The 137687-nt window shown below is 43.1% G+C and overlaps 15 protein-coding genes and 4 long non-coding RNA genes across 25 annotated transcripts; 11 read left to right on the top strand and 8 right to left on the bottom strand.

Moving 5' to 3' along the window:
- Positions 1–10030: 10030 nt before the first annotated feature.
- Positions 10031–12501, top strand: LOC4334438 (small ribosomal subunit protein uS19-like). Its single transcript, XM_015777332.3, has 4 exons — positions 10031–10127; positions 10236–10390; positions 10475–10532; positions 12055–12501. The coding sequence occupies exons 1-4, from the start codon at positions 10125–10127 to the stop codon at positions 12301–12303; spliced, it is 465 nt and encodes a 154-aa protein (XP_015632818.1). The 5' UTR covers positions 10031–10124; the 3' UTR covers positions 12304–12501.
- Positions 12502–14299: 1798 nt separating this feature from the next.
- Positions 14300–17009, top strand: LOC136355562 (uncharacterized). The gene is made up of 2 exons (XR_010739830.1): positions 14300–14521; positions 14813–17009. It is a non-coding gene; the product is annotated as an uncharacterized lncRNA (long non-coding RNA).
- LOC4334437 (protein WRKY1) lies at positions 14708–16840 on the bottom strand. 4 transcript variants are annotated; one of them, XM_066308266.1, is made up of 4 exons: positions 16740–16818; positions 15559–16434; positions 15353–15478; positions 14708–15023 (listed from the first exon to the last, which is right to left on the bottom strand). In XM_066308266.1, the coding sequence occupies exons 2-4, from the start codon at positions 16404–16406 to the stop codon at positions 14855–14857; spliced, it is 1143 nt and encodes a 380-aa protein (XP_066164363.1). In that variant the 5' UTR covers positions 16407–16434; positions 16740–16818; the 3' UTR covers positions 14708–14854. The 4 variants fall into 4 exon arrangements, with proteins under 4 accessions (XP_066164363.1, XP_066164362.1, XP_025879933.1 ...); XM_066308265.1 differs by having other exon boundaries at positions 15559–16840; XM_026024148.2 differs by having other exon boundaries at positions 15353–16434; positions 16740–16809.
- A 2444-nt stretch (positions 17010–19453) lies between the features above and the next one.
- Positions 19454–30195, bottom strand: LOC4334435 (DNA (cytosine-5)-methyltransferase 1A-like). 3 transcript variants are annotated; one of them, XR_010739782.1, is made up of 16 exons: positions 29889–30014; positions 29349–29413; positions 28675–28715; positions 26804–28265; positions 25077–26556; positions 24802–24966; positions 24500–24692; positions 24311–24422; positions 24075–24222; positions 23776–23973; positions 23412–23690; positions 23151–23312; positions 22834–23052; positions 22275–22443; positions 21920–21983; positions 19454–19564 (listed from the first exon to the last, which is right to left on the bottom strand). XR_010739782.1 is itself a non-coding variant. In XM_015772847.3 (15 exons), the coding sequence occupies exons 3-14, from the start codon at positions 28706–28708 to the stop codon at positions 22312–22314; spliced, it is 4584 nt and encodes a 1527-aa protein (XP_015628333.1). In that variant the 5' UTR covers positions 28709–28715; positions 29349–29413; positions 29889–30014; the 3' UTR covers positions 21804–21983; positions 22275–22311. The 3 variants fall into 3 exon arrangements, 2 of the variants coding, with proteins under 2 accessions (XP_015628333.1, NP_001405715.1); XM_015772847.3 differs by lacking the exon at positions 19454–19564 and having other exon boundaries at positions 21804–21983; NM_001418786.1 differs by lacking the exons at positions 19454–19564; positions 21920–21983 and having other exon boundaries at positions 22172–22443; positions 29889–30195.
- LOC4334436 (PRA1 family protein E) lies at positions 20637–21717 on the top strand. The gene has a single exon (XM_015772848.3). It carries the CDS (start codon positions 20775–20777, stop codon positions 21465–21467), a length of 693 nt encoding a protein of 230 aa, XP_015628334.1. The 5' UTR covers positions 20637–20774; the 3' UTR covers positions 21468–21717.
- Positions 30196–31038: 843 nt separating the features above from the next.
- LOC4334434 (E3 ubiquitin protein ligase DRIP2) lies at positions 31039–36146 on the bottom strand. The gene is made up of 7 exons (NM_001418785.1): positions 35806–36146; positions 34477–34576; positions 33571–33784; positions 32526–32866; positions 32386–32436; positions 32229–32301; positions 31039–31695 (listed from the first exon to the last, which is right to left on the bottom strand). The coding sequence occupies exons 1-7, from the start codon at positions 35963–35965 to the stop codon at positions 31477–31479; spliced, it is 1158 nt and encodes a 385-aa protein (NP_001405714.1). The 5' UTR covers positions 35966–36146; the 3' UTR covers positions 31039–31476.
- A 6633-nt stretch (positions 36147–42779) lies between these two features.
- LOC4334433 (uncharacterized) lies at positions 42780–44057 on the top strand. The gene is made up of 3 exons (XR_001544420.3): positions 42780–43307; positions 43588–43683; positions 43797–44057. It is a non-coding gene; the product is annotated as an uncharacterized lncRNA (long non-coding RNA).
- A 2181-nt stretch (positions 44058–46238) lies between these two features.
- On the top strand, positions 46239–47220 carry LOC136355705 (uncharacterized). The gene is made up of 3 exons (XR_010739978.1): positions 46239–46305; positions 46760–46936; positions 47109–47220. It is a non-coding gene; the product is annotated as an uncharacterized lncRNA (long non-coding RNA).
- An 8800-nt stretch (positions 47221–56020) lies between these two features.
- Positions 56021–57328, top strand: LOC4334431 (auxin-responsive protein IAA14-like). Its single transcript, NM_001418780.1, has 3 exons — positions 56021–56270; positions 56357–56701; positions 56795–57328. Exons 1-3 carry the CDS (start codon positions 56080–56082, stop codon positions 56850–56852), a joined length of 594 nt encoding a protein of 197 aa, NP_001405709.1. The 5' UTR covers positions 56021–56079; the 3' UTR covers positions 56853–57328.
- Positions 57329–58530: 1202 nt separating this feature from the next.
- LOC4334430 (rRNA-processing protein efg1) lies at positions 58531–63016 on the bottom strand. Its single transcript, NM_001418779.1, has 8 exons — positions 62758–63016; positions 61525–61654; positions 61310–61422; positions 60860–60998; positions 60602–60710; positions 60088–60151; positions 59742–59981; positions 58531–59202 (listed from the first exon to the last, which is right to left on the bottom strand). The coding sequence occupies exons 1-8, from the start codon at positions 62911–62913 to the stop codon at positions 59197–59199; spliced, it is 957 nt and encodes a 318-aa protein (NP_001405708.1). The 5' UTR covers positions 62914–63016; the 3' UTR covers positions 58531–59196.
- Positions 63017–65902: 2886 nt separating this feature from the next.
- LOC4334429 (transcription factor UNE12) lies at positions 65903–70233 on the bottom strand. Its single transcript, XM_015777601.3, has 7 exons — positions 69900–70233; positions 69667–69762; positions 69446–69568; positions 68586–68651; positions 68161–68226; positions 67999–68073; positions 65903–66808 (listed from the first exon to the last, which is right to left on the bottom strand). Exons 1-7 carry the CDS (start codon positions 70125–70127, stop codon positions 66578–66580), a joined length of 885 nt encoding a protein of 294 aa, XP_015633087.1. The 5' UTR covers positions 70128–70233; the 3' UTR covers positions 65903–66577.
- Positions 70234–74907: 4674 nt separating this feature from the next.
- LOC9268807 (tryptophan synthase alpha chain) lies at positions 74908–78847 on the top strand. Its single transcript, XM_015777628.3, has 6 exons — positions 74908–75626; positions 76003–76079; positions 76182–76259; positions 76374–76511; positions 76616–77736; positions 78546–78847. The coding sequence occupies exons 1-5, from the start codon at positions 75083–75085 to the stop codon at positions 76748–76750; spliced, it is 972 nt and encodes a 323-aa protein (XP_015633114.1). The 5' UTR covers positions 74908–75082; the 3' UTR covers positions 76751–77736; positions 78546–78847.
- Positions 78848–86030: 7183 nt separating this feature from the next.
- Positions 86031–88938, top strand: LOC4334427 (indole-3-glycerol phosphate lyase, chloroplastic). Its single transcript, XM_015777627.3, has 5 exons — positions 86031–86740; positions 87941–88017; positions 88127–88204; positions 88301–88438; positions 88538–88938. The coding sequence occupies exons 1-5, from the start codon at positions 86194–86196 to the stop codon at positions 88670–88672; spliced, it is 975 nt and encodes a 324-aa protein (XP_015633113.1). The 5' UTR covers positions 86031–86193; the 3' UTR covers positions 88673–88938.
- Positions 88939–92841: 3903 nt separating this feature from the next.
- On the top strand, positions 92842–95954 carry LOC9270552 (indole-3-glycerol phosphate lyase, chloroplastic). Its single transcript, XM_015777626.3, has 6 exons — positions 92842–93309; positions 93389–93710; positions 94590–94666; positions 94783–94860; positions 94969–95106; positions 95234–95954. Exons 1-6 carry the CDS (start codon positions 93079–93081, stop codon positions 95366–95368), a joined length of 981 nt encoding a protein of 326 aa, XP_015633112.1. The 5' UTR covers positions 92842–93078; the 3' UTR covers positions 95369–95954.
- A 2000-nt stretch (positions 95955–97954) lies between these two features.
- LOC136355812 (uncharacterized) lies at positions 97955–99411 on the bottom strand. Its single transcript, XR_010740270.1, has 2 exons — positions 98841–99411; positions 97955–98738 (listed from the first exon to the last, which is right to left on the bottom strand). It is a non-coding gene; the product is annotated as an uncharacterized lncRNA (long non-coding RNA).
- Positions 99412–105379: 5968 nt separating this feature from the next.
- LOC4334425 (tryptophan synthase alpha chain) lies at positions 105380–108992 on the top strand. 2 transcript variants are annotated; one of them, XM_015772730.3, is made up of 9 exons: positions 105380–105658; positions 106387–106533; positions 106620–106794; positions 107473–107549; positions 107724–107801; positions 108188–108265; positions 108387–108446; positions 108527–108704; positions 108826–108992. In XM_015772730.3, the coding sequence occupies exons 1-8, from the start codon at positions 105569–105571 to the stop codon at positions 108659–108661; spliced, it is 840 nt and encodes a 279-aa protein (XP_015628216.1). In that variant the 5' UTR covers positions 105380–105568; the 3' UTR covers positions 108662–108704; positions 108826–108992. The 2 variants fall into 2 exon arrangements, with proteins under 2 accessions (XP_015628216.1, XP_015628215.1); XM_015772729.3 differs by having other exon boundaries at positions 108527–108992.
- A 2848-nt stretch (positions 108993–111840) lies between these two features.
- On the top strand, positions 111841–116259 carry LOC4334424 (bZIP transcription factor RISBZ2-like). The gene is made up of 6 exons (XM_015776133.3): positions 111841–112442; positions 113456–113549; positions 114085–114280; positions 115084–115159; positions 115248–115373; positions 115577–116259. The coding sequence occupies exons 1-6, from the start codon at positions 112020–112022 to the stop codon at positions 115937–115939; spliced, it is 1278 nt and encodes a 425-aa protein (XP_015631619.1). The 5' UTR covers positions 111841–112019; the 3' UTR covers positions 115940–116259.
- A 175-nt stretch (positions 116260–116434) lies between these two features.
- Positions 116435–122624, bottom strand: LOC4334423 (uncharacterized). The gene is given in 17 exon segments (XM_066309076.1): positions 116435–117028; positions 117120–117391; positions 117905–118117; positions 118586–118843; positions 118922–119089; positions 119292–119357; positions 119439–119458; positions 119557–119616; positions 120068–120128; positions 120219–120245; positions 120247–120384; positions 120471–120528; positions 120634–120751; positions 120851–120889; positions 120971–121040; positions 121138–121240; positions 122186–122624. Coding segments are annotated over 17 exon segments (1914 nt in total). The 5' UTR covers positions 122281–122624; the 3' UTR covers positions 116435–116880.
- Positions 122625–131543: 8919 nt separating this feature from the next.
- Positions 131544–133789, bottom strand: LOC4334422 (uncharacterized). The gene is made up of 3 exons (XM_015772536.3): positions 133086–133789; positions 132773–132965; positions 131544–132678 (listed from the first exon to the last, which is right to left on the bottom strand). Exons 1-3 carry the CDS (start codon positions 133527–133529, stop codon positions 132098–132100), a joined length of 1218 nt encoding a protein of 405 aa, XP_015628022.1. The 5' UTR covers positions 133530–133789; the 3' UTR covers positions 131544–132097.
- Positions 133790–137687: the final 3898 nt, after the last annotated feature.

The following is a 137687-nucleotide window of genomic DNA, read 5'->3' as shown; positions in this document are numbered from 1 at the left end:
TCAAGTTCAGAAAAAACTCAAACCTGTTCGAAACTTGTTTGTCTACCGAACCCAGGATCGGTTAGCTGCATGGTCTCGGTTCATCGTGGGTCTGGGCGACCAAGAACTGGACACGCATATGGATAGACTCATTTCTTGGCGTTTTCAAAACCAAATAAACCTTATCTTGATCTGCAGATTCGAGTTGGTTAAATCATATTTGGATCAAGATCGATGAACAGATATACAGCAAGATGGTATTAGGGCAATACAGGTGTACCATCAGCTCACCCGTATGATATGCTGTGGTTTAATTCACGAAACCTATGGTTGGCCATCTGACTATCGCCATGGTGCTAAATATGAATTTCACTCGCTGATATGATGGAATTCAAGGATGAATTATTTCGAATTGTGAATTTAGTTTTGTACTGCACGGGATATGAATTGGCTGCTAGCGAGGACAGCACTAAACATGAGGTTGACCGCGTTCCAAACCACCCTAGCTTTTCTACCTGGGCACCCTCACTTCGTCGTGTTTCTCCCGAACTTAAACCCATTTTTAGCATCTCAAATCCATCGCCCAAACAGCAGCAACTGAACTGCACACACAAACATGTATGTCCTAAAATATGTGATACAAATATGCCCAAAATTCGGCTGCAATTACGGCCAAATCAGCTCAAACTGATGCTACTGCACGCGCAAATTAACAATCTCGTTTTGCGACGAGAAAGTTAAATTATCACCAATCTGAGCGAGAAAATTCGCATCTTTAAACCGGAAAAGGTCGTGTTTTCGTCGCAGGAAAGTTTTTGCAACCGTGACAGTGGGATATAGCCGATAGCATCACCTGCAGTGAAGGCGAGTGGCTGTGAGCAAAAGAAGAACTACTCCTTTATTATTATCTCTCAGGTTTATATATGCATCATCTACAGAGCATGGGATATTTCTCTCCTTTTTTCTGCTCCTGTTGGTCATTATTAGACGATGACGAAGAGCAAAAGTACAGAGAGGCACTTGGTAATTAGTTAAAGATGCAGCATAATAAAGCCATAATTTAGCCTGTAATTGACGAGCTGCTGCTGGCTCCTTGCTGGAAAATCTATCTGAATACTATATTGCTGTTCCTTGTGAGGGTTAGTTTCTTTAAATTCTTCCTTATGGATTCGGAATTCAGTACCGAAATTAATTACTACACACTTGGTGAACCCCATCTGCACGTAAAAGGCTCCTGCACACGCGATGTCAAAGGGGCCATTTCGAAGCATGTCGCAGCGCTCGTGGTCGCGGATACTCATAATACATCGTTCCAATCTCCATTTTTTTTCTCTTCTCGTCGAGCAAAATGAGCAATTGAAGCTGCACGCTTCGATCGAAAGTTCTTTTTTTTTTTTTTTGGAAGAGGCCGCTTTCAGTAACAGGGTCCAGCGACATCGAACGAACATGATGATTAAGCTATCTGTATTCTATGTTACCCAGAAATGTAAATGTCCATTCAGCTTGCGACGTACTCCTATCTGGGATATACTTTGGTTTGTAACTTTTTTTTTCGGGGGCTGGTTTGCATTGCATCTGATCGCGGCATTAGGGCAACTGCAGCAATGTGACTACGTGTTGCTTTTGGCAGGGAGAACGACATATATGTAGTACTACACCGTTTGCTCGGTTTGCTACCGGTCCATGTCGTGTTCATAGGACTGCTGCTAGCGTTGCTACCAATGGCACGATGACTGTACATATGTTGTGGTCGACACTTGACACGTGTCCGTAAACGGATTTTCTACGGTACAATCCTCTAACTTTCGACACGTGTCCGTGAACAGATTTTCTACAGTGCGAACCTCTAATTTTGAGCTGCCGATATGGACCATATATTTAATGGGCCTACATGTTAGTGACTCATGTTATTGCTTATATTATGTATTTATGTGGCCTATATATGTTATGTCGTTATCGCTTGGTACTACAATCTTGGATGTGATTTTGGATATGTGGTTTACAATAGATTTATAAAAATTTTAAGGAGGCGGTAAATTCTCATATTCCTTTTTGCGCAACAGAGCTGATTATATTATATCAAGTAAAAGAGACTACTATAGCGTTATTACAAGAAAGAGATATCTGCCGAATCATCGTTTTTTAGCATGGTTGTTGCTACATTCGGATTCAGATAACTGTGGATACTATGGGGGTAGTAGCTCGTTGCATGTAAGGGAGCTCACTAGGGCAACTTATTGCTTGGCCTCCATTTGCAGGCGGGTGAGATGGATCAGGTGGAAGAGATAAAGAGGACATCATGGCACTTGGATCTCTAGCGGGAGGTGACATGAAGCCCCTTGCAACATCAGACGACTTGGACACCATCATCCTCTTCTCGTATAGATGGCCCCTTCCATCGGCCATGACCTCAACGAGAGCCACCACGGGCTGTTTGGTCGGTAGGGAAGAGAGAACAGAGAGGGATGGGAGAGATAAGTTCTTACTCCAATTACATAGCTGCCCTTTCACAGTTAGTACTTGAACCAACCTTCGTTTCTCACTAGGCAGTACCTCCTGGTACCGTTCTTTATGAACCGTTAGATCAAATCAAACGGATGGTTCAGATACATAGTGTACTGGCAGGTACTAGGAGGTATCAATGATGGTAAAATTCCTTCTGAAAGATACAGGCATTGTGGCAGTCGGCGAGGCGCGACACGAGCTGATGAGGCCAGATCTGGCGTTCCCTCACTTGGATATGTGCCTTCTCGTCCTGGTCGTTGCTGCTTGGTTAGAGCGGTGCGAAGGAGAGCATGGACGGCGGAGGCGACCAAGCCTACGCTTGGCTGTGGTTGTTGGTGACGACAGCGGAAGTGGTGGGAGGGCGACGGGTAGCGGCGACTAGCGAGGAGTCGGCAGCGGCGCCCCTTCGACCGATGGCAGGGGTGGCGGAGGACGGCAGCGGCCTGAGCTTTGACGGCCAATCCTCGGCATGGAGAAGGTGGTTTAGGCGGAGGTAGTCCCACAGGCAGTGGGGACCTCCCCAAGACAGGCGGAAAGGATCTCCTTGGCGGCGGTGGCGGTGGCCTGTGCGTTGGCACAAGGTTCTTGGGGAGGAAGAGGCAGAGGTGGATCCCATTAGCGGTGGCAACCCTAAGGGCGGCGGAGGCATGGGATTCCTGGTGGAAGAGGTTATCCTCAGCGACAGTGGTGGAGGACTGAGATTTCGACAAAAATATGTGGACTCTAGCAGAGGTGGCGGCCCTAGGGGTGGTGGCGGGCTGGGAGTCTGGGAGGCAGAAGAGGATCCTTACGACAGTGACGGCCCTATGGGCAGCGGAGACCTAGCAATCTAATAAAGCGAAAGTGTATCCCGTCGACTCGCGTCTCGTCAGGCTAGTTCTGATTGGATGACGACAGATAAAGATGGGCTATCCGGTGGCGCATGGCATCAGCTCACCCGAAACAGATGAAGATGGTACCAACTGTTCACAACGAAGATGCACTAGAGGCAGCAGCGTCTAGATGACTTTCACTCGTCAAATTTGGCCGTTTCATAAAAGTATGTCTGGAAACATGTGTTTGCCAGGGTTGTAATTTTTTCTCTTAGTTGTGTGTTCTCCTCTTGTTAAGGTATGAGTCTAAGTGCACTTGTATTATTATTTTTTTGGCCGAGTATATTCTTCATGGATATAGAGACCGGATTAATGAAAATTCATTATCTAAAATAAAACAAGTAGAGGACTCTGAGGATCGGGGCTAGCACCCACGACCGCCGAGTGCATGGCATCTTCCTCGTGTGGAGTACTCCCTCCATACTCATAAAGGAAGTCATTTAGGACAGCGACACGGTCTCCAAAACACAACTTTAATTTCTTGTTTCTATAAAAATATTTATTGAAAAGTGATATATGTATACTTTTATGAAAGTATTTTTCAAAACAAATCTATTCATATAATTTTTACATTTTCAAACTCAACAACTTGAGAGTTATTCATGATTTATATTCCCAAGGTTTGACTTAAACATTGTCCTAAACGACTTCCTTTATGAGTACAGAGGGAGTATATGTGTACGCACCAATCTTAGTGCATTCGCGTGACATCTAACCCGGCCCATGGTGGACATCCATATGAGTGGATAAAAGACTTCACTCCTCTTCCTCCGCCACTCCATTACTGGCGTCGCCTGCCTTTCCCGTCGCCCACCCATCGCCAACCTCTAGGCCTCGATGTGTTGTGTTTTTCATGGGATAAATCGATAAACTTGTGTCGTGGTAGTGGACAAGGGTAGAATTAGGGCCCAACAGCACCGGATAGCTATGGAGCTTTTGCTTTGCTCCACCGGTGATGCTATAGGCAAATCCATGGGTTTCACAGGAAAACAAGCTAGCGCACAAGCTGGCATTAGCTTGGCAGATGATCGAGTCTGGACGCGTTGTGCCTAATGAGGCCCATTTTGGTTCATTCAACGGATGGTTCGACATCATGCAGTAACAGTGGCATCAATTGCGAGCACATCTTCTCTCGTGTGTGTTCTATATATAAACATTGCATATGTGGATAATCTTTGCATATACTTGTTATCCGTCGTCATGCTTCTCAGGCTTAGAAAAGTTCCTGGATCTGCTACTGACAATGGATAGCTGATAGCATCATCTTGGGGTTGGTCTTTCGTCTTTTAGGAAATTTCGATTATCCAAAACTGAAGACCAAATTACATTACAAAATAATCGAGATCAATCAATTCGGTCTCGGTTGTGACCAAATTAGTTGCATATGACAGTTTTAGGATACAAAGATTCACACGAATCACAGCTAAAACAAGCAGTTATGCACTGGATTTATATCCCAGGGCTGGACTGGACTAGACTAGAGTACATGTATAAATTGCATGAATCCATGGATGTAATCGTCGGTGACTCGTCGCGGTCAGACCGTCGGGCGTCGGGACGTACGGCAGCCGACAGGCAGAAGCAGCCCATCTCTAATAGAAATCAATCGCTAAATCAACCAGGACACTCTGGATGGTAGGCAATGGCAGATACCGAGAAATTTTGTTTGGTTAACCGAGGATGATGACCAAATAAAATTCGATTAGTCGAGACCTAACTTTTTAGACTCAATCTTTCCGAGGATGAAGGATGATGACCAAATAAAATTTGATTAGTCGGGACCTATTTTTTTAGACTTAAATCTTTTCGGTTCGTTCTTTTGGTTTCGATCAATTTTGCCCCACCCCGTATCACCGGTGGAAGTTGAGTGGCTGTGCGCAAAAGAGAACTACTACACCTTTATCTCTCTCGGGTTATGTATGTATGTCATGCATGTACAGAGCATCTGGCATGGCCGCATGAGATTTTTTTTCCTCCTGCTAGTCTCCACCATATGAAGTGACGGATCCAGAAATAAATAGCAGTGGAGTCTGAACAAACTAGATAAAATTACAGTCCCTCCTTTTATCTACATATGGTAAAAAATTTTAGTGGGGTCTTCGTGGGGTCTCTCGTAGTCTTCACGCCAGTAGTGGGGGCTCGAGACCCCGTCGCCCCCATGCTGGATCCGCCACTTCCATATCGTCTTCGTTGATCATTATTAGACGTTGTTGACGAAGAACAAAGGGACAGAGACTCGGTTATAATTTGATTTAACATATATAATACCATTATTTAGCATGCGACGAAGAACAACCACTACTACAGATAAGATTTTTTCATACGAGCATTTTGATTTTTTTCGTGCGGTTGTCCGGCCCGCTGCAGCCGGCTGTCTACGAAAATCAGTATTTTCGCGCGCGGGTGGACCGACCGCACGGGATAATCGATTATCCCGTGCGGTTGTGTTATACCGCCTGCACGGAACCAAAAAAAAAAGGAAAAATCGCCTGGGCACCAGCGCCTCGCTGCTCCCCGCCGCGCCCGGCCGCTGCAGCGTCGCCGGCCAAGTCGCCGTCGTCCTCCTCCGCTTCGCCTTCCTCCTCGACCACCGTGACCAGCTTGGCACCGAGCGTGGCCATGCCGGACAGGAAAGACGCCACCGAGTCGGTGGAACGTCTGGTGGTGGTGGTGGCCGCAGGTTGGTGGAGAACGTAGTTAGCGACGAGCGGGGTGGGAGCGTCAAGGAGCCCCAGGCCGCCGCTGTGCCCGGCCGCCGCCTCGCCCAGCCGCCACCTCGGCTTGGCCGCCTCGCCCAGGCCGCCGCCGCGCCCGGCCACCGCCTCGCCTAGCTGCCGCCTCTCCCAGGGGAGGGGGAGGAGGAGGGGAAGCCGGCCGGTTGAGGGGTTGAGAAGAGGTTGAGAAGAGATAAGGTAGAGAGAGAGAGGTGGGAGCCGATTGAGAAGAGATAAGGTACGGAGCTGGTTAGGTGAGAGTGGTTGAGAGAGAATAAAAGGGAAAAAGGAGGAGATATGAAAAATTTGAAGTGGATGGGAGGGAAAGGAGGGAGGAATATCCCGTGCGGTTGGGATAGGACGCCTGCACGGGAAAATCAATTTTCCCATGCGGCCGATACCCCAGCGCCGGTTCCCTATTTTTCCATGCGGTTCCACTTACGGACCGCATGGAAACAAAAAGAGTGGGCGTCCAGGAAAATCAATCGTGTAATAGTGAACGGCTACCTCCTAATAGTTGAGAAATCTGTCAACTACCTCTTGTTATTTGTGAGGGTTGTTTCTTCCATTTAGATTCGACGTACTACGGAAACGGTTTACTGGACGAGACCCCTTTAGATGGCATGTAGATTATAATTAGTCACGTATATAAAGATCGACATCTATTATCGCATATGGCTTTTTAAGAGACCCGTATGTAAAAATCGATTTTTTAGACGAACCTCTCAGCGTACCCGTATAGAAAATGAGTCTATTTTCGCAGACGAATCTCTTAAGGACCCACCCAGAAGTCGAACTTACCTCCTTATTCCATTTCAATGTTTAAAAAATTTTCAAGTATCATCCTTATCTTCTTTCTATCTCTCTCTCACCTCCAGTCCTCTCCTCTCTCTCACTGGCCAACGGTGGCAGGCTTGGCTACCTCGAGCGCTCAGCGGCGGGCTCATAAACTGGCTTGTTAGTCTAAACAAAGAGAGTGTTATAGCCTGTTAATGATAGATTGTACCTTTGTTAAAAAAAAGGTTAGATTTGTTATACCTAGTTATGATGGGATAAACTTGTTTTCTTTTCTGACATGACGCAACTGATGAAACGGTGACTTGTTTGCACAACTGCGATGCATCTGATAGCAAAAACCAGTGCCGCTTTCGCAGGGAGAACCACTAGCTGCGTCTTGCTCGGTTTGCTGCCGTGCATGTCGGGTTGGTTCATAGAACTGCTTGCTAGCCTGCTCTACCCATGGCCACATGTGTATCATGTATGTATCTTAGCCGTGTTGGTTGCTGCGTTTCTACGGCCTACATTTCTTACTTCTACAGCCTTGGATTGGATGTGATTGTGGATTTGTTGTTTACAGTCGATCACGCGATAGACTTGGAAAAGGACCGATCGAGTAAATTCTTCTCTCTTTTTTTGTTACCACAAAGTAAATTAATCGCGTTTTGGGGTAATAATACCGACTGCACTTTCTGCTATAAACAGAAGCACTTTCATTTGTTATAGTTTACCATCTCCAACGCCTTCCGCCTCACCGGCACTACTAGAAAAAACATTTTCCCTAACGTTGGGGGTCTTATTTTCGCAGTCGGATCTGATTTTTGAAGACAAATGACCGCCTACAAAAATATAAATTGGGGTGATGTTCGCTGTCCGCCTACGAAAATCTATTTTCGCACGCGGACCACTTAAGCGGCGCCTACGAAAATGATTTTCGCAGGCGCACCTTATATGGTCCGCCTGTGAAAATGAGGAGCAATATTAATAGACTAGGCTGGAGTAGTTTTTTTCTAAGTCTCATTCTCTCCCTCACTTATCCTCTCCCTCACCTCTCTCCCTCAGATCCCTCTCCCTCACTCTCCTCTCCTCTCCTCTCTAGCGGTGCGGAGGGAACGGTGGCGCAGCGGGGACGGCGACTGCATGCGGCGGCGCGGCGGGGACGGCAAGGCGCGGCCGGCGGCGGCGGCTCCCCTCGCCCCCTCCCTCCCAGATATGGCCGGAGAAGGGAGGGGGGAGGCCGGCGGGGGTGACGGCGGCGACGACGGCGTGGGGCGGTGGTGGCGGCGGTGACGACGCGCGCGGGGCGGCCGGCGGCGGCGGCTCCCCTGGCCCCCTCCCTCCCAGATCTGGCCGGAGGAGGGAGGGGGGAGGCCGGTGGCGGGGACGACGGCGTGGAGCGGCGGCGGCGACGACAACGGCTCCCCTCCCCTCCCCTCTCAGATCCGGCCGGGGAGGAGGGCGAGGCGTGGCGGCGGCGGCGAGCCGCGTGCGGCGATTTTTTTTGTTCGTTTTTTTGCATTTTCGCAGGCGGACCGTTGCCCCGACTGCGAAAATCGACGTTGTGTTGCAGGCGGACCTTCCTTCTGCCTGCGAAAATTAGTTTTGGCCGCTTGGGAAAATTAGTTTTCTGGTAGTGCGGCCGCCGTTTAAACCAGTTGTCGTGCGTCCGTACAACGGTAAGAACAATGTTGGCTAGGCTTCTTGGTGGATGTCTCAGTGGAGCCTGAGGTGGTGGTTGTCGAATTTTGGGTCTTCGTGCCTAGATCTAGTCGCATGGCGGCGCAAGTGGTTGCGTTGGTAGGCTTCTCGGCACTGAGGAGTGGACAGAGCAGTGCCCAGATTAGGTTGCAAGGGTACATGGACGATAACAAGGTTGTCTCGACATAGCAACATGCTCATCAGTGTTGGCCCTAGGGTTCCCTTACCGTTTTTGGCGTGGTTATTGGACCCCCACGGCAAGGTGGTTATCGCGAAACCGCGCGGTAACCCCGAGAGATACCGTGGTTTTAAAAACTGAAAAGGTTACCGTGCATGGTAATCGCGCGGTTTTGTGTGGCTCCCTGATAGTGGTGAGCCTAGGGACAATGACTACCAATGGGGGTTCTACACCTAGATTTGACTGAGTGATGATGGGACAGTATTGTCTTTACGGCGTGTTGGTGTGGACAATGATGGTGGTGGTACAGGTGATGGCCCTAGGAGCAGTGGCTACTAGTGGAAACTTTTCATCCATATCTGACTGTGTGACGGTGAGGGTGATGACTATTGTGGCGGTGCTTTTCGGCATGGTAGTGGCAATGACCCTAGGGGCAGTGGCTGCTAAATCGTCGGTTTATAGGCCTAAATCGAACCATGTGGATTGGGAGGTGGCTCTAGCTAGTACGACAATGACAAGCTTGGTGGCTGTGCTAGTGGCAACTGGAGAGGAAGGATCCAACCTAAAGTCAGACCCGACGCTCTTTTAATGAGCAAGACGAGGAGCGGACATAGGGCTTGTTGGAGGTGCTGGCAACGGTTAGGAAGCGATGCTGAATTTGAGACCTAAACAGGGTTTACAAAACCGCGCAGTTATCGCGGTTACCATGCACGGTAATCTTTTCAATTTTTAAAACCACGGTTTATCTCGTGGTTACCACGCCAAAAATGGTAAGAGGAACCTAGCATCCATTTCCACGCCATTCACATCCATGCCAGATTTGGAACGATGGTCTACACATGAATTCTACCTGGACTGCACTGTTTCATATAAAAATCCACTTATCCATAATATACTATTTTGCATACATACCATAGTCAAGAGATTGAATCTGCTGGTATTGTGAAACCAGGGTCGCAACTTTCTTTTCTGCAAGTAACCGGATTGGATGTTAATCCATCCATTTACACAGTATTTTAAAGTACGGAATCTAGCTGACGCAACCGTCCAGTGCACAAAGCAAACCATGCAATTCGTCTTCTTTTTTCAAATAGAAAAGCAAAATGTCAACACAACGCCGCTGACCACGAGCGGCAGCGTTCACTCTGGGCCCGAGTCTGCAGGCTTGCAGCGGAAGGCCTCGTTACAGCGTCGAAATGGGCCAGGCCAGGCCGGGCCGGAACACGTGGGCCTAGCCCACTCAAACAGCCCTTGACGCGCACCACCAACCACTATATAAGCTTCCGAGAGCTCTTCCCCCAAACCCTAACCGCCGCCGCCGCCGTCTCCTCCTCCTCATCCAAGCAGCTCGCGCCTCCGACCCCTCGCCTCGAGCTCCAGCTCTCCCCAACCCCTTCAACAATGGTGAGTCGCCGCCTCTCCCGCAACCCTAGCCGCGTGTCGGCGCGTTCGCTCGTGATGCCTGACGCCGCGCGTGGTGGTGTTTTTTTTTTTTTTGGGTGGTGGTGGTAGGCGGATGTCGAGGTCGAGGCGGAGGTGGCCGCGGCCGGAGCGCCGAAGAAGAGGACGTTCCGCAAGTACAGCTACCGCGGCGTGGACCTCGACGCGCTCCTCGACATGTCCACCGACGACCTCGTCCAGCTCTTCCCCGCGCGCGCCCGCAGAAGGTTGAATCGTCGCTGGAATGCTTGCAATTGTTTGTGGTTGGGTGGCTTTGATCTGATGTGTTGTGTGCCTTTTGGTTTCGATAGGTTCCAGAGGGGCCTGAAGAGGAAGCCCATGGCGCTCATCAAGAAGCTCCGCAAGGCGGTGAGTGTTGATATACTCATCAGTCATTTGTTCTGAGTTGATGGAAAGTTTGTTAAAATGTGGAATCGATACAGATCTTATGTGTTAAGTATTTATCTTGCTATTTTTATATTTTGGGGATCTGTAACTTGATTGTGCGTCTCTTTAGATTTCGTACCGTAGTGCTACTAACTGCCTGTTTTAATACTGCACTCGCTCAAAAGAATGCTGTGGTGGGTCGGCATTTAGGTTTTACAATTCAATGCAAATTTGCCTTTGGAAATGTAAGGCTGATTTGATGCAGTCTTTAGAGGTTGGAATTGTTATTTACCATAATGTATGCCTCTGGACTTGCTTTTAGCATTTAGCAATGAATAACTGATGCAGAACAACACTTTTTTTGGTTACATGTTTGATATATGATTTGTATATATTTATTATTCACTTTCTGTTAATGCGCTGACATTAATTTGTTTTGTGTATTTGCACTGGAAATGTTGAAACCTATAACATGGTTCATTCCAGTGCTTTAAATCTACCCAGAGCTTGTTTGTGGCAACTTAACATGTTGGCAGTAGTTTTGCCACAATTTTTAGTGTCTCAGTTTTATTATAGGTTATGCTGTGGGTATTTTTTTTGTTTTTAGTTTGTCAGTTGGAGGAACGCAGTATTTTTGTGTTACGTATTGTTTTCACATTAATTGTTCTGGCTTGTCTGCTTTATTTTTTTCCTGCACTCCACAAAGTCTGGTTTCTGATATTTTCTTAGTGAATTATTAATACCACCAAATCATGGGGTTTTAGGTTATTTGTCGCGGTGTACTCCCTTTGTTCTATATATTACAGGATGTGTTGGGTTTGTAGAAAAAATTAGCAATATTCCCAAAACAAAGCAAATATACTATAGACATGTTTTGGGAAATGGTGGACTTGATGAAACTAGTTTGGTGTTGTGGAAAACATGTTTCTATAAACTGTCAAATTTCAATCCAAAAAGTAATATGGAACGGAGGGAGTATTTATTACTGTTTCCTTGCTATTTGGGTCTCACATTTCCATGCTTGCTAGCTTAGTTAGTCTTTTTACCCTTTTGGTTCTGAAAAATGTTAGTTGGCGTGTCGTTATTCTATCAGGGCAGTAATTTTGAAGGTACTGTCTTCAGACTAGGTTTCTATGAAGCTGGAAGTTACTTTGTAGTGAGTTATGTAGGTGTGATGTATAAAGTCTATATAAGAACTGTTGCTTTTGTGGATATTTTTGCTAGAATGTGGTTCTTGCTGGTAGATTAAAAAATTTAGCTAACTCTGGTCTTTTTACTCTCTGGCTGGTTCAGCAAAGTATCTGGGTGAAGCTTGTATGAGTGTGGGGTATATTGAGTTCTATTAGTGCATTCTTTTTTTTTTGTTTCCTCCAATCCTCTCTGCCTTTACTGGTTCTTTTATGCCATTTTTCAGACAATCATCTTGTCTTTATGTTCGCTTTGCACGCAAACTTAACTAGTAGGTTGCTAATCTTCTGTTCTCTTGTAAAATTCTTGCAAACAGAAAAAGGATGCACCTGCTGGTGAGAAGCCAGAGCCTGTGAGGACCCACCTCAGGAACATGATCATTGTGCCTGAGATGATCGGAAGCATCGTCGGTGTCTACAACGGCAAGACCTTCAACCAGGTTGAGATCAAGCCTGAGATGATTGGCCACTACCTCGCAGAGTTCTCCATCTCGTACAAGCCAGTCAAGCACGGTAGGCCTGGTATTGGTGCTACCCACTCCTCACGGTTTATCCCTCTCAAGTGAGAGATCATCTGCAGCTGTTTGCGCTTCCAGTATGTAGCTTGAGCTGTCGAACAAGGAACTCCAAAGTACTTTATTAATAGCGTGTCCACCGAGCAGCCACTTTTTGAACCTTGGTTAATCTGATGTTATTTCCCCAGATATTTTGAAGTTATATCCAAACATGTTATTTCTATTGCAATTATCATCCGTTGAACTGAACCAGTGTTCTGTCATCCCTGATGATGAGGTGTTAACCTACCTATGGCATGAACCAATGATTCTGGTGGATAGAATTTACTTGAGGGCTTGGTTGGTAGGATTTCAACTCTTAAGTTTAATCTTGAAGTTGTGTTTGGAGTGCAGTTGTGGAGCTCTCTGAATCTAGAGCACCCCAGTCTACTTAACCCTTTTTTTTTGGTGGAGCTGAAACCGTTTCTTTTGGTTGGGTTCCAGCTTCAGGACAGGTGAGGCTGGAGCTAGAGCTATGCCAATTCATTTTCTGAGAGCACTTCCTTTACTCCTTTTCTGTGAAACTGTGCCAACCATGCCCTTAGTAGCTTGTCCTGAAGATTGTTCTTGAGCTGTGAAAAACATGCCCTTATTAGCTTGTCCTGAAGATCGTGCTTGTTCGCTCTCGGATCTGCAACTGCAACGTACTGTAGGCCTAAGGGTTGCAAAAATTTATCAAGAACACTCAATTCTTGCACTGATACACTGGAAAACATGCTGAAACTTGGGTGTAAGCATAATATGAAGGCCCATTTCAAATTGTCCAAAGGCCATGATTGTTGCTATACCGTATATAGGCACAGTTTATATCCTGAGCAAGTTCATATCTGAGCAGTTCTCATCAAGGTAATCAAGGCATAAAATGTTGAGGGTAAAGCAACTAAGCTAAATAAAGAACATTAAGCACAGAACACATCAACTAATCATATTTCGAAGCCCATATGCTTCTCATCAAGGTAATCAAGGCATAAAAAGTCGAGGGTAAAGCAACTGAGCTAAATAAAGAACATTAAGGAACACATCAACTAATCATATTTCGAAGCCCATATGGACGTCGCATTAGCTCTGAACTTGTCTGATATATAAGTACTCCTATTTAACAAGGCTAGATTTAGATTTGTTCACCCTGGAAGAGATTTGAGCTCGCAGAAAATCAATCACATGAGCACGCACGAGTTCCAGTTAAACAAACAACTAAAATATAATTAAGCTTAATCCTAGCCGAAATAATTGTTTGGCCAGCTCGATCAGTCCTGCCAATTGATAAGCTAAGTTGCACGGGTGCACATGCTTAGCACCACTAATTATCGGCGCTCTTTGTGGGAGGTGCATTTAATGCCTTAATGACTTTGTTGATTTGATTTCCCTTCATGTGGTTTTGTCAGAGACTGATCGAGACAGATTAGCATCTCTGTCATCTGCTTTTTGTTTAACTGAATATATATGTTTCATCTGTGAAAACACCATGCCTGGATGGAATTAAATTGGATTTTGTCAATGTTTCCAGCTAGTTTCTCTTGTGGGTGTCATAAGCAGCTCCAGGTAGATCACCTCACATGATGAACCTAGTTGATCTAGGGTTGGAATTTAGCATGAGCAAGTGTTTAGTATCTTGATTTGGATATTAATCTAGCTATTTAGGGCCGGTTTGCGGCTGCAATGTGATTCACTTGTGTTTTTTTTTATAATCTATATGCTGTATAACCTGTATTGAAAAAAATATAGAAGTCTATTGGGCAAATTAGATTAAGGCTATCCAATGCTTGCCATGCAACCACCCAGCACCGTTGTATTATTCAGAATGCGATAGTATCCAGCTATCTACATTTATAATTCGGTTAAGGGTTAAGTTTCAAATAAAATTTGCAAGAATTTGACGAGAAACGGTTCGTTTTCTCTAGGAATCGGCAGAAAAACACATTTCTCAAAACACCGAAGTGTCAGTGTTATCGTGACTCATCAGTAACAAACAGATCACATGAATCGGTTGGTGGCAGAGTACAATAAGGGCCCAAGAAACGCGCTTAACCGCACGTTGATCTCTCAGAAACGAAATGCAATTAGCCACACTAATCATTGATGTTTGCATCTAGAATTTGCAATGATTCAGCAGTTTAGATCTGTTCATTCCCCTCGAACCACACTCATGCTTGACATCTACACATCAGACGGAAAGAGACACACTAGGAATTGACGAATTGTGCGTTGCAACTTCCAGAAAGAGAAATCAGTGAGTGCGAACTGAGCGTAACTCAGCTGGTTTTGATGTGGTAGAAACTGTTAAGACTTAAACATGATAGACGTATTTGGTGGCTTCGTTAATCTGTATATATGTATGTGTGTTCATAATTGTGAGTGTGCACTTTTATATGAGCGTCCGCATTTATACGTTTTTAGAGCTACTACTCGTACATGATCAAACATAACAAGCTAGTCACAAATTTGATATTACCAAGTAGCTGTTCATGGACAAGTTCAGATTTCCAGAATCCTATATTTGCATTTGCATTTGCATTTGCAGTGATGCTGATAGATACACGGATGGTGATTAAGCTAAGGATCATCAGGTCTGGGGATTAGCGGTGGCTTGCTGCACTACGGAGAGATCGAGCGGCTGCGCGTGGTTGTGTTCGTTCTCGTAGGTGACGAGCAGCATCGCCGGGTCGCTGCGACACCTCTCGACGTGCTTCCTCGCCGGGCAATCCTTCTTGCTGCTGCACCTGTAGTATCCCCTGCATCAAACCCAAACACAATCAATCTCATCAAATTTGTCTAATTTTTTTCATCTGAACATTTGATCATGATTAAGCAGAGTACAGGGTACAGATTGCAGATCAGTTGGAAGTGGCCGTATTAATAGGCATGACAGATAAGTTGATCATTAGCTATTGTCTTTTAAAGATGATAATGAGATGGTTATTCTTGTCTTAAGTTGAAACTGATCATAGTAATTGGAATTGCAAAGAAGTTGATCAGTAGCAGTAACTGAGATGAACGAGTATTATGAAGCTATGACTGAATTTTGAGATGATTAATTGTTCTTAGTAGTGAGATTTACTACCTTGGATGAGGAGAGCCTTTGATTGGTTTCTGACCATATTTTCTCCAAGAATAATTGTCCGAAGGTATATCGGCGACCTTGTCGCTGATCGCCGGCACGGTGACCACCTTCTTCTCCCTGGGTTTCCTGCGAAGAAATCGGAAGCAAGAACACGGTCAAGATCATGGCAGAAATGGCCGAGAAACGGTGGCGAGATTGACACGGACTTCTTCTTTGGGCAATGGCATTTGCCGCCGGCGTCGTCGTCGGCGGTGGCCTTCCTGGCGCACGACGACGGCTTCTTGGTCGTCGGCGCCGCCGCAGCCGCGGCGGAGTTGGTGGCGGCGTCGGACATGCTGATGAGCTGGCTGCTGATGGAGGTGAAGAAGGAGGTCGCCGCCGACGAGGTGCACACCGAGTTGTCGAAGCTGAAGCTGATCACCTCCTTCCCTCCGCCGCCGCCGACGCCTCTCGGCATCTCGATGTGGAACTTGTCGCTGATCGGCGTCTGCTCGAACTGAAAGCTCTTCATCGGCTGCTGGAACTGGATGTGATTTGCGGAGGAGGAGCTGTTCACCATGGGTGCAGGTGCAAGCTTCGAGCTGTTCTTGGCAGCCGCCGCCATGGATGCAGCTGGAGCAGGAGCGCCGCGACTGTTCAAATCCAAGAGCGTCGTCTCAAGAAACAAGCTCCGGTCAACCACCGCCGGCGTGACGTTCGCGGCGGAGGAAGCCGCCGCCGCCGTTGCCGGAGACGGCGACGCAGTAGCAGCACTACTACTGAAATGGAGGCGGCCATTGCTGGGAGCAGGAGAGCTCGCCGCCGCCGCCAACGGGTGGTCCATGAGGCAGCCCGGATCAACCGGCGGCGAGCTCCTCCTCTTGCCAAGCCTCGCCCTCGCATGGCCGACCCTGTTGCTGAGGATGGTGACCACCTTGCCGAACCTTGACACCGCCTCGTCGGTCTCCGCGACGGCCGCCATCAGCCGGAACGGGTCGCCGGACTTGGACAGGATGGCCACGAGCTTCTTCGAGCTCTCCACCGCCGCCATGTTCGCCTCCTCCACCCCATCCATGGCGAAAACCGAGTAAAATTCAAGCACCCTTGGTGTTGCAATGGAACAGTGAGTGTTTTTCAGCTGAGAAATCAATGAATTCTAGCAGAAATGAGCAGATCATAGGTAGTAAATAGTAACTGAATTGATCAAAGATGAAGAACAAATTTGACCAAGAAAATGAAAAAAGAAAAAAAAAAGGAGCTTTGTAAGATTGGATGAAACAGATTTCTCTATGAAAATCTAGGAGGAACAAGAGATGAAAAGCTGCAAGATTGCAAGAAATGGTGGCGTAGGAAAAAGTTTATGAATAAGATCTTGGTGAGATTTTATAGAGGAGGAGGAGAATACTACCATTATATGATGGCAAATGAAATCTCATTGGGTCCTTCACTTGTGCAGGAAGTAATTCGGGGAGTATAGAATTCCATCTGGGAGTGAGAGGAGGAACACCATTGGAATAAAATTTTAGCAAAGTCAACGAGACTGCTCCTGATCAAGTGATCACAGCCGTCGGTAGGATGGACGGTCTGGATGCTATTTGACTTTGCTTTTATATTTTTTTTTGTTAACATTGAAACTGAAGTGTGGACATGGAACTAAACTTTTCTGCAGTTTCAAGTATTTTATGCTCATTATCAAGTACAGGGACTTGAAAGAAGTTGATGAGCTCATAAACATTTTCCTTTAAAAACCATTATAGCTGTTTTATTTATAGGATTATGACTGCAAGTCTTAGACACTAAAATTCAGTAAGGCATTATTTTTGGGAGAAATAAAAACTGAATTGAATAAGTCGCTTTGGCTGTATTTTTTTTGCCAGCTCACTGGCAGATGAATGGATCAACATTTTGGAAGTCAACAGAAATTTCATTTGTTTTTGTTTGGTGGAAATACTATATCATCGGCTTGCTGTTCGATTCCAGCCGTCATCTCCACCAGTGTCAGTCACAAACAATTCCATATGAAATTCTCCATTTTTTTTATCGAAGCCAACCTCCTTTTAACTGATGATATGATTGAATACATGGCATAATTTGAACCCATAAATATACCCCAGGTAGTGGAGGAAAAAAAACATAGAGCACTTACACGTTGTAGGATACAATAACAATCAATCAAAGTGTAGGTCTCCCATTAATTTGTTGAACAATACAGCTTATCTTAGTACGAATAGTTCAATTAAAATAAGGATCTGTTCACTTTGACGTCATTTTCAACCATACCATTTTTTTAGCAAAGTTATCAAAAAAATATCTACGTTTAGTTTGTTGCTAAATTTGCTAAATAAATAAGAAATCATGTCAAAATTTTGATAATATTACCATCTTGCTAGGTTTATTTTGGCTACAATCTGAACGGACCTTAACTTTCAACTTTCTGTTCAATAAACTTCGAGGTCGTTTTGGAAGGCCGAAATTACGGCCCATCTTTTAGAGATTAGGCCGAGATTTGAGCGTTGGCCAGAAAAGGCCTGAGAGGCTTGGAGATGTGCTGTAGAAAATTTGGAGCCCAATAAAACGCAGGCAAGCAAAAAGGCCCAAATTTGGCTTTCATGCAAATAAGTTCACTGAATCCTGATTTGGCTTGCAATGAGGCAATTTCGTCGGCTTTAGACTCTGGATTCCGACGGCGTAAGGTTGTTTCTGATTGTCTTGAAGTGGTTAACAATTTGAAGAAGTCCAGTAGATTAATGTAAGGTCAAATTCTCTAGGGTTTGTTGATTTTTGTCATCAAGTTCAGGATTCGAATAGTATCAAGTTCAGGATTCGAATAGTGAAGCTCATATGTTAACTTGGAATGTGTCTCAATTTGAGAAACACCTAGGGTTTTCGGCTGGCCTACTAGACGACATTTTCTTGTTAGACTACCCTGATTTTAAATATAAGCATTTTGACATTTTAGAGGTTTTAATATTTAACGGCGAATACAAATATTTATAGGTATTACTTCACCTACCACCTACCTTCTATTTTATTTTTTTACTAAATAATCTTACCATCAATCATCGCCCAACTTTCCCAAACCCTATAGTTTTAAAAGAGACATCGTATTTTTTTTCTTTTCATCCTTAATCTCTATGAGTACTTATATGTTCCTACGGAGGGAGTATTAAGTATATCACTATGTATGGCTAGACGTGTGAGCTTGTAATTGAGATTAGAAAATCACGATAAATACCCCAAAATTTGAAGTATCAGCGGCGAACAAGTCGAGGCAGCCTTTTGAACCAAAAAAAATGACAAGCGATCTCGGCACGTTTTGCATGGTTTGTTAATCTCTCTATCCAAAAGTACAATATCTATTTTATTTCTTGGTTTTTTCAAAAGTTTAAGATATATTTGTAATTTTTATGTGCTAAATTAAATTGTTGATTGGAACCCAAGAAGTTATTTTACTACTACTTATTGATTACATACATGATACATGTGTATACAATACTACCGTTCATTGCTTTTGTTACATGGTAGATGGGTTAATTACTCCTTAGTTTTGATGAGAAAAATAAGTACTACCTCGTTCCATGTTAGATGTCGTTCTAAAGTGTTTAGTATGGATTAAGGTTTAAGAAAGAAATTATACCGTCCTTTGTTAAATTATGTGTGGTTGGATGTGAGAGGATGATTGAGGGTAGAAAAGAGAAATTTTTGAATTAAAAGTGATTGAGGGAACAAGTATTACTCTATTGTGATAAATCTTAAAGAGATCATTAATTTAGAACAGATGGAGTATTATATTTTTGGACGAAAGGAGCAGTACTCCCTCCATTTTTTAATAGATGACGCCGTTGACTTTTTTTCACATGTTTGACCATTCATCTTATTCAAAAATTTTATGTAAATGTAAAAGATATAAATCACACTTAAAGTACTATGAGTGATAAAACAACTCATAACAAAATAAATTATAATTACGTAAAATTTTTAAATAAGATAAATGGTCAAACATATGAGAAAAAATCAACAGCGTCATCTATTAAACAAATGGTCAAAGTATTACTATAGCATCGTGGGCTCGGGGCCGTCTTTCTACATCTCTTTGGACGGCGTTTGGGTGACGGGGCCGGCACGCACATGGTGTGTGTGTCATCCTCGCCCATTTCGCGGCGTGATGAGGCTGCGAAAAGCGTGCCTCGATCCCTTCTTCTGTTGCTGCTGTCCAATCTGATCTGCAGAGATCTGGATGGATGGATGTGTGTTGGTACATCGGTTGGGACACGGGAAAGATGAAGATCAGTTCAACGTGCAAGTGTACAAAATCCAAAATGGTAGTGGTGGTGGACGTTTCTCTCTTGTCCGGAATCACCCAACATTAGGGTGCCATGGCCGGACATGATTGGCGCTGTCAAGCAAACAAACTGTGCTGAAAAAAATATAAAATGCCACAACGTGTTTAACTGTTTATATTGCCTGGAGAAAATAGGATTCCTGTGGATAATTTTTGAGGCATTTCGTGGTGTGTACTAAGAGTGATGCCTTGGATATTCGGTGTGTATGGAATGAGTGTTCAGATCCTCGTTAGCAAATGCACTGTGATGATATAGGCTTGACAACAACTCGACGAAAAACAGACAAGGTCCTAGTACTATTTCGTATGCTACGGTTTTTCCTGTTCCTATGGAAAATTAAATTGTTCTATATGAAATTTATATGAGTAAACTTTAACTAGAATTTGAGAGACACGAATCTTTCACAAGATGTGAACGCGACCACCGAACAATTATAGCTCCTAAGTGATTTCACGACAAAAACCGACATAATTAAAAAAGTAATGTTACTATGTTAATTTTTTTATTAAAAGAATTGACCGATTTATTGAACACTTTTTAAATACATAATTTTTTATGATCCTTAATACTCCATATGATCTCTTTCTTTTGTTGTGTGGGTGTATGTTTTGGTTATGTGCATTTTAGCTATGCAGAGATAGAAAGTGTTCTCGGAGTAATTTTATCACCTTAATATAATTGATTGAGATCAATAAGGTTTTTATTAACTTTAAGAAAATATAGAATTTTGAAACCCGGCTTTCTAAGAGACATGGTGTTGCATGTGACATGAGTAGATGCTCAACGCTAACACGCCATATGTCCTCTTGATAGACACATTCACGGTCCATCGCACTTGAAGCACACATTAATTCCGCCCGATTTCATCTGCCGACGATACAACAACAACAAGCCACTTTCCCACTTGATGCCGATCGAGCTACTCCTTAAATAAATAAACCCCCTCCAACTCGCAAATCCCCAATTGCAATTTGGATCTTTAGTTCTTTATTCAAAGAAAAAAAAACAGCTTCCAAATCATTTCCCCTCCTCGTCTCCTCCAGCTAGAATCCGCGGCCTCCTAGATCCACTCCGATCGCAGCCTAGGGTTCGCCTTCGCCATGGCCGCCTCCACCGCCTCATGGTCGCGCTACGGCACCGTCCCGCCGGCGGCGGCGGCGGCGGCGCCTCCCCTGAAGCGCGAGGAGGTGGTGGTGGGCGGGGACGGGGAGGCGGCGGCGGCGGCGCCCTCGCCGTCGCCCGCGACGGCGGCGGAGGCCGGGGTGGCGTTCTTCTCGCGGGCGAGGGCGGTGGCGGGCGCCGCGGCGGGGAGGCCGAGGGCGTGGAGGGAGGTGCTCGACGCGACGGCGTTCTCGCGCCCGGAGAGCTGCGGGGAGGCGAGGGCGCGGGCGCGGCGGAACCTCGCCTACTTCCGCGCCAACTACGCGCTCGCGGCGCTCGTGCTCGTCTTCCTCGGCCTCGTCTACCGCCCGGTCTCCATGCTCGCCTTCCTCGCGCTCTTCGCCGCCTGGCTCGGCCTCTACTTCGGCCGCGGCGACGGCGAGCCGCCGCTCGCCTGCATGGGCCGCGAGGTCGACGACCGCGTCGTGCTCGCCGCCCTCTCCGTCGCCACCGTCCTCGCCGTCGCGCTCTCCCGCGCCGGCCTCAACCTGCTCGTCTCGCTCGTCCTCGCCGCCGCCGCCATCGGCGCGCACGCCGCGTTCCGGATGAACGTGTACCTCGACGAGAGGGACGCGTACGACGGATCGTCCTTCATGGGGAGCTCCTATGGCGGCTACGCGCTCCCAAGATGAAGAAGCATCAACACACTGAAATGAGATGAGACGAAGGTGTTTTTTTTTCTTCTTCTAAGAGGATTCTTGATGTGATTCTGATCTTGTGCTTGTGTTCTTGGATTTCTGTAGCTTGCAATGTTGTGTATAGAATTTTCGTTTTCATTTTTCAAGGGAGTTTTACATTTGTTTGATGTAGTATGCTCATTTGGGTGAATTTTTTGGGCTGATTATGATGATTTCAAGTTGCTTTGGAGGAAAATTGTCAGCCTGCCTAACTGTAAGCCATCCATCCTTCCCTTCTCAAAATAAAAAGAAAGAAAGAAAAATCAAGTTGTGAACTGAACATAACATCAAGATCAAAATGCAATACATCGAATGTTCATATGAATAAACCAACAGGTCAAGAAAAGGATTTATTTTGAAAAAATTAGCTGTGTAAGAAAGCTGTATATTATCAAGTGGCAACTGACCTTGAAGCAGGGACATGTTTGCCTAGCACAAAAGCTGATATTGCCAGTTTGCCAATACACAACTCTGGAAAACGAGAATTAATTCTGATTATGCTAATCCTCATCATATTGCAGTCATATTAATAAGAGTTGTACTGTTTACAAAAGCTTTCTATCCCCCCCCCCCCCAGTGCTATGATTCTCTTCTGAACTTCTATAGTTCTATGAACCAATATCTTGATGGTATCAGAGTCCTACCAGCAAGTTAGATATACAAAAGGTAATCCATGTAACCATCCCAGAATTAATTTTAGGAGTCCAATTGCTCACAAAATATAGAAAACTGTAATGCTTAGTTAAACCTATTTGGACCGACCAAAAAATGAGGGCGATGCAGTGAAGTTAAAAGCCACTCAACGCTTGGCGTCGATGGCTTGCTTGAGCTTCCTCCCGAGGGCATAGGCAAGGGGCGGTGGCACGGCATTCCCGATCTGCCTGTGCTTGTTCTGGATGTTGCCAGCGAAACGGTAGCTATCGGGGAAGCCCTGCGTGCATACAATGGTGACAGTGTCATGTAGGAACAGATCAGAAGATTCAGAAACAGATCAGAAGATTCAGAAAAAGGGCAACAAAGTTGCAGATGCAATAATGGCATCTCGGTAGAATGAATGCATGTTTGAACAGGTTCAAGAAGGAATGGACAAAGCAGTTCTGCCGAAAAGAGAGATGACAATATATCCATTGATTTATGGTTAAAGAACTAAATCTACTGCTACAGTGCTGATTGAGACAAAATGTAGTACTAAATTTACTTTGAAGGATAAAACTTCCTGAAAATTTGTTTGTTTGGGTTAGTCAATGACTTGATGATTAGTTAAGCATCATTAACCTGTTGCAGCAGTGAATGTATGGGGTGTGAAAATTGGTATGTGTACCTGGGATCGAGCACATTCACGGACAGTAATGATCCTGTCCTGCTCAGGATGGAAGCACATGCCGACCTTCCCCATTGGCTGAGGATCCGTTACAGAAGTGGGGAAATTGCCCTCCCAGTCCAACCTACCGTACAGTCCTTTCCACTGATTGTGCCTTTTGGCTGTGTTGGGCAAGCACCAAGGGATCAAGTCCACCATCTGCCCTGTGGACAGCTTCACCTGTACTTGCACAGTCAATGAACAGTAATTGGTGTTTACAGAGTTTAAAAATAAAACAGGAGGCAGGAGAAGTTAATTAGAGGGCCAAATGTTAGTACCTTTTCATCTGGCAGGTCATGCCAGTCGCAACCTGGGCGCTTTGGAATGTGCTTGCATCTTATGAGGTTCAGCTCATTCATCTCTTTAGATATGTGGTCATTCAGTGAAGCCATGTCGCTTCTAATCTTCTTCTGGAACCAAGACACAGGACCGCTTCCGTACTGTAGCACATCATACAAAGTTTATTCAACTGACATAAAGCGGCAGCTTAAGAACAGGAGAACTTGGCGAGTGAAGCTAGTGCGATATGTAGGGTATACCTGAATTGTTGGTTTGCCGGCGCCATTTTCCACAGCTGGTAGATCCCCAATTGTATCTCGAACTGTAATTGAGCGGAAAGGGGCTCCTGCAGCGGTGCTCTTGACAGCGGCGTAGAACTTGCCATCAGGTAGAGTTATTTTCAGCTCAGGGCTAGCAAAGACGTGCATTGGTTCAGGCCACTCTGGAAGAGTCTCTCCAGGTGCAGCGGCCCAAATGAATGCCCTTTTCCTGGACTGCGCAACACCATAAGCCCCTGCCTCTAAAATTCCAAATCGGACCTAAGAACATGTAAACAAGGTTAGAATGTATACAGAAATGGAAATGCTATAGCACAAGCACAAGTGAAGAGGAAGTGTCAAGCACCTGGTATCCCATCTCCAGGAGTGATGCCAGTGTCAATCTGAAGGTCTGTCCTTTGTTGAACGAGACAAAGTTCCTAACATTTTCTAAGAGAAAGAATCTAGGACGGAAATACTCCGCAAATGACAGGAATGCTAAGATCATCTCGCACTGGACTTTGCTCCAGGGACTTTGATTGAATCTGTTCATCCCAGAAAAACCCTAAAAAAGGATAGGTCAAAAGGTCAAGCAATTGGCTTGCAATGTCGAATGTGTTGTTAGGAGCTCCCTGGTATACAGGCAAAAGCCACATAGCAACTGACCTGACACGGAGGGCCACCATTTATGAATTCTACTTCGCCAGGCACGGGCAGATTCTTAATCTTGTCCTCAGAAAGTTTAGCTGCTCGTTCAGCAGCCTCAGAAGTGGAGATGCAATCATCAGAATCACCACACTTGTCCATAATTGCCCTGCATGATCGTATAGAGATACGTGCTGAAGATACAATTTACATATACATGATAAGCATATCAAAGAGGGTAAACAAAAATGGCGTACTTCAGAATCACATTGCAGTTTTCGACAAATACTGCAGCTTCTGGATGGTTTTCACCAAATGCATCCCCAGCAGGTTCTTCATATTCAATAGCCCATTTAGTAAGTGACAATCCTGTACAATCCAATGGTCAGAAGGTAACTGGAGTCAAAATGTTCCTATGAAGCAACATCTACATGAGCAAAGCATACCTGATCGCTGCAATCCTTCAGATAAACCTCCACAACCAGCAAAAATGTCAAGTGTTGCAAGACAGTTCTCTGATTGCCCATCCTTTGGTTTGTCTGAACCACCTAGCTCAATGTCACAAATTTGCTTTCCTTTGTTCTTTTTTGAAGCAGGTACCTTCCTTGTCAGTGTCACAAGTCTAACATTGGGCGGTAGCTGGTTAAAGATCATGCAAGACAAGCTCGGTCAATAATACAAAGACATCTCCCAGTGGAAACAATGCAGATAACTAGGGATTCTGAAGAAAAATTTGGCAGTAGCTGACCTGTTTGAGAGCTCCATTAGCAGGATCATATAAATATTCACAACAAAAGACATGTTCAACCACCGCTGGAAGATCTGAATTTGGAAGGTCATCCTTCAGTCGAACCTCACATTTTCCCTCTATCATCACCACAGGTACACTTATTATATCTTCACTGTAGTACACCTGGATCAAATCACAAAGTACACAACAATCAAATACCAAAGGCCAAAAAAGATAGGTTTAGGTGAAATCACAGTATTGCCAATGATGCAGATGATGGAAAAAAGGCAAACCTCTCGGATGTCTGATGAGTAGGCTTTTGTTGATGAAATGTCATCAGGTCGGTAAAACCTTCTTACTTTCACTTTTGTCGATTCTGGATTAGCTTTCCTTGATCCAGCAGGACCATGAACACTCAGCAGATGGCAGACTGCATAAGGTTTTAGACCCACATTCCTTCCAGCCTTGTAGGTCTCATGGCCCTCCCCTTGGGAGAAAAATTCAGGCCTGATATACAGAAAGTCATGGATGTTATACGTAATATTCTCAAAGACAAAGCTGCTCTCAGAAAGTAACTTGAATTCATTGCCAACTGGTTTTCTCTCACAGGAGCTACAGATGCCTGTGCCATTTCCAATTTTATCATACGGAAGGGAGAAGAATCCACCTTTCTCAGGCCAGTATAAGCTTTTGCAAATATATTCCACTGGCAGGCCCTTCCTTTTCCTCTCCTCTGCCTTGGCCTTTTCAATTCTCTTAGCTTCAGAATTCTCTTTTCTGTACTTGTGGCCCCAAGGCAGTGATTGGATATTAACAGTCACCAACTCTTTGATGTCACTTGCTTCAAATTCTAAACAGTCATTAGTCAAGAAAACCTCTCTATCATTTGCAGCATTGCCAAGAACAGTCTGTGAACCTTCTTGCAGAATTATCCCATGAATCATATTTTTACCATCAAGTTTCTCATACATATACTCAACAAAACACATGATGGTTTCTCCTGAATCATCCTCTGTTGTGACTGTCGCACCAACAGAAATACTGAGGTCTTGAACAATAACACATTTGTACAGAACTTCTCCAGACACTGTTTTTCCAGCTGTTTGACCTTCCCATTTGATTTCCTTGCGAGTATCTGCTGACGACTTTCTAGACCGTGTTGATGGTGGAGTCCTTGTGGCCTTCTCATCTTGAACATTTACCTCCTCTTCAGCATCATTGTCTTCATTTTCTTCTTGATCATCATCAATTTCCTTTGGTTCATTCTGATCTTCTTCCTTTGTATCCCCAGGGAAATAAGTGGCATAGTATTCACCCCATATCTTGCTGATCAACATTGTAGTTGTAGCACGCATAAGCTTCTTTCTCAGTATTGGACCCATTTTTGCGCTTGGGTTCAGATTCTCCCCTCTCATCTGTTGAGATTTTTTCTTGATGGCCAACTTTGTGTGCCTACTTTCCTCCATCTTTGCTAGAAGACCTGTGATGAAGGCACACCGTTTGACAGATTCATCTGGAAAGTCTGCAAACTGCTGAAGTATTATCTGTCCATGCACCACGACATATCTTTCAACGGTTGGTGCTTTCGATGATATAAATGCAGGGTGTCTACTGTCAAATTCTGCTACTTTCTTGATAACTTCAGCAAAAGAAAGCTTTGAAGCGCGACTTTGCTCTTTTAAAAGGGTGATGATACTAACAGCTAGCCTTGCTGTTTTCAGCACAGGCTCACACCATGGAGCATATTGCTTTGTTGGCTGGCGTAATTTGTACCTGGAATTGATTACCAGATGTAAATTAGAGAGAAGGTAAACACAACATGGTTGCAAAATTCCATGCTTCAAACAAAATGCCAAATTCGTGTGTGTGTGTGTGTGTGTGTAAGATATGTTATCCGAAATGCATTGAGTTTATTTTTCCATCATGAGCTGGCAATGATCAAGACTAACAAAGCTAAAATATGGTACCCCTTGGAGATAATGGTAATACAAAAAGAAAATAGAACTGCCAGGGTATTTACCAAGCAACGTCAGTTCGAATGGTTATGCAGATCATTGAACCACCAAATTCTACAACCCACTCTTTAATTGGGCTCAAATAAATTGGAACTCCTGGATCTTCCCGGCCAGATTTACTTGAGGAAGAATGTAACTGTGCTAGCTCAGCTGTTGAACAGCAACTACCATCATCCTCTCTCATAAAACCAGATCCAAATACCACAATATCATTTTCTGCACCAGCTTTCATAGGGATGAGCTCCAAAGAAATGAGTCTGGAATCTGAATTGTATAGAGCCCAGTTGTCAAGGATTCTTACAGGTACATCATCAGAATACATACCAATATCACTATCAAATATGTACTCATCCATTTCTTGGTTATATGGTTTATAGTAGGCTGGAAGTGGGTAGTCGTTGGCAATTTCAGTTTCACAAATCTTGATGTAGATATTTTTCTGTGAAGTTCCACGCTTGCCTCTCTGCTTCATCATTTTCCATTCTTCCTCTTCCTGCAACAGTCTTGCTAATTTTGCATCCTCATCCTCAGTCAGTCCCTTGTCTTGCCCATCCTTAATCCTCAGAGTTCCATTCGAGGGCATAGCTGGCAAATGTGTGAATCCTGCTCTTGATTTACATTCATCTTTCAGTGCAACAAGAACTGGCAGTGTGGCCAACATCTCATCATCATTGCCAGCTGTATGGTCTAATCCAATAAGCTGTTTATATATGAACTCACCAGAGGAGATCACAAAGTCTTTGGTTACTGTTCCGTTGAAGCTTCTGTTTGAATTAATGGAACGGACAACACCAGCAATTAATTCTTCTAAGTCCACCTGAGGATTTCCACCAACTGATCTAGCTAACTTCTTATAGACTTCAACACAGACACGTGCCTTCTCACTAAAGTGTTCAAAATAAGATCTGTAACTGCTTGCTGGCTTCACACATTTGTAATCTGATGTTTCTGTTGAGACCCAAATTACTGCAGCACCTTCATCATAGCCAGAAATCGCCCAGTTTTCAATTCGTCCAAACCCCGAACAACATATTCCCTTTCCCCTATCCTTTTCCAGATCATCATCCAAGGGCATGATAAGAGCTGTTATGAAAATGTCATCAACTTCAGACATTTCAAAGGGTTGCAGATTACCATCTCCATCATGTAAGATGAAATCGATGATTTTTCTGCAAGGTTGACCATCTTCAGGTCCCGTCCTTGTCAAATTAACAGCCTCTATTTCCTTCTCTTCAACCCGACTTTCCTTGATTGTGATAATTGAATCTTTTTCTGATAAGTCCAATGACTTCTCTTTGAAGTTAGAACAGGCAGCTGCTCTCTTCGGTCTCTTGCTGGCAACAGGCTCATTACCAGGTTCAGTGGCACCATTGCTCTCTTTCTTGGAAACATCAAATTCACTCTCCAAGTTTTCATTCTCAACAGGCTCATCTTCTTTATGAACCTTTGCTCTACGCCTTTTTGTTCCTGAGAGACAAAATGGTGTTGGTTATATTACAATTTGAAATAATTGGATACCATACAAGCATGTATCCATCAGATGAACCAAGCACGTTAAAAATATAAACAAGTAAATCAACATCAGCATCTTACTTATAACTGTCAAGCATGTATATGTAGAAAGCTATTGCAAGATTCTAGATTGCAAGCAAGATCAAACATGATAACTCCAAGTGATTATGAGTGATATATGCAGGCATATAATTATATATGTGTGTGGCTCTAGTTGAATTCAGTAACTCACAATGGTAAAAATAAGCTGTAAGCTACACTGCATAAACTGCCTTACGATCTGACTAAAACTTAGTTAAATCATAAATGCATGAGATGTTATGTGAAAGTGAGATAAGCAGTTACAAAGTAGACAGAAGAAGACCTGTGGTAACAACAGAACGTGGACTTTTCGCCATAGCTCCCCTGTAAATTTGGAATCAAGCAGGCATTTCAATTAGAAGTTCAAAACAAATATAGGAACCAAAATGCAAAACTCAAGAGTTTAGCAAGTACATCAAGAAGTTTGTATGACATCAAAAACAGTTTACAAAAAGAAAATAATAACAGCAACACACCATCACCGCATCATCTCCTTCTTGGAGAATCCTATTAGTTTCAGCAGACGGTTTCTATAGCATATTGAGCTAGGCTCCATAAGGAAGCTACAGTTATACTAGTGTACAACACAAGTTGATCCCATTCCCATGTGCAAACACAAATGCGCTAAGTTAACAACCCCACATAGATTGCTGAATGTGTAACGTACTACAGTGCACTAAAATTAAATAATTTATTTAGATAATGGAATAATGTAATAAACACTTTATTCTCATTAGTATTATACCACATAGATTGTTGAATGTGTAAATAGTGCAATGCATTTTCAACAGTGGTGCAGCAACCACTGATTTAATGAAAGCCACATTACTAGAGGGCCACACAGAGCATAACAAGCAGCAGTGCAAAATCCTGAACAGCTTCCGCTCGATTATCATTCACCAGTCAACAACAATTCAGCTACTAGTAAATCCGAGGAAGAGGGGTGGGGCGATATACCTTATAGGTAGAATCTGCAGGCTTCACCACGGCGGGTCACTGATCCATCGCCGAGTTCGCAACCCCTGCACAACAAAACCAGCCGCATTAACCATCAAAGCGCCATGCTACTCGGAGCATGAAAAAAATGGCACCAAAAACTCAAATGGACTCATCCACATTCGCACAGACGAAATAGAGGACACGCTCGCGCACAGCATCAGCAGTGGAACAAGCGATCGAAGATGATACGGAGCAGACGAACAAAATCGCCGCCTCACCCACCACGCCGATACACCCAAAAAAAAAATCTCGGCGAATGTACGATCGCGTCAGAAAACAACACAGCGTGAAGCCGGACGCGAGCCGACCGAGACGCCGCAGACACACCGCATCACGCGACCGCGATCAGCTCTCCCCACGACACCACGATCAGCGACGAACCCCCACAAGCAACCAAGGCAGAGACAAAACTACCAACCAAAACCCACCACCGCACGCGCAATCGCGCCACGCGAACCAAGCAATCGAAGCAGCGCGAGGAGGGGGAGAGGGGATTACCGGCGGGAGCTAGTCGAGGAGGAGGGCGCCGTTGGTATGTGGAGCCCTTGTCCTTCTCCCTGGGGTTTTCTCTGTGGTGGTGGGGTTTGGAGGGGGAGAGGAGGCGAGGTGAGGCGACGTGGGGGTGGAAGTGGAAGGGGAAGCGGAGGGGACAAGAAGGCGGGGGATTTGAGTTTTTGGGGCTGAGTCCCGAGGAGACGAGAGAGCGGGACCCCTTGGGCGGGAGCCCCGAATATTTCGAGTTTGGACTTTGGCTTCCTTTTAAAAATAATACTCTCTCCATTTCAAAATGTTTTACACCGTTGACTTTTTAGCACGTGTTTGACCGTTTGTCTTACTAAAAAAATTTGTAAAATATATAAAACTATATGTGTACATGAAAGTATATTTAACAATGAATCAAATGATATGAAAAGAATAAATAATTACTTAAATTTTTTGAATAAAACGAATGGTCAAACACGTGCTAAAAAGTCAACGGTGTCAAACATTTTGAAACATAGGGGGTAATAATAATAAGCAGAAAAAGAAGAGAATGAAATACAAAATGAATTTATATTGCGTTAATTAGATTGTGGCCAAGTTTAATTCCAAACTTTTTCTTCAAACTTCCAACTTTTCCATCACATCAAAACTTTCCTATACACACAAACTTTCAACTTTTCCATCATATCGTTTCAATTTCAACCAAACTTCCAATTTTGGCGTGAACTAAACACACCCTGTACTGTGTATTCACCTAGCCATCTGTTCCTACGAAATTTATGTATATTCAAATCATATGTTTTGTACATGTATTCCTATCACATTCCTATTTTTTTTCCAATCACTGTGTTCGTTCAACCTACATCCCGAATGAGCCCTAACCACTCTCCACTTAGGGCGTGTTTAGTTCATGCTAAAATTCGAAGTTTGGTTGAAATTGGAACGATGTGAAAGAAAAGTTGAAAGTTTATGTGTGTAAGAAAGTTTTGATGTGATGGAAAAGTTGGAAGTTTGAAAAAAAAAAGTTTGTAACTAAACTCGGCCTTAATAAGAAACACTGTAGCATTTTCTTTTCAAACCTTGATCTCTGGTAAACAATTTCAAGTTATTTATATTTGGGAACAGAGTAAGCAGTAGCACGTTTCATCACGCATGGAGTGGTAAACTGATAATCTAGAGCTTATACATTCTCAGCTTAACATCCAGTTAACTACAAGGAATTCCAGAGCTTATATATATACATGCATGATGAATGCACCAGCAAATTCAAATACACAAGCATAATCTAGTACTACTAGCTACGTGGAGACAACATGAAGTCCCTAGCTCTAACAACTGATACTTAACGATTAACATCTCATTACAGATCACATACCTAGGTACAATGGTTGAAGAGAAAAAAAAGGAAAATAATGGTTGAAGAAGGTAGATGATCAGAAGCCCAACATGGCTTGTAAAATTAGTAGCATTTATCTACATATTAGTGAATTGGTGTGGCTTGAGCCTCACACAAATTGGAACCGATTCGCAGATCAATCAAGGGCTGACAGCCCAATGAGTGAAGCCAATCACAGATGGTTCAGAAACGAAGCAAAGCTCTGCATCAGCTATGGCAACTTTCAGTGTCAGGTTGGGGTGGAGCTGGGGATGAGGACACATCCACATCTGGCCTTCTATAGAACAATGTCACCATGAATCCAGTGGCCGGGGAGCCTACCGATGAGCGCATTCGGCTCTTTGGTCCTTTCTCAAGCCAGCAATCTGCTAGATCATGCAGTGTCATCCCTTGGTTCACTACTTTGCCACCACACAACACTTCTACCTGCAACCACGACTCGTTGGTGAGAGCAGAAGAAAATAGGCTGTGCAATGAGCAGAATGTTCTGTCAACTTTTGTCAATATAGGGTAATAATTTCACATGTTGCAAGTGTCAAGCAGCACCATGAAACTTGAAGCAGCGAACAGTTATGTTGTTCATTGCAAAGACAAACGTGGTTATGCGCAAAACAAAGTGGCAAAAGTATCTACAGCACAAAATCAACTGAACACCGGTCAGCTTCAGCCTTCAATCAAGCACCAATTGGAAACAGTATGGTGAATTTTCTTGCCTTTTCAAATATAATCATGAAGTAAGTTGTTTTCCTCCAAAGAACAGCTAAGAATGTGCCATAACTACATCTAACTATGTTTAGATTGTGAGATTTTAGCTCCAGTTAGCCAGTCTTGTCCCTGGCAGGAAAGCCAAATATTGATGGAATTCTTTCTCACTGCTGATTCTAACTAATCTGGATACTGGCACAAAAAACAGACTGGTTTTGATGATCACTACAAGAAAGAAATATGTAAAGACATACCTCAGTTTCACTTGAGAGGTTAAGTTTCTGTGCAAGGTACTTCTGTATAATAGAAGCAGGCAAATCAACATCCCTTTGACAAATATAACAAAAGGCAGTTGTTAGTGTGGCTTAACAAATACTGTTTTGACTAGAAAAGTGCAACCAAATAACTCACTTGATCCTCAAATACTTTGCTGGTAGTTGTGGTAAAGTTGGTACTCCTCTCCTGAAATAATTACAAACACAAAGCATGATTTCTGCTTTTCCTTTGAAGAAACGGCACAAATCTCACAAGACAAGTCTAGTGTTTCTCACTGGTCAAAAGCAGCAAGTAGATAAAACCATAGTGCTCGGAATCTCCTCTTTTTACTGGGCTGCTTTGCCTTGAACCTTTTCTTTTTGTTCTTCAACATGAGCAATTTCTTTCTTCCAGTCCTCTTAGCTGCACGCCCATATCTTGTAAAGGGTTCTCTAGCCTTTGCTTTACTAGCAGGAGCACCATCATCTGTATCACCAGACTTACTTTTGGTTCTGTTTGTATCTTTTACACTTGATTTGAGAGATTTTTTGTCTTTGCCAAGCTTAAGTTGACAACCCAATGGTCTCCAACCCCCAAGTTTCTTTGATGTATCTTTACTGCCCCTCGAGGTAGAATGCTACATCACAAGGCGGGGAAAAGAAAATTTATTCATTAAAATCAGACCAGAAAAAAATACTCTACACAACAGCAATAAAAATCGCATCGATTTAGAATTTGGAGGGGAGGGGCATCGGTTGCATTTAATTCATGCATAACATCTCCTTTGCAACAAAAGGTATTTGGAGGATTTTTGAAGAATTTCAATCCTAACGAAACTTTCCTATATGTCTTTGGAACAAAGGTATTTGGAGTATGAAATTTCTATGGATTGCCTCAATTTGTAGGAAACTATTTGAGTTTTGAAGGCAAAATAAAAGTATTGTGCATCTATCATTAATGTCGCCTGGACTATAAATAAATTCAGAAGATTCAGATAACCATTTGTTATGTATTAGCCCGTAAATATTCACATGTTGACTATCACAACCTTTAGCATACCAATAACACATGCGGACAGTGCCAAGAACTGTTACCTAGCACACATCTGTGATTGTGCCAGCTGCAATAATACGACAATAGCTGGCATACCATGTAGATGGCTCTATGGCACTAAAACAATGGAAATACATGGTATGACCTAACCTATAGGGTTGCTTACAGCATTCTGGTGATGCAGAGTCACATTCATTTGAACAATTCTAATAGTGGATTTACAGATAAGAAATTAGAATTCTTCACACATCCGATTCTCAGGGGAACTATTACAAGAGAACTACATACCAAAGGAAAGTTGCGTAAGCACGAAGCTTTCGTTCTCCTCTTTGTCAAACATTTCTGTATAGACACCTGAGGAGCAGGGATTGTAAGTGAAGATAGTGATCTTTCTTTCCTCTTGACAGGTGACGCAACTGGACAAATGATTTCTGGGTTCTCAACCTTCCTTCGTTTGAAAGGAAATATCCTTGACCTTACGAATTGCATACTGTGATCAACTCTGAACAAAACACAATTGAAAATACCATAAGCTACAATATCACAAAAAGGGAAAGTAAAACTTGTTTGTTATATGCTGCTGATAACTCGGTATCAAGCGGCTAAAGATTAATCAAGGTGTGATCGTGTGAACTAAGTTTGGGCTCATCTCACCCCTTTCGAAGTTATAACTTGTAACGAACAAACAACTAATCATTAAAATAAACCGAGCAAAAACAAAACAATTATAAAGTCTTTAAGACCATCCAAGCCAAGATTGAACAGATGGAGATTATTATGATGTTATAACAGTCCATGTGATGCAAACAGAACAGTGGCACAGCACTAGGCTGGTATTGCAAAATCACGATTATCACTGGCAATTGAGGAAGAACATAGTGTTGTATGCATAATAATATCAAAAAAGCAGGACACAATAGTTGTTATATTGATGGAGGAAGGATGATTGCTCACAGAAGACTATCTCATTTGTACATGCAAGAGAGCAGAGGTGGTAAAGAAAAAACTCTCCCAACTCCCAAATGTCACTAACTTCTTAGGTGTATGTACATGCGCTGCATTGAAATCGCAATATCAAATTGGGGGCATGACATAGAAAAGAAAATAATACAATAACTGAACAATGGTTTTAAGCCTCAGAAGTATGCAATAGTGTAGATAAAATATTTCAGGGAAACAGTGACAAAGACAAACCTGAGTTTCTCCAACGGAGCACACCCCAGATCAATGTTGCAAGTAGGGCAGCAGCAGGACTCCTTATCGACGAACTCCTCATGTATACACTTTCTGCAGACTGGTTAAAGGTATAAATCAATGGTTGAAGCACGATATTACAAGAATTAACTGGTAACAGATCAAGTGTTTCTATTGGCAGCTGTTGGCAGTAAGACTCCCCAAATTTACAAAATTTTGGTTGGACACTGGGTAGAGTTGTTACTCCAATACTATTGCTTTATGAATACGTTGCAAGAGTCATAAAAAATATGGAATGAATCAGTGTGCCCACATTAGGATTTTTCTCCTCTCTTATTCCAGAATAACTTAGAAATAAGAAGGACCAACCGAATACAGAATACTAGATTATCTATATATTTGGTTGCCTAACTTCCTAATGAGCTCACCCATCATTCGATCAGTATTACATGCCAAGCATCCATACAATGGCACAGTTACGATATTTCAACAAACTAGAAAGAAAAAGAACTAAGCATGTTTCCAAGAATGAACAGTAACTAGTTATTGTTTATAACAAGGCCACTCAACATGTTTCAAAGAATGAAGTCCCCTGACAATAAAAAACGATGTGTATGCAACCTTTGCTTCATGCATTTAAGCACCTGACAATAAAAAAAAAATGGCATACACTACACTAACCAAAAGTGCCACCTTTTACACATCCTCTTGCCCCTTTTCTTCCTGATGAAAATAGGGAGGACCTTCCTACTCTCTTCATAAATTTCATTAATCTTTTTTTGTATATTTGCCTGACAAGTTTTCTAATCCTCGCATCGAAGAAATAGATCATCATGAAATTAAATATTATTAAATAAGTAGCGTGCGCCCCTTTCTGGGCAAACGTAATTCGTCACCGCACAAAAGTCCACCGCAACCGATCACTTCCACTGGCCTGATAGCCTCATCCCAAATCCCCGTAGAACACATGAGCTGATGAGCAACGAACCCAGGAATCACAAGCTAGGCCCTCCTCGACATGCCGACATCGAGAGATATTCACGCACCACCTCAAAACCCCACGGAAATGGCACAACCAAATTCCTATTTCGCGAACGAACGATGAAAATCATCCCACCTTTGACGCACCAACGGGGAAAAAAAAATAAGCCCACGCAGAAATAGCTCATGGAACGGCGGAAACTGCCACCTTCCATGCGTCACCTCAAAAACCCACCCCGAATCACCGCGCAAATGTGCAGATTTGACGCGTGGGGACGACCTCCCCAGCGCGCGGGGCGAGAAAGCGTGGGGACTGTGAGCGGAGCAGGGTGGAGGAGGGGGACTCACAGGTGTGGAGGCACTCGGAGATGGTGGTGGCGTCGCGGAGGAGGCGGCCGCAGAGCGGGCAGGTCAGGCACGCCGCCACGCTCGCCCGCCTCACCATCACCACGTCCCCGCCGCCTCCCACCTCCTCTCCAGCGGCATCGCCCGGCGTGGCGCCCTGCATGCCCGGAGCGGCGCGCGAGCTCACGATTTCGCGAGGTGGACGAGCCTGCGCGACGGCGACAGCGACAGCCAGCGCGCCGCGCGATCTCTCCTTCCTTCTCCTTCCCCTACGCCGCCTGGGTTGGAGACGGAGACGCAGACGCAGACGCAGACGCAGACGAGGCGAGGCGACGTGTGCAGTCGGGGTGTGGGTGTGTGAGCAACTGCAGTAGTAGGGGGGATCGATTGGGTTCGTTTCTGAAACTGAAACATTTGTGTTTTTGCAACGCTGAAACTGCCAAAGACAGTCTCGCCTTTCGGCTGGTCAAGCACATGTGGAAACGAGAGCCCAGTGGTGGAGGAGCTGATCAAATGTTCAAGGAAAACGTATAGGCTGAAGCAGTGGCGGATCCAGAAAATCGATTTGTTGGTGTCAGAACGTGCTTATCGGTGTCATAGTATGCTAATTATATTTAGATCATGATGTTATAGCATATGGATAAGCAGTTTCGCTATAGTTTTTGCCGAAAGTCGTCGGTATCGTCTGACACCGGCTCTTCTCCTGTAGATCCACCCCTGGGCTGAACTCTCGTTCAGAAATTTGGGCCTGAATTCCCTCAATAGTGGCAAAATGCCCGCGAAGAATTTTGAGGGATAGTCATATCTGACATTTCACGCTTAGCAAGCTAAAAGGGCCTTGTTTAGTTCCAGACTCTTTCTTCAAACTTCCAACTTTTCCATCACATCAAAACTTTTCTACCCACACAAACTTCTAACTTTTCCGTCACATCGTTCCAATTTCAACCAAACTTCCAATTTTAACGTGAACTAAACACACCCAAGGTTTCACAGTTGTGCCTTCGTCTCCTCGTCTCCTCGTGTCGCATCCAAAATCGCGCCTACACTGTGAAAATGCTGGCCTTGGACCAATCTCGCATCTTCAGGAGGGCTAGAGACACGCTATGCGTGATTGCGTGTGTTGTATTGCTCCTGCCCTAAGAGCAGTCACGGTGCTTCTACATGGCATATGGCCCTCGAAGTGTTATATAGGAGACTCTCTTCCATGTTCGCTGCAAGAGCGACCAAACACACCCTATGAGATCTCTCATGTCCTCGTGAGAAACCATCCGAAATGAATGCCTGACGGTTGGTGCAACTATGTTTTACTCATGCCGTGGAGGTCGTGTTGGCTTAGCGTGGCCTTGCTCTCCACCACGTCCCTTGTTCCCAAAACCAGCCTGTACTATTTTCCTCGCGCCTTAGATTTTCTGGACCCAAGACATTTTCCACTTTGCCGTATGGAATGCATGATATGGTAAGCGAGGCCGAACAATCGAGTACTAGCTACCACTATTATTGTCCTAAACAGGTTTAATTTCATCTCAGCAATCAAAGGATTGTAAAATGAAGTACTCTACTATTTTTCTCAAGGGCAGGGCACTACAAAGCCAATACACATGCTTGCAGCCCTGGGTAAGTTTGTTCGTGATGAGAGGAACTAAGGATTATTTTTTTTAACAAAAACTAAACGTGCAATTTCTAAAAAAAATTGTTTACAGATTAAATTCTTAGAATATTATTCTTAATCTATTTTCAGTATTTATATCATTTTATTGGTTCTTTCCTACTCTAAAATAATGGTACCATCTCCATCATGAAAATTATAGGAACATAGAATCAGATACTCCCTCCGTCCGAAAAAAAATCAATGTCCGGATTCGTTGTCTTAGATGGTGTTTTTTTTGGGAGGGAGGAAGTAGAATAATAGTATGAATATGTAAGGGGTATGTCTAGATTATATTCCATCTGATTTTTATGTTGTTATATTTTAGGGTAGATGAAGTACCATTTAACCATTGAGCTGAAAGAACGGCCCAGTTGCCGCGTCAACACTCACGTGGGGTGGCGTCCCATATGAGGCCGTGGCCCATGGGCCGAAACCTGGAGTCCGTGACCCGGAAACGCAGGACAAAGGAAAAAGTACACCGAAGGTCCCTCAACTTGTCATCAAGCTAAAAAATGTTAAAACCAGATATCCGACGTGCCTTAACTAATTAAAGCTAAAATTGGTTATATAGCATTGAAAGTTCACGTTTTTGGTTTTATAGCACCGAAAGTTACCGGTTCACTTTAATAGCACCCAAAGTTCACCATGTTCCCATTTTTAACACTTCCGTCAATTCTCGATCGTTTTCTGTCCGTCTTGATCCAGCCACACACACGATATGACGTTTCTACCCCTCACAAGTACAAGTATAATGCATGTCAATGAGGGGTAGAAATGTCATATCATGTGTGTGGCTAGATCAATAACGATCAAGACGGACGGAAAAATTGACGGAAGTGCTAAAAATGGGAACAGAGTGAACTTTGGATGCTATTAAAGTGAACCGGTAACTTTCGGTGCTACAAAACCAAAAATGTGAACTTTCGATGCTATATAACCAATTTTGCCCTAATTAAAACCAGTCACAATAGGTCATAGAGCAGTATTGCATCCGATTTTATCCGATGTGACGGCTGAGCTAGCGTGAGACCTACGTGGAGCCCACATGTCAGGGTGATCCACGTCATCACCCTCCCTCTTTCTCCTCTTCTCTCTTTCTAGGCGAGGCGAAGCAGCGGCCAGCGGGTGCAGAGGACGGCAGGCAAGGCGGGATAGAGGACGAGGGCGGCCCCGCAACGGATTATATTTCCCGGGAAGCAACAACGGAGTCTCCTACTCTATGTTCTACTGCTGCAGGTAAACAAAGCAATGATGCGTTCGCAACTTTGCATGCCACGGAATCACATCGATTTTAGGGGAAAAAGGTTTGAAGTTAGGTGATGAGTTGATGATTGATGGTAGAGAATTATGATTTGAGTTCACTTACTGTCCAAGAAACATTGCAAGTTTGTAAGCAACCTACTCCAATCTACTCATTATGTCCCATTTTAAGTGCAAATATAAGTTCAAAAAATTTTCAAATAAGACAGACGGGCAAAGTTGGTCGCGAAAAACCATAACTATACTTAAAATGGGACGGAGGGAATATATATCTTCTCTAAAATAATACTTATGAAAGCAGTTGTCACTCGCAGAAACCATTCTTTTAACACATGAATTTGTTAAAAGACAGCTTGATAATTACAGGGAATTGCGAACGAATACCGAATTTCAATCACGACGCCCTTCTATAATTCTGTGTACATAGCTCTAAAATCTGAATAGTTCTTTTTGCTTGTGGATCCACGAGGCTAGAGACTTGAGAGTCAGATTGACGAAGCATGCAGGCAGTTCTTTTTGCTTGTGGATCCACGAGGCTAGAGACTTGAGAGTCAGATTGACGAAGCATGCAGGCAGAGGGGGTCCAGTTCGCATGACGATAACAAAATGAAAATGTAAGTTAGGTGGATCAACCAATTGAAACATGTGGTACTTTCCCCTCTTCTTTCCGGTGAATTATTAGTCTCTCTTCCTCAATGGAATAAATTAGTCTTCCGTTGTAGTTTTTCCACGTGCATTGATATTGCCCTTATACAACCTATTGACAACTCAAACATGGCAACACTTTACATTTCCTGCCCACCCGATCAACTTTACCCCTAACGGTCATCTCGATTAGATCCAGATCTTCCTCAGCAAAATAAGACAATAATCTCTAAAATCTTTAAATTACTAGCAAAAGTAACATGGTAACACTTTATATTTCCTGCCCACCCGATCAACTTTTCCCCTAACGGCTATCTCGATTAGATCCAGCTCTTCCTCAACAAGATAAGACAATAATCTCTAAAATCTTTAAATGACTGCAAAAGTACATTGTTTAAACGAGATAAAAAAAAGCTGGTATGGCTTCACTTCATCACTTGCATATATTGATGCACTGCAGTGTATATAGTTTGTTCAATTAAAAATATATTTTTACTCACTAATTTAAACTATGGAAGAAGACGTCTCTCTCATGCTAATTACTAGGAAAGGGTGTATCTGTCCTTCCTAAAATTAACTCCGTAAATAATCCCAGTACATATATTAAGAATAATAAAATAATTAACGAAAGAATAATTAGCATTGAACAGCTGCAGTATTGTTGATAGTGGTTGTGAGATGTATTACGTTGAGAGTAAGGTTGAATGTGGTCGTACTCATATTAAGTACCATTCTTGGTAGTCATATTGTACATGATTGGGTTCCGCATCTAATATATCTTGTTTATTGGTCTTAAACCAAAACTTTGGACCTACATTGTAATTAAGTAAATTTTCGAAGCCACTGTGTTTTTCGTTAACAATAATAAATTCATATTTATTAAATTTCTTATTTTTGAATACACTAAATTAATATGTTTGTTAAGTAAAAAAGAATATTATTTTTTAAATAAAAATATTTATATTAATTCATCTTAAATATAAATTACTTTTTTGTATCATATATATATATCCACTTATTTGTAAGTAATATAAATTTGGAATATATAAAATACGATATTCCTTTCTATATAAGTAAAATTATAAATAATTATTAATAGTTGTATAGTAACATTATTTGTTTTATGATACAATACAAAATGATAGTTTAAAAATTACCTAACTTTATTTAAACTCCTTCAATCCTTAAGGATGTTAACTAAATCGAGCTAACACAAATTAGATTAATAAGATGGACGAAAAAAAAGACCTCACACTTAGATATTCTTATTGTTTTGTGTAAAAATTGATTTATACGACAGATGAATATCATTTATATTGGATACTGAAAGAATATTTGATTACTATAAATAATTAATTTATACATATGGATAAATTGTATTATACATTCATCTAATAAGAGACTAATAATGAGTAGCAAACTTAGATTTTTAATAACAGCTTGATAAAAATATTTATTTACAAAATAATATATATATATATATAATTTATTTTAATATTTTTAATTAATGAAATTGCATAAAGACATGTCATTGTTGTACTCTACATTATTACTTAGAAATATAAATACTCATACTCTTATCATCAGTTATAAACTATTTAACATATAATATATGTGTTTAAAGATAGTGTTGTTTTTGGTAATATTTATAGTGTATAACAACCACCATATTCATGACAAATGTCACTCTCCCTTTTTTTATAAGAGTTATAATTTTTTTGTTGAACTATCTGTAGCAATCATTTTATAACACACACATTTTAAAATGAAGTTAGTAGGACAAAAGACTTAATTCGCGCACATCCTCTCATATCTCCACCCACACTTTTTCTTTAATTTGTGTCAGCCCTAGCTTCTCTTGTAAGACCTGTCAGCTGCTCTCCTCTTAATTTGCCTTAATCCCAGTACTAATAACAGTTTAGTTTGTAAAAAAAAAACATATGGTGCATGTCTCCATTTTAGGCCTACCCTGCCAATAGTTACAGCGACTCGATTTCTAATCTGAACATGTTTACGTCCACCAACTTCCAATACAAACGGAAGGTAAAATAGTTGGATTTCGGATTTCATGTACAATGCGGCTAGGGTTTTTTGGACGTACCGCAGCTATGTGAATCGGGGGATCATGATGGTTTCTATAGACTTTTTTTTTTTTGGAATATCCTTGTAGAGTCGTACTGGTCATCATCAATAAATAACAGGTCTAGGGATACGGTTTTTCTCATTTTTTTAATTGTTTTTCTCCACGGTACTTGTGGCACATACTCCATATTTATTGTAAGGAGGTGACATCCTCTTCTAAGTTGGTTTTTTTACAGAGGAAGTAGTTTGCAGGCGCAAAAGCTTCTCGATTAGGCTACGAACTCTGGCAGGGAGCAAATGCTCAGTCAAATCCCTGTGCAGCCATGCATGTGGTGACCGTTTCACCCCCCCCTCCCGCCCTCCTGGTTGTGACTGGCAGCGTGCATGTCTGCCACGCAAATTTTGTGTGGTTGTATTTTATGTCCTCGAATGGACTGATGCTCCGTTGTGTTTTATCTGAAAATTCCCTCGTGTTTCACAGAAATACAACACGAAAAAGAGAAAATTCCGTTTCTAGCGGTAGCGGCTCAAGGGATGTAAGCGGGTCGACCCACGAACTTACTTATATGTTAAATAAAGGGTAATATGTGGGTTTTCACGTATTAACTTGGCTTGCCACATTGTAGAGAAACAAGTGGATCTACCCATAAACTCATTTATATATCAAATTGGTATATAAGCGGGTTTGCGGATTGATCTGCTTGCATTCCTAGGTAGCGCTGTAAAATAGAAAAAACACATGATTTTTCTCGAAAAAGAACCCAATATATCCCCTCCCGAACTCTACCCGCCGTCTCCCACGGTCCCACCTCCTCCCAACAGCGCCCCACCCACGCCACGCATCGACGGCACGGAGAGGGTCCCTCTGACGTGAACTGCCCCATGACGTGGTCACTGATAGGTGGGCCCACGAGCGGTGGGGCCCACATATCAGTCACCACGTCCCTCTGACTTCACGTTTGAGGATCCCAATCCCCGGCGGCGTAGCCCTGTCTATGCCGTCGTCCGCCCTCCCTTCGCCGCCATCCGACCTCCCCTAGACACGGCCTTACGTTCTCCCCCCATCATTGCCGTGCGCCATCCCACCGCCATCACCTTCAACGACCGCCCTTTTCCCGCCGTCGCCGCCTCCCCCCTATCGTCATACCACCGGGCGCCGCCCTCCTGGCCAGCGGATCCGGCCTCCGCCGTAGTCCCGTATGCCGCCGCCTACCCTCGCCGTCGCCGTACGCCATACGCCATCCCCCCACCGCCGTTGTGTGCCATTTGGCGTCGGTCCCCCCTTCCCCCTTCTTCGTCCTCCCCTCAGCAGCGTCGGAACTGGCGCCGGTATCCCCCTCCCCTCGCAGTGGGGTGGCGTGGCCTACTCTTGAAGGAGGCTGGCGAGGGCCTTTTCGCCAGATCCGGCGGCCTCACCACTTGCTAGCACCAGATCAGGCGGTGGCGGCCGTCAAAAAGAGAGGGGACGCACTCCCCTACGCGCAGCCAGTGGAGTTGGTCAGCGACAACGGCGCCGTCCTAGTTGGCGTTGCCAGCCGGTGAGTTAATCTGCTCCATCTCTCTCCCTTGCTGCTACTGCTGCAGCTTGGAAGAAGCGCGCGGGGCATTTCTTGCGTGCCGATCACCTACGACGTGAGGCTCCGGACGACTCTGGGGAAGGTGTCCATCATGAACGATGGCTCCATCGCCGGCGGCTTCGAGATCGGTCAGGGGCTATGGACAAAGGTGAAGCAGATGACCGCGTTCGCGCTGGGCCAGTTGTGCGATGATCTCGACAAGGTCCATGTCATCCTCATCCAGGCTGACACACTGAGCATGATCCATCAAGGAGAAGGCTGGTACCCTACCATGGAAATCCTTGATTGCCCAGGTGAGTATTAAGCCTTGTAAATGTCCTTTTTAAAAAAAAGAAATCCAATTCCTGTGACATCTTCGTGGCTATAATTTCCTTCTTTCTATGTGATCAATCTGCTGCGTTTCCATTGATGGAACTGGGGAGTTCTGCTCCTCCGTTTCAAAACGAATCTTTTTTTTTTCAACTGCAAGCATCAGTAGGCTGATCTTATTTTCTGAATGATCATCTTCTGGATGCATTGTAAATTTGTAATTTGTAATGGGAATTGATTTAATTTGCTCCACCCCGCTTTCAGGCAAGCATGGCGAGTGTGAAGCTGACGGAGCATACGTACTGGACCCCTGACCCGACGTTCCCTAGCTACTTGAACTATGGACCTGCGGTTAGTGAGGTACGCACTACAAATACCCTGATCCATATTAGTACTACAACAGAAGCTCTGAAAATGCATTTGCCAAACCAAATCTCAGAGCTTGACCTAAAATTTACATATGAACATTGTAGGTGGAAGTGGATATGCTGACAGGAGCAACCACCATCCTAAGGAGCGACCTCATCTTAAAGACCTAAAGCAGGCTCATCTTAAAGACCTAATGCAGAGTCCAAGATCTTGCATCTTATTGGGCGACGTGGCGCCATAGAAATCAGCAAAAGTCCCCTCCCAATATCTGCCATGTGTCCACTCCGAGGAGATGCTCCAATGTACTATATCTATGAATGCTCTAGGAAGAAAAATAAATAAATAAATTAGTTGGTCCATGAATTCTTTAGAAAAGTAAAGAAGTTACCTAAAGAAGATGAAGAGGTAATCTTTGTATACTCGGAAGGTGACTATTTACTATCCCATTCCCCTCCATGCATAGGGCAGTAAAAGAAGGAGAAGGTTACTATTCCTACTCTACACATAACAATCAATCCAGCTAGCTATCGATCTCTCCATTGCTCCATCGCTCGGTTAGATCTATCACCAGCACAAGCGCTATCGATTTCTCACCCAAATCCATCCGCCATCACCATCCACTTCCACCATCGGCGCTATCACTCGCCCAAATCCCTTGCCACTGCCGTCCGCTTCCACCACCGTTGCTAAGATCCATCGTCATCAACTCCACCAGCAGTTCACGCCTTCCACCATAGTGTCGCCACGCCGGCGTTCGTGCCCACAATTGTTGCCGTCAAGTCCTGAACTTCTAGAAGGGCAAAGCAAGTAAGTTCACGTTTCTGTTCCTTTCTCAGGTAATAGCTAGTGAGAACTGTTCCATTTTCAATTCTCTATTTTGTTTACTCTAAAAAGGCATGTGAGTTGTCAAATACAAATATTCATAACAACTAAGTATGGATTCTTTAGATTATTAGTTTGAGCAAACAAGAGCTTAGATTGGCCTGATGCCTAAACTCCCCTCCATCAATATAGTTCTCTGAACTAAAGGAAATTTATATGCATAAATGCAATATTATATTGGACTTACTAAAAATGTTTTAAACACAGAAATAAAATAAAGTTGGCTGCCAATTTCTGTAGATCGAGAGGCATATATCAATGAACTATCATGTGATCTATATATAATCATGTTCTATAAAATTGTAGTACCAGTATTTCCTTTTTGTGGAGCGTTAGGCAATTTTCATGTGAGTAGTTTGCTGTTAGTGTGAGCTCCTAATTTTACCAATATTAATACTAGTCCTTCTAGCTATATGGTCTAATGTAAACTTCTATTTTCATGGAACAATTTAAATTTCTAGATGAATAGTATGATTCATAATTTTAAATGCACAACTTCCTATAGTTAATTTTACTCTCTTTTTTTTACCAAAGTAAATTAACATAGAAGAATTATTTATTGGTAAACAGGCAGGAGGGAAGACGTAGGGGGGAAATAGTATAAAGAAAAAAATCAAAACAAAAAAGCAAATTTAAGGAAGTTAAGTACCATTAATAAATAATACATAAAATTATTACTTATAAATATACAAATGCATTTTCTAATCACCAATAATTATGTTATGTTGGGTGGGTTGCGTATTTATAGAGATACACTACAATCAACTGAGATAAAATATACATCATTTGCAACGATGAAAATCAACTTAATTATAGAAATAGAAATCGACATCCCGATATCATATTATAACCCTTCTAGAAATCTAATGTTCCTGTGGAGTGATCTATGTGGGCATCAAGTTTTCTCTTATTTAAGTTGGCAATCGCTTATTTAATAGCATAAAGGGCATCATTTTCTTGACTTTTCGCCAGTTGAGCTAGAAAAATAGCTATTGGTGATAGAGCTAAAACAACCATCATATTTAAACTAGGAGGGGGTAATGATGACTCGAGCTTCTTTTTCTGTGATAGCAATACTGCCTCGAGGAGGAGGGCCTGGTATTGGGTGAGGCGGCCGATGGCATCGAATGAAAGCCGGAGAGGACAGGCGTAAGGAAGGAAGTAGAAGCTGATAGCAATGCGGGTGATGGTTGATCAGAACGAATGAGAAAGGTTGAGAAGGAATTGATCTGGATACTAAGGCCATCCCCAACCCTCCATGTCATCTAGTTTTCATAGCATTAAATACATTGACACATAAGCAAAAATCCTATGTGGCAAGAGAATTAATGATGAGAGAGGTAAAAAGATGAAGAAATCATTTCTCATGCAAGAAACCATTTCTACACAAGAACCAAGAATAAAATTAAGGGGATAGGTGGATAAAAGGAGAGAGAAGAGAGGTGATTGGATGATAATTTAATTTGAAGACACCATCCATTGAATACATAGTTTCTACACATAGTGTCTATATGACATGACAAATATGGAAACTACTAGATAGTTTCTGGGTTGGGGATGGCCTAATAAATTAAAGCACAAAACTCTATATAATTGACCATTAAATTGTTGTGCAGGCTGTTCCATTGATATTTAATTCCTATTGGCTAGGCCATTATGCGGCAAAGCTGCATTTCTTTTCTAGTGTATGACTGTGGGCAGAGCTTCAATCCTGCCGTGGACTTGGGCCAGGTCAGTCAGTCAATCTACTAATTACCTTCAACATTATTCGAGGGGACGTTCCATCGTTTTATCACTTTATGCATGTCGCTAAAAAAACCATCATATTTTCTCAAAAAAGTTGACAAGATAGAACAATATGTGATATATTACTTTACAAACATGCACGTTCAAATTCAACCAATACAAATAGAAACAAAAATAAAAAATTTAACGTGAATATTATGTAATATCTGCAATAAAATTTGTTATTTTTATTTTTTATTTGTGTAAGTCTATTTTGAGCCTGCATGTTTTGTAGAAAATGACATTCCTCGTATTGATATATTATGTTAATTAATTTTAATTTTTATGATAATTTGAATAACATACAAAAAAAGGGGGATTTTCCCCAATGTTGCATATCATTGCAAGAATGAGATGTAAATACTAAACATGTAAACTGAATGTTGTTGATCTTGGTTAGGTGGAATTAAGGCGCGTTCGTGCAAGGGATCGGCTTCTTCACGAATGATGAGTACGCGACCAACTCCGATGGGCTGGTCATCCACGACGGCACGTGGCGTGGACACCATCCTCAAGCAGTTCAACGTCGAGCTCATCAACAGCGCCCGCGATCACAAGCGCGTCCTATCTTCCAAAGGTGAAATCATCGTCTTCTTCCTTCGATCCTTTTTTTTTTCCTCAAACGCATGAACACTGAAATCGTAAAGGAACTCGAAATATCATATCCTTTTGTTCTCAAACGCATGAGCATTGAAATCGTAAAGGAACTCGAAATCTGAAACTGTTTTGCGGTCCATCATGGCATGCAGCGTCCGGTGAGCCGCCGCCGCTGCTGGCGTCGTCGGTGCACTGCGCGATGAGGGAGGCGATCAGGGCGGCCCGGAAGGAGTTCGCCGGTGCCGGCGGCTCGGCGCTGACTTTCCAGATGGACGTATCTCTGCGGCCTCGACGTTGTCGAGTGGTACCCAGGGTGGCCAATTTGATCGGGTCTCACCGAAATGCCGAAATTTCGAAAATTTTGGTCCGATATTTTAAACAGAATTTAGTTGAATTTAAGCAAATATTATCAGAATTCATGAAAAAAATTAAAAAGTTGAAAAATTTCAGTCGAAGTAATAGTATCATAGGGACCGAAATTCCGACCCTGCTGGTACCTCGAGAGCTTTGCTGCCAAAGCCTATAGATAGATGAATAGGGTGCGCATTCGGTCTAACCGAAAATTTCGGTCTCGGTCTTCGGTCTTTTGGTCTTTTCGGTCTTTGAAAAGTGAAGACCGAATTTCAGTGAAAAAATATCAGGACCGACAAATTCGGTCTCGGTCTCGGTCTCGGTCTCGGTCCTGGTCCTGACCGAAATTCAACAACATTTCCATATATGCAAAGAAATAATGAAAATTTTCAACACAAAAATCACAAAAAAAATTCGTAAGCACTTATGAGTAAAGACTTTTATTATGTTGCATGCCTAGAAGAAGTAGGGATGTGAAAATTAGAGTTTAATCCTATTAAACATAGTGGATTGTAGGTTGTATTTAGACATTTTTTGATAATTCGGTCTTTTCAGTCTATTCGGTTACCTGAGGAGACTAACCGAATTGACCGAACAAAATTCGGTCTTTCACTACCTAGGACCGAATTGATGACTGACTCATCACATCCTGGGGTTGAAGAAGGTCCCAAGGGTTCGGTTGTTTAAATTTCTCGATCTCGGTCTTTTCGGTTCGGTCTTTCGGTTCGGTTTTTTTCTGCCCACCTCCATTGGCTTGGCTTGTTACATTAACACCAAAAATAATCTGACTGCAAACAAGCTGGCTCGTTTGTTGGTGTGATATGCAAACAAGATGGCAGGCCTGTTGGGTTTTCGGACGCTACACTGGACATCACCGGCGCCGACGTATACAGCCTCAATCTTTCCTCTTTACTTATCAGCTAATTTAAATTTAAAACTTAAGTTTAAAGCATAATTTTTAAAGTTAATTTGGGTTTTTATCTTACTCTATTTTTCAGCGTTTGCTTTTAAATCACTAAAAACACAAATATATATAAAAAATACTTATAAATTATTTTTAAATCACTAAGTGTTATGGCTTATGTAACCTGTTGCAAGCGAAACTATTATATACTACTCACCGTTAAAAAATATAATGTATTTTAAGTAAGTGTGATATATTTTAGTACCACGAATCTGGATAAAAATCTAACAATGTACTGACGCTAACAAGATTTGGCATCAACCTCTTGCCAACCATGGCAGCTAAAGCTAGCAACCATAGCTCCTGGAGGTTGGCACTAGGAATTTTGACGTCAACATATTACTCTTTCTATCTTAAAATAAGTGCACTTCTTTAATTTAAATTTAAACTAAATAAGGACACTTATTTTGATTTGAAGGTGGTACTATATATGTCGGTCCAAATCTAAAATAGTGAAAGCCAAATGATTTTAAAACACCTCATTGGTCTACGTAGGGAACAAAATATAAACCATCAGATTGAGAAAAGGACAAAATAAGAAAAACAAATGTAAGCCATCCAATCAAGGAGGTACTACTTAAAAAACAAACAATAGAGAAAGACCTAATATCAAATAAATAGAAAAAGTGAGGTTTAAAATCCAGGCCGGCTAGCTCACCACCCTGTGAAACTAGCCAAAAGACCACTGGGTGTTTCTCGCTACTAGAAAACCAAGTCAATAGATGGTGGAGAACATTATGGATATTTCGCGCTTGATGCTTCTGGTGCAATGGTTATGGATGGTGAATAGGTAGCTAAGGTAGAAGAGATGAAGCACAAGAAGAAGACTCCAAGCTTTTCAAAGTCACCAGTTGAACATGATATTAATAGTGGTTTTAGTTAACGTACTTATATACAAAGCAAGTAAACTCATATCTTATCCTACTAACTACTTCCACTGTCTCAAAAAAAAAAATACATGGTGACGATTTGACACCAACAATAACAATAAATTTGGACATGAGGTTGTTCAAATTTATTGTCCTAGGTGGTGTCAAATCACCAACTAGGTTTTTTTAAGTATGGAGGGAGTAACTCCTAAAGCTTACCATAAAGTGTGTCATATCATCATCCACAAACAGTCGTTATCTAGAGTATTTTACATCATCACCTACTAATAATTATTATCTAGAGTATTTTAAATATCATGCAAACATTACATATCTTTACAATTTTATTGTATTTTTAGTGGTTGTTTAGATTGGTGCCATTAATTTCAAATATATGTATCTATTTAGTTCTTTTACCAAACTCTGATAAATATATAAGAAATCATGCCAAAACTTGACAATACTGTTAAATTGCCAAAATTTAGTATGCAACGCCTCGCGAACATACGCGCGCAATGCCGCAATTACCGAGGGCTGCTAGCCCACGGGATACCGTGAAAAACTAAAGTCACGGGACAATTTTAATGTGTGATTGATTAGCGTACACCATGCTGTAGGTACCATATATCAGGTACCGGGTACTAGGTATCACAGGTACTAGGTGCCAGGTATCACAAGTATCGGGTACCAAGTGTCACAGGTATCAGGTACTAGGTATCACAAGTACTAGATGCCAAGTATCACAAGTATTGAGTACCAGGTGCCACAGGTATCAGGTATCAGGTACTAGGTATCACAAGTATTGGGTACCAGGTGTCACAGGTACTATGTACCATGCAGTTGGTACCATACTGGTATCAGCTGTATCAGCATGGCGGCAGAGAACACGAACACCAGCACCGCCCGCAGCATGGCGCTCCCCATTCCGCTCGCGCGACCACCTCCTCTTGCCACCGTGGCTAGGCCTCATCCACCCCAAGACGCTGTACAGGCGCGTGATGGTGTACGCCGTACAGACCCCAAGACCCCTGGTACTTGGTACCAAACTTGATACCTAGGTATCAGTCGTGACGTACTTTGCACATAACACTGACAAGAAAAGGATGGCGACATCGACGAAGAGCGTCGCCTTGCTCTCCTCCTTCCTCACCGCTTCTCGAGGAGCAGCCGGGATGGGTAGCTGTCGAGCATGAGCTGGTCGACGGAGAACACCTACCACTCTTTCTCAACGACGACCGTCACTGCTGGAGACGACAAGCCGGCCACCTTGCTGTTGTCGAGGGAGCGGTAACCGAGGAGGGAGGGCAAGGTCAATGGCCATCGGAGGAACACGCAGCAGTCAGCCATCTTGCCGCCGGGAACTTCTCTCTTGAGCTTCTCTTGTAGCGATGCACGGCTGGAATGGCGGGTGTTGGCCTGCCCAAACACGAAGGCGTTGACCAAAGCTTTGGATAGAGAAGAGAAAAGGAATGGATAAGAAGTAAAACGTTATCCAGTCGTTTAATTTATCCCGTGACCGCCCGCACAGCCACCACGGGACACCGTACGATAGATTTTCTGTAATTACCACTACGCGCGTATGTACACGTCGACCGGCAGGGACGGCATGGGATGCAGCCAAGCAGGCGCGCCTGGATCCATGCCCGAATGCCGCATTTGCTGGGACCTGGCCTGGATGGGTTGCCGGTTTTGATGTACAGTGTGTATACAGTATGGTCTGCTGGATGATGACTGTATGCCTGAATTTCGAGGAACCATCGCCTTCCCTCGTTTTGTAGCCAGGAATTTCTTCCAATTTCACGGCGAAAAATCGTCATCTACAGTGTCTGATCGGATCGACCTATCGTGGATCATGGATGCGAAAGAGCATGTAGTAGGTGCGATGATTTGAATAGCACATCAAGGTTACGAGTTCAACTCTTCATATAAGCGAATTTACAGATTGGATTGTTTAAGGGGCTAAGTTCCTGATTTAAAAGGTTGCATATATCTGGTTGGATGTAGAAGCCGGGTAAAAATATCTTTCTCTGCCTCTGATATCATAATTTTTTTATATTTTGGATAATAGCACGATATCCGAAATATATATTTGACTATATTTTTCTATTTTAATATATACAATAAATAGATAAACTTTTATTTTTATATATAGTATTTATAAGACAAATTTATATATATTGTTGTAATAACTTTAAGCTAAATATCATTAAAGTTGTAAAAGTTTAATTCTAACTTTACTCAACACGTTAAGAAATACGGGAATGCTAGGGGATGCGATACCGTCCCCCAACGGGATAGCTCCTCCTTCATAACGCGATTCTTATCCATATATGCACCAGGCCTGCTCACCCGCCGCCGTCGCCGTCCCCCGCCGCTGCCGCGCCCGTCCCCCGTCGCCTCCGCCGCCGCCGCCGCCACACCCGTCCCCCATCGACGACGCCGCACCCATCCCCCACCGCCGCCGCCGCGCCCGTCCCCCGCTACCGCCGCCGTCGCCGCACCCGTCCCCTGCCGCGGCCATTGCCGTCCTCGTCTACAAGGGACGGCTGCAGGGGGCCGCCGCGCGTGTCAGGGTGCTCCTCCCCCAACAGGATGCTCAGTTATATCTAGTAGGAATCACTTGATACCTGGTAGGTATCATCCGATACCTCGTAAGTATCACACGATACATGGTAAAAATCGTCTGATACCTGACAAGTATCACATGAGTATCATGCGATACGTGGTAGAAATCGTCTGATACATGACAGGTATCGCATGATACCTCGTGAGTATCACGCGATATGTGGTTGAAATCGTCTGATACCTGACAGGTTTCACATGATACCTCACGAGCATCACACGATACGTGATAGAAATCGCATGATACCTAATAAGTATCACATGATATTTGTAAGTATCACCTGAAACGTGTGTAGAATCGTCTAATACTTGATAGGTATCACACCTGATAGCTACTCGGGATCATTCGGTTTGAAAACAGGATTCCGTTGTATAGCTGCACCCTAATAAATATGGAACCAAAGTACCGGCAGGGGCGGGACCCGGGGGCGGCATGGGATGCAGCCAATTAGCAGCCAACGATCCATGCCTCGATGCCGCATTCGCTGGAACCCTGGATGGGTTGCCGGTCTCATGTATAGTGTGTATACTGTATGGTCATGCTGAATGATGACTGTATGTCTGGATTTCGAGGAACCATCGCCTTCCCTCGTTTTGTAGCCATAAATATCTCCCAAATTTCACGGCAAAAAATCGTCATCTACAGTGTATGGTCTGATCGATCTCTCCATCATGGATACCTTTACTCATTTGAAGAAGAGTTGGGGGATGTTTAAACGATGGTTCATTTCTCGTCATTGAGCAGCTTAATTAGTTAAGCTATTAGCAGCTAGCCATCACCATGAGCATACTTAGGTCCAAGGGCGAATCAAGCGTGAATGCTGAGGGGACTCGAGTCCTCCTTACCTCGCTGGATTACCATTGATAGAATTGAAGATGAAAGGAGAAAAACAGGGAGAAAATAAAGAGTAGAAAGACTGAAGAAGAAAGAAGAAGATGAGTCCTCTCTTAAATCTTGTTCTATATCCGCCCCTGCTTAGATCCAAATACACGTTGTTCAAGAAGGACGCATGAGGTCAAATCACTAACTATGCACGTCTGATCAGATGACATGCACCCTCCAAGTACTGTACTGTGTTTCTCCCCCTGGAACTTTTTCGCCAGATTACGCGCTACATATTCAGCTATTCATATGCAGTGTGAAGCTGCGAGAGCTAATCGTCAGACACGAGATCACGAGAGGGAGGGAGGGAGAGAGAGAGAGAGAGAGAGACTCTACGCGCGTATCTAGCCTGCAGCGTCATTGCAACAAATGCATGGCAGCTGATCATCACATATCATCAGAGATCGTGACACGAAACAGTACATATTGCTAGCTGATCACACGGCCGGCCACTTGCACACTGCACTGAATGTACATGTCTGAATAATCGCAAGTTGCATTGGCGCAACTCGATCGATCGATCCATTATTGTATCGCGCAGCAATGCCAGCAATGTAACCACCTACTCCCTTCATCCTTAAATATAAATATTTTTAGCTATAAATCAACAGCAAGTAGCTACTAGCAATCAATATATCGCTCGCGCGAAACTCCCCAGAATCACGGGACGATCTCGCACTCGATCGCCCGCCTCTCTCAGACTAGTAGCAGAGAAGGAAAAGATGTTTAAACCCCGACAAAACTCAACAATATCGAGTATCAGGGGTGGATCTATCCAGACAGAAAATTCACGGGGTCACTCATATTGCACCATGGAGTCACTCTGTTCTTATTTATATATGGTGACTAACATGATTTACCATGGGATTTAGGAAACTTCACCGGGGTCATTACTCATTAAACCCCGAGTAATTACACAGTAGCTCTACCCTGTCGAGTATTCTTTATAGAAATTGCATAATAGTTCTTTTCAACAGCTAAAATTTAATGGAACTTTTGATGATGAGTCTGGACAGCCATATATGTGGTAGTCGGGTGGTGGCTCCGCCATTGGCAGCTGAGACAGGACAACGGGAACGACCACCACATTTTTTTAAAGGAACACAGTACAAACGTAGCTGCTCACAACGTGAGCACACTTATCCATATGAGCACCTTCGGAAGACTGGGCCGACATGTCTTGAGATTGACGAAGTCACCACAGGCGTCTCACTGTCGACGGATACGCCACCTACCACTGAAAGAATAATGAGCCGTAAATACGAGCACCCTATGACCCTCTTCCAACAATTTTTTTCACATATAATTATCTAATTAATCTAAATATAGTATATTTAGCCCTCTCTAGACTCCACCATACTCTTAGGTCTCTCATACAGTCATACTTAAATCCTGGTTCCACGGTTTACATATGGCAATGCCGTCTCCTGAACATGCATCCATTCCATCGTCGTCTTCATCAGAAAAAGAAGAAGAGTAGGAGTAGTTCGTGAGATTAACGAGATGGATCGGAGTCAGCTTAGCTGTTGGTGACGTGACAGCGATGGAGCACACGGTGCATGCGAGAGGTGACAGATACAGATAGACGTAGGACGCGATGGAGGGGCGGTGGCGTGCGTGCTCGATCGCACGGCTCGATCGCTGTCGAGAGGGGACACACACCAACCCAACACCAAAAGCATGTTTGGTTCGCACCTCCCCCTCCGGTTTACGATCTGGGATAGACAGATCACCTGGTTGGGTTTGTTGGTTGCTTGTCACGGCAACCGTGCAACACGATAACTGCGTGACCATCCTCCTCACCTAGCTTCGTCTACTAGCTACTCCCTCCGTTTTAATATAATTTGATTTTTTCCCTATTAACTCTCATCAAATTTATAGATAAAATTAGAAACATATAAAATATCAAATTAGTTTTATTTAATCTAACATTAAATGTATTTTGATAATATGTCTGTTTTGTATTGAAAATACTACTATATTTTTATAAAAAGTTTGATTAGAAAAAGATAAATAATTTATAATATGAAGCGAGGGAGTGTGTTTTTCTTCTTTTTTTTTTTGCCTTTTCAGTGATAATTAAGACATATGAATGCCATATTTTCCGTTTGCCATATGCATGCAAAAAAGTTTCGTGGGCGATTGGGTTGCGTGTGCATGTCTGGCCCGGATCCGTTTTGCGCTTAGCTGGATACCATGCTTTGCATTGCATATTTGCATGCACACGTACGCGTATCACCTTTGACGATCCGACACGGTTCACATGAAAGTTTGGGTTAATAAACTCACTCATCTGGATTTGAACCACACCAAACTCTCTCGGCAAAAAGGTGCTACAAAATTTACCAATCCCCTCGATCCTTAAAAAAAAAAACTAACTTCGGACTATATCCATCTATAAAAATCAATTCCCAATAATATAATCAAAAGAATATTCAGATAATTAACTCTCGACAATAAGGTGTTCGTGATAACTTCTTCACCGTCTGACCAATCGGCTCGGACACCAGACCGCTTGTGCCCGCCCATTCTGTCTCGCCCTAAATGGAATGGCTCTCTTATCTTAGTTACGCTGTGCCCCGACCCGAGTCCCCACGTCCGCTTTTATCCGCCCGCAACCCGGCCAACACAACATTAGGGCCGTCCCCCCCATTCTATGCTGACACAATCTCAAAATATACTGTCCAATCTTACAGATATGCTCGTAGAGGTAGAATGTACGTGCATGTATTTATAGGGATGAGTGTGCACGTGTTGTGAGCGTCTACGTTTGTACTTTATTTTTAAAAAAAATAATATCTGCTCTCTACAACTTAGTTCTAATAATAATGATTTAAACATTATGTATCTCCAAATTTATCGGGAGAATTGGGTTTTTGAGGGAGTAGGGATGTATTATCGTCTTGGAAACCGGCGTAGAAATGCGAGAATGAGTATGACGTATGCAGGGCAATGACAGGTGCCTATCCGTTCCAGCTACGCATGCACACCGGAGCGCGTGACGTGGCCCCATGCAACCAAAACCAGACTGCCCGCGTCGCGACGACACGTGTGAGCCCCACACCGTGGCACCCCCGCCAGCACGCGTGCCCCCCCCCCACACCGACATGTGGGCCCCACCCGTCACCCCCACATGCGCTGCCCCCGACGTGCACGAACAGCGCCCCCGCCCACCGCGGGGAATCTATACCCGACCCGAGTAAGTACCCGACCTAGCCCATCGCGTCTGGCCCCACCTGTCTGCCCGATGGGGCCCACCCAACCATGCGTCCTCCCTGTCTCCCGGGCCCACCTGGCATACTCACATGCTAGGGCACGCACGCAACAACTAACTAACCGCTCTATATAACGCGACGCGCAACCAAAGCAGCACGAGACGACGAGGTCAGTGTCGCAGCGACGAACGCCGACGAGCTAGCTCTCTCTCTCGATCGATGGCCATGGCGGCGGAGAGCATCGACGCGGAGCTGCGCCTCGGGCTGCCCGGCAGCGGCGGCGGTGACGGCGTGGCGGCGAAGAAGCGGCGGTCGGCGTCGTCGACGGTGAAGAGCGAGGCCTCCGGCACGGCCTGCTGCGGCGGCGCCGGCGCCCGGGACGTCGAAGACGGCGCCTCGCCGGCGTCCAAGTAAGTTCTAGCTCTAGCTCTCTCTCTCGCCATGTGTGCCAGCTCGATTTGCAGCCAATCTTACAATTTCTTGTGTGGGTGAGCAGAGTGCAGGTGGTGGGGTGGCCGCCGGTGGGGTCGTACAGGAGGAGCACGTTCCAGTCTTCGTCGTCGTCGACGGCGGCGGCGGCGAAGGGGAAGGGCGGCGGCGAGACGGATCAAGGGAGGAAGAATAAGGGAGGAGGGCTGTACGTGAAGGTGAGCATGGACGGGGCGCCATACCTCCGCAAGGTCGACCTCCGGATGTACGGCGGCTACAGGGAGCTCAGGGACGCTCTCGACGCGCTCTTCGGCTGCTTCTCCGCCGACGCCTCCGCCTCCGCCGCCCACTTCGCCGTCGCCTATGAGGACAAGGACGGCGACCTCATGCTCGCCGGCGACGTGCCCTGGGAGTAAGCACCATACACACACATGTTAATTATCCATCCATGGAAAATCTTGTGTGTTTATTTGTCTCTAATTTGAATCTTTTTGTGCTTTTGCAGCATGTTCATCTCTTCTTGCAAGAAGCTGCGGATAATGCGAGGATCTGAGGCGAGATGATATATATCGAAATCGAAAGGCGTCGAGCTGAAGAAAAAATTTTCGCCGATGCATGCATGGAGTAGACATCTCACAGAAAAAAGGCTTCATGCATGAGAGAGATGAGATCTATCCGTGGACATCGTCATGCATGGCGATCGGACGGCTGGCCAAGAAGGACACTTACACGTGGATGCATCTTGTTTTTGTTCTACGTAGATGTGTAGATGAGATATCCAAGGATCTGAATTCTAAAAAAGTTCAGGATTCAGTTGGATCGGAGTTGGTGAGGAGGAGGATATGATCGATCGAGCAGAGCTGCAGTACTCCTATGTACAGAATAATCTAGCTGAGATTTTGGTTGTTGGAAATGGCAACTGCTAGTTCTGCAGATTTGTGTACACATGCCTTTTTTTTAAAGCTTTTTTTTTTCTAGCTTCTGTTGTGTCACTGAAGAAATCTGAGAGCTGAAGAAAGAGAAACTTGGAAGTTTGGTCATTTTAATTTCCTCCCAGCTGTTTGATTCCTTTTAATCTCTGTGTGATTTACTGATGCTGACCAGAGTCATAAAAAAACAAGAACAGTACGTTAACTGTCAAAACGAGACCTTGTCACATCAAGAATTGTCTCCCAATCTTCTTTTCTTTTCTCTGAAACAAGACCAATCTTCTTTTCTCGTTGCTGTTCCTTTTTCATGTGTAGTATGCCTTTGAAGTTCACTATCGTATATGGAGTACAAGTGAAGAACGACAAGCACTTGAAGGCGCCAGATCTCAGCATACTACTCATTTATGTATTCTGCTTTAATTCTTGTAATCAATCACGCATCTACTGTCCATTAATCTCACAAATCTGGCAGTAATGGCCATGCAGTCTCTCTCACCATCTCAACAGTACTGCAACTACTGCACCTGACGGTGCATCAGCCATCAGATTATTACCTGCTCACTGAGTAATCGCCTTCAGAGATGCTCCTACTATTAAGTCTCAACTACTACACCTGCTAGGCAGGAAATTGTAGTACAAGGATAGTACATTCAATTTTCCAAAGAGAGAGATGCATATCCATCCATTCGATTTTCCCAAAGCTCCTGTTACGTTCCAGTCTTGCACAGGGTGTACGCTTGAAAAGAATAACAGAGACGTCACATAGTACCCATCAAGAGAGATCACAGCAGCAGAAGCATCCAAATGCACGGCAAAATCAAAAGAAAAACAAGCTACCTCTATCCCAAAATAACTTCATCTTTCATCGTTGGAATGCAAATTAATACAAAGTGAAAAACACCAAAGTACCTTCTATTAATAAGAAAAATAGTATTAATGGATGTGTAGATGGGGGTATTGAAGAAATGAAACTCATCGATGCAATAGATAAAAAGAAAGAAGTAAAATTATTTTAGTACAAATGGTAAAGGTTAAAGATGAACTCATTTTAAGGTGGTGTGGGAAAACTACATGCATGGAATGACGACACATCATATGGATCATAGCATAGGATGCAGAGGCGAGTGAGCCACACTGATAACGATGGTACCTGGAACTTTACTGCAGCCCAGAATGTCACAAACTGTGCACAGCAGCACAGGTCATAACCGGGACCTACTGATACTGACCTACTACACCACATAGGCGATGCATGCATGCATGGCTGCAAGAGAAAACCTGGCCAAAATGCCAGCAAACGACAGAGATAATGTAGCTGCACTGTATAACATTGATACTAGTAGGTAAAAATACAGTGTGGCAACAGTCCAGTGAGAAGGGTCTCTCTAATTTTGCAAAGTGATGGGAGGGAGAATATGAAAATGCTGGTGCTACAGTGACTACAGACAACGTGCACTAGACCCACATGATAGATGCGGATCAGACAGTAGGGAGACAATTGAACATCCATATCACGCCTTACAGGTCATGTAATCCCAGACCTGGGAGCAGACAACGACAACCGCTCACAGCCTAGCAATGATAAAAGCATATGCATTTGCCTCCCGACAAGAATCAGTATGTACCGAAATTCTGAATTCATGGAGCTGTCCCTAAAACCACAATTACAGCTTTCAGGTACCCGTGAATTGATTGATGGTGGGTCATGAAGGAAAAAAAAATAAGGAAAAGCACAGCTTCATGGTAAAGACCAGCATGCATTCAGTTAATAATCGGAACTTTTTGGATGGTTACTGTAAAACAAATGAGTGATTGAGTGAAGAGCGATAGGAGATTCATTTTACATCGAGAGAGGGCGCACAAAATCAGCAACTTCCTCAGGGCACACATGTTGTCTCCATTCTTTTGATAGTAACCAGCCTTAGTACACACTTTGGTGCGGGAATAAAATCAGCTTCCACCTCACGCTCCAGAATATTCATGCCTGTTGAGATGGACAGGTAGCATGACAATTAATATCAGGGAAACAAGCTGATAGTGCATGCCATTTTTTTTTCTCAGGCAGACAATGTACAAAGCAAACCAACCAAGTTATCATTCCTAATGATATCATCAACAACTTTTGTTTAAAAAAAATCAAGCATAACCAACTTACAGTTATACACACATCATGCAGAAATATTTTCCTCCCTATAGCCTTAAAAACGATATGCATGTTTCAATATTGTTACTGTTTGTATGATCTTCACTTGTGGTGGAACATACAATGTGCATATAAAATCCTTAAGGCATTTGTACAATCAGATAAAATTTCAGTAAAACTAAAATTCAGAGATAATGTATTTCACACAAAGCACGCATTTCACATAAGTGTCGTAATTGCAAATATAATGTATGCAGGTCATAGATAATGTCGATATAACTTGCATTTGAATGTTAAATCGCACAAGTTATTTTTGTCAAATACAGATATCACGAAAAATAAATTTAATTAAGTTCATAGCATGGGTGCAAAGTTTATACCAGCTTCTTTTTCTTCCGATGTCTCCTTTTGCGACGTGGTTTATGAGCATCAGAATTTGAACTCAGGTTGCTGTTATGATCTCCAGGCTGATTTGCTGCTCTCCTATTTTTGAAAGTGCCACCACTTGTGCTATTTGAAGTATTGCTTGAGCTGGATAACACGTGTTTCACCCCTGGTCTAGTTCTATTTGGTGCTAATGAACGAGGTGGTGGCATAAGAACTCGAGCATCTCTCTGACGCTGAAAAGCAAAACAGACGGGATTAAATGTAGGGAAGCATACCAAAGCAACCTACTGGAAATTTGAAGAAGTTTGTAAATTGAAATACCAGTATAGAGAGAACAACCTGATTCTTTTCATCGCTTGACATGCCAGACGCTGCCTTACCTGAAGCACTGGAAGCTGGTTCTCTGCATTAAACTAACAAAATCAGGAAAGATGCCTTTTCTGCAGAATGTCTATGCAGTTTTAGACTAAGTACAACATTAACATAAGAGACTGAAAAGGACAAACTACAAGCCTATGATCCAGGCGCACAAAACAGCTATGATCTCAAAAGGTGCTATCTTTAACAAATAATCGAGTATTTCATGGATTACTTCCAGATTTTGTATTATCCAGAGATAATTTTTAGATAACCCTACAGTAACTAAACATAGACAAGCTTAGGAAAATTACTGTAAACAGTGAGTAGTCACCAATTCTAAAGCTATATTGCTATCTGAGCAGCAAAGCATAAATTTATTGGTTATATACATTTATCTGAGCAAATGGAATAATTGCAATATAGTAGCTTAACACATGATATATCAGATGGAACGTAACAAGGAAGATGCAACAAACATGAGGGAGCATCATACTTGGCACTTTTGTCAGTCCATTCATCATCAGCCTCTTCATCACTTGAACTCCCCGACATGAAGAAGTCGTCATCACTCACATCCACAGTATCATCATCGCTTGCTGTCTCTGTTAGGCGACGAGAAAAATAAAATTTAGTACTTCAGAGTAGATATGTAGCCAAACAGGCAGTACAATTTTCAAATGAAAAGCTAGAAGTGCATGAAGAATACAAATAGAACATAAGTAATCTAGTAAACGGTAATGTAAACACACACCTTCCAAGTCTTTTCCATTTTCTGCAGCAGCCATCAAATTTTCTTTTATCTGTTTACGCCACTTATTCCTCTTCTCTAACATATCTGGGGTATTCCCTCCAGAAAACAGTGAGACATATTTCTCATTCTTTGGGAAAAACTGCACATGAGTAAAACAGCATAATTTTAGCTTGGAATTCAAGCAGGTTCAGACGGAACAATGATTTTTTATCCAATTTTGAAAAAAATAATGAACACCTATTTCAAGAGTCGTTTAAGAATGAGACTTGAGGATAGTCCACACAAAAACTGTACTACCTCCGTCCCAAAAAGAGTTCACTTTCTACACGAATCTGGACAACCACTTGTCTATATTCGAGTAGAAAAGTAAACTCTTTTTGGGATGAGGTAAGTAGTAAATTAATGCAAAGATACTGATTCAGCAAGGGGGATAAAGAACAGTAAGCTTACCCTAACATACTCAAGATCTTCCTTTAATTTTGACAGTTTATTGCTGGCATCATCGGCATTTGAACGTTGCTGCTTCTCAAGGCGCCTGATCATCCTCTCAATCTTTCGCCTCTCTTCAAAGTTTTCAAATACCAATACAAACAAAATGATAAGTACATATGTTCAGTTAAAGGTCATCATACAGGAGCAAGAATGAAGCAGAATGTCCAGCAGACCAAAGAATTTTATCTTTCTATCTCTCAGCTGAACTGTTCGTTGAATAGCCAGTTGATTCTGAAGCTCTTGTTGCCGCTTCAATTCTTCCAGTTTCTTCTCTTGAGCTACCCTAATGTCATTAGGAAGGTCCTGACCAAATATACAATATTAGCATCTTAACAACAGGCCTGGGAAAAAAAAACAGAGTAATGCATGCATGTAACAATTGGCACTAAGGCATGTTAAGGGAAATGATACCGATTAGAATAGACCCCAACAAATGATCAACCCCAATACTTGGAGAAGTTCTAACTCTTAAGCATGCACGAATACTTAAAACTGCTAGCAGTGTTGCCACAGAAGATGGTTATAACCATTTGATACATTGCTTTTTTTAGGGGGGGGAAGGGATTCCTGCAAGCCTACCCAAAAAACACACCATGCGTGCATTGTCAGTACCGTTGACATCAAGCACTGGTGCACAGACAAGCATAGTGTCCTCGAATAGAATTGAATTACAATGACCAAAACAGTAGGCTGTCTTCTTGCATACAGCCTTATAGGTGTTTTTAACTTGATTTTCAGTGGAATCCTGGAATCTTGTAAAGGTTACCCTTGGGTATAGTACATGCGAGCTTGGGCAGACATATATGCATGCAATGTGCTCTATGACCAGCATGCAAGGTGCTCTACATTCTACAATCAATTGTCCCTCAATCCCTACTTGTTTCCTACATTAAAGCTGCCAACCTACAAGTATGTTGTAACCAATCATCATCAACCCAACCTTTACCATCCTACTCTGAAATGAGCAAACACATCACTTCTATTAACATCATTCTGATTCATCTAGTTGTGGTTGCATACTTAACATCAGGCTCGTTTATCTTTTTTCCCCCTATAAGCAATGCCCCACGGGAGGGTTGCAATTCGTGAGGCGAATGACCATTCACGAAACTACTGCAATAACCCGAGCCAAGCTGCTCGGAACCTCAAAACAATCCATTCCATAATCCCCGCCGTAGCAAGTAGCAGAAGATACTAATCAAAGCAAAATTCAGTCAACGGAGACGAATTTATCGTTGTTCCCCACCACCACTCCACACACCGGAGCAGTAGATAGTAAGCTACTAACTAAATTACTAAACAAGTTAATCATGGGAGCAGAATTAGCAGCAGTAGCAGCAGCAGCAGAAGCGAGCGAGAGGCAGCGCTTTCCAACCCAAACCCGAACCCCAGGTAGGTTAAGTTACCTTGCGGAGCAGGCGCTCGGTGGAGCGGATCTGGTTCTTGAGGGAAACGGTCTTGGCGGCGGCGGCGCGCTTCCGCTTCCGTTCGGCAGCCGCCCCCGCGGACGACGCCGACGACGACTTGGGGCGGCGTACGGCGGCGGCGCGGCCGTGCGCCATGGCCTGAACCCTAGCGGGGAGACGAGACGAGAGGAGACGGTCTCAGTCGCTCGCCCTCGCGAGTTGCGTTGTGCGACCTGGTTGGGCTGGGCCGCGTGGGCGGGCGGGTCGTTTCGCGCGTTTCGGCTCTCAGGCAATTTGCTCCCCGTCCGCGTTCAACGCTCGGCCTAGGGCATCCTCAGTTTATTTAAGTTCATGGAGATGGTCTTTCACTAATAACATTATTATGCTACAATATTTATGGTCTTTTCTTAATCTTAATCTTAAGGTGGGACACACTAAAAAAAAATATTTTTAGCCTTTCATATGCAGGCTTCAAACCGATATGGATGTTACAGAGATACAAAATGGTTTTTTATTTCTTATGGTGTAGCCTTAGTGTAAGTTTTAAAGGAAGGGTGATTAGTACCAGACATCTAACGGCCTCATTGTTTGGCTTATTCCACAATAAGTAATTTGTGAATAAAAATTTTACATACGTGTTTTTAGCGACCTAAAAGCGAAGGCTGAAAAATAAACTTCGATGAAAAAAACTCAAAATCAGCTTTAAATTTAAGGTTGAAAATTCAATTTTTTGTTGATAAGCATCAGCATAAGCAAAAAGATGGGGCCATAAATTTTGTCCATATAAGATAAAGAGGTGGAACATCTAGCTTACTAATCATCTTCTATGAGTTTGCCGAATCTTCCTATAGGATATAAAATGGGCTAGGCCTTTCCGTATTAGCCCGGGCATGTATGTATAGTTCCCGACCCAGGAATGGTACACCCTGTTTAGCTATGGGTCATGATGGCACGACCCATCTAACCATACCATGCTTGGGCCGCCACCCCAACCCCGCACGACAAGTTGTATGTGGGAAGCTAGCATGACATGGCCCCCGAATGGCACGGCATGCCCTGGCCCATGCGACACAGTGACGATCGACGACCGGTGAACAACCGCCAGTTGAGCAACTGACATCCGAGCAAGAGCAAGGAGCAAAGAAGAACGGAAGAATTGAGGAAGCCAAGGCTCAGGGTAGAGGAAAGCGATGGTGGATGCTCATCAACGTAGGCATTTTTTTTTGACCGGGGAAACTGCCAGGGCTTTGCCCAGCAGTGTAATTTTATAAATGAAAAGAATATATACAAAGTTACAAAGAGAAAAAAGGAAACGAAAACAAGATTCCTATATAGTTTGTAACCAGTCTAAAACCAGCTATTTGAGAGGATCCTTCATTCTGCACATATGCAGAAGAACTTCATTTTTGAAAAGTAATCTCCACGATTGGAAGGTGGGGTGATTATTTTGGAAGATGAAACCATTCCTTTGCTTCTAGATATGCCAAGCAGCCAAGAAGAAGATTTCCAAAAAGCCCTTATGCGCGAACTGAATTCTTGCCAATACTACCATCTGATAAAATTCCAGATTTGGATTCCATTGGATCCCCAGGTGTTGCCAACAGATTACACTAAAAGGGTACATGAAAAAGAGACAACATCATAGTGGTGCGGCCGGCCCAGTCGTGAGCACAACCACTGAGCGTGTCGATCATTGGCAGCTCATTGATTCGAGACGAAGGAAGTAGGAAACGAAGTGCCATGACAGTGCTTGACGAGGAGGAAGAGGAATGTGCTATCGGTGAGCGGAGGACCTCGCCAGATCTTCCCAAGTTTGTGTGGCAGGATGCAACGGACTATTCGCATTTTTTTCTTGGTATATGTCGAATTTGGGCTACAGACCTCCGGCACAACACATGTACCCCAATACGTACTAGCCTAACACGATATGGCCCAACATCTCATTGGGCCATGGCCGCCATGCTTAGGCTCCAGTCTCAGCACGTGGGTCGACATGGCATTGCCTATTCGGTGAGCCGTGGCCAAAGCACCTATTTATCCACTCTCTCAACCATATAAAATTAAAATAAAAATCCACCGTCTCAACGACCCAGGCTCCAGGGGATCCCAAGTTTCAGATCCCTTGTGAGTTATCCTGATTCTTGATGGGGAATTTGACTATTTGGTACTTTTATGGACGGTCACTCATAAGATGCTATTCTTTCGGATGAATTTACAAATATATCATTGGAAAGAGAGAGTAAATCTTTACAAATTGCCAATTTTGCGTGAAAATGACCCCTATCTATGTTGACAAGGGCAAATGGGTCATTTTCACAAGTTTGCCGGACATAATGCAGCCATCTTCAGTTATTTTTTTTTAAAAAAAAACTGCAGAATAACACCAAAAAGTCTGACACAATGTGTTGAAAGCAGATTTACCTGGTTTACCAGGAGCTCTGCAATACACAAATCAATCAATGAACCATAGTATTCAGACATGAGCAGAGCACAAAAAATTTCGACTGCTGTATAGTCAGCCCAGCAGTTTCCTCTCCAGCCAAGCACAGCATATGAGTGCATGATACCATTGACTGTGCCATTAGAAAATGCAAAGTAAGCTTGATGAGTAAAAATTATGTATATCATCAGAGAGATAAGGATAGCACCATTGGAGTACCAAAAGCACTAAAACCGGTAGCAGTTTTCTGCAGTATAGCACAAACATATGAATGGAAGGAACAAACTTCATTTCTTCCTGCAAATCAATATTTCAGCCTGTAGAAATAAAAGGTAGCCGTCACTTTTTTATAGAACAGTTCCCAGATAAGTAATCACACTTGAAATCAAACTTTTTAAAATCAAAGATGCAGGATAAACAACCTTAGTGCAAGTATAAACTTGACCAGATATTTAACCCATGAATTATTAACATGTGAGCACATATCAAGTATTGAGATGGGTGAATTGCTTACAGTAACATCCAAACAAATCGTCAGTTGACAAAAAAAAACTCAATAGTCCTTGCTGTAGATTCTCACAATTTGTCCACAAACTCAGGAAACCCTGTGGTAGAGGGCAGTGAACAGTACAAGAACAGCTGTTCTTCACAAATAATGTGGGTAGTTGAGAACTCATGGCAGAAAATACAAAGTAATTCTATGGATTAATCGCCAATAGAAAGATTAAACTTTATACCGCAGTTTCTTATCAAGAGTATGTCACAATAGATACAACAGTAGTGCATGTAGATGTAGATAGCAGACCCACTAGCGATCAGCTTAGCGCACGCTCAGCCTCCATTGACCAAAGCCTCCGCCTCCACTTTGGAAAAATGGAGATAAATGAACATCACCATCAAAATCATCTTCCATTTCATCTTGTGTTCAAATTCCGTCAACCATTGTGCAGGCTGCAGACACAGGCATACATCAATCCCTTTTGATTAGTCCAAACACCCACTACCAAAAAAGCAGTCCCCACCACAAAGTGTATGGTTGGTGCACTACAGACTCGAAAAGAGACAATGTGAGAGCATGCCAGACTCTTTAGTAGCTCTCTCAATCACCCGCGCTCATAGGGGCATTGAAAGGTGTAGGAGGATGAGCAGGCTATTGCTTACCATATCCTTGCAATCAAAGCACCTTTGAACAAAAGATGATAACGAAAGGTGACATCATATACCATTGGTACAACTTCAAGTGGAGAGGATCTCTTAGGTCTTTTCCTGCCTCCTTGTTAGTGAATCAAAACGAGCTGTTTTATCTTACACTTTGATAGGTTGATGTCTACTAGGGGTTGTAACGATTCATGTTACAGACTTACAGTTGCTATTACTATACTAGGAAGGAGTGTTGGGTTCGTGCTTCACTGGTTGTCCATCCTGTGTTTGTTGTGTGTCATAGATTGCCATGGCGAGCGAGATTGGCATCATGCAGAGTGCTTTGGATTGGAGAAATTGCATCGCTGCCCCGATGTCTTCTTCCATCAGCTTCGCTACCTGTCTTTCTGTGCCATCCGTTGACCACTTTTCCCAAATCTGTTGGTTGCCCCCACTATCGCTTGCTTCCCCCTAACGAAAATAAAGCAAGATACAGTTTAACAACCAAAAGATATGAAAGAGCAGAGACGGAAAAGGACTCTCAAATTGATTCCTTGAGTGAAGGTGTGATCGTTCACGAAAGAAATAATGCACACCATTCTTTTGCTTCTTCCTCCGTTTCACAATGTAAGTCATTTTAGCATTTTCCACATTCATATTGATGTTAATGAATCTAGATAGATATACTAGAATGACTTACGTTGTGAAACGGAAGGAGTACTATGGAGCGATCGATGGGGATCAGGAAGTATACAAGTCTTTGTAATTGGGCTCTGAAGCAAGCAAAAGCCTAATGGAGACACTGTGCTCATCAGGAAACTAGAGATGAGAGAGATTTTAATGTGGGATCTACAAGACATGTTGTCATATGGTAGAAATGTGTCATATCTTCATCTTGCTAAGACTTTAACACTATTCATTATTGTTAAACTATAGACATAGAAGTTTTATGTTCAAGAAGAGACAGGAAAAGCTACAATCACTGTCACTGATAGCAAAAGTACAAATGGATTGCACTGACATAGACAATTAGATCAAGAAATCAATAAAAGGCCAGCAGTGAAAATAAGGTGGTGAGTGGGAACTGCCTTTCAGCACCACTGTCTAGAAGAAAGAAGTGAAAAACTTCACGAGAGAAAAATAGAGGAATCAGAAGTAGAATGATTCTTGCAAGGGAAAACTGATTCATATTTTGTTTGAATAAAGTGGAAATACAGAGTAATTGTCAGTATGAAACAAAGACAAAGGTGCTTTTATTTTGTATGGAGATCTGATTTAAGTACAGGCTGATGCTTTCCCATGTAGCAAACATCCATCAATTTCTCTGCAGTCACACACAGAGAGAGGAGGGAGGAGCAAGAGGAGGAGAAGGGAGAGAGAGAATGGGCAAGAACAAGTAGCATATAATTTAAAAGAATGAAAAATAGGCACTGCAGAGAGCAATTAGTTCACAATTTTACTATACATAGTTATGAGGATGATATGCTTGATGTATTGCTTTTATACAAGAGAGAAGAAAACCTTGAACTAACAAATAAACCACATAGCCAACGTCAAATAATTTTGACCGAAGGAAGTATATTAAGAATGGCAGTAAAAACTAAGTCGAGAGAAAGTAACTGGGCACAGTGCTATATATTAGTTAATGGCCACAGATTTACCTTAACTGAAAGTGGAATATCAGCAACCAGCTGTGCAACAGCACCCGCGCCACCCAGCCTGCTCATGCTTAAAACCTACCACCATAGAATCATGCTCTATCAAACAACTAAAAACACAAAATGTGGTTTATGCTTACTAGATAATAGCATAGTGAACCAAACCTTTACTTGCAGCCTCAGGAATTTCACATAATCAAGGATCTCATCTAGCATAGCTGCCCTATCTGTCTGCATAGTTCAAGAAGACATCAGAGTTATTTCCCCCATAGTCAACCTCTGATGTTGCAATTTACGGAACTCTGTATTATAGTAGTAAAATCACATGTTATTTTAAGCATGCATATAACCCTAAGGATGCGCTCTTGCTTATCTCAAAAGGGACAGCATACTAAGATTTGATCGCATGGTTCTCAGTGAACCGAAACACTCTTTTAAAGAAGAAAATTTATATTAAAAAAGAATTAATATAATATTGTGAGCACATCATGACCCAAACCACTTGCCAAAATTTTTTCAATGGCTAGCATGTGAACCACAGAAGTCTTTACCCTTATAATAAAACCTAAAAGTATAACAAATAATATTACCTTGTTTGTATTGGGGACCAATTCCTGTAGGGCCCTCATCCTTTCTGCTATTCTCTCTCTTCTTAGCTGCATCAGAACAAATATGCTTCAGAGCACTGCTGATCAAACACTTAGAAGAATTGTCCAAAAATTAAAAAAAAATATGAAAAGTGAGAATATGCAGCCTAAAGTAAGGTGGTCATTCATATAAATAACAGCAAATGAGCATCGGACACATCTACAACTGCTAGAAACAAAGTACTGAGAACCTATCTTAAAGCAGAAGCATTCTACAGCTAGATAACAATTACATGACATTTGCTATATGACAGGATTGCGGCATGACATATCAATTGTCAAAAAGATAAGACTTGTGGTATAATAGTACAGACCAGAAGGAAAACACCTTATAACTGCGCCAAATGGCCGGCCATCATCTATCTAAAGTAACATCCTCTTTTAGAACATGCTATATTTTTCTTACAAATTGGATTTGTTCTGTACATTTATCTGAGAAAAAAAAATCACGGGTGACAATCCCTTCGAATTTGAAAGTCCTAATTGATCCGACTTGCCTAACAAGAGAGTGCATTATTGCACTCACAGTCTCACATTACAACAGAACTGCTTCGGTGACTCACTCGTAGCATGAGACAACTGATTATTTCCTCTGCATTACAAGCATGTAGGAACCACCAAATCCAATTCTAAACCTAGCAAAAATTTGCATTGAAATTTAAACCCTGATCACCTTACAAACGCCAAACAGCATGTCTGAATGGTACAGTGACTTATGCAGATCACAAGTTCTCAACAGTAAAATACCCAAGATGAAAGACCATAAGCTAAGAGAGTGTAACTGCGGGAACTGATTTGATTACCCTCTCCGCGATGCTGTGGGGGTCGGTCGCCTGCCCACGCCGCGCTCGCACCTTCGGCCTCGGCGCCGGCGGCTGCGGCCCGACGGCTGCTCCGCCCTGCTTCGACTGCTGCGGGTGGAACACCTGAAAAATTCGCCATAAGGCCGCCCAAATACAACAAAAATTAGCACCAGCTCTGCCGATTTCGAACTGAGACACAATCCGCTGCTGCAACAGAGCACCTGGGTAGGCGGGGTGGGGCGGAGGTTCGGCGGCTGCACGCCGCCGCCGCCGAACACCGGCGGGAAGAGTCCGGTGAGCTGCACGGTCTCCCGATCCTACAGAGGCGAGCTCGAAGCTTATCACGCAAGCACACGCGCCTCCGTTCCCACTCGAACGAGGAGAGCCAACGCAAAAGCAAAAATGGGGAAAGTTAGCGAGAGGGAGAGAGGATTGCGCGCGCGCGCGCACTCACCGCCTTGCTGCCGCCACCCTCGGCGTCATCGCCGACCCCGAGCCTCTTCCCGCTCCCGGACGCCTCGGCCGCCGCGGCGGCGTCGAGGCTGAGCGCGAGGGAGAAGGGCTGGTCACCGGCGGCGCGGCCGCCCGGCGCGGCGCCAGGGAAGGAGCTGGTCAGGGAGAAGAACTGGTCGAAAAAGTCGTCCTCCGGTGGGCCCTGCTGCTGCGGCTGCTGCCCGGCCATCCCCGGCGACGTCGACGTCGACCGCCGCCTCGACGTCGGCGACGCGGGGCGGGAGGAGAGGAGAGCAGCTCGCGCTCGCGTCTCCTCGGCTAGTGTGAAGCGAGGTGGGGATCGGAGGAGGAGTCGCTTCGACTTTATTCACTCGCAACATCAAAGGGAAGAGGCGAAGTGGATATGGGCCTTGATGGGCTGTACGTGGGCCGTCCTTCCCTTGTCACTGTCACTTCGCGTTTCGGCCTCGATGTGATGGGCCTAAATTGGGGCCTTTTAGGTGGGTGGGTAAGCTTGGAATCTGAACTGAAATCAAGGTCCATATAAATGAGGCCTCCCGAGGTAAGGAGGAAGCCAATGTCTAAACCGGGCCAGTAAATAGAGCGAAGGCCCATATAGGTTTGTATACGTCATGGCCCATGAGATCAGTCACCATCTCGCCCAATTCTGTAGGGCCGGGAGATCCAGTAACACCGTGTATATTTGGATTTTATTTTTTAAAAAAGACGCAGGTCAAGTCTTCACACCACTAAAAAAAAATTAGTTGTAATATGAGTATCATATCAAGAAGTCCATGATTTAACATGAGTGTGTTGGTTCCACCGTAGAAAAACCTAATTAACAAGTTGAGTTACGTTCTGTATGTCTGGATTATTCTTGTGCCACGCTTTCAAAAGTATGAGTCTATAGCTTAGATTATTCTTACCACGCTTTTAAAAGTATGATTTTTTTTAAAAAAAGTCTACAGAAATATTTTTTAGATTAGACAATTTATCGGAGTGATATTGTCATATAGAACTTGTTTTTAACAGAGAATAGCATTTGCAGAATTGAAAACACAGTTGCTGGAGTAGTTGCTACGGTGCTCACGGATTCTTTTTCCCCATATATGTGCACGCCGTTTGTGATTCTCGTTGCACTGCGCATGTGTGGGTGATATAATTTCTGAAAGAAATTTAAAACAAAAGGAAATTAAACGCCACCGCTCTGACTATTCTTAGGCCTTGTCTTCCACGTGGTGTCGGCCAGCAAAATTCTGAAGAGCTTAATTTGGAAATGACATCACCATCATGATGGTCGCAATTAGGACACGTTTGTTTACGCGAATAAACGGACCAATTATTAGGAATTAATTAGCCCATCCATCAATGTAAGTTTATCCCAGCATTATGGAGCGTACGTGCACTACCAAGATACTTCTTCCGTTATAGTAATTCATATTGTAAGTATGTCGTTTTGAGCCAAACTTTATTAGAAAAATTTAGCAACATATAACATTAAAATATAATTTTAATAATATATTTGATTTGTATTAAAAAAATTATATATATATATATATATATATATATATATATATATATATATATATATATATATATATATATATATATATATATATATATATATATATATATATATATATATATATATATATATATATATATATATATATATATATATATATATATATATATATATATATATATATATATATTAAATTTGTTTGGTGCTCCATGGTGCCTGGGCTCCATGATTCAAATTGAGTATATACTCAATTCAAATGAGTATGAAATTTTTTCAAATGTTTAGGTATTAATATTAACTATACAACTAGTTCAAAACAAGTTTAAATTGAATTTAAACATGTTTTTATTAGGATTTGATTCTAGGTATATAGCATCCAAATATATAATTAGTTAGGTATGTAATACTGGATTGTCAAATAAAGTTGAATTTAAGTTGTTTTGTTTCTAGGTATAGGTATGAATCGAATACTTATAACTAGGTATATACTAACAATTTAAATTTTTTGAAAAATTTAGACGAATTTGTGTATTTTATACCATGGTGCCCCATATGAGTGCCCTATATATATATAATTTAAATAAGTTTAACTTGAAAAAAAAAAATCAAAGTATCAGATATGCTCAGTCAGATTCATAAATGCAAAATACGTTGCATTATGTACACTCGCAACAATATGGGCCCTGTTTAATTTGCACAGTGCACAAAAATGTCATATATCTGTTCTCTCTCTTTGAGAAAAAAATGACATATATATGTTCACATGCTATAGCATGTTCTACGCGCTATTGATTTGTGTTTTCCTATATGCACGGGTGCTGGAATGCAACATTTCTCGAATATAGCCTTTTGCAAGGCCAATATGGTTTGGAAATTGGAAGTGTCTAAACAAATCAGTACTAGCAAAATTTAGCAATCAGCAGGAAACACGCCTTTCCTTTGTTATGATTTGTTCCTCGTGAAATTCATATACTCATTTTTTCTAGCACATTATTCATATACTCCGAAAAGGCCAAATACATGCATGCTAAGCTTCTAGAAGGCATAAACATGTATTAGTACTAGTCTTTGATGTCCCTCTCAAGCTATGTACTATTAATTGGAGTATATACGTAGAGAGACAACCTAGAGTATTATTAATCGGAGAATTTGTTTGTCTCAATTTTCAATCTCAATTATATTTTTGTCCTCTCACTTTTTTTAGGATTTACAAATTTAGAGCCACATCTTTTCGTTTATACTTATGCTTATCAGCCAAAATTTAAATTTTTAACCTTAAATTTAAAGCTGATTTTAAGGTTTTTTTCATTGAAGTTTATTTGTCAGCTTTTGCTTTTAAATATATTGCTAAGAACACGTATAAAAAATTTTTATTCATAAATTACTTTTCGTTCACAAATACACCGAAACGATGGCTCCGTTTGTTCCCCAATTAGTTTAGTCATACGCCGATCTACCGAATAGAGATCGACGACGGACGGTTAGGAGAACGTCACTAGCTAAGCTGATGGAGCACTAGTGTACTGCTCCTTTCGTGACGTCAGCATTTACACGTCAGCAGGTTTGATCAGCAGTCAGCAGAGCATGCAGACACTATCACAACGCCAGTATCAGCAGGTACTAATCGTACTAATTGTGTTCACGTTCATCAGCTTTTTTCCCCCCCTTTTTTGAGCACATTGACGTTCATCAGTTGGATTTCGTTTCTGCCGGTGGTCGAGAGGAAATTGGAATGGTCAGTTGGTCATTGTTGCTTTGGTTTGGTCTGGTCAGTGCAGTGAACAAGTACTCGTACTGAAGTGTCAGGGATGGAGTATTGGATCGTGTCTGGGCCATCCGCGACGAACGGTCGTCGCGCGAGCGTGTGGCCACGAACAAATTAACAGAGAGTGGTGCTGCTTAACACTGCACGTTTTGCACGGCGGGGCTAGCTATTCCGACCCGACACATCTCCAAACCGAAACCGAGCTGACGCGCCCGTGCCCGCGTGCCCACGACATCGACCTATCAAGCAGACGTTTCCTACTATTTCTCCACCGCAAAATATAAAATCTACAAATTAAATAAAAAGAGTTTTTAACGTCTTTAAAGAATGGAGGTCCCAAATCACATCTGTCCACCAAGGGCATGTGCAATAGTTTCTAATAACGGGCTCTTTTCGTTGTCATGCAAGTAAATTTGATGATGTGGAAGAAAGAGATGGAAGAAATAAGAAACAACGTTGCTACGCATGCAACGGCTCAGAGTCGACTCTTAGCATTTATTAACGGAAAGTTTGTTGCATGAGGGTGTAAAAAAGGAAAGAAGTATAATAAAAAAAATATTTAGTGCATTAATGGTTTAGAAATCTTATTGTCTCTATTATTATAGGAGGATAGTCTCTAGTGACATTAATTAATATAGAGAGCTCATATTAGACTCTACATTTGTGCATGCCCTAAGGGTGTGTTTAGTTCATACCAAAATTGGAAATTTGGTTGAAATTGGAACGATGTGACAGAAAAATTGGAAGTTTGTGTGTGTAAGAAAGTTTTAATGTGATGGAAAAGTTGGAAGTTTGAAGAAAAAATTTGCAACTAAACACGGTGTAAGTATCTCCAATTTTTTTGGAAGGTTTAAAGAGGCACAGTAGTAATTCACCATTTCACATGTATTCATAGGAGGAATCCCGAGCGGAGGTCGTCGAAGCAAGCGGCATCGGGTGGGTCTAATACACGATCGTTTGCCCTACACGAACGGGTCCGGACCTATTTCAGCTGTACATATCGGCTTTGCTCGCTGTTTCTTTCCTTTGTATTCTCGTGCGCGCATAGCAACTGCAACGAGCCACTGATCTTTCAGCCATATGCCCCTGACTCCCTCTTCTCTAGCCCACGTGCAAAACCTTTATAGACCCACTAGCTCAAGCATTTTCTCTTGCTCATCGAGAGTTCTCTACTTTACGTATACTGCTAATTTATAGCTTGATACATGTACTACTAATTTATACATAGTAATTTTATCTATATAAATTTTATATATACTAACTTTGTATGTTGCAACTTTCGACATGGAAAGTTATACGCAGATAGTACATAGTAACTTTATACATGGTAACTTTATATATGTAAACTTTACACATATAAACTTTTGACATGAATTTTTAAAGAAATGTATGAAGGAATTTTAAAAATAAAAAAATGTAAAAAATCTATAAACTTACTATATGCCTCTAAACCCTAAATGGATAAAATAGAGAGTACGGTGTATTCAAGTAGAAAGTGAAGTAGTATTTGTAAACCACAAACTTAAAAGTAAATGGGTCATGGGTTCATCTTGTATGCATGCAATAGAAAAGTCAAGGGAAAAAAGAGAGAGAAAATGCATGGGCAGCCTAGCATGCTTGCGTGGACAGTCTGGCGGCTCGTCTCTTCGTTCGTTCCTAGGTCCAAGTACCACCTCACGCCATGCTCCCCTCGCCGCCGCTGCGATCTACTCCTATATAAACTCCGCACACGCCGAGAGGCGAACGCCATCAGTTCACCACCGCACCCACCGCGACCCGATCGATCGAACCAGTAGGCGTACCGCGTACGTACGTCGTACACACCGCGCGCGCGCACGCCACGCCGCGGTTACGTTCCACCGCGCGTACGTAGCCGCCACACACCGCGACGTGCATGGCTTTCACGGTGAAGGCGTCGTCGCCGTCGTCGCCAGCTACGACGCGCCTCACGGGTGCGTTGCACGGCGGCGCGGCGCGGGTCGCGGCGCGGAAGCTCCCGGCGGCGGCGGTGGCGGCGTCGCTGACGCTCGATCGGGCGCCGGCGCCGGCCGGCGCCGAGCGCGGGATGTCGTCGTCGGTGTCGCGGACCATGTCGAGGCTAAGGGAGAAGGGGAAGGCGGCGTTCATCCCGTACATCACCGCCGGCGACCCGGACATGGGGACGACGGCGGAGGCGCTGCGGGTGCTCGACGCCTGCGGCGCCGACGTCATCGAGCTCGGCGTGCCCTTCTCCGACCCCTACACCGACGGCCCCGTCATCCAGGCCTCCGCCGCGCGGGCGCTCGCCGCCGGCGCCACGATGGACGGGGTCATGTCGATGCTCGCGGAGGTGACGCCGGAGCTTTCCTGCCCGGTGGTGCTCTTCTCTTACTTCGGCCCCATCGTCCGGCGAGGTCCGGCCAACTTCACCGCCGCAGCCAAAGAAGCCGGCGTACAAGGTATATGATATTATCCATCCGCCCCTAAATATTTGACGCCGTTAACTTTTTAAACATATTTGACTATTCGTCATATTCAAAAATATGTAAAACTACATATATATATATATATATATATATAAAAGTATGTTTAACAATGAATCAAATGATGGAAAATGAATTAATAATTACTTAAATTTTTTAAATAAGACGAACGGTTAAACATGCTTAAAAAAATCAACGGCGTCAAATATTTAAGGATGGAGAAAGTAATATACTGTACCTAACAATTAACATTCTGTCCATGGTCATCTGAATCTAAAGGCATTCTTTTTTTTTAGTTGTAACTTGTTGTAGTAGTTTGCTAATTTGCAGTTGTTACACATGTGTGTTCCAGGTCTTATAGTACCAGATCTTCCTTACGTAGAGACATCCACTTTCAGGAGTGAAGCCATCAAGAACAACCTAGAGCTGGTATATATCTATGTAGATTTCATTACTATATGATCATCAGTGAATTAATCTATTTAATTAATTACCAATAAATTGAATCTATGCGTGAATTAATGGGTGCAGGTGCTGCTTACTACACCAGCTACACCGGCAGACAGGATGAAGGCAATCACAGCGGCTTCAGGAGGATTTGTTTATCTGGTAAATACACTATAACAAATCTTCAGAAACCCTGGTTACTTGTTATAAGTTTAAGTAGCTTTCTGAAAAAGACCAAATAATAACAAATTGCTTGCTGTAAAACGTGTCATGCAGGTTAGTGTCAATGGGGTTACAGGATCTATCCAAAACGTAAATCCGCGTGTTGAGCATCTCCTTCAGGAGATTAAGCAGGTCACTGACAAAGCTGTGTGTGTTGGCTTTGGCATATCAACCCCTGATCATGTTAGACAGGTGATTAAATTATCATTTTATCATGCATATATGTTTGTACCATCTAAGTTTCCTTCTCAACGATTGCAAATTCTGAAAAAAATGTAATTGTAAAATGGACACAGATAGCAGATTGGGGTGCAGATGGAGTGATCATTGGCAGCGCAATGGTGAGGCAGTTGGGTGAAGCAGCTTCTCCCAAACAAGGGCTCAAAAGGCTGGAGAAGTATGCTAGGAGCCTCAAGGATGCACTACCATAGAAGTTATTATAGAAACCAGGCACCAGCTGCTAAAAAATTACACGTGAGATTAATTAATTAATCTCTCGGTGATCACTACATTCAGATAGGGAAGCTGAATCTGCCTTTCTTATAGTAGCTGAGTAAATGGACACAGATAGTAGCAATATAACCTGTTATAAGTCATAATGTGTAGCCACCTTAGGGAATGCAAAATACCTCGTCATTGCAGAGGTTATATGTTAATTCTTCTATTGTATGAATGAAATAAAAGTAAATTATGTTGACGGTACAATAATTTGTTAGGTGGATACAATCTATCTAGTACTATAACTTAAATTGAACATCCAAATAAAATAACTTAAAAAGTGGGTGCATTCTAAACAAGAACTTAACAATTTAGTATTTTAGTGTAGCTAAGACTCGTTTGGCACAGCTCCAACTTCCAACTCCAACTTACCTAGAGCTGGAGCTGTGACAAATGGTCTAGATTCACCAAAAAATAGAGCGGAGCGGGATGAATCTCTCCTAGAAATTATACTACCGAGATGGAGTGGCAAAAACGTTGCTCCGCAGATCCACTCCAAAATTAATTACAGCTCTACCCACCATCTTTCGTCGAAATTACAGGAAAAATGCCACCGCCCTACCCTTGACCCACCCAAACCGCACCGCCCATTCCCCCCACCCCCGAGCCGCAGCCCCTTCTCTCTCGAGAGCGACAAGGGAGGCGATACCGCGAGAGGAAACGGCGGAAGCGCACGACGGCAGCGGCGGCGGCGCACGGTGCGGCGTAGGCGCACAGCGCGGCGGTTGGGGTGGTGCACGGCGGCGGAGTAGGCACACGGCGCGGCGCATGGCGACGGAGACCTCCCTCGTCCTCTCGACGCGGCGGTTGGGGTGGTGCTACGGCTTTCGGCGTCATTACAGCTCACAGCAGCGGGGTGATGCAGCACGGCGACGACGGCGGAATCAGAGCACGGCAAGGTTCCAGATCTGTGTACAAGGTATTTTCCAAACCCTAGTGATTTGGTTCATTACTCTGTGGATTGATTGTTCATATTTGCAAGGTTTTCACATCGGTGTGCATGTTTCCAAATCTGTGTGCAAGGTTTCCAGATCTGTATGGTAGAAAATGAAACAAGAAAATTAACTATGGATGTATATATGGATGTTTGGATGTACTTAATCTTACGATAACTATGGATGTATATATGGATGCATACAGTTGTCTAAAGTTCATTGTGATGCATATATGGATGTAACCATGCGTGCTGCATATATATAAGCGCAAGTGTGATGTGAGTGTTTGAATGTATCATCTGAAAACTAGTAACCTCTATTCAGAATGTATTTGCGTTTCAGTTTCAAAATGTATTTCAGTTTTAGTTTCTGATTGAAAATGACAAATGTGTTGCCTTTCAGTTTTGGATCTGTGATATGCCATATGTTATGCTTGCAATGAACCTCTATTACAGATCTCTAGCATGAGATTGACCAATAAAAGGTTGTCAAATGTCAGATAGATCTCTAGGATGAATTGATTGAAGTATGAATTTGGTTGCACTGTTTATATGTTCATAAGTAAAACATATGCAGTTGGGTCAGAAAAAACGCAAGTTATGAGTTGTTTGCCACTAGAATGTCTTCAAAAGTTTAGAGAATATTTGAGCTCCACTTGATGGCTAGTCATTCTACTCCCCTGCTTTCATCCCAGACCAAAAGATGTATTTGTATTTTAGTTTGACACCGCAGGTTCTTTTTTCTATTGGATTCATTCACCACTGATTCAGAGTGTTGCTTGTTTTTCATGCAGCAAACTCATGCCAATTGCACGGGACAACATAAAAGAATTTATGTCATCCTCTAACTGGAAGAACCTTTTGTTGCCTAAAGATACTCAGCTGGCAGCTACTTGTATGTTGTGAACAAAAGACCTCTCAATGTTCTGCTGCTGAAATATTAAGAGATCGTGACAGAGCATATTATTAATATCAGATCTATGCCATCGAGCGAGTTATGTACTGGACCTTTGATTTATATTTCGATGACAATGCTACTATTATTAATGTACTGAACATTTGTATTATTTGCTAATTATGTCAACTATTTTGTCAATTATTATTTAACTTACAATTTTGTTGAAATTCTAAAGAAAATAAACAATTATCACTTATATACCACAAAAACAGCAAAAACCACAAGGGTACTATTGTCAACCACTCTCCTATCCTCTCTTTTAGGAGTTCTGGAGCTGACAAAACTAGCCAAACACTTTTCAGCTCGCTCCAGCTCCCACTAGAGCTAAGCTCCTGTTGGAGTTGGAGTTTGGAGCCCTACCAAACGGGGCCTAAGTATGTGTTGTTTTCCTCGGAAAAAAAAGAATGTACATGTTGTTTTGGTTAACGGATGGTAGATGAGTTTTTTTTTTCACAAAGTTAATATTCCAACACATAGCAATCCGGCGAAATATTAACTTATAATTAGTATTGAATTTAATCTATAAGAATTACACTACTCATCCAATTTGCACCAACAATTTGTGTCACATTCTCAAATCTCAACCGAAATACAAGCATTTCTATATTGTAAAATTTAATTGACTTCTAATTACTAGAATTACAAAATTTAAGTATTCTCATATAAATCTGTGCAAGTATTTAAAAGCTGAATGTGTGTTAAAAATACTCAAAATAATTAAGATGTTGCTGCGCTTCTTAAATTATTATACCAAAATGCAACCACCTTGTAAGTTGCTACTTCTTCCGTATGCTCACTTATTAAGTTCATGCACTAAATTACACCGGCATATCAAGTTGTTGCACTAGCATACTTACTTCTTAAGATTTTTTTTTCACTAAATTACACCCACATACTAAATTTATGTAATGTGAATGTAATTTTTACACATATTCCCCATCCACCCAAACCTAGCCCTGTCAGCTCCTTAATTTGCCATTTTGCCTCAATCCTCTCCTCTCCCTCTCTCGCTCTCTCCATGTGGCGGCGAGCCACGCCTCCCTGAGATTTTAACAAATCTGACTGAGCCACCTGCTCCGTGATTGGTAGCAAGAGTTTAACAACGGTGATCAGAGGCTGACCTCCTCAAACTAGGTAAAATAACACTATATTTACTGTAATTTTATAAATTTTGAAAGATTAGTATTATTTGCCCTTTCCAACAAATAAAATTTGGAGTTTTTGGTTATGTACACTCTGTCATCATGCAAACAAAAATCAAAATACCCTTAAGCAGTAAGCAGCGAAAAAGCATCTAAGCAGTATACTACATGCATGCTTCTCGAAGATATATAATTATTATATACTCCCTCCATATTTTAATTTATGACGTCGTTGACTTTTTAATAAACGTTTGACCTTTTGTTTTATTCAAAAAATTTATGTAATTATTATTTATTTTATTGTGACTTGATTTATTATCAAATGTTCTTTAAGCATGACATAAGTATTTTTGTATTTGCATAAAAAATTTGAATAGGACGATGGTCAAATGTTGATTAAAAAAGTCAACGACGTTATACATTAAAATACGGAGGGAGTATGTAGTATTAATACACTATTACTAGTCTTCGTCGTTGTCCCTGTCAAGTGTATGGCTGTATGCAGAGAGCAGAACCAACCTGGTTGCTAGATTGTTCTGTTTAGGGATGGTTGCTATTGCTACTCCATAGATTGTTGGGTTGTACTGTACTAGTTTTCATGGCAATAGCAATGCATCCCTGTTCGACGCATCTAAAGATATTTGGCACCACAAACCGCTACAGCATAAAGTTTTTTTCTATACACCTAGTACAATAGCACCCAGATATAAGTAGCGGTTTTGTGCTTGTGCATATGCATTGCAGGAGCAGAACATTTGTTTCTTTTTTCTTTTTTTTTTTGCACCGAGCAGAACATTTGTTGCATTGCAGGTTTCCTTGAAAAAGAGTCATGATACGAGTCGGGGCTTCTTTGAAACAAAGAAAAAAATTAAAAAATTTAAAGGATTTGAACTATATGAAAAATTCGTACGAGGCTCTTTAGAATAAAGGTTTGGATCTCTAAAATTTGTTTGATATTCCTATAAAATGGCATGTTTCATGGGAATTTGGGAGGATTACTAGCATGAGCTCCAAGCTCTTGGAATTTTTGCTTTGTGTTCATCTCTTTCTCCTTTGTAATTGTTCTATGTTTTTTATTCCTTGGAATTTAAGGTGTGATGATATTCGAATTACGTGATTTTTCTATTCATGTGTTTTGATAATATTACGTTCCAAAAAAGTCATAAAGGTTGCGTTCGTTTCTGCTACCACTACAGAGGGCTAATCTCTTATTTACCGTGAGATTGTGAGAATGTTTGTCAAACCGTTAAATGATATTTTATAATTATTTTTATATAGAAAGTTTTAAAAGTTCAAATGTATAATTTTTGGTTTTTTTAATAATTAATACTCAACTAACATAATAATAATGCGCTAATGGCTGTTTCCTTTCGCACCGCCGCTAAACATCCACACCAAAACGTACGAAGAACGCAGCCTCATGAGTAACATCGACAAACGGCAGTGAGCTGTGTGTGAGAGTGCGAGCCTGTGACGCCATATAAAGTGAATATATTATCTGAATATTCTTGTTTGGTTCTCATCTTTTTCCAACGATTGGCCTTGTTCGGCGGCCACTTTTGCCGTAGCCGCAGCGGCTGCGGCAGACTAGCCGTTCAAAGTCTCTTCAATCTGCCGAAATTTTGTTTAACTGCATTGTCTGCACACGTTACTACATATACAACATCGTATATACACATACTCATGAATATATTCCCTAAAACATACTCTGAAAAGGTAAAAACGAGTGACACATCTCTAATATAATTGATAACATTATAATTTTGTACGTATTTTTCATGAAAACCAGAATTTAAATTTAGCGAATAAACCCTAGCGAATAGAGCGTACTTCCTAGGCACAATTCTATCACCACATCAATTGTGTGCAGCCGTATAAGCTGCCAAAAGAATCGTTACGAGAGATGAACGAATCCTTCTAGATATGACCGCGCCGACGATGGAGGGAACCGAGACTGCACGGCGTCGTCTGCTGCCGCGGCCGGCTGCGCAGCCTCTTCCTCCTGATCCGTCTTGTTCCCCCCTTCCGTCACCGCTGCATGTGAGTGACCATGCTTCTCGATTAGACCCACGGTGAGGATAACCATCTCAAGATACTCCCTTCGTCACATAATATAAGTATTTTGATATTTTATTTGTACTGTTTAATCACTCACCTTATTTAAAAAGTTCATACAAATAAAAATACGAAAGTGTTTAAAATATTTTAGATAATAAAATAAATAAAAATTAAATAATAATTCTATTTTTTAATAAGACGGCAAACAGTGATAAAAAAGTTTAAATCTTTTATATTAGGGGACGGAGAGAGTACTAAGTCAAATAGCCCATCACTAGCTTTTAGCTGATGTGCTGTACTAGTACTACTGTTTACGTCAGCGTGTTGGATAAACAGCGGAGCTCCCAAACACATCTTTTGTTCGGATTAGTAGTTAATCCTGCTACGAATTACTGCTCCATCCGTTCAAAAACAAATAATTTATCACACATATCAATACAAAACTAACAAACTAGAATACATATATTTTATCAAATCGGAATACAACTATTTCATAATTTATCTACTTCCAGTATAGTTATTCATTGCTTTTACAAACTCCGGTCCAATGATTATTTACAATAAACTTACCTAGAATAAATGATAGAAGTTAGAAATAAAATTTATTGCTCCATCCGTCTCATAAAAAAATAACATAGTACTGAATGTGATACATCATACTATTATAAATTTGGACATATCTCTATCTAAATTTATTGCACTAAAATGGATCACATTCAGTGCTAAATTTATTTACTAGGGGATTGAGGGAGTATGATACAGAGAAAGTAGTACGTATAACGTAGTACCTAGTACTAGTACTAGTACATCTGTACATGTGTCATGTTCATGCAGCCGGTGGTCCATTCATCCAGAAATACATCGATGTAGCAACATGAAACACCGCAGTAATGCAGTATGGTGGGAGCGTCGCCGGTACGTTCGGAATATGACCATCTAACTTATTTTTCTTTGGCTTCGAGACACTTGATATGTGGATTCGTTCGAGAACGGATCATATGTCAGCGAGACAAATAAGTTAGAAGAAATTAACAAGGGAGTGGATTCAGACTCTCATGAGCACGTTCCCTTGTTATTTGTATATCATTTAAATGATTATGAAAAATAATTCAACAAGATAGATTAATATGTGATAAATCACTTTACAAACAAGCAAGTTAAAATTTAACTTCTACAAGTTACAACAAAAAACAAATGGAACTATGACTAGTTAACGTGTATTCACGGTCAAATTTGTTTTTCTCGTTGTAATTTGTAGAGTGATTTATCACATATTAATCCATCTTGTTAATTTTTTTAAAAAAATTTCATAATCATTTGGATAACATGTAAAGGATAAAGGAATATTCCCTCAAGAGTTTAAAATACTTTCCCGGATATGTGAACAGTTCCTGGTACAAGTAGTATACTGAAGTTTTTTTTAGATAATGGAAATGGGTTACATCTCTAACCTCTGCCCACAGGCACACAGCCAAAAAGTCCAGAAGTGAATATAAAAGAGGTTAAAAAAGGCGAGATGGGACAAACCCCCAACTTCTACCGATAATATGATCTACTAAAATCATGTTTTTTAAAATCACGTAGAGTCTATCACAAAATTCTGTAGGTACTACGCCATCCAAACTGGAGTAAAAGTTCCTTGGCTACCAATTCCAAGCGTGTAGCACCACTGCGCATAGTATCTTGTTGTTCCTGTGAAAGCATCATACATCAAGAGTGGAGCCAATTGGAACACATGAAGATAATCTGCATGATGTTAGGCATTTTTTTATGGTTAAAAACCATATCATTATGGCAACGCCAAATTGACCAACATAGAGCACTAGCTCCAAATAAAATCTTTTTTTTTGTCTAGGCACTCCCCTTAGCTAGTTACCAAAAATATCTTTTGCATTGTGGAGAGGGGGAATATTGAAGGCAAAGAATACACATCGCCAAGCAAAACGTGCAACATGACAGTCAAAGAAAAGATGTTGGATGGTCTCTTGTGTATTAAAAAACAACATTGCTTGTTTCCCCTCCATTTTCTCTTTATGAGGTTATCTTTCGTCAAGATTAATTTTTTGTGAAGAAACCACATAAATACTTTGATTTTTAGTGGTACGTTTACCTCCCATAAGATCCTCTTGTGGATTCTGTTAACAGTGAAATTTGGTAAGCCCAAAGTTACCATCGGTTTAGAGTCAGTATCGGCTTCAAAGTTCTAGAATCAGCCGATGGGAGTCAAGTCGCCATGATGTCGTGTTCTTGGTGGAGTCGGATCAATCAAAGGAAGCTTATCTATAAGAGTTCGAGTTCAAGAAGAATGCGACATGACAGTTATCTATTAATTAGGCATAGTTTGTCATTTTCCTTTTATCCTTAGGAAAGTGTGTTTAGTGTCCGATAAGGACTTTATCTTTTCCTTTTTAGTTTCTTTCTTATCCGACAAGGACTAGTGTCTCCCTATGGGTATAAATATGTACACTCGAGGTCATTGTAATCAATCTCTACGATCAATACAATTCGGCGCATCGCCACCCTTTTTACTTCTACTTTTGTTTTTTTACGTTCCGGCGGAACTTGGCACCCGACGCGGGGCTGCATCGTCTTCGATATCCGGCGAAGGGATAAGTCCAATGTTCCGTCGGCCCAGGCAATTGTCTCATCTACATCGGCATCGTTCAAGGCTGCATCAGTACATTCGACCTCTTAGATTGCTCTGGTTTGGATGATATATTTGCCTACCTATTTATCATATGTCTATATTAATCTAGTTTTAGCATATCAATTTAGCTCTATCGGCTGCTTCTCGTTTTAGGATTTCTGCCGGTATCGGCTAAATCGCGTTGCTAGATTAGATTAGCTTAGATATCTACCACCCTGAAAACTCAGTCAACGGCTTGATTGTCTAGATATTATGTTTCTTTTCATACTTAGTGCTGCATCAGTTAAGTTTGATCTACTAAGTCGTGCTTAGAACCATAATCTCTAGCTTGCTTTTTGACTGCCAATAAGGTTTTCATCGGGGTTTCAGCCGGTGAGTTATCTGGACGTTGCATCGGCTCATAAGGATTGCATATACATATAAGTTGGATTTAGCCGATGACGACAAAGGTTTCACTGTTTAATCTAATCTTGTGGATTTCATGACATCGGACCTCCAGCTGATGTATGCTTTAACATTCGGATCAGTGCTTATTATATTTTGTTTCTAGCTGATTGGTTTCTACTGGATTATATTGTTATTTTATTACATCATCATCAGCCGATTGCCTTCATATCATTATTTACATTGGACATATAGCTGATTGCTTAAACCCTATCGCTATCGGCTGGTATCGGCATCGGCTATTATCGGCTATCAGCTGGAACTACTCCATCGGCTTAACAGCCGATTGGCTGTTTTGATCTACTATTTGCATATCTTATCAGTTGCAGGATCAAACTGACTGGCACGCCCGTATCTCATCAACCTTTGGACCTGCACTGGAGCTAAGCAGATCTTCCAGGCCGGTATGTTCGATTTTTTCGTCAACAGATTCTTACATTGGAATTGATGATCACATTATACATGGATTTGACCCAAAAATGGCCATTTTTATGTAGCGACCAAATAAAGCAATCCTTTTCATTTGACAGGGTTATGTTAGCTAGTCGAGAAATCAAATCATTCCACTCAACTAACTTTGGTCCTACAATTGATCGTCGGAATGAAACATTTAATGGTGTTGTGCTCATAACCTCTGCCAAAGTAGAATGTCTCTTTCGAATCACATTGTACAGAGAAGGATATTGATATTTGAGTGGTTGCAAGCCCAACCATGTGTCTTCCCAAAATCTTATTTCTATTCCATTACCAGGTTTAAAAGATCCATACTGAAAAAATTGATCTTTTACTTTCATTAGGCTAGCCCAAAATTGGGATGTTCCTGGTTTGTGTGACACGTGGGAGAGGGGAATAGTACACTGGAGTGGCTGGTCTCTGTTGAGCATCAGTGTGGCCACTGAAAAATGTACACCCACACCATAGAGCACTCTGGTTAACACGTTTCTCACGGCGCGCGCGGGCTACACCGAGCGGAGAGACACTTGCAATTTCCAAACCCGAGCTAATTATCGCCATCGCCCGCCGCGATCTATATAAACTCCGCGGCACCGAGAGCCGAGACATCCCATCCATCCAAGCACACGCGCGCACACGCACGCACGCACGTACATCGCGCGCGCCACGCCACGCCACGCCGCGGTCACACCGTTCCAAGCCACTCTCACACGCACGCGCGTCGCCGCCACTACACTCTCATGGCTTTCACGGTCAAGGCGTCGTCGCCGTCGTCGCCGGCTGCTTCTTCTTCTTCTTCCTCGGCGCCAGCTAAGCTCGGAGCGGCGCCGGGGAGGGTCGCGGTCAGGAAGCTCACCGCGGCGGCGACGTCGCTTAGGCTCGATCGGGCGCCCGCGGCGCCGGCGACGGAGCGCGGGCTGTCGTCGGTGTCGCGGACCATGTCGAGGCTGATGGAGAAGGGGAAGACGGCGTTCATCCCGTACATCACCGCCGGCGACCCGGACATGGGGACGACGGCGGAGGCGCTGCGGCTGCTCGACGCGTGCGGCGCCGACGTCATCGAGCTCGGCGTGCCCTTCTCCGACCCCTACAACGACGGCCCCGTCATCCAGGCCTCCGCCGCGCGGGCGCTCTCCGCCGGCGCCACGATGGACGGGATCATGTCGATGCTCGCGGAGGTGACGCCGGAGCTGTCATGCCCGGTGGTGCTCTTCTCCTATCTCGGCCCCATCGTCCGGCGAGGTCCGGCCAACTTCACCGCCGCAGCCAAAGAAGCCGGCGTACAAGGTAATTAATTAATTAATTACTCTCTGTTTTGCACTTGGACATTAATCTTTCATACACCCTCGTCTTTTTTTTAAAAAAACTTAATACTAGAATGTGACCCATAATGGAACATCTTAGTACTAAGATGTGTCTAGATTAGTTTTTTTTTACGGAGGAAGTATATATCAGTGATGTAAAATATCTAATACTAATAAACAGTTAAGTACAGTAACTGTACAGGGATCTGAACTGTATATATAGTGTATACGGTACATTTCTGATTTGCCTGCACAGTCATTTTGTGTTTTCTGAACCAATGTTGTCGTTCACCTTATCTTGAATAGGATTAATCTTCAATCAAATCAGATGGTCTTGAGTCGTTTTCATTTGTTTTTCACGTGCATAGCTGAGGTACAGCACATGTTTGGCCGTTTCTGGATCGATGCAAAACACCAATCACTGTCCTATATACATAAAGCTAGCCATAGATTCTTCAGGCCAAGCTAAGCCAAAAAAAATCTGTGTCTGAGGTTGTGATGTGCTCTCCGATGAGTGATCATTCGAAATCATTTATGTGGACAAGTTACAAGTACCATTACGTAATTAGAGCAAGTTTAATAGTATAGCCAACTACTAGTTCTAATTCATATATGGTCAATCTAATAGCTCATTCATACAGTAGTTACATACTACACTATTAATACCTAGTCCCACCTATCATACACACACTGCGTTTTGGAGTCCGTGCTGCAGCTAGCTACAAATTTGTAGCCCGCTGCCCTTCTCTCTTCTTATTTATCTCCTTAAAATATGTTTGCAGCTGCCTTATAGCCTGCTATTGTACCTGCTCTTATGCACGTTTATGCTTTTAGAGTTTTAGGCTGTGTTTGAGGGAGAGGGGATTAAGAAAATTGGGAATATACGCAAAACGAGGTGAGCCATTAGCGCATGATTAATTGAGTATTAACTATTTTAAATTTCAAAAATGGACTAATATGATTTTTTAAAGCAACTTTCACATAGAAATTTTTTACAAAAAATACACCGTTTAATAGTTTGGAAAGCGTGCATGTGAAAAACGAGTGACAATCTCACCAATCTCTCCCCAGTCTCCTTTGAAAGAACACAGCCTTAGTATTCAGGCAAAATTAATGCGTGCTAATCGGAATTCTAAACGCATTCTTTTTTTTTTGTTACTAATAATTTGCACACGTGTTCCAGGTCTAATAGTACCTGATCTTCCTTACCTAGAGGCATGCTCTTTCAGGAGTGAAGTTATCAAGAACAACCTAGAGCTGGTACGTATAGTATCTATGTTGATTTCATCAACATATAACCATTAGTAAATTTGTATGGTCAATTAACAACAAATTCTGGATTATGTTTTGTGGATTAAAATGGCTGCAGGTGCTGCTTACTACACCAACTACACCACCAGACAGGATGAAGGCAATCACAGCCGCCTCAGGAGGATTTGTTTACCTGGTAAAGCACACTAGTAAATCTTCAGAAATCCTGATTAATTACTTAATAGAAGTTTAGCTTCTGACACAATTGCTTGCTGTAAAACGTGTCATGCAGGTTAGTGTCAATGGAGTTACAGGATCTCGCCAAGACGTGAACCCGCGTGTTGAGCATCTCCTTCAGGAGATTAAGCAGGTCACTGACAAAGCTGTGTGTGTTGGCTATGGCATATCAACCCCTGATCATGTTAGACAGGTGATTGAATTACCATTTTATCACAAATGTATTTGGTAGATTTCCTAATCAAATATTGCAAATTCTAAAACATTATTGTCAATTGAAAAATGGACACAGATAGCAGAGTGGGGTGCAGATGGGGTGATCATTGGCAGTGCAATGGTGAGGCAGCTGGGTGAAGCAGCTTCTCCCAAGCAAGGGCTGAAAAGGCTGGAGAAGTATGCTAGGAGCCTGAAGAATGCACTTCCATAGAAGCTATAAAAACAAGTTGCTAAATAATGGCATGAGAGATTAATTAATTAATCTCTTGGTGATGACTAGCTACATGCATAAAAGGGAAGCTGAAGCTGCCTTTCTCATAGTCTCATAGTTAACTGTACCGCAAATTAGCACTAGAAAGTGTTATAGATAATAAGTGATGTATAGGCATCCAGATCCTTGGGGACTGTAAAACACCTCGTCTGTGTAGAGGTCGGATGTTAATTCTTCGGTTGTTCGAAGAAAATAATTGCTGCAAATTGTGTGCATATTTGTGCTAACAATCAACAAAGGCGCGAAACAAACTCCTTAACAACAAAAACCATATACACAAGACAACACATGTAAAGCACATATACCCCGAGTTGAGCTGGCTCTTCTCGACGTGGAGACACGAGGTCACTCGTCATAACATGACATTGTAAATGCTCTAAGTAATATCCTATATATATCTACTATCTTAAAAGCATAGTAGTCCTCTTCTCAGTCCAATTCCGCATAAAAAAAGCGCTAAAAGAAAGAGAGAACCCACTCTCATAAATTTCTATTTATCTTAAAAGCACAGTTATCCTCCTCCTCTTCCCACTCCAATTCCGTGTAAAAAAAAGCTAAAAGGCTAGAGATAAAATCAATCAGGATTTAAGTCCTGATTTCTATAAATATTACACCCATATAGTTAGGCTTTCAAGAGGAATTTAAGTCCTGGTTTCCATTTTTTAAATCATGTGTTAGGGGACGCGTTTGTGGATGTGTGAGTATGGATGGTGTTGGGTATCTAGTTGTGTGTGCTCGTATATGTTTGCCGTGTAATCCTAAAAAAGTTCTCAAAGAATCAAGAGAAAAACCGTTCGAGAAAACCGAGAGAAAAATATATGGAAGAGGGAATAAAAAGTTTGAAACATGTTCAACGGATCCCGTTTCGTTACAAGCACAGGACTAGTCATATGACTAGTAAAAAAATGATTTAAGTTTTATTTATCGCCGAAAATAAAATGCGCCGACTACCCACAACTTAAACCAAGATAGCCGGAAGGTCTACAGTGCAGTAACGGTTAAAAGCGTCGCGGTCGCGTGATTAACCGCAATCTCGTTGATAATGAACATTCCTTATAGTACAATTAATTACCATCACGCTGTGTTTGTTTAAGATAAAAGATCAGCATCACAAATCGCAACGTCCAAGGAATGGAAGAGAAAACAAATCCAACACACGCAAAGGCGTCGAATAATTAATTAAGCAAACCAATGAAAAGAAGATCTACCAGAAATGTACTGACCTTATCTATTGTCACCTTGAACAGAATGACACTTTGCGTCGTCTAATTAAGGAAATAATACTAAATCTGTTGGATTTTGACAGGAGAATATTTAAACTTGGTTTTCTTTATTCTCTCCGTGTTAATTTCGCTGTTGGATCGGCGGCCGCTGCGTCAATTTATGTACGTATGCTTTTTTTTCTCTCTTTCTTTTGGTGGGATTTATGTACGTATGCTGATCACAGCGATGACATGAAAATATTAGCTGCTCTCACGCCCGGTTGGTAACTTGGTATTGGTCGTGAGCCTGTCGACGTCATCGATCTTCTGGGCTGGCTATACTCTAGAGGAATTGCGGCCCACGACCCTCTCGGATGATTTCACCTTTGAGAAAGGAGGAGTACTCCCTACATCCCATTAAAGAAAAGGGTTAAAAACTAAGATAGTATCAGATCTGACACATCAAATCTGGATAAGAGATTGGTTTTTAATGTAACGGAGGGAGTACATCTGTGCGCAGGTTAAAAAAATTTCTTAGGTTTAAAAGTAATTTTTTTGTCATAATACCTTATGTTTCATATTGTAAGAATGTTTTGATCTTTTTACTAGTTAATTTTTTAATCGATTTTAAGACAAGTATGGTAACATATTTTCACTACAAAACAAACATGTACCAAAATATATTAAATGTTATATTTAATGAAACTAATTTTATGTTATAAATATTATTAAAAAAACTATAAATTTGGTCAAACTTAAGAAAGTTTGACTAGAGAAAAGATCATACTCCCTCCATCCCATAATATAAGGCGTGCACATATTTTAAGATTAAACATTTAAAACATTTGACCAACACTTAGTTTAATATAAAATAAATTTTATTTGTTAAAAAATATTTCATTGGATTGACATTTAAATTTACTTTCATATGGTTCTAATTTCGTTGTTACAAATATTATAATATATGAGAAATTAAAATATAAAGAATAGATTTGGAGACCGTGCCAACTTTAACCACGTCTTATATTATGGGATAGAGGAAGTAACGTTTTATAATATGAAACGGAAAATTATATACTCAATACGGGCTCTTGCAAGTATGAAAATGTTTTAGTTTTACACTCTGCAGAAAGACAATTTTGTAGTCTTTGCTACATATACTATTTTTAGTTGGTTCCTGAGCTGGCTTATATATTTTGTCAATTTGAGAAATAATTAGTCACTTGCCGACCTTTCCACCGTTGTCAACGGCTAAGATATATCTTATTTATATATTGAGCAAGAAACACGTTTATATTAGCCAGTACTCATATGTTCTAGTAGCTAGATTTGTACTAATATAATTATCGAATTGAACCCTCTCGGTCGATCGATCGGGAGAAAGCTCTGGTTAATTATATTGGTGCTTAACGAGTCAATAGTCGTTACCGACTTCGTCTTCTTCCCTGCGTCGTTTGCAGTGATTACCAAAAAGGCCAAAATTCCAAAAATAAAGGAGAGAGAAAACGAAAGTACGCATCTCGTCCAACTAATGTCACCTCAATGCTCTCTGGTTCATATTTAAACGGGAATCCCAAGATTTTGACAACAATATCATGCGCCACCTCTTGTTCTAAATGTAGATATATTTTTAAATCGTGCGCCTAAAATCCGAGTAAAATCAGCCCCATTTTTTGTGGTGACAGTTTTTTTTAAAAAAAATTTGGGGAAATCTGAAGTAATAACTTAGTTCATGGAATTATTACACATTATAAGCATATTATACATGAGAGTGGTAGCAATTTGTAAAGAAATCTCGTATATTGACTAACTTGTAGAGAGAGAGAGAGAGAGTAGAAAACCGTAAAACGACTTTACATTTATACATTTAGAATCGGAAGAAAGTATCCCATAGCAATAACACGAAATATAGTACAAAGTGCACACAAATGTTCTTTTTAAGAAAAAAAGAAAAAAAAACATTGAACATGCACGATACGCACGTGGTGGCATGTACTCGATTCTGTCTGCAGGGTACATGCATGCCAATGCATGATGTCCATGTTCTTTTATGCGAGTAATTAGCTACAACAAAGGTTAATTAGAATGTGATTCGATCTGTACTGTAGAATCCATATATTGGTAACACCTAATATACTTGCGAGCGGAAGGAACGGAACTTCAGCGTTTTCGACTCTGCTCTCACTTCGGTCTCAATAGTTTTAGAGTACATCCTCACTGAGGATCATCTATGGTCGTTAGCTGGCGTTGCTTCTTTTGGGATTTCCTTGGGAAGGTAGTGTAGCTCTGCTCTCCTTCCCGCTAATTGGAGTTGTGTTTAGCCGTCGTAGTAGTCTCTTCATTTTTCCTTTTTTTTTTCCGTTTTTGTCTTTTCTCTCCTCCTTTGGCATAAGCCGGTCTGGCTGATTGCGTTGTGTAAATAAACACTATTGTCTTCTAATATATTGACCTGTAATTTTTTTGCGTATTCACGAAAAACATCTAATATACACACACACACAATATTTCAGAGGATGTACTCCTACATGTTTAGCAATTGGTGAACAAAGGTAAACGGTGCGGATGACCACCAGTGAGCAGCTAGCAGTGCTTCGAAGTTCGTAGGAGATATATATTCTTCGCTCCACACCACACAGTATGGTGTCTATGGAACCATGGTGAGTTATCAGTTGGTGAGTTCATGCGTGTAGCTGATCAAATTAAGATATAGAGAATACATAGATCGAACTAGCTTGGAAGTTGAAACAAACAAACACACCGATCGATCGAAAGTGGCGTACGTCAGCCACGTGCGCCAGGGCCTCGACGCACGCACGCACGCGAAAACGACGCGACGCGCGCTGCGTGCGCGTCGATCTCCTAACCACGCGCGCACACGTGACACGCTCCACTCCACGGTAGTGGATTATCTCATGAGAGCTAATTAACCAGCATCGTTCGTCGTCTCAGCTCGTAATTAACGCGCGCCGCGATCTATATAAACGCCCGCCATGGCCTCCTCAGTCCTCACTACCCCAACCCAACCACACCAGTACACCACGGCTAATTAACTCGATCATCTCATCAGCCTCGCGGTCTTCGCGTCGAACACCTAGGCTACAACTCGAGCTGCACGTACACAGCGTCGCACGAGCGTACGTAGCAATGGCTTTCACGACGATGAAGGCGTCGCCGATGTCGGCTTCCTCCTCCTCGGCTCCGGTGTTGCGCCGGTGCGTCGCGCAGCCGGCGAGGGTTGCCGCCGCCCGGAGGCTCGCCGCCGCGGCAGCCTCGGTCGCTCTGGAGGCTTCGCCCGTGCCCGCCGCCGCCGCCGCCGCCGTTGAGCGGCGCATGTCGGTGTCGCAGACCATGTCCAAGCTCAAGGAGAAGGGCAAGGTAACAAACATATAGCGTGCATTGACGTAGAACGAGTTCATGTCGGTGCTGAATTGTGTTGGATTTCGTCATTGAGCAGACGGCGTTCATCCCGTACATCACCGCCGGCGACCCGGACATGGGGACGACAGCGGAGGCGCTGCGGCTGCTCGACGCCTGCGGCGCCGACGTCATCGAGCTCGGCGTGCCCTTCTCCGACCCCTATGCCGACGGCCCCGTCATCCAGGCCTCCGCGTCGCGGGCGCTCGCCGCCGGCGCCACGCCGGAGGCCGTCTTGTCGATGCTCAAGGAGGTGACGCCGGAGCTGTCCTGCCCGGTGGTGCTCCTCTCCTACCTCGGCCCCATCCTCCGGCGAGGTGCCGCCAACTTCACCGCCGCAGCCAAAGAAGCTGGTGTGCAAGGTAAATTTACATTTAACCAACTTATTATTACTCTCCTAATCTTTCACTTTTACTGATCCCTTAATTAACTTTTACTCATTTACGTGCATGCATGATTTGCATCTTAATTTGTACTACTATGATCTCCACTTTTTTCTTAAATCTTATACCTATACTTCATTTGTCAAGAGCAGGAGGACTGTAATTTAGGAGTATTTCAAGAAGAAGATAATACTCAGTACCATGTAGTAAAAGAGGAACATACACCGAAAGAAATTACCCAATAAAACTGAACATACCCGGCTTTGCCTTTTACTACCTGATTTAGAAAAAAAAACAACAATATTAGCCTGTCAGTGTCAGTGTTGAATAACATGATGGGCAGATTAATTAACAGTGAAGTCCATTATCTAAAAAAAATTAACAGTGAAGTGTAAACATCATAGATACTGTAGATTGGCGTACACACCCAAATTCAGGGAAACGTTCATGACAAGACTTGGTTTGGAAGTTTCGCTGAATATATGCGACACTCCTGGGCTCCAATCCCTGTCCTAGATTGTCTTTTAGTAATAATAAACTCATCAAATCTTCATCAGTACAATTTAGATGGAGCCAACAGGTCTCTTAAACTATATATACTAATGAAGTAAGGGTGGTTGTGATGTTACAATCCTAATTAAGATGTCTAATGAAGTGCTCATTGGAATATTGTTCCCTTATTACAAGAATTATTGTGCTTATGTAATAAATAATATTTGTTTACGAACCAACACCAGTCTGTGCCAATATAATTGATATAGTCGGAGAGTAACTAATAATAAATGATAAACCGAACACAGCAAAACTTATCTCTTTGACAGTGGAAATGCTAATTCACAGTTGTCACGTGTGTTTCAGGCCTTATAGTTCCTGATCTTCCTTATGTGGACACATGTACTTTCAGGAGTGAAGCCATTAAGAGCAACCTAGAGCTGGTATGAACATAATTAGTTCCTTTCATCGATTAATTAAGCAACCTAGCTAGAGTATACTACTCCAGTGATCAACATGTTCAGAATTCTGATGATTTTGTGCGGGTTAATCTCTGCAGGTGCTGCTAACAACACCAGCTACACCGGGAGAGAGGATGAAGATCATCACAGAAGCTTCAGGAGGATTTGTTTACCTTGTAAGTGCTAATTAAGTAGTATATATGCAGAAACCTGACTGCTCATTAGAAAGTTTAGCTTTCTGATCCAGATCAAATGACATGTTGTAAATTGTAATATATATGCAGGTTAGTGTCAATGGAGTTACGGGTCCCCGTCCAAAAGTAAACACACGCGTTGAGCATCTCCTTCAGGACATCAAGCTGGTCACTGACAAAGCTGTGTGTGTTGGCTTTGGCATATCAACCCCTGACCATGTTAGGCAGGTAAATAGCTTATTAATATCTCAAATTCCTTCAGAATGTTTGATTTGGTTGCAATTTAGTTTTTTCTTTTTCCAACATTTTTGCTGCAAAATCTGACTCATTTATGATCAAATGTAAATGGATGCAGATAGCAGGGTGGGGTGCAGATGGAGTGATCATTGGGAGTGCAATGGTGAGGCAGCTAGGTGAAGCAGCTTCTCCCAAACAAGGGCTCAAAAGGCTGGAGGAGTATGCTAGGAGAATGAAGGATGCACTGCCATAAAAATATCAAAATCTGATAGAGCTACAAAATCATTGTACCATGTTGCAGTAAATCAATGTTGTTAGGAAACGATGGACAAATAAACGATAAAAAATAATAGATCAATCACAGAAGACACGAGATTTTAACGTGGAAAACCCTCCCAAAACAAAAGAGAAAAAACCACGGATGCCAGCCAGCAAAATATCTTCACTATATCTGGGGTGAGGTTACATCGCCGCACGGCGGCTTACAAGAGGTATATATATGATGGAACTCTAAAAGGGATGACGATCCGCTACGCTCCGGCCCAAGCCTCCCGGCGACGGGCCTCCGCTCCATTACGGCAGAAGCTGGCCTTTATTAAATGTACCATAGTCTTTCGTCCTAGAATAAATTAATCTAATAGAAATGTGACATATCCTAATACTAAATTTATAGCTAATACTAAATTTATAGTATCGAGATATGTCAAATCCAGTACTAGATTAACTTGTTCTGAAATGAAGGTAGTAATTATTGTAAATACATTTGTATTAAAAATATCTGCAATATTATTTTCCATGGGGGTTGCAAAATTTATACAGCCCTCTGCTTGCTCAGATAATTGAAGAGTGTGCTGATAGATAGTCAAATCACGAGGTATCTGACTGGATCGGTTTCATAAAATAAAATAAAATGATACTTATTTTCTCCGTCCTAAAAAAAACTTAACTTCCAGAGTTTAAATTTTATCCAACAAAAAACCAACTTCTACTATCCTACATATACCCTTAGCACTAAAACAAGAAGTTTTATCTCTTCAATATCTTTACCTACCTATCACTCTTACGGTTTTTTTAATGATTAAGGGTATTTTAGTCATTCTCACTCTCCACTTATTTCACTTTAAGATGCTAGGAATGGATTTTTTTTTTGGGGCGGATGGAGTAAATAGTATGAGGTTTCTGAGTTCCTTGCTTTTTCTAACGGACAGTGACTCTAGTGCCAACGTTGCACACACATTCAACAACTCGATGAGTCTTTCTTTCATCGAGTGAATATGTTTCACAATGGCACGTTGCAAATAATCCCAATGTGTATACATCCATGGGGCATTGTCCTATAGTTTGAGCCTCTCCTTTTTGTTTTCCTGTTGGATGGAAGAGAGGACTCAGAATATATATACATGAACTTTTTTTTTCTCAAGATAAACCAATGGTGACATGAAGGGCCACTAGACTAACGAACTCAACGAAGGCAACATGAGGGAAATATATATTTTTTTTTAGAGAAAGGAAGTAGGGATTACTATTATTAATCCAAAGTACTCAAGTAGGAAGACCATTTTCATCTCTACAAACAACTCCAACTGCTCCTTTTGTAGAACGTGAAATAGCAACATCAACATTAATTTTCACTTATTACCTTCTTCTGGTGGTAACCATTTTGGGACAGTGGTCTTAATCTTTTCGCTTTGCAACCTGACTTTCGCCTCTATGATTTCTGTAGCTTCTAACTCCGATATAATTAAGTTTATTAATGAAACCAATAGTCTTCACTCTTCAGAGAGCTCTGATACTCACCATCATGTAACGCCTTCCTTCTTACCTGCCATCCAAATTGCAGCATGTTATAAGCTAGTACTTGGCCATACCATGTTGAAGATTTTGACACATAAAAATTAGCCAATTACTATCAATTAACTTGATTACTTGCAAGTTAGACTGATTTACACAACTCAACTAATCTCCGACGTTTCACTTTGGTTCGACACCAGTTTGTCAGCGACGATGGGAGAGAAATTCGATCGACGGCTGGTTTTGGAGATTCTGCTTTTTTGTTTGGAGGACAAGAACTGTGTATAACTTGTAAGCCGTTGATAGAAACAACGGTCGTGCATCCTCTGACCAACCATAGATGAAGATCTTTGTCTTCAAGGTGGTATTTTTAGTAGTTTTCTTATTCATCCTGTAAAACTGCTATAATTTCTTCAAAGTATAGGTCAGAATCAATTTTATTATTTCCTCCATTTCGAAATGTTTGACACCGTTGACTTTTTAGTACATGTTTGACCGTTCGTCTTATTCAAAAACTTATATGAGATATATAAAATTATATGCCTACATAAAAATATATTTAACAATGAATCAAATGATAGGAAAAGAATTAATAATTACTTAAATTTTTTAAATAAGACGAATGGTCAAATATGTGATAAAAAGTAAACATTTCGAAACGGAGGGAGTATTATTTTTAAATAAAACTTGCTTACTTGCAGTAGACCTCGCCGAGGAATCCAAATGTGATTCCAAATATTTGCGTCTTCTGCTTGTTCCGATAATGCAAGTGTGTTTCCCTGCTCATAGATGGTCAATTCATGAGGTCTCGCAGTTGCTTTTTCTGATGGACAGTGACTTTGGTGCTAACACGCTGTATTCATGCGACAACTCGACAAGTCTTTCTTATGCTCGTTTGAAACATTTCTGAAAAGGCACATCAAAATATGTTTGACGGCATATCCAAAATTTCAAATAAATGAATAATCCCAATATGTGGACATCCATGGAGCACTGTCTTATAGGGTCTCCATGGCCTGCTGAATGCATGGAAGAGAAAATTCAGAAGGACACTTTCAATAATTTTTTTATATCAATATTTTTTTTCATAATTGACATGGTACAGGAGAATAGTCAGCCTTGAATATATCTAAGCATGCACAATTTCTTTTTTCAAAGATAAACCAATCAATGGTGAGTTGGTGACACCAGTAGACTAGAACAAACTCAAGGAAGGAAACATGAGGGAAAGAGATAGATCGAACGGGCCGGGCCGCACGGCTTTCCCGGCCTCAAAATTGGACCAGCCCGTATAGAACAGGCCACATGTTCGTTGGGATACCATTCTGACCCATATTAAAACGGAAAAAGTGCACTGGAGGTCCCTCAACTTGTCAGCGAGATTAAAAAAGCATCCTCAAACCGCAAAACCAGATATGCGGGGTCCCTTAACTATACAAAACCGGTCACCCGAGGTCCTTCGGCGGTTTTGATCCCGGTTTTGGTCTATGTGGTAGCTGAGTCAGCGTGGGACCCACGTGGGCCCCACGTGTCAACCTGGTCAGCCACTCTCTTTCCTCTCTTCTCTCCCTTCTCTCTCTCACTTCTCTCCTCTCGGGCAAGCCGGGGCGGGTGGGGAGGAGGTCGCCGGGGCGGCCGGCGACGCGGCAGCGGGAGCACGAGGCGACACAGCCGGCGACGCGGCGGCGGGCGCACGAGGCGAAGCGGCGGCGGGAGCACGAGGCGGCACCGCATCCTCGACCGCCTGCCGCTGGATGGATGTCCTGATTCAGCAGCGCCTCTATCTTGTCGTAGGTGCCCTCCGCCGCCAGCATCCCCATGTAGTTGAAGTACTACAAGAGCAAACAGATTCATATATATACTCAGAATCTCATTTCAGGAATCAAAGTAACTATTCTCGATGGAATTACTCTAGCAAACCCCTCTTTGCTCACAGCCATGTGCTGGCGAGGTGCTCCTATGATGTTCTTGGTGTTTGCCATCTCGGGCGCATAAAGTTGGTCCTCCTCTCGCCGCCGGCCACGGCCTCCCACGGAGGAGACCGCCAATGAGTTGCCGTTTGTGCGCACCTCCGCCGCCGATCTCGTCCACGCCCCCGCCGTCCTCTCCCTCTGCTTCCTACTTGCAAGAGCTCGCCGTCGCTGTTCACCCCACCATCCCAACTGCTCAGCTCACCATGCGTGGCTTCTGCTTTGAGGTGTGGGCCAGCGCGAACCGTCGTCGTGGCCGCGCAAATCCGGCACCGCTCCTCTCCCACGGGCCGTCGTGTGCTGCTGCCTCCTCTCCCACCGGCCGCCTCGCGCGTTAGGGGCGTCGTTGTCGGTGAAGGTGACGAGCGTGGCCGCGACGCAGCACAGGCGGCGGACCGGCGGGGGACCAGCGGCAGTCGGTCGTGGATGCGGTGCCGCCCGGCTCCCGCCGGCCGTGTCGCCTTGTGCTCCCGCCGCCGCGTCGCCGGGCGCCCCGGCGACCTCCTCCCTACTGTTGCATATTACGTTAAACTTGTGCCTGCAAAAGCTGTTTTATTCGGTTAGGATAGTTTCCTTTCATGCACGTTATGGGTTTGTTTTTTATTCCCTGTTTTTCTAGGGTCGCTCTAGTCAGAGTTGAGAGCGTCTGTAGGCCTGAGGCGTGCGAGTTCACGTCTCAGGCCTACAGACGCGCTCAAGTCTGACTAGAGCGAGCCCAGAAAAACAGGGAATAAAAAACAAACACATAACGTGCGAGTTCACGTCGAGGCGGTAGTGTACGAGTCTCTCGCTGCACGATCTGACGAGTGGGAGGCGCTCGTAATCCGGATGGTGGAGCGAGTATCCGGCCAATTTGTTAGGCTGTAGTGTGCATTTTCCCTTCAATAAAAGGAAGAAGAAAACGTGAAAACGGTGCGGCAAGATTTAAGCACCACAAAACTTTCTGTGTTCATTGCTCTTTAGCTTACTATTCATCTTCAAGTTTTTATCAAGTGAGAGAGATATATCGATCCTGTGTGTTTCTACCAACAAGTGGTATCAGAGCCATGTCGGCTCCGACGCCGCGCGTCTCGCGTTCGCCAGTGCCGCGCATGCGTCGTCAATCCCGCTCACCGCCTCCGCGCCGTGGTCGCCGCCGTGCCGGCGAAGACAGGGACATCGTTCCGGTCCGGCGCGTCGTCAAGGAGGTGGGCGGCTCAGCAAACTATCCTACCCTCACGAAGACAAACTATGGTGACTGGTCCCTGATGATGAAAGTTATGCTCCAAGCCCGTGGTCTGTGGGAAGCCGTCTAGCACGGCGACGCAGACTTTCAGGAAGACAGAATGGCGCTGGAGGCCATCCTCCGTGCAGTGCCGCAGGAGATGCTGTTGACGCTCGCTGTGAAGGAGACGGCAAAGGAGGCGTGGGACTCCATCAGGGTTATGCGAGTCGGCGTTGATCGAGTGCGCAAGTCCAAGGCGCAACTGTTTCTACGGCAGTACGACGCCATCGAGTTCAAGGAGGGGGAGTCCGTCGAGGACTTCTCGCTACGCCTCAACAACCTGGTCACCACGCTGGTCACTCTGGGCGCTCCGATCGAGGAAAGCAAGGTAGTTCAGAAATTCCTTAATGCGGTTCCTGAGCATCTGCAGCAAATCGCCCTCTCGATCGAGACGCTGCTCGATGTTGAGGAGCTCTCTCTGGAGGAGGTCACCGGTCGTCGGCGCAACGCCGAGGATAAGCTCACGGCGAAGCGGCTCACCACAGAAACTGGCAAGCTCATGCTCACGGAGGACCAATGGGCGGCTAGGCTGAAAGAGAAGCAGGCTGGGGAGGCATCCTCCGGCAAGAAAGGCAACGGCAACCGCCGGCGCTGAGGGGGTCGCAAGCGCTCTGACACCGGTGGCCGTGACGGTGATCGCGGAAACCAAAATGCCTGCGATACGCAAGACGGGGGCCGCAATCGCTGTCGCAACTGTGGTTGTGCAGGCCACTGGGCGAAAGACTGCCGTCAGCCCAGGAAGAACACGGAGGCCCACCAAGCTCACGCCAAGGAGGACGATGTGGAGCCAGCGCTACTGATGGCCCATGTTTGTGCAATTTCAGGGGCCTCACCCATGCCACGCCCTCTCGCGCCGGCGCCGCCGCTACAGACCATCATGCTCGACGAGCTGAAGGTGTTTGCATACCTCCATCAGGAGGAAAACATGGATGCGTGCGTGTGGCATCTCGACACCGATGCGACGAATCACATGACGGGAGTGCGCTCCGCGTTCGTGGAGCTCGACCTGGCGGTGCGTGGTTCCGTCCGTTTCGGCGACGGCTCCGTTGTCGGCATCGAAGGGTGAGGTAAAATTCTGATTATGTGCAACAATGGAGAGCACCGTGCCCTCACCGAAGTCTACTTCATCCCCAAGTTGAACGCCAACCTGATCTCGCTGGGCCAACTCGATGAGCATGGTTGTGATGTGCGCATTTACCATGGTGTGTGCACAATTCGCGACCCAGCGAAGAAGCTGCTCGCCAAGGTACGCTGCAATGCCAATCGTCTGTATTTGCTTAAACTGATGACGGGTCATCCGGTCTGTTTGTCCGCGTGCACCTCAGACACGGCCTGGTTGTGGCACGCTCGTTTCGGCCACCTTCATTTTGATGCTCTGCGCAAGCTCGCTGACAAGGACATGGTGCGCGGGCTGCCCCGCATCGAGCACGTTGAGCAACTGTGCGACGGCTGCATCATCTCCAAGCACCGGCGTTCGCCGTTCCCAACGCGCGCGGTCTACCGTGCGACTGATCGACTTGATCTGGTCCATGGGGATCTCTGCGGTCCAATCTCGCCGGCGACGCCCGGCGGCAAGAGTTACTTCCTCCTGCTGGTGGATGACCACAGCCGCTACATGTGGCTGGTCCTGCTCGCGAGGAAGGGGGACGCGGTGAAGGCGATCATGCATTTCCAGGCATCAGCTGAGGCAGAATCAGACCGGAAGCTGCGTAAATTCAGGATCGACAATGGTAGTGAGTTCACATCTGTTGAATTCGCAAATTACTGTGCAGATCATGGTGTTGGCAGGCACTTCTCCGCCCCGTACTCGCCCCAGCAAAACGGGGTGGTGGAGCGCAGGAACCAGACGATCCTCGCCACCGCTTGCAGCCTTCTCAAGGCGAAGGGGATGCCGGCGCGGTTTTGGGGGGAGGCGGTCACCATGGCCGTATTTCTCCTAAATCGCGCCCCGACGAAAAGCTTGGAGAACCGAACTCCCTACGAAGCCTGGTTCGGCAAGAAGCCAGCGGTGGGACATCTGCGCACATTCGGCTGCCTGGCGTACGTCAAGAACATGCGCCCACACCTCTCCAAGCTTGAAGATCGCAGCACGCCCATGGTGTTCATAGGGTATGCAGCGGGCACCAAGGGGTACAAGGTGTTCGACCCTGTGACCGGGCGCGTGCAGGTGTCACGCGATGTCATCTTCGACGAAGGCGCGAGCTGGGACTGGGGCGCTGAAGCGGCCGAGTCCGGCCTTGAACAGACGGAGTTTTCCATCGAGTATGTGCTGACACAGGTGAGCGGTGGTGGTCGCGGCGCACAGGAGGAAAACTCATCGCCAAGCTCGCGACGCGCTGCATCGACCACGCCTGAGGAGCCGCGCACGCCGTCGCCAAGCTTGGGACCACGAGCGTCTTTGCATGGGACAAGTCCAGTGTTCATTTCGCCTCCGTCGAGGGGAGACGAGCACCTTGATGCTGATCACGATGACTGCCCGCCAAGGTATCGCCCCCTAGGGGATCTCTTGGGCGACGCGGCGGCGCCGGGCCTCGCCGAGCGTGCACTCGCTCCAGAACAGTTGTATCTTCAGGAGGCTGAGGAACCGGCTTCATTTAACGAGGCCGAACAACACCAGCGCTGGCGTAGCACCATGTTGGAGGAGATCGCAACCATTGAAGAAAACAAGACGTGGCGACTGGTCGACCTCCCTCGTGGACACCATGCCATTGGACTGAAGTGGGTCTTCAAGGTGAAAAAGGATGCCCGAGGTGAGGTGACCAAGTTCAAGGCGCGTTTGGTGGCGAAAGGATATGTGCAGCAGCCTGGGGTGGACTTCAACGAGGTGTTCGCTCCGATGGCAAGGCTGGAATCAGTCCGCATGCTGCTCGCTTTAGCTGCACAGGCCGGGTGGTTTGTCCATCACATGGATGTGAAGTCCGCTTTTCTCAATGGGGAGCTCACTGAGGAGGTGTATGTTGTGCAACCGCCTGGCTTCGTGGTCGAGGGGCATGAACATCAAGTGCTGAAGCTGGACAAGGCGCTCTATGGACTTCGCCAAGCCCCCCGAGTGTGGAATGCCAAGCTGGACACAAGCCTAACGTCACTTGGTTTCAGGCGCTGTGACTTTGAGCACGCCGTGTATGCTCAAGGTCAGGGAACACACCACTTGCTTGTTGGTGTTTATGTGGATGATCTAATCATTACAGGAAGTGATGCTGTGGAGATTGATCGATTCAAGGCGGAGATGATGTCTCTTTTCAGGATGAGCGATCTTGGTCTCCTCTGCTTCTACCTGGGGATTGAGGTCAAACAGGTGGCGGGCAGCACACGGCTGACTCAGTCGGCCTTCGCGCGTCGTATTTTGGAGAAGGCAGGGATGCAGGACTGCAATGCCTGTGTGACGCCAATGGAGCAGCGGCTCAAGCTCAGCAAACATAGTGATGCACCACTGGTGGATTCTACTGGCTATCGCAGCATCGTCGGAAGTTTGCGGTACTTGGTTCACACAAGACTGGACATCGCGTTCGCGGTGGGTTATGTCAGTCGCTTCATGGAGGCGCCCACTGCCGAGCATGAGGCAGCGGTGAAGCGGATACTAAGATACATTGCTGGCACAATTGATTACGGGATCATCTACCGGAGATCGGAGACGCCGGCTACTCTAGTTGGGTTTTCTGATGCAGATATGGCCGGTGATGTGGATACACGAAAAAGAACCAGCGGTGTCATGTTCTTCCTTGGATCCAGTCCGGTGAGTTGGCAATCCCAGAAGCAAAAGGTTGTCGCTCTTTCGTCTTGCGAGGCAGAGTATATTGCGGCGACGACGGTAGCATGTCAGGGTGTCTAGATGGCACAGTTGCTGGGAGAAATTAATCAAGCTCAACCAGATGTTTTCAAGCTGATGGTTGACAACAAGTCGGCGATTGCATTGAGCAAAAATCCGGTGTTTCACGACCGCAGAAAACACATAGCTACTCGGTATCATTATATCCGGGAGTGTGTGGAAGAAGGTCGAGTTCAGTTGGAATTCACTGGGACTGCATATCAAGTCACTGATATACTGACGAAGTCCCTTGGTCGAGTGCGGTTTGAGGAGCTACGCTCGCGGATCGGGGTTTTGGAAGTAAGTCGCGAGCACAAGGTTTAGGGGGAGATTTGTTGCATATTACGTTAAACTTGTGCCTGCAAAAGCTGTTTTATTCAGTTAGGATAGTTTCCTTTCATGCACGTTATGTGTTTGTTTTTTATTCCCTGTTTTTCTGGGCTCGCTCTAGTCAGAGTTGAGCGCGTCTGTAGACCTGAGGCGTGCGAGTTCACGTCGAGGCGGTAGTATGCGAGTCTCTCGCTGCACGATCTGACGAGTGGGATAGCGCTCGTAATCCGGATGGTAGAGCGAGTAATCCGGTCAATTTGTTAGGCCGTAGTGTGCATTTTCCCTTCAATAAAAGGAAGAAGAAAACGTGAAAACGGTGCGGCAAGATTTAAGCACCACAAAACTTTCTGTGTTCATTGCTCTTTAGCTTACTGTTCATCTTCAAGTTTTTGTCAAGTGAGAGAGAGATATCGATCATGTGTGTTTCTACCAACACCTACCCGCCCCGGCTTGCCCGAGAGGAGAGAAGTGAGAGAGAGAAGGGAGAGAAAAGAGTAGCTGACCTGGACAGGCTGACACGTGGGGCCCACGTGGGTCCCATGCTGACTCAGCTGCCACGTAGACCAAAACCGGGATCAAAACCGCCGAAGGATCTCGGGTGACCGGTTTTGCATAGTTAAGGGACCCCCACATACCTGGTTTTACGGTTTGAGGACGTTTTTTATCTCACTGACAAGTTGAGGGACCTCCGGTGCACTTTTTCCTATTAAAATGGCCTGCACGTTCGCCGTGATCCCTTTCCAGCCCATAAATAAATGGGCCGAGTTACTGCCAATCTTGGAATAAGAGGAGACACTGACATGTGGACCCAACCCACTAACTGGGTTATTTGGACCAAGTCAACGAGCCATGTCAGCAAAAGCCACTCTCAAAGAACCATCGAGGAAATCAAATTGCACTGTTTTTAATAGTGGGGGGTCAAAATATTTGATATTATGGTTGAAGGATTTGAATAAGATTTACCTACACAGGAGGGAGCAAAAGTAGACTTATTACTCCAATCCAGTTTGTTCCGGCCCATATATAACGGGCCTCACATGGGCTTCTGCACCTTTCCGGCCCATATAGCGCAGCGAAGCCGAGCCGAGCCGAGGTCTACACGCTGTCACGCGCACGTGCTCATCGCGAGGCCACCCGCTCCGCCGCCTCCATTTCGTCGCCGTCGCCGTTGCCGTCGCCGCCGCGGCGGCGTCTCTCTCCTCCGCGTGGGCTGCTCTGCTTCGTTTCCGCGGCGGAGGCGGGGCGGGGCTGGGCCTGTCGGCCAGGGACAGGGAGCCAGGGAGGTTGCCGCTCATGGAGATGGAAGATAGCGGTCGCGGCGTCGTGGGCGCCGGGAAGCGCGGCGTCGCGGAGACCTTCTCCAGGCTCCGGGAGCAGGGCAAGGTGCTCTTTCTCCGCCATCGATTCGCGCGATTTTGAGGCATCGATAGATAGTTTAGATACCGTAATTTCCATTTACTGTTTTTGGCTGTAGGGGTTGAAGTAAATAGGCAATTGTCTGCTAGGGATTTCGGATCGATCATTTCTCGTGTAATTATTTCCTGATGATGTTGTTAGTGATAGTTTGAACAATCAGGAAATATACCATGTTGCATAATTAACTAACAATAAATTTGCCCCGCAAAAAAAAAGTTTGGATATGAGTTAACACTTCAAAAAAAAATTTGAGGTGGAAAGCCAGGAGCTCTGCCAATTTCATTAAGAAGGGGAAAAACAATACAGGAAAACCTCTCAAGTTTTCTCATCAAGAAAACAGCACTATGGACTGTAACACTTGACAATTTGAGAAAACAGCACTATGGTGGAGTGTAACACTTGACAATTTGACAATTTGCCTATGGAGAACTATGTAGTATATGAATGGGTAAGCTGCTGAAGCAATTTTCACTAGAGTGTAACTAAGATCAGGATAGTCAGCTGTTCGATGTTGCTTTGAACACGTTAGACAGACTGTGAGTTTACATACAGGCTCCAGTGCTCAATGCTATATTGCTATTGCTCTGCGTGTGCTATATGTGACAGAATTGAGGACAAGAAAAAATATACTAGCACATATTCTTTCAGGGAGGGATTTAGTTTGAGCATAGTGTTCTGACCTCGGAATTTTTCAGACTGCATTCATTCCATTCATCACCGCCAGTGACCCTGACTTGGCAACCACATCGAAAGCGTTGAAGATCCTTGATTCCTGTGGTTCAGATGTGATTGAGCTGGGTGTACCTTACTCGGATCCGTTGGCTGATGGGCCGGTTATTCAGGTATGTGCTTCTTTGAACTTATCAGCTTTAATGTTTCTCATGGGCTGCAACATAAGTTTTTTTTTTTTGGCTGCGGTTCATTTCAGGCTGCAGCAACGCGTGCTCTTAAGAAAGGCGCTACATTTGATTCCGTCATAGCTATGCTCAAGGGGGTTATACCTGAGTTGTCTTGTCCAATAGTTATCTTCACATACTACAACCCAATTTTAAAGCGCGGAGTGAGTAACTTCATGGCTATCATTAAACAAGCCGGCGTACATGGTAATTTTCCTGCATAGTTAATAGAATGATCTTAAAATGTCTTGCAGTTTTGAGTAATCAAGGAGTTCAAAACACAGAACAGAAAAAGGAAATAGGCAAATAATTTTTTTACCAGTGGCAGATTTTCAGGAAAAAAAATGTTCGGAAAAGGCATTTGAAGACACGAGAAGAAAGAAAACTTTACTTTGAAAAGAGATGACCGATTTGAAGTTAGCTGTAGTCACTTCTAGGTTCAATTTGGCATCGAGTAAATTTTCTGATTTAATCACCAGATCAAAGCAGACCATAGTTTCTTTTGCAGTCAATCTGTCTGAATTGAACTGAATATCCATAGTTTATTTTAAAATGCCATCACACAAGATGTGGCCAATCAAGGATTTCACTTTGTTGATATCTCTGCTGTATATGCCTAAGATATAAGGATATGCTCAATTGTTAGAAAAGCTATATTTCTTCTTATTTTCTATTGACTCTTGAAGTGCATGACTCTATCTCTGCGTTAGTCTTTTATTATTAGTGAAAAGATGGCAGTTAGTTCAGTAATATACCACCTTTTCAGAATCTGCTTGACAAACTACTTGTGAAGTGATATTTCTAAATTTTACATTGAGATATGAGATATCTGTAGTTCTGTATAGTGCATTTAGATTGTTTTTTATCCACTCTTGTTATGAGCAGGTCTTGTAGTACCTGATCTTCCTTTGGAAGAGACAGCGCTGTTGAGGAATGAGGCTGTCATGCATGGCATAGAGCTGGTTGGTCCTCACCTTTTTCCCTGACATGTAATGTTCAAGTGAAAAACTGCTTGTGTAGTTCTATTGCCTTTTGTCGATTAAATCTGTGGCAAGAGTTGACCTTATGCATTGAGTTATCTTGAGTTTCATTCATCTAGCAATTCTTATTTTAGTATTTTACACAATTGCCTGCAGGTGCTGCTTACAACACCAACCACACCAACAGAGAGGATGAAGGAGATTGCAAAAGCTTCAGAAGGATTTATTTATCTTGTGGGTATCTAGTAGACCCCAAGCACTTGCTTTAAGTTTGTCACTAAATATAGATGATATCCTTTCTTTTATCCCCTACTTTATATTTTGAATATTTGTTTTCAACAGGTACAAAGGGACAATTATGAAATATTATCTGTAGTGCACTTTTGCATGCTTATGAAACAACATGTGATCAGTCATCCCAGACTGACATGAACAGAAAAAAGAGGGGAAATTGAAACAGCTAAAAATTGCAAATACTGAACCATTATGGCATCGCAAGCACATGATCCATATTTTGGTCATCTCTCATCTATTAAATACCATCATATTCTACCTTTGCCTTTGAATCTGATCGGTGGCAATCAATTATGTGTGCGATAACTAGTCTGTACATTATGCAGGTAAGTTCTGTTGGAGTTACAGGTGCACGCTCAAATGTAAATTTGCGTGTTGAGTACCTTCTTCAGGAGATCAAGAAGGTTTGTAGAGTTTAGTTTTTCTCTCACCAGTAAAACAGTAAACTATTGCAAGGGTACTATGTCGGAAATTCGTGATTGAAGAGCGCTTATCTTAATATAGCTTATATTCCTGACTTTACAGGTTACAGACAAACCTGTTGCTGTTGGCTTTGGCATATCGACTCCAGAGCATGTAAAGCAGGTGAATTAGACTCAATGCAACGTTCTTGTTACTACGTATTTGGCCTGTCTTTGTTAATAACTTTGTGATTTGCAATACAGATTGCAGGCTGGGGAGCAGATGGTGTGATCATCGGCAGCGCTATTGTTAGACAGTTAGGAGAGGCTGCTTCACCTGAAGAAGGGTTGAAAAGAGTAGAAGAGTATGCCAAGAACATGAAGGCTGCTATGCCTTGAGATGAGCGGTTCCATGCCTCCACCCATGCAAGCCAACAAGAAGGCAGTACATCGTTTTTTTTTGTCTGATTAAATTGCATAGCATTTTAATCCAGTATTTTCTTGTATGATTCATGAATCATGACTGTATCTCACTCTAGTACTATCCTTCTGTTAACATACAGATGAATAATAAAGAAGGTAGCTCAGAAACTGTCTGAAATAGCTGTCCCAGAATTGCATCTCCAATTTTGTAAGTTCATAAATAAAATCCAATGAACATTTATGGAGTAGTAGTATATCAGGAGAAATTAATATGCAGAACATATTAGGCTCTTTTTGTAAGATCCAATCAGGAGTTGTGTCATGCCATCAATTCTGGGAAACATCGTGTTAATCCTTTTGCAGGCTGAAAAGACAGCGATTGGAATGAGTTATCCCATATTCCTATTCCTGTGGGGATAGGAGGCAACACATCAAGGACGGATAAGGCCTGGATGATTTCCATGGCTGACTGGAGATTATGCCGTCTGAATCCATCATCTCTTGTCCATGGATGAGGCAGCACAACGGCTGCGCTGAAAGCGACTTTGCCTTCAGATTTCCTCCCCTAATTGCCCAAGTTCTCCAGGAAGACTGCAATTTGCAGGGGTCACTTGTCTTTCAAAATGATCCCCATGGTCCCAGATGCTGACACTTTTCTTCCAGTTCTCCATAACGAATTAAACCCATATATATTCATACACTTCTTCTATGCTTTTTCGAGGGGAAAGGGATACACTTCTTCTATGCTTATCATCATCATCTAGCTATGACATGTTCTTGACTGGAAATCTGGAATCAAAATGAACCAAGTGGTTGGTTGGCGGGCTACCTTGTCAAGTCAGAATGAAAGAGATTAAGCATATCTGAATTCCAGGGACAGTGTAACATTGGAACAAGCAGTGTAACATAAGCAAGTATAGTTGAATTGGTCTTGTCAATTTAGCAGCTGTGCATTAGCGAGCAAACAGCTATACTAATTTGCATGTTACTCCCTGATGGCATGATCTGTAATAACTGGAATTAGCCATGAAAAAGTGATGTTCTGTAGCCATGGAAAAAGTCAATTGCTTGCACCAACACGCATCATCCGCGCAATCTCGCTTTCCTGGAAATCCCCCGAGAAAAAGAATTAAGATTTAAGAGAGAGAGAGAAAAAAAAACAATCTCAACATCAAAAGAGCTCAAATCAAACCACTTTTGCAATGATTAAAGAGAAAGAAAAAAAACAATCTCAACATCAAAGGAGCTCAAATCAAACCACTTTTGCAAACAGTTCGTATACCTTTCCTACATGGCGAAACAAATCAGTCTCATCCTTTTAAACAGTGTACACTCTCAATTCCTCAAGCAGTAATGCCGTGTTTAGTTTCGAAGTTTTTCTTCAAACTTTCAACTTTTTTATCACACCAAAGCTTTCCTATACACATAAACTTCCAACTTTTCCGTTAAATCGTTCCAATTTCAACTAAACTTTCAATTTTAGCGTGAACTAAACACAACCTAAACACTCGTATCATCTCTGATTCTTTTCAAACAGTACACTTTCAATTTCTCAAGCAGTAAACATTCTTATCATCTCTGATTGATGATGAAACGTAAGGCCAGATTCACAAAATGTTGACACGAGTCATTATCAGATGAAAGGAATAAATAAATAAGTAAAAATAAATAAATAAATTTGCATATACCACCATCGGCTTGCCCTTTTTGGATGAGGCTAAAAAGAAGGGAACCCAATCCAATCCACAATAGGCAGATGGGAAAGGCATTCAACCAGAATCTGTGTGTGTCCCTCTCGCTTTTTTTCCTTTTGTCACGTCGAGTCGTCGATGCTGCTGCTGCTGCTGCGGAAAGAGGGATAAGCATGGGGAGATCACGTTGCGATCGTCGTCAAATCGATCGATCAGCCGCGACATTCTCGTGACATTTTTCTGTTCGATCGCAACGTGCGTGTTCGGTCTTGAGTCTTGACCTAAAAACTAGATGCCGTTTTACTTCCTTTTTTTTTTTCTTTTTCACTTTGGCGACAATAACAGGAAAGCAAATGGCAAATTCGTTTGTGGTACCCATCTAATACATTAATAACAAGAGAGAGAATGGATAATGCAATTATTTATTTTTATGGGAGGCTATATTTTTTATCGGATTTTAGTAAATAACGGGGCAATTCGGTACTTAGGTAAAGCTACGTATGACTATCGCTACCGCTACGGTACTTGAATTGGAATTCTTCGATAGCATCTGTTGTGTTGTTGCAGTTAGGGTACTTGAATAGCCCCAGCCGTGAAAACGAGGGGTTTTCGCAGGTTTTATAGGATTGCCAAGTTAGACTAGGGCAATTCATGTTCACGGTATTGTGTAGTATATGAAAAAGGAGATCTCCCAAACAATTTATAATTTTGTACAAGGGAGAAATCGAACTTGAGGTGTCTAATTCACCAACCGAGCTACTCCCTCCGTTTAATATACGTATATACATATACACGTATATACACATATACGTATATACACGTATATGTATATATACGTATATACACACACACACACATATATATATATATATATATATATATATATATATATATATATATATATATATATATATATATATATATATATATATATATATATATATATATATATATATATATATATATATATATATATATGTGTGTGTGTGTATATACGTATATATACATATATATATATATATATATATATATATATATGTATGTATATGCGTGTGTGGACAATGCTAAAAAGTTTTATAATATGAAACGGATGAAGTCCCTATAGTTTTCTAGCATTGTGTAGTATACGAATGCACAATTATATCCATAAAATTGATATTAGATATTCGTCGCGACAAAAATAAAGACATAATATACGGTATACCATTTATCCACGATATATCTAAATTCCACTTGATCCCTTTTATGGATAAATTCTGGATAACAATTACTACCAGCAGTATATCCTACTATCAGCGCACTGCACACCAAACTACCCTCACCCAGTAGTTACAAACGCATATTTTGCCGTTAGTTAATTATTATCCGGTAAAGAAGATTAGTAGTAATCCAAAATTTTCCCAACCCCAACCTCGGAACAAAAACCGCGTAGTATTTGTCGTAACCAGGAGCATCCGAGTCATTAATTTACACCCAAACACAAAAAATTAGCAGCACGCAGCCGCCTTCCCAATCCTCTCCTCTTCTCCAAGCGGCAATTCGCGCGAGGTTTTCTCCGATCAAACCCTCGAATCCCCCCCTCGCGAATCCATCGGAGGGTAGCCCCGCGATCCGCGTCGGCGAGAGCGGATTCCGATTCCGCGATGGAGCGGGTGTTCTCCGTGGAGGAGATCTCCGACCCATTCTGGGTCCCGCCTCCGCCGCCGCAGTCGGCGGCGGCGGCCCAGCAGCAGGGCGGCGGCGGCGTGGCTTCGGGAGGTGGTGGTGGTGTAGCGGGGGGCGGCGGCGGCGGGAACGCGATGAACCGGTGCCCGTCGGAGTGGTACTTCCAGAAGTTTCTGGAGGAGGCGGTGCTCGATAGCCCCGTCCCGAACCCTAGCCCGAGGGCCGAAGCGGGAGGGATCAGGGGCGCAGGAGGGGTGGTGCCGGTCGATGTTAAGCAGCCGCAGCTCTCGGCGGCGGCGGCGGCGGCGGCGACGACGAGCGCGGTGGTGGACCCCGTGGAGTACAACGCGATGCTGAAGCAGAAGCTGGAGAAGGACCTCGCCGCGGTCGCCATGTGGAGGGTACAGCCATTCTCCCCCCCCCCCCTCTAGTACTCGAGAGCTTACTGAGATCGGCAATGCTAGCTACTGTTTGCATCGAATGTTTATAGGTATTTAGATCGGGCATTTCTATAGACCAATGGCGTCCATGGTCTTGCAATGCGCTCTGTTGAGTGTCGGTGGTTGGTTCGACTCAAAGTATGTAGGGTTGTGTACAAACGGAAGCTTCATAGACCTCGGTATTGAGATTGCGATATCGATGCAACCTGGCGAATTGGCAATGTAATCAGTCATATTCTTACTAAACTGCGAGACAGTGGTTTGTTTGCAATTGCAATATTTTTGTATGGGGCTGCTTAAACTGTACATTGCCTTTTTAGATTGGCAATATGTGACTTTATGCAAGTATTTGATTGGGCGGATCCAGGAACAAAAAGTTGGGGGGATTCAACATACCGAGTACACTGGCATAAACACATCATCTCAGTATTAAACTATGCTAAAATGCTATTAAGAGACCTTTAGCACCTCTTATCTTATCAACCATGGTGAAAAAATTGAAGGGGGGACTCAGGGGGGTATCCATGGGTCCGATGGGTGCAGGGGGGACTTGAGTCCCCCCTGCACCCACGTTGAATCCGCCCTGGCATGCGTATAAGCTGTCACAGCCATTTCTAGGTGCTTGTGCTTAGTTGGGTGATGTCAGCTTAATTTGTCTTTTCTATGTCGTCATCGATTTTCTAAGAAACGAAAAATAGCCTATTTATGTGCTCCAGAATTTGATGGTCACTGGCCTTCATTTGCTGAAATTAGCCTATTTGTTGGTTGCCTTCAGTTTTTTCCCAGCTTATGTTGTTGCAATGTGTGGCTATGCCTCGTTTTGTGCCTATAATTTATTATTTGCAATTCAATTTTTTGTTACATTGGACTTAAAATGGACAACTAGAGCAACATGCACTGATTGGTTTATCCTATAATCATTTATGTAGTTCTGTTCATTTTATCATGCTAGCTCATGTCATTTTCATCTTCAGGCCTCTGGCACAGTTCCACCTGAGCGTCCTGGAGCTGGTTCATCCTTGCTGAATGCAGATGTTTCACACATAGGCGCTCCTAATTCCATCGGAGGTACTTATCTTATCTGGTTACATTTTCAGATTGTTATGAAACTACCCAAATATCCTGCACAATTGCATGGGATTAAATTTTAGTTTCTTTGAAATAGAAGTAGAGTTGTATTGCTGTCACGTCATCAAATAGTTCTGAAGCTATGAATAAATAAGTTCCGCATTTGTTAGTGATTCTTTGAACGTTAGAATTGTTATGCTTAAGTGGATAGGGTTATGTTTGTTTGGAGTTCCCTTAAATCATTTCATTGCTGACTGCCAGCTGGCAGGAGCATTTGTTGTTGCCTTGACCATGAATGGAGAACTTCCTGTTCTGAGTGCTCACAAGAAAACATATTTTGATTAATGCACCTTGAATCCTTAGGATCTTGCAAAGATGGGCACTTAGCTTTAGAATTGAGTAGTACTTAAATAGCTGTTGTTATCATGATTTGTCCTGTAGTGAAATGTCGACAAAACAGGAATGCTACTTTTGACTTCTGATATTTCATGCCTGGCTTATACTATGCTCTGTTTGGAACATGGGCACATATCAGGCAATGCTACTCCAGTTCAAAACATGCTAAGTGGCCCAAGTGGGGGATCGGGCTCACAGTTGGTACAGAATGTTGATGTCCTTGTAAAGCAGCCCACCAGCTCTTCATCAAGGGAGCAGTCAGATGATGATGACATGGAGGGAGAAGCTGAGACCACTGGAACTGCAAGACCTGCTGATCAAAGATTACAACGAAGGTGATCATTCATTGCTTGCTTGTAATATAGATTCTGTACATAATTAACCTACCTCGTCATGCATGCATGTGTCCTATTTTCACCTTAGCCCTTTCAGTTGGATTTCCACTTTCATCCGGTAGCCTTTCAGTTTCCTATTGCATCGCATATATGATCTTTTACCTACCATATTAGTTCTCTGTGTGCCATACTCAGTGCTTAGTGTCTCGAGCAAGAGAGGAATTTGTATGGCCATTACACGTAGCACTTTGCTCTCTACTTGTTTATTGACATAAGCAATTTGGGATGAATTAAATCTGAGTTCACATCATATTCCTTATGTCACAAGTTTCTGAAACCGATTGTATCTAGTATCTGGTTGATGCACCCCCATCTTGGATTTGCAAATCAAAGTTATACTCCCTAGAGAGCTTTACCTTTCATAAAGCAATTACCCCAATAAACCACGGATTTGATAGCTATCGACTATGATTACCAGAATTCATTTGGCAGCTATTTTCTCAATTTAAGTTTGGTATTAGTCTCAGTTGGCTGTAAAATAATGTCACGGTAGGGTACATGTATGTGCAGCATACAAGGTATGGTGAGTTATGATATGGACAGTGTGTACACCCCACATTTGCTCACTAAAATCAAAATATTCAAACGTCACGTGATGATATGGTGGATTGCATTATACCTTGTATTGTTTATTATGTTACTTGTGCTAGACAATAATATAGGCTGTTCTTTTGGGTGATTTTGTATGAAGATGTTGAGCAAGCACTTCTCGATATAATGCTAGTTTTGTTGACCTGTTCCAGGAAGCAATCCAATCGGGAGTCAGCCAGGCGCTCAAGAAGCAGAAAGGCAGCTCACTTGAATGAGCTGGAGGCACAGGTCTGATAGTTCACATAGTTATTTTCGATAAGACATAAAATCCTAAATTACTGGCTACTGACTTCAGTTATGGATTTACTTGTTACAGGTATCGCAATTAAGAGTCGAGAACTCCTCGCTGTTAAGGCGTCTTGCTGATGTTAACCAGAAGTACAATGATGCTGCTGTTGACAATAGAGTGCTAAAAGCAGATGTTGAGACCTTGAGAGCAAAGGTATGCTATATATGCCTTTTGCAATATGCATCCCATGGATTGGCTACTTTGGCTTGTTTCAAACTTTCAACTGACTTGTGTACCCTGTTATTAGAAGAATAATCCACGCTACCATTATACTCTATAAATCACCATTTGGACAGTCCAAACATGATTATTAAATCAGGTCAATCTGAACATTGAAATGTATCAAAAATTCGCAGGTGAAGATGGCAGAGGACTCGGTGAAGCGGGTGACAGGCATGAACGCGTTGTTTCCCGCCGCTTCTGATATGTCATCCCTCAGCATGCCATTCAACAGCTCCCCATCTGAAGCAACGTCAGACGCTGCTGTTCCCATCCAAGATGACCCGAACAATTACTTCGCTACTAACAACGACATCGGAGGTAACAACAACTACATGCCCGACATACCTTCTTCGGCTCAGGAGGACGAGGACTTCGTCAATGGCGCTCTGGCTGCCGGCAAGATTGGCCGGACAGCCTCGCTGCAGCGGGTGGCGAGCCTGGAGCATCTCCAGAAGAGGATGTGCGGTGGGCCGGCTTCGTCTGGGTCGACGTCCTGAGACCGAAACCCAGAGCTGCTTCGGTTCTGAAAGACACTGCGAGCAGGAAATGATGATTGGACAGGCGTAGACATTGCTAATGCTGTGAGGTTGATGATTGTTGGTCGTCGTCGTCGTCATTGTGCATTCTTTGTAAGGGACACCTCTTAGTACCCTCTTCTTCTAAGGGACTTAGTACCCCTTGTGGATCTCATCGTCCTAAATACTATACACATTAGCCAAATGTTCATTGGTGTGATGGCGTCGTCCCTAATTTGAACGACTGATTTCAGGCAGCTGCTATGCTATCATTCAATAATACTTTGATCGATGCTTCCTTTTGTCTTTTGCTCTTAAGCAACCAAGCATAAAGATATCACTACCTTTTGAGCTGTTCATTTGAAGTGCAAAGCTAAGCTCAATATCTCAGGTGTTCATTTGAAGTTTAAAGGTGAACTGATAACAAACGTCAAGCTATGGTGAATGAAGGGACGTGTACATCCCTAATACATGTCATTTTCATAATCAAATTAGTTGATGCATTTTCACCCAGAATCCCATCACAGTTCATCATACAAGCAAGTGTAGTTATTAATGGTAAATTTTTCGTTTAGAGAAAAAAAAAGGAAGCCTTATATAAGATCCACCGGTGGGGTGTGAACAATAATCAATGAATGAGATCGCATCCCGTAAGGGCAGCCTAGCTACACAAAAATGCATAAAACTCCGTATACCAACCACAACAACGCTTGCGCACGCGCTCAAATGGCAGCGACTTCATCGTCTTCCGCGGCCAAGAAACGAATCAGTGATACATTGGCAGGGAACCACCAAAAGAAGGCCCATCCAATCCAATCCACTCCAACGCGGCATGGAAGACAAGACAGATGATTCACAGCTATCTTCTGCTTCTACAAGTTTGATACTTTGTACTGTCCTTTCAGGGAAAAAAGAGCATCAGATTAGTCTGATCTCGGGCGCGTTGAGTTCTTGTGGGAGATCTTGTTGTGGAGTGGCAGGAGTGACGATCGGCTGCCCCGTTTTCTTCTACCGAAACATCGCCAGTAAAGAAGCCAAAAAGACAATAATACGGCAATGGGGATCGCCCATCTGCATAAAACATTGCATGACGGAACTGATTAATACAAGAATGACATGTAAGCTGATAATTACGCGTGCAAGCTTGGAGCAAGAAGGCTACCTGTCCAGATCGAGAATGGGGCTATATACGATAGTTTCCCACGAAGAGACAATGATGTGCCAAGCTGGATTATAGTACAATGACTCTGCTGACCAGAACATCCTCGTGTACGTCTCCAGGAAGATGAACATCACCCAGGCAACAATCTCAAGTAAAAAGAACTTGATGACAAAGCGCCCAATAACCACCATGACTAGGGAGAAGGTTACCAACCAATTGAAGAGCTTGTTATTGTACTCCTTGATAAAAAGAGCACGAGACTTGACAAGCATCTGTATGCGATATCATATCAGAGTTTATTTAGATAAATATCATAATTAGCAAGAGTTAGAAACAACCTGCAGATTGACAAGAAAAAGGGGTAATACATCACTTCGCATAATTATCTCTAAAAGCAGTTTGTTCTCTGCTTTCCAAGGCAAGAACAGCATATGTTATGGCAAGGCCCTAAACTTATGCATCAGCTCACTATCTTACATGATTCTTTTATCTATTGATAGGTCAGAAAAAGGAACTAGAGCACTATGTTGCAATATTTTCCAAAGGGCAATATGAGATAAATTTGTTGATCTCCAGGAGTAACTATATGCGAAAATGGTAAAATGTGTTGAGTTGGTGAAGAAGTTGTACGTTTCTATAAATAAGCGAAAAGAGCTCCTACCTCAATTACTGAGCAAATGGAAAAGTACAGGATGCAAATGGAATTTCACATTTCATCCTTGGGTTATTCCATAGATGTCATGCAAACTATCTTGGGACTGCAGTAAAGGAAACATGTTATATACCTTTGACATTCTGCGCTCGTAGCTTTCCTTTGCAGGGCCCACACATTCCCTTACAAAACTTCGATTGCAGTGAAAAAACCCTGCATTGAACTTTGCCATGGAAGGGAGCTTCAAGACTTGAAGGTGGTCCATTTTATCTTCACATTCTGAGAAGCGTGCTTCACACAGCTTTGATGATTGATACTCATTTGCTAGAAGGAAGTTTCTGTACACCTACAAGGTATACCCTGTAAGTATGTAAATATATTATCTTCTATAAGAGATAGAAGTGAAAGTCGATCACAAGACATATAACAAATGGTACATAAAGGTTAGCAAAAAAAACCTCACTACCAAATGACAGTTGAGAGATCAATTCCAAAAATAGTTTTATAATAGCATAAAAATTAATGCAGTATCATGTGAGGACCCATAACACTTCATTACATCTTAGTTTTTTTTTCTTCTGTCTTAAAATGCATTCCAAACTAATAGTGTTAAGACTACAACTACCAAATGGCAGTCGAGGGATCAATTCCAAAAATAGTTTTATATAGCATAAAAATTAATGCAGTATCATGTGAGGATCCATAACACTTCATTAATCTTAGTTTTTTTCTTCTGTATTAAAATGCATTCCAAACTAATAGTGTTAAGACTACATGCGTATTAAAGAAAGGATTTTATGTGTTTTTAACAAACCTTTTTTATCTCATCATCAAGCTTAAGGATTGACTGAGCAGCATGGTGTTTACCAAAGTGCTGCTTATCAAACAGCATTCTAGCTTGATCAATTGCTGTCTCATGAACTTGTTGCAGTCGGTCTACTGGTACTGGTAGACGTAAGCCATCCATTTTATCCCTATACACCTTCAGACAGCGATCAAGAATGGCCTTATTGAAAATTTCAACAAGAGATCCCGTTGATGGAATCTCTCCTTTATTTAATGCCTCGAGAATCTGGAACACAAGAGAAGTCAATAAAAATAATCTAATGGATTAGAGAGATGTCAAGAATAATGACGGTAAGGGTTCTACCTGCTGCAAGAAAGAAACAAATTCCTTTCCATTTAGAGTTTTCCCCTGCACAATTTTTGGTCTTGTGATGGACGCAACGACCTGCTTCAATTCATCCCGCCTTTTTACATATAAGGGGTCAAGCTCTCTGTCATCCATGTCACATAACTTTGTTCTTTGTAGATGCGGCTGTAAAAAGACACATTGATAGTTCATACTTAACATATAACAAGACAAAATTATCACAATCAATCGTACCATACAGAAAAATCGTGATGCTTATCAGCTACATAATAGAAATGTTAAACGGTAAAAAGTGCTTGATGGAGCGAGAAGCGTATAAAACTATAAATAAGATTAATGAGGCACTGCATGGATGTCGGAAATGCACCTGGGGCAGGCTAAAAGCAGTGCTGTTGTTGCCCATAACTGCCAAAGAATCTCTAATTTGATTAACCTAAAAAGCACAGAAATCAAGTTGAGGCAGTGGGATTCATTGTCTTCTGGTAAAAAATGTACGCACTGTAAATAACTGTACCTCATCAATATATTTGTCCCCTGCAGAAATTCATTAAAGAAGATCAATCCAACAATGCACAAGACAACTCTAGATATTCATTAGCTATAAAATAGTCAAAAAGGCAACTTGTACTAACCACTTTCGTTAGGTACCCGTTGGAGGGCTTCATTGACCATTTGCTGAACAGATTTTCCTTCTGCTCACAAAAGTTAAAGCACTCAGAGAAAGTTGCATATATTTTTTTTTAAAAAAAAAAGTTTAGATAAAATATCAGACACTTTAGACCAATTGGGGAAAAAAATAGAACCATGGCCACTCATGGATACTTATGAAATAGGCATCTTGCCATAGAACACAGTCACATAAAATGGATACCTCAGCAGTATGACACTTCTTACTGGATGTTTGTATCACCATTTCTGTCTAGGTGTCTATAAAATGGTTTGAAAGAGTCAACCTCTCACACATTTGAGACCCAAACAAAATGGTGACGTATCCATGTGAAGTTTCAAGTATAAAATTGTGACCATCAATCGTATCTGGGTTAAACCTCAGATGCCAGTATGAACCTCTATACAAACAAAATGAGAACCTAAACAGCTAAACCATGCTTATAGTTAAAAAAGAAGAAGCAAGAAGCAACTTACGCAGGAAATCCCTCTGGATAAGCCAAAGAAGCTTTGCTGGTTCAAAAGCAACATCTTGCCCCTGAAAAAACAAACATATGTCATTAACAGCTTCACAGAATTCTATTTCTATTTCAATTATCCAGATAGATCCATGGAGATGGAACATTACCTTCACTCTGCTCACCATGATGCACATCAAAATTTTCAGGAAAATTGTTAGTGATAAGAAAGGAGCAAACTGCAAATGAAAATACAAAGAGGCAAACAAACCTTCCATAGAATTCTTCTGCAATCTCAACAGCAAATGAGAGCCTAGATATATCAGCTTCACGCACCTGCAATGACATAACAAGTAAAAGTCTAAGCACACACAAACAGACAAGTGAGTTTATGCGTGTATATGAGTAGAGAGATAGATTACCGTCTCAGGAAGGTTGTAGATTAGCACTGAACTCAAGACAGTTGCCAAAGCAAATATCCTGCCACAAAAGAAATGAATAAAATGATACCAACAACAATGTAACCTTTCTATCATAGAAAAAGTAAATGGGAAACTTCTTCACATTCCATTTCTGCACACAGACCTATCATCATATACATTTGACTTCCCAACACTCTCAAATCCTTCAGTATCAAGGTAAAGGACAGACACTTTTGAACCATCAATGTCCATTTCAACAGGTGTACCCCAAATCCATATACCTGTAACAATTGAACAAGTATGATTATAGCTTGTTAGACATCAATCAGCAAATAGAAATACAGATTAAAGACATTAAAACAAGCAAAAAAGATGTCCACCTTTAGTTTTAGTATCTCGCATATGACCAACTCCAAAACCTGCATAGTTGCCATGTTTTCATTAGCCCTAAAGGTCTCTTAGTCCTATTATGCATCTCAAACACCAGGAGTAGAGTCTACCTTTTTCACATGATAAAGAGAGAAGCTGGTTGAGGAGAAAAGACTTTCCAGATCGATATGGACCAATGACCTACGTTGAGAAACAAAATCAATTTTATTCACCAGCATACCTTAATATTGTGCTTCAGTCAAAGTAAAGCTCTTCCAAATACTAAGTTCAAACTTACACCAACAACAGCAATAGGAGTTTCAATCCTTCGAATTGCGTCTAGACCTTGTTGTGAGAGACGGAGCTTAGTGTGGCCATAATCTGGCTCCACAATTGGAAATCTGTACAGGTATACACATTTGATACTCAATACCATGTTTACAGCAGAAAATTCACAAACATCATAGTAGCAAGTGAACAAAACTGTCTGCATGAGGATTTTAAGGATTAAGTAACCTCTTCAGTCAACTCACTGAACCCTCCAGTGTTATTTACGGAACACCTTTATATATGTTTGTTTGCAGTGTGGCATAATCTACGTCAAACTTGCGCTCATTTAACAGACAAGGAAATGTAAATTTCTTCCAAAATTAGTGATGTTTGAGAGAAATTAGAAATGTAAATTTCTTCCAAAATTAGTGATGTTTGAGAGAAATTAATCGACTTCCAGCCATCCGGCAAGCCATAAGCCTAAAGCATATCTTAATATAACTATGGAGAAGTAGAGAAAAAATAAAAGTGCATTCATCAATCAACTACAGGAAGAGTATAATTCATCAAATTAGTCATTGTTCAACTGAAATTGAAAATTCAATACTGCTTCAAGGTTGCAACAGTTGCAATCGCTCATAAGTCATTCACTAACGAATTTCTAAAACACCCATCGACTTGGCATTTTTCATGTACTGGAAGCCCCAATGTACCAACCACCTAATATTCCTCGACATCTCACCTAACTAGCTCTTTCAACTCCCCTGCAATGGCCGCATGAGACAGGCATGACAAAACGATGACAGATTGGCAACGAGAACCCGACCAGAATTAGCTTCATTGCACCGTACGAATCCCGTAGCTGAGCGCGGCTCACCAATCTACAACGAACTGCCATTGCGTTGCATGCATCCACCCAAATCATTCAAGGCCAATCGATACACGCGCAAATGCTAGCACTATACGAAAGCATTGCGCAATCCAGCGCGAAATCCCACCCCCCAAAAAACACGAGCACCGAGATTGACGCAGCCACCAACCAAGCAGGAACCACGAAGCGGGAATCGGATACTCACGCGCGCTCTAGCTCGTCCGGCTCGAGGTCTCCCGCGGCGGCCGCGGCGAGCCAAACCAGCGCCACCGCGCAGATCCCGGCGGCCCACCGCCCCATCTCCGCGCTTGAGCCAAGCACCTCCGCGGCTTCACCACCACCACCACCTCCTCCTCCTCCTCCCAGATCTCCGCCCCCACGAGCAAGCACGACACCCCAGGCGCCCCCAATGCGGCGAGGGCGAGCACCAATGGCCCACCTCCGCCGCCGCCGCGTCAACCGCCAACCCCCGGGCGAAGGATCCAGCAAACGAACAGCAACCCGCGACGCGCGCCGGGATCCGGGGGCTAGGGTTTTGGGAGAATGGATGCGGAGTTTGCTTCCACGGCAAGGAACTCGAGATTGGAGACGACGACGACGAGGTCTCAGGGTGGGAGGAGGCAAATTTGGGGGGAAGGAGGAGTAGTGATGCTCGCGTCGCCTCGCTTCCGTATTTAAGCGGGCATTTGTTTTTTTTCTCCTTTATATCGCGTGATCTGGATTAATACTCCATAATTTTCGTTAAGCTTAATTAGCGACGTGCTGCTGATTGGTCGCGGGGTGGTCGTGGCGTCACCCGGGCCCACGTGGCAGTGGTGTGGATGGGGCCCACGTGACAGCCAACGACTTCCGACGTGTCGGCGTGAGTCGTCGGCGATGGCGGATTTGGGAGGGATATCTCTCCCCCGTGCTCGTCTTCCTTCCTCCTCCCTTGGGATGGGAGAAAAACCCACGTTAGCGGGCCCACATGGCAGTGACTGGTTGGCTACTTGGCTCCACCGCTGCTACTGGTACGGACGAATTTTTGCGAGAGCAGTAGAGCAAGTTTGTGATGGGACTGGTGGTGAGGTGCATGACCGACCATGCCCGTTCGAAGTAGTAGTACAAAATGTACTGGGTAGAGATATTCATTGCAAGAGGAAATTGTACTTTCGTGACATTAGAGTTTGACATCCTGTTTAATTCATTGCCAGAATAAACCTTACAAGTTCTTTTTTTATCGATGCCAAATTTTTGACATTACCAATTTTTGGTATGACAAGATAAAGTTTGGTGGTGTTTGGCTTGATGCCTTTCCAAATTCTAGTTGAAGGTTTTGGATTTATCAAGTTTTGGTGGAGTTATGGTAAAATGATGAGTTTAGTTTGTTATCTTACCAAATTTTGGCATTACTATAATTTGGAAAGGTTAAAAATAGCCATAGAAGGAACGAGCCTATACTTTTCCTTTCTCCATGATCCATTAAACGGCATAGGAAAAAATATGAAGTATTTACACTTTGACAACGTCAGACATTTGTAGAAAAAAATTATGAAGTATTTACACTTTGACAACATTAGACATTTTTTTACTATCAATTATCAACCAGATAACAATTACGCATATCTCTTTTTCTTTTATAAATATCTTTATCGTTTTTAATTTGGAGTTGTTGACTTTCATTCGATATAAATTTGGGATGATTTCTATAAAATGTTGGCCCATCAAATCCGCGTATGCCTCCTTCTCCTCTAGCTCTATCGAGTCACGGCAAATTCAATGAGGTCGCATCAGCTCTGACAAGTTAGGATTCAAGGTATGAAGAGAGTTGTGGGAGGAAAGGGGTATCAAAGTTTAGAGGGATGACCGTGGGACGGTGGTGGACATAGGTGAACAGCAAAGCGACAATAAAGGCAACCGTAGAAAATAGAGAAGACCATGGTGGCAGAGGAACCACATTGTTGCACGGCTCGAGGAGGAGGAGATCGGATGGACGGGCCTTGCTGACACCGACGAGGCCAAGGGGCAGTGAGCTCGATCTGCTCCAGTGGGAGAGAAGAAGAGAGGAGGATAAGGTTACTGTCCACACATAATCTTAATGTGGTTCTAGTTGTTAAACAATTATAAAAAGGTTTTTTACTCAAATATTTTTGCACGTCTCTTTTAAAACAGCACGGTAATTGTGACGTTTTTGATTCACGAACATGCAAATAGAAGTGTGGTATTGTACACACCTAATAGATTCTTGCCATGGATACGGCTCGAGCAACGGCGAAAAAATAATTAATGTATTATTAAAATAAGATATAATTAGTATTTTTATTCCACTATATGATATTGTGGTTCCGGAGACGTACAATAACAAGATTTGGAATGATCAACAAAGGAGAAGAACATACTGTCGACGTTTGATATCACGACTACAATATTTATATGGTATGGGGATCATTGGTACCAGGGTATATGCGAGATTGAGGTAAAAGAGATCGAGACAGGGATTTTTATACAGGTTCGGGCCCCTAATCTGACAGGTAACAGCCCTACATCCTGTTGGTCGAAGCCAGTGTTGCTCTTTATTCATCTGGACACACAAATACAGTATTTGGGATAACCTATCTAGCTGTCGTTGACTTGGCAACTAGATAACCAACTCGTAGTCGACGATAGGGTGGTCTTCCTCCTCGAATCCATACTCGGCAAGATCAGAGATGGCGCTAGATCCCTCTTGCCGGCCTCCGTAGACGCCGGATGGGGTATGTCTAGACTAATCTTTGATGTCGATATTTGATTTGTATTGGCTTGTGGCTTTGTGGCATGTCCCCTCTCCTCCTATGGGGGCTTGTATTTATACCCATAGATGCCCCCTTATCCAAGTAAAACTAGGGAGATAAATATGGATACGATCCGAGTAGTTCTTGTCGTTTCCATATAGAACTCCATTTGTCATTCCTTTTCCGGAATTTCTTCTATATACGAGGTTTGATTCCGTATAAGACATGGTATATGGTGGGCCCTGCCGAGCTTAGTCAACTACTATTAGGTATGTGGTATTCATAACCCTGACACATACCACTATATCAAAGCGACACAGCGATGAAAAAAACTAGGCCGGCCGAAGAGAAGAAACTACTACCAGCATGGCATCATCCCAAGGCACAACCGCGTCCAACCGGCAAGCTATTATAGCCACCACCAGGGTTCACCAAAACGGTTTTGGGTGGGTTACTGTCACTCCACCGTAAGATGTCACTCCACTGTAAGATGATTATCTCGCTAACCGTGTGGTTATCACGAGGATTATCGTGGTTTCAACCCTAGTCACCATCTCGTGGCCCAGGCCCAGCAGGATGCGCCGCAGTCAGATCACGTAGGGATTGAAAAGAAGCCTGGCCCAACAAAAAATATCAGGGGAGCCCGGCCCAACTGGAGTACGTAGACCCGTCGTGCTGTGACCATACTGGGCTCAAAGGAAGCTAGCAGACCGGCCCATAGAAATGAACCTCATTGGGCCCGGCCCAACCGTTTCACCCGCGTCGGACATCTAGCGTACAGTAACCAGTAGGCCCACCCTAGAGACTAGATGCTAAGGCAATGCCGGGCCAGGAAGGAGCAGGCCCGCTGGATCCGCCGGCGACTGAGCCCACATCCACGAACACAAACAAAACCAGTCTAGTACTACGCCTCTAGGCCACGGACCACACCCCATGCATTCAATGTCTCCTTGGAGGCCCATCCTATTGTCTCCAGTAGGGCCCTGTACCAGTTAACGATCCAACATTTTCTTCAGTTTCAGATCAAAACCTGCACGGGATCGAAAAGAAGTGAAGTATGTTTGTTTTCCTCTTTACATTTATAACAAACTTAATGAGAAAAACTAAGAACACGAATGCTATATATAAGTTATATGTAAGTTAAAATATACTCCGTAATAGCAATGTAATTATAGTATACTCCTAGTTATATTTGAAGTTTTTTGGAGAGTTTTTTCTTTGTCAAAAATTGTATAGCTAATCCCTCACTACAACTACTGGCACCAGAAAAGGAGAGGGAAAACAATGTCGCTGGTAGAGAATGTCGCTGGTAGAGACTAGAGAGGGACAAACGAGTATTACTCCCTCTGACGCCGTTGACTTTTCGACTAACGTTTGACTATTCGTTTTATTTAAATTTTTTGTGCAAATATAGAAATATTTATATCATGCTTAAATAACATTTGATGATGAATCTAGTGATAATAAAATAAATGACAATTGCATAAATTTTTTGAATAAGACGAATAGTCAAACGTTAGATAAAAAATCAACGGCGTCATACATTAAAATATGGAGGTAGTACATTACAACTTCGCTAGATTGGCCATATATATGGAACAGCATCAAACAGCAGCAGCAAACAAACTTGTGGCCATGTAACAATGTAACCTTCGTTTTCCCTTCTTTTACGTGACAGGAGCTCAAGTTTTCGTCCCGTGGCTAAGGAAAACGAAGCTTTGCTTTTGGGTGAAAACAACACAACGGACGGCACAAGCCACAGGAGAGAAGATATCATCACATCGATGCCTTGCATTTCAATTGAATTTATTCATATTTTTATAGATTGGTTTGAATTTTTCATGGTATCTTCTCCATTACATCTTTCCAAGGGTTGAGCAATCTGAAAACAACCTCAGATGCTATGCTCCTGGCTCGCTCGGAAACGAACATGATAAGATGAACATGTACCACTACAACAACAGAATATTTTTTTCCTTTTATTTTCTTCTTTTACTTTTCAGTTTGTTCTGGGTAAATCACCGGTGGGTTGAAAGAGAGGAAATCAAAGGGAGCGCCTCTCATGAAAGGGAAAGTTGCAAATTCTGGCCCTTTTGTTTTTTCCTTCTCCTTTCAGTTTATTTTCACATATTGTATTCTTTTCCCCAACTGTTTTTTCCCTTCGATTCTGCTTCTTTGAAAAGTTTTCATAGCCATGTTTAATTTGTTTGCCTCTTTTCACTTTTATTCTCAAGCCTCCCGTGAAAAGAAAGATGATTAGCAAGGCTTGTGCTTTTGCTTTTACTTAGAGCTCTCCCTTCTATTCACAAGTCGTTTTTCTCCCGCCTTTAACTTTTCCCTTGAATGTTAAAGTAGTCAAATCTTTTTTATGCGGAGAAAATGAGAGAGAGAAAAGAAGATTATTTTTGATAAATCTTTTGCTATAAGCTTGGAACTGCTAGATCAATACTGCCTTTCTTTTTTTTTTGTGGATATTACTCAGCCTTGTTGCTTGTCAAATACAGCGGGAGAGAAAATGATACAAATTTAAGAGAGTCGCCCTCATGAAAAAGAAGATTGAAGGTTTGTCTTCCTCCATTATTTGTCAGGTTATCAGCTTTCAAGCAGTCGATTCAACATCTCCATTTTCATTATTCGACAAACCATTGGTGAATCTTCTTTTGAAAACCACAAACTATTCCATTATTCAGTTATACAAACTGTACAATGATACTATCCATAGTACTCAAGTACAGGAGAAAGCTCAACCAAACAATAGGTAAACATCCTCATCATCAGACCACTGTTAAGTGTTAACTTAAGCAATGAAGGATATCACTATTCCAATTTATAATCAACCAATCCTAACAAAAAGTTGCTAAAACAAAAGGCCTAAACAAAGTTGCCACACATGGCACATGCAATTTTACTGCCTTTTTTGACACAAAAAGAAACAAAAATCCATCCCCTTCCCCAACCAAGTACCACCACTACACATCTCTGGTGAGAATAGGCGATGAGAAAGACCCATCCTCTTTTCCTCCTTCTGGGTGTGTTCGAGGAGAAGGGGATTGAGGAGATTAGGGAGATACGTAAAACGAGGTAAGCCATTAGCTCATAATTAATTGAGTATTAACTATTTATTTTCTCCGTTATTTATTTTCTTTTTTACCCCCGGCTACTTTCCTTTTTTTTCCGGGACCTCACCTCACCCCCATCGCGGCACAGGTCGTTCTCCTATCTTTTTCACGCCTTGTGTGTACCGCTGAGACTGTGAGGCAGCCCATTCCTTGCCTGTGAAGTTTGGTACTCAGTTCTGTGACCCTGTCACACAACAGAGAAGGAAAGAGAAGTTCTCACATTTCCACTGCAATGATGCCGAGGGGGAGATAGTGAGAGGCCTATAGGCCGAGTTTAGTTACAAATTTTTTCTTTAAATTTACAAATTTTTCATCGCATCAAAACTTTTTTACACACACAAACTTTCAACTTTTCCGTCACATCGAAACTTTCAATTTTAGTGTGAACTAAATACATCCAATAGAAGATTTTATGGACAGTTGAATCATTGGTTGAAGAGGAGAAGGGTGGGGCAACTAGAGATGAAAATGGTCAAAAATGATTTTTTTTTTCCTCATAAACGATTTCAGCACCGTTAGAAGATTTCTGTATTTACAAAGTGCACGTAACTCAATTGGTTATGTTCATTGTGGTGGAACCACCTTACCCGGGTTCAAATCTAAGATTTGACATGAGTGCTCGCATGTACGGCTAATTATTTTTTAAGTGATAGGTGACATATTTATTGATAGCATTTATTATGCGTTCATACGGGTGAGTATGCACGCGCTGTGAGCGACTGCATTTATACTGTGTTTCTAGAAAAAAAATCTATATGAAAACAACTATTTAGGGATAACTTTAATATGACGTTGCTGTAAGTTTAAAAACTTAATTTTATATATAGCTAAAGACGAAAACGGTTGAAAACAACAACATTTTTATATTATTCTTACGAAAACAATATCAATATGGTTGGAAATTTCTATACTAATTTCACCCCTAATCTATCTAAATCATTCTCGATCAGTCAAGAAATTTTTTATATTTATCAATTTAACTATTTAGTAAAGTTAAAGTTGATAGAATTTTTTTATTAAAATAAATCAAATTCTACATATGCTAGAATAAAAAATAATAAGAAACCGTACCATTTTTTTAAAATCAAAACTACACTGGAGAGTCGGAAATTTCTTGCGCTGGGCAACTGCAGGCAGCGGTGGGTGGGGCGTTGCTTTCCTGAAAGCAAGACGTGCAAACCGTCTCGGCATTGGCGTTGGCGATTACCGGGAGCAGCAGCAGCAACGCGATGCCCCTTGTCGCTCGCGACTACTCACGCTGCACCACGCGTAGCCACACGGACGCGCGCCGCGATATCTCTCGCATCGCACGACCGGTGGCTGGTCGGTCACGGTCAGGTTCTTCTCTCCAAGCCCGCCGCTGATGGATTATACTACTACTGCCATTTACCGGGGATGGTGGCTGGAGTGGGGCCCACCTGACAGTGGTGGTGGTGGTGGTGGTGGTGTGGCTACTGCAGACTGGGACTGAAAAGAAGAATCACGGCCAGGCTACAAGTGGTGGTGGCACACCAAGAGGGAACCAAAGCAGCGTTGCACCCTGGCTCAGCTGCAAATGTTACGGTGTCACCACACCAGTGTTAGAAAGGGGGGTTTGGTTCACGGTCACATTCTACCACATCACACTTTTAGCTATCACAATGTGTTAAACATTTGTTTGTTTCACTGTAACAATTGTGACTTGTCATACTTTTTCAATTGCAAACTTGATGTGTCGTGGATTTAATTTTCTTATCAATTTTGTCACACTTTATGTCATCACACTTTTGTGACACTCAAAACTTGCTTAACCTTAATTGTGCTAGAGTATAACCGGCAATGATGTGTTCATTTCTACAAAAATAATAGAACCCATTAATGCATGACTATTTAAATTTTAATTGTTACAAATTTGAAAATATATTATATCATATTTTAGAATAGTGTGTGTATGTATGTATGTCTTCGTTTATCAATTTTAAAAGTATGCTAATAATACCGTAAAAAATATATGTAGCTTAATCAGAAAACAAGGGGCCAGAGTAGATAAGTTGGCCACAAAAAACACGTTACACACCACACCACACTACCCGTAAGCACAGTAACCATGTTTAGCACGAGTAGCTTCGAGCCGAAGCGAACCATAATAGTAAACCGAAAGAGAAAATGCCACCACTAGTACGTCAGTCAGTGGCGGCAGGCTTTGCACTCACCGGTTCACCGATCATACCAACGGTTGCCGGTTCGCGGCGACGCAGAAGCCACCACTTGGGCACTCGCTGCTCGGCCCAACCGCCAGGTGGTGGTCAAAAGCCGCGGCACCACCACCACCGCGAATCTTTCCATCACCGCTCACCTCCTCCCATTTTCTTTACCGTCCCCGACGCCAACGACGTCATTTTTCAGTTTCACCTCTCCAACCTCTCTCTCTCTCTCTCTCTCTTGCTTTCCTCCCCTGACGCAAGATCACATCAGTTTGCGAGACCTAGGAGAAGGAGAAAGGCAACATCCTTCCCCGAGATCGCTCGCGTCGTCTGATCCGGGGGGCACTGCCAAGCACGAAGTGCTCGTAGCACACTTCGAAGCTCGTAGCACAATTCGTCACCCACTTTTTTTTCCCCTGCACGATTGCTTAGGCGTGTCCAATTAACCAACAGTTGCACGAGTACTACTACCGCACTGTGCTTTAGCGTTTTCCCCCTACACAAGTAAAGAAAACAGGTTCACGTGAACTTCTTGTACTAGGCACTGTTTGGAACGCAGAAATTGGTTCGCTGAGTTTTTTACTGGAACATTCATGAGAGCAAGTTTAATAGTATAGCCAACTCCTATATCCAAATCATCTATAGCTAATATAATAGCCAGTTCATACAATAGTTGTTTACTATACTATTAATATTTGGTCTCACATATCATACATACATTACGTTTTGGAGTCCGTAATATTACGTCTTGGAGTCCGTACTGTAGCTGGCTATAGATCTGTAACCCGCTGCTCTTCTCTCTCTTTCTTTATCTCTTTAAAATATATTTATACCTGGCTGGCTTATAGTATGCTATTTTACCTATACCTGCTCTAAGCAGGACGAATTGGCTCCGAAATTTTAACCAGACAAATTACCATTGTGAAATCTTGTGGAGGTGAAGTGAGAGCGAGGTAAAGGTCTCTCCACTGGGTAAAGAGAGAGCAGAGAGGAATCACGCTATTCCCATGGGAAGGCGTCGCATTTGGCACTAGTACACAGACAGTGTGCAGGCATCGATGCGGTTGCAGTCTGCAGAGTGGTGTTGGGGGTGGCGCGGCTTTCGAGACTGCACGAGCGGAGTCACCCACCCACCTCCTCCACACGTCCACACCGATCCATCTCTCGCTCGCAGTTCTCCGCATTTCTGCCGATTATTTTAATCCGTTTTATTCGGCGAAACGGATGAGGTGGGTCCCATCCGGGCCCACCGAGCAGTAACTGCCACCTCTCTCCCCCTCATCTCATATCTCTTCTTCCCTTGCTTTGATCAGGTGAGAGCGTACGCGTACTGTACTGTACACCTGTTCATCATGCCACATCCGTCCAATTTCTCCTTGTTTTCTCCAACGCCATGTACGTGTACCGTTTCATTTTCACCCTAGTGGTAAGTTTGGAACTGAATTGATTAGTGATCACAAATTTGCAGTTTAATCTCATGGATGTCCAATTCAAGGAGCAGCAGAAGAATCTGAGCTAATTACTCATTGTTCATCTCTTCCATGGAGATTACAAGTGCTACAACTTAACAAGGATGGGCGGTAATACTAAAAACTGGTAAAACAAGAGGGAAACTTTTTTTTTAGGATTTATCCAACTACAAGTGGAGAAGCAGCAGAAGATCACGAGGCTTTGCAGCAAGCAAGCAAGTAGCATCACTTGATCACTCTGCTTACAATCTGTAACAGATTACTAGTTCTACTCGGCAGAAGGGGTGAAGAACAGCAGCTTCACAAAAAGCCCCTAATGCTAAAACCAAAAATTACAAGGGTCAAAAAAAGAAGAGGGGGGAAAGGGAAGATGAGAGGGAAAAAAATTGGAACGCAAAGTGTTTTTTCTCTTTTCCGAAAAAAACCCCGGAAAACCCCAAAACACCAAAAACTAGATCCCCAAACGGATCGAAGCGCGCGGTGGAAAAAGAAACGAAAAAGAGGAGAGGAAAACAAAGAAAAGAATCGATGAACTAGTGATGGTAGTGGTGGTAGTAGTTCTAGGAGAGTGGTAGTTATTATTCACCACGCCACGCTCAGAGGACGGCGGCGAGCCCCGTGACGACCTTCGCTTTGGGAGGCTGCTGATGCTGCTGCCACAGCTGCGGCGGCGATGGCGACGGCGGCGGCTTCTTCTTGCTCGCCTCCTCCGTCGGGCGCCACGGCGACGGAGACACCACCACCGTGATCTTCTCCGCGGCGGGGATCTCCCCGCTCTGTTTCCTATCGAACAGGAGCTCGAACGCGCCGGAGAAGCTCGCCGCCGAGACCGGCGTCGCCGTCGCCGACGTAGTGGACGTCACAGTTTTAGCGGCGGCGGCGGCCTTGTCGCCGGAGCGGACGTGCGGGGACAGCCACTTGGCGCGCATGTACTCCGGCTTGCGCCATGGAGGGAAGTGCAGGCCCTTCTTCTTCAGGCTCTGCCGCGCCGCCTCCGCCACGACGGCCACGATCTGCCCGAGGCGGTCCGGCGTCCCCACGAACAGCGGCGGCAGCGCCTGCAGCGCCGCCCGGTACGCCTTGGTCGACCGCGCCACCTCGAACTCCGACCGGAAGTCCACCTCCACAATGAGCCTCACCTCCTCGCCGACCACCGCGTCGATGTACTCATGTTCACCTGCCCGAGATTGACAGATTCCACCGCCGCGGTCAGGGGCCAGCCGGAAAAGGGGTTCGTGTCGAACTGAACTGCGGCGAGGTGAGGTGGGTACCTGCGGGGTACGAGGAGGTCTTCTCCCATCGCGAGCGGCAGACGGCGGCGTCGTAGCCGAGTGCGCGGAGGCCGTCGGCCACCGCGCGGCGGCACTCCGCCTTGCCCTTGGATCCCTTGCAGCACCTCTCCGCTATCCTCGACGCGTCCGCGAGAAGATTCCGCTCCGCGACGCTCGCGCTCTGCACCAAACCCTGCCAGAATCGCACGCAAAGGTCAAATTCGATTCTACCGACGAAGGGGAAGATTTGGGGCTTCGAAATTCTGGGATTCCGCGTGCGGCTTGCGCGAGGAACAAAGAATTGTGCAGTTACCTTGAGAGACTCCAAGGCGTCGCCGGCGGCGGCGGGGGCGGAGGCGGAGGAGTGGTCGGAGGGGAGGAAGAAGCCCTCCTCGTCGTCACTCTCCTCGTAGTTGCTGCCGTTGAAGCAGTTGCAGCGCCCGCGCTGCGGCCGCTCGACGGCCGCGGAATCCTCCATGAAGCTGAGCACCATGCGGTCGAGCCCCACCGACCCGGCCTCCACCTCACCGCCGGCGGCGGAGGCGGAGACCTTCTCCGCCTCCTTCTCCCCCCTCTCCTTCCCATCCCCGGCGAGCCTCTCCGACGCAGACACCCTCACCAGCAACCTCCGAAACCTCGACACCCTCGGCGGCGGCGCATGCTGCTGCTGCTGCTGCATCGGCGTCACCGGCGGCTTCCCCTCCATGGCGCCGTGGTGGTGGTGACCGTTCTTGAGCTGGAACGGCATCGATCGCATGAATCCTAACCACTACAACCACACCATCTCCGCCAAACCGCCACCCCCCCAAGTAACCAACCGCACCACACCACACCACCACCAGTCCAACCAACCACAGCCTACTAGCACCCGTACTCCGGTGGTTCTCCGGAGCCGGCGGCGGCCATTCTCCGGCGAGCGGCGGAGACGACGCCCTCTCCTCCTCCTCCCTTTTTTTTCACAGTTTACACGCCGCGCAAAGCGAAGGTAACAACAAACCACCGGAGCGAGAGGAGTTCAAACGGGAGGAAACCTGGGCGATTTTAAGGGTGAGGTGAGGTGGGGCCCACGATGACGTGGCGGTGCGCTGGGCCCGGGTGCGCAGTGGGTACGTGGCGGGGTTGCGGGAGCCCGTTGGTCGCGGGATGAGGGACACGCGTCCCTCACGGAGGGCGCACGGCCGTTGCCGTTTACGACGGGGTACGCGTGTAAAGACCAACTTGCCCTCGAAAACGGGTGGTGGTTTCCCGAACCGTGTTGGGAGGACGAGGGGTAGAGTGGGGATTTTACTCGGGGAGAGGTGGATGGTGTGCGGACGTGGGGAACGGCAGGAGAGGGGTACTTGTTTATGAATTTCATGGTTTTTAAGATTGGATAGGGTTGTTAGTTTAATAATATTAATGGTGGGGTCTAGTTGCAAATAGGATCATATAGAAATTGCTAAAGGCACCTCCCTTGTACGGCATAGAGTGATAGACAAAGATTTCGGATGCTTTTATAGTAGCGAGACAATAATTTGATTACAAACCATGCGCTTATTTTTTAAAAAACCGTAATGATTAATATACAAAAAGTTTTATCAGATTTTATTTATTCATTGTGACAAACATAAGCCTCCAGATTACTTGTACGGATTTGATTTGTATATATTGATACTGTTTTGTGAAACATACGTTTAGGTGAGTGATGATTAATTTAAGTGTGTAGAACAGAGAAAATGAGATTTACAACTCCTATGAAATTTTCTTATCCATTTCCTTAGGATTAGAGGATTTGAGCTCACCAAATTCATATAGATTGAATTCCTGTAGCCCAATTTTAGAGAAAACCAAGACACCTTTGAAATGCCCGGAGACCAAAAAACAAGAATAGGGAAACACATAGGGTTTTGAATAGGAATGTATGCAAAATAAAGTTTATAAAATACAGGTAAAGCAAAAAATCTTGCATCTTAACCTATATCTCCTAAGAAACTAGAATTCAAGACAAAATTTACGAGTGTTGACATTTTTAACTAAAAATTAACTTCATTTATCCCTAGAAGTCTATAATGCATGATAGATTTATACAAGCTATAGACTATAGAGTGTATAAAACCTGTGTCACTACTTTACAGACAGAATATATTACATGTCATTTTGGGATTGTCGTAAGCTAAATTTATTTATTTATGATCAAGTTTATGAGAAACATCATCATTTTCAACACAAAACAAATATATAGTATAAAATCTATATTTAATTATGGATTTAATATAAATCATTTGATGATGTAAACGCTATTACATTTTTCTATAATTTTAATCAAACTTAAAAAAATTAATTTCAAACCAAAAACATATTACAACACAAGACAGAGGGAGTATATATAAATACACCACATTCTATTTTCTGAATGTTCTTTTCATGACTAGAAATACCTAGGTGTGTTACGTAGATACAACTCAATCGGCATCAAGAAACTATATTTACTATTTTTCTCTTGAGAGGGAGGAAAGATGAAAAAAAAGTCTAACATATAACCTTATTGGCCGAGGTGACTGAGCCATACCAATATACATACCAATATACTCCAATGTGATCTAAAATAAATCAATCAATATCTCAATATCCGATACTAGTTCCGTTTATTTTAGAACCGAGAGGGGGTATGCCATATTTGATGGCGAGGCAACAGCTACGGCCACATGCGGCGCGGGCGCACGGCGTCAGGGCAGGTACACGTCGAGCGTACTACTGTTTTGGCGCTGGATGATGAGCAGGTGAAGGACCAGCAGCGACGTCCCATCCCACACGGGATACTCTACGCACACATGACATGATGCAGTGGATGGATGGATGGATTGGTCACGGTTCACGGGAAAGGATGGAAGGGACCCGGCTAACCCTAGCCAGAGGGCCGGCCGGCCCCCTGGAGTACACGGCTACCACTAATCCAGCCAAACCGCCCAACAGGACGGTACTGTGTTCGCATCAATTGCCTGCTATAGCTACTATGACTGCTAGTGCTCTCTGCTTGCCCAAATCATTTTCTCCGTATTTCAGCATTACTCCCTCAATATGAAGATTTTTTTTTTGAGCCACTTCAAAATTTAAGCCGTGTTTAGTTCACCCTCAACTTTCAACTTTCTATCACATCACATCACATTTAAAATTTTTCTACACACGTAAACTTCCAACTTTTTATTCCAAACTTCCAACATTCCCCAAACTTTCAACTTTTTTTCAGGAACTAAACACAGCCTCAATCCATCCCAAATATAAAAGATTTTGGTTGTATATAACATCCTGTATTGAATCTGAACAGATTAGTACTACGATCTGTCCAGATTCGTAATATTAGGATGGATTCAATCCAACTAAATTTCTTTATATTTAGAATGGAGGAAGTAATATAATTGTCTTATGTTTAGGGGGTCCGCGTTATAATCATGATGTACATTATATAGTTAGTTTCTACAAATTTTTGCTGATCCAACAGGGAAAAATGGCCCCATCAAATGGGGCTAGATCCGTCCCTGCTTTAGAACGTAGAAAAATATATACACTTCTCACATGAATTAAATACTTCTATTGTAGAGGAGACCTCACGCCCTCACCGAATTTATTATTATTTTTCAGCATTCTCATATTGTCCCGTCATATGGGTTGACAAATGCGGAAAAATACGTCCACCCAAGCTAATCTAGAATTGTTTACTTTTTGTCTTTTTAAAATATATTTATAAATAGACCCTTAGAAAAAAATTATCTTAGGAATGGACTATTTTCATGGCGCTAGCATCATTGTTGTCGTGGACCAACGTGACGGCGCCAATAACATTGACACTAACGCTATCCCCCCTCGCCTCCCACAAGTCACATATGGGAAGGGGGCCAATGTCAATTATACCGACACCAAGGACCTAATTGTAATTTTTTTTAAAAAAAATACTTATTAGATAGGAAAATATTTACAAATAGGTCAATATTGGTGCCGATGACCTATTTGCATTTAATATTTTTGGAATAAAAAATAGAAATGGGTTCAACCATGTTCCATTTCACGATGATCGGTTCAGTTCAAGCAAGGATCGAGCAATCAAAGCATATATGCCCATGTTCACAGACACCAAATACTAATTCATTCGTCCCAAAATAAGCAAAGGATATATGTATGTGATAACAATCCGGCCCAGGTGAGATTGGTCGAGGTCCAATAATTTAAGGTTGCCTGGACGCCAACAGTTCTTTGGCACACCCACTCAGGGAAAGGCCCAATCTCCTAAAAGACTAGTCCAATAGAGGAATGGTGGCTCTCCTTTTTAAGTTAGCTTCCTTCTTCCAAGTTAAGTAAGGTGAGATTATTCATAGGCTCACACGATCACCGCCCGACTTTGGCGTCTTTACCAGCGGGTAATAGTGGAGGATGTCCTCATCAGTATGTTTGGTAGAGCTCCAACTCCTAAATTTAACTTCAGGAGTTAGATTTGGAGTGGAGTTGTGGAGCTACCTAAATCCAGTTTTACCTATATAGTTCATTTTGTGAGAACGCTCCACCCAGCTTCACTCTCATTTTAAGTGAAGCTGAAACTGTTGCCGGTACTGGAGCTCAATCTGAACATCACTGAACTGAACGGAGGGGGCAGGTTAATAGGCGATCAGGTGAGGCACGTACGCCTCCCCTCTCCCCCATCCCCAAATGAATGGCCACCCCTTGAATAGCCCTGGCCGTCGTGCGCAGGCACACCGACACCCCAAACCAAATCGGCAATTAAATCCGCCACGCCACCCCCTCTCTCTGCGTTGCATTCCTCCCCTTTCCCTTCTTCCTCTCTCGCACGCACGAACGCAGTATGCTCTGCTCGCGATCGGGACCAAACGGTGGTTAGCTGCTTCATAGTTGATCGTGTTTTGGTCTGCTTTGTCTTCTCCCCGTG

This window comes from Oryza sativa, chromosome 3 (assembly GCF_034140825.1).
Source record: "Oryza sativa Japonica Group chromosome 3, ASM3414082v1".
Taxonomy (NCBI): domain Eukaryota; kingdom Viridiplantae; phylum Streptophyta; class Magnoliopsida; order Poales; family Poaceae; genus Oryza; species Oryza sativa.
The sequence above is the reverse complement of the archived record's forward strand: the minus strand, read 5'-3'. Positions and strand labels throughout refer to the sequence as shown.

What these genes read in the sequence shown, in the direction of transcription:
- LOC4334438 (XM_015777332.3), top strand. An exon ending in CCCGCGCGCGCCCGCAGAAG is followed by an intron (nt 10,391 to 10,474) that starts GTTGAATCGTCG and finishes TGGTTTCGATAG; the next exon opens with GTTCCAGAGGGGCCTGAAGA. An exon ending in TCAAGAAGCTCCGCAAGGCG is followed by an intron (nt 10,533 to 12,054) that starts GTGAGTGTTGAT and finishes TCTTGCAAACAG; the next exon opens with AAAAAGGATGCACCTGCTGG.
- LOC4334437 (XM_026024148.2), bottom strand. Translation starts at nt 16,406, where the DNA reads ATGGATGGGGTGGAGGAGGCGAACATGGCGGCGGTGGAGAGCTCGAAG. An exon ending in AAAGGCTCTCCTCATCCAAG is followed by an intron (nt 15,024 to 15,352) that starts GTAGTAAATCTC and finishes GGTTTGATGCAG; the next exon opens with GGGATACTACAGGTGCAGCA.
- LOC4334436 (XM_015772848.3), top strand. Translation starts at nt 20,775, where the DNA reads ATGGCCGCCTCCACCGCCTCATGGTCGCGCTACGGCACCGTCCCGCCG.
- LOC4334435 (NM_001418786.1), bottom strand. Translation starts at nt 28,708, where the DNA reads ATGGCGAAAAGTCCACGTTCTGTTGTTACCACAG. An exon ending in CCGGCAAACCAACAATTCAG is followed by an intron (nt 23,313 to 23,411) that starts GTATACCCTACA and finishes GATGTGCTACAG; the next exon opens with TACGGAAGCGGTCCTGTGTC. An exon ending in GTGAATGTGCTCGATCCCAG is followed by an intron (nt 22,444 to 22,833) that starts GTACACATACCA and finishes GTATGCACGCAG; the next exon opens with GGCTTCCCCGATAGCTACCG.
- LOC4334434 (NM_001418785.1), bottom strand. Translation starts at nt 35,965, where the DNA reads ATGCAGGGCGCCACGCCGGGCGATGCCGCTGGAGAGGAGGTGGGAGGC. An exon ending in GCTTACGCAACTTTCCTTTG is followed by an intron (nt 32,867 to 33,570) that starts GTATGTAGTTCT and finishes CTTGTGATGTAG; the next exon opens with CATTCTACCTCGAGGGGCAG. An exon ending in GCAAAGTATTTGAGGATCAA is followed by an intron (nt 32,302 to 32,385) that starts GTGAGTTATTTG and finishes TATTTGTCAAAG; the next exon opens with GGATGTTGATTTGCCTGCTT.
- LOC4334431 (NM_001418780.1), top strand. Translation starts at nt 56,080, where the DNA reads ATGGCCATGGCGGCGGAGAGCATCGACGCGGAGCTGCGCCTCGGGCTG. An exon ending in GGCGCCTCGCCGGCGTCCAA is followed by an intron (nt 56,271 to 56,356) that starts GTAAGTTCTAGC and finishes GTGGGTGAGCAG; the next exon opens with AGTGCAGGTGGTGGGGTGGC. An exon ending in GCCGGCGACGTGCCCTGGGA is followed by an intron (nt 56,702 to 56,794) that starts GTAAGCACCATA and finishes GTGCTTTTGCAG; the next exon opens with CATGTTCATCTCTTCTTGCA.
- LOC4334430 (NM_001418779.1), bottom strand. Translation starts at nt 62,913, where the DNA reads ATGGCGCACGGCCGCGCCGCCGCCGTACGCCGCCCCAAGTCGTCGTCG. An exon ending in AAGATCTTGAGTATGTTAGG is followed by an intron (nt 60,999 to 61,309) that starts GTAAGCTTACTG and finishes ACTCATGTGCAG; the next exon opens with TTTTTCCCAAAGAATGAGAA. An exon ending in AAATGGAAAAGACTTGGAAG is followed by an intron (nt 60,711 to 60,859) that starts GTGTGTGTTTAC and finishes GTCGCCTAACAG; the next exon opens with AGACAGCAAGCGATGATGAT.
- LOC4334429 (XM_015777601.3), bottom strand. Translation starts at nt 70,127, where the DNA reads ATGGCCGGGCAGCAGCCGCAGCAGCAGGGCCCACCGGAGGACGACTTT. An exon ending in TGGTCCCCAATACAAACAAG is followed by an intron (nt 68,227 to 68,585) that starts GTAATATTATTT and finishes TGAACTATGCAG; the next exon opens with ACAGATAGGGCAGCTATGCT. An exon ending in TCCTGAGGCTGCAAGTAAAG is followed by an intron (nt 68,074 to 68,160) that starts GTTTGGTTCACT and finishes CTATGGTGGTAG; the next exon opens with GTTTTAAGCATGAGCAGGCT.
- LOC9268807 (XM_015777628.3), top strand. Translation starts at nt 75,083, where the DNA reads ATGGCTTTCACGGTGAAGGCGTCGTCGCCGTCGTCGCCAGCTACGACG. An exon ending in CAAAGAAGCCGGCGTACAAG is followed by an intron (nt 75,627 to 76,002) that starts GTATATGATATT and finishes TGTGTGTTCCAG; the next exon opens with GTCTTATAGTACCAGATCTT. An exon ending in TCAAGAACAACCTAGAGCTG is followed by an intron (nt 76,080 to 76,181) that starts GTATATATCTAT and finishes TAATGGGTGCAG; the next exon opens with GTGCTGCTTACTACACCAGC.
- LOC4334427 (XM_015777627.3), top strand. Translation starts at nt 86,194, where the DNA reads ATGGCTTTCACGGTCAAGGCGTCGTCGCCGTCGTCGCCGGCTGCTTCT. An exon ending in TCAAGAACAACCTAGAGCTG is followed by an intron (nt 88,018 to 88,126) that starts GTACGTATAGTA and finishes AAATGGCTGCAG; the next exon opens with GTGCTGCTTACTACACCAAC. An exon ending in CAGGAGGATTTGTTTACCTG is followed by an intron (nt 88,205 to 88,300) that starts GTAAAGCACACT and finishes CGTGTCATGCAG; the next exon opens with GTTAGTGTCAATGGAGTTAC.
- LOC9270552 (XM_015777626.3), top strand. Translation starts at nt 93,079, where the DNA reads ATGGCTTTCACGACGATGAAGGCGTCGCCGATGTCGGCTTCCTCCTCC. An exon ending in CAAAGAAGCTGGTGTGCAAG is followed by an intron (nt 93,711 to 94,589) that starts GTAAATTTACAT and finishes CGTGTGTTTCAG; the next exon opens with GCCTTATAGTTCCTGATCTT. An exon ending in CAGGAGGATTTGTTTACCTT is followed by an intron (nt 94,861 to 94,968) that starts GTAAGTGCTAAT and finishes ATATATATGCAG; the next exon opens with GTTAGTGTCAATGGAGTTAC.
- LOC4334425 (XM_015772730.3), top strand. Translation starts at nt 105,569, where the DNA reads ATGGAGATGGAAGATAGCGGTCGCGGCGTCGTGGGCGCCGGGAAGCGC. An exon ending in CTGATGGGCCGGTTATTCAG is followed by an intron (nt 106,534 to 106,619) that starts GTATGTGCTTCT and finishes GGTTCATTTCAG; the next exon opens with GCTGCAGCAACGCGTGCTCT. An exon ending in CTCCAGAGCATGTAAAGCAG is followed by an intron (nt 108,447 to 108,526) that starts GTGAATTAGACT and finishes TTTGCAATACAG; the next exon opens with ATTGCAGGCTGGGGAGCAGA.
- LOC4334424 (XM_015776133.3), top strand. Translation starts at nt 112,020, where the DNA reads ATGGAGCGGGTGTTCTCCGTGGAGGAGATCTCCGACCCATTCTGGGTC. An exon ending in CGCTCCTAATTCCATCGGAG is followed by an intron (nt 113,550 to 114,084) that starts GTACTTATCTTA and finishes GGCACATATCAG; the next exon opens with GCAATGCTACTCCAGTTCAA. An exon ending in GATCAAAGATTACAACGAAG is followed by an intron (nt 114,281 to 115,083) that starts GTGATCATTCAT and finishes GACCTGTTCCAG; the next exon opens with GAAGCAATCCAATCGGGAGT.
- LOC4334422 (XM_015772536.3), bottom strand. Translation starts at nt 133,529, where the DNA reads ATGCGATCGATGCCGTTCCAGCTCAAGAACGGTCACCACCACCACGGC. An exon ending in ACGCCTTGGAGTCTCTCAAG is followed by an intron (nt 132,966 to 133,085) that starts GTAACTGCACAA and finishes CGATTCTGGCAG; the next exon opens with GGTTTGGTGCAGAGCGCGAG. An exon ending in GACCTCCTCGTACCCCGCAG is followed by an intron (nt 132,679 to 132,772) that starts GTACCCACCTCA and finishes AATCTCGGGCAG; the next exon opens with GTGAACATGAGTACATCGAC.